The following is a 128,999-nucleotide window of genomic DNA, read 5'->3' as shown; positions in this document are numbered from 1 at the left end:
TCGTTGAAGTCACTACCTGATTGCCTAATCCCAAACCCCACCCCTAATCCTAACCCCTCCCCCACACCTACTCCTAAACCTACCAATACCAGGGGGTGCATAATCTGGCAGGGTGCAAATTTCGGCACTACACCGGGTTCGTGACATATTTCCTCACCTTCTGAGGGTAATATTTCTCCCTGCTGTTCCGTCTGTCCCTCATCAGACGAGCTAGTTATGGCTAAGCTGTCTGCCTTAGAGCTGTAATCGGGCCATAAAAGTTAGGCCCGGACAGGACCCGAGCCCGGCAGGTTTCGGCCCGAGCCCGACAAGTACATTTTGATTGACAGCTTTTTAAAAGCCCGAACCCGTTTACAGCCCGACATTATTCAAATGTGCGCACACACACACAGCTCTTTTTCCTTGTGTCAACAATGAATCATTTATACATGTTTTAACATAACTTATTCATAACTAACGTAGACTAGACCACTTGGAAGTTGGAATAAAAAAAATAAAATAAGTCCTCTGTAACATCGTAACATCTCAGCACTCTAAATAGGCATAGGCTCATTTAGCCTATAAATAGACCAACGCACCAATAAAAACGATTCTTTTTAACAAAATAAGTTAAGATAAAATTTTAAATTAAGATGGGTATTTGGCAATAACAAAGTTTAAGATAAAGATCCGACAGATTTGCTTCGCCAGCAGCTGACATTTAATAAAAGAATAATGCCAATATTAGCGTAAATACTCTGTCCACATTATGCATTTAAGACTCAATGAATAATTAGTTATCATTTGAAAAACCTTTACTCACAAAGATTAGGCTAAGCCTACATGTTTTTGTGGAGGAAAATTATTGAATCCACTGTAGAGGTCTTCAGCGCGTTCCTGCGCTCACTGATGGCGCGTCATTATTCATTCATTCTTCTCATTATAAACATGGTCAGAACTTTTCCACACCTCAGACTTTGCTTTAGTTGCTGGTGCAACCAAAACATAATCGCCAGAGGCAAGCTTCTGTTACACCTACTCAGCATCCATTTTCGCATCTTTTTCGCGCTAATCGAAACGCATCACATGCCCGCTCGTTTACCTTGCAAACCGGAGCGCAAGCCCGAGCCCAGCCCGAACCCGGCCCGAGCCCGCATAAGATTATATAAATTAAGCCCGAACCCGACCAAACCCGTCGGGTCCCGTCGGGTCCCGTCGGGTTCGGGCAAAGATCTTCAGCTCTAGTCTGCCTCCTCCAGGACATTACTACCAACGTCCACACCTTCGCTGTCATTAGCATGGTCGCTGCTGATTTTTACTATGCTGTCCTCTTGACTTCCAGAGGCGATGAATTTCAAAAAGGAGCCTCTTTGTTTCTCCAGTGCTTGCTCTTTTAAAATCCGTCGTCTTTTGTACTCATGACCAGATAATTTTATTCGTTTTGACATATTTGAATATACATTAACGTATTGCACGCAATATCGAAGCCGCTCTAAGTGGGGGTGGGGGCAGGGCGCAGCCGGGCGGGAATTTTTATTCTAAATTTAAAGTTAATTTAAATTTATACTAATGGAGTGGGAAAAAATGCTGTTGATATAAGTGCGATAATTGTAACCTAATGTAAAACAAACAAATAATAATAAAAAAAATTCGCTCTCTCTCTCGCTTTCGCTCTCTCGCCTTCTCTCTCTCTTGCCGCCCTGGCTGAGCTGCCGCCCTAGGCTGCCTAGTTCGCCTATAGGCACGCGCCGGCCCTGGTTGTTTATTGGCTAATGGGTGGCACCAACTTGTTTGGTCAACCCTACATTTACAGCATTCTTAAATTTTAGTAGGCGCCCCCTAGTGGCAACAATTTGCATTCTGGGAGTTTGTCTGCTTTGTTTACCACCTTTGGCCTTGTGCCTTCACTGGATCCATCAGCCTCTGTGTTTGAGACGAGCAGGAGGACAGCCATGATGGAGGACCAGCAGTCCAAATCACTCTCTCATGTTTGAAGCAGTTTCTGCTCTGTCTGAAGATTCTTCTGGTGCTAATAATATTTTCCAATCTCTTGCAAGGCTTAATCATAAATTCTTTGGACTTGACTCTCTTTGCTCCAAATGTTGTTGGTCTGAAATTCCCTAAAACAGTTTTCAGAAAAATCAACCCACACTGTGCAAAATATAAAAAGTAATAAATAAATAAATAAATAAATAGGCACACTCTCAGAATAAAAAAAAAAGAGGTACAAAAGCTGTCTCTGGGATGGTACCTTTTCAAAAGGTAAACTTTTGACCTTTTATGTACTTTCAAGGTACCACCGCAGTGACAGCTTACTGTTTTTTTCTGAAAGTTCAGCTGTTTTTTTTTCCTCAAAATTATAAAAAATAATATGGTAGCAACAACAACTTTACATACATTTATATTAAATGACAACAACATATTTCATGAACGGTTACAGTATTATATACAAACCTATTGACATACTAAAATCTGTTTTGTACTGTTATAATAAACTGACATTCTTCACAGCTTTTCTGCAGGCTGAGGTGAATACTAAGATAATAAAGATGGTGCTCACAGATATAAAACACACAACACTAAAATAATGCAATAAACATTAATTTGACAGCATAAGCTGTAACTTAAAACACTAATGTACATGTATGACAAGAAAAGAAAAAAAAAAAAAACAGTTAATTCAATAAATAACCACCACATGTGGTGTCACAAGTGTCACATGTGGAATTCTGGGAACGTCAGTTTACGTTATATATAACTGATTTAATAATATTTTACAATTACATCTATCTTAAACCGTCACTTTAGAATTTCAACTTTTTTATCATATAAAAGGGAATTTACCATTAACAAATTAACAGGATTTACAGTCTTTTACCGCTAAAATGACTTTTTCTTTCTTTCTCTCTTTCTTAGCAATGGTCACTGTATAAACTGGGACAGATGTATACTGTACACAATTTTTTCAGATGATGTGACCTAGTTTTTCATAATTGCAGCAACAATCTAATGTACCAACCTGGGATTGGTAGAGGGTATATCTGGAGATACCTTTCTCAGGCCCAGATCAGAAAAGATCTCTGTGATGAGACTGAAAAATATATGAAAGAAATGTATTATTCAAAGGTTTGATGATATGAAATTCAGGAGCACAAGCTAAAGTTAGGTTGATGTAATAAACATGTCAAGCACTAGAGGTCAGCGGTGTACTCTAAAATAAAATTTCTGATAAAAATATAATTCCACATATACTGTACACTCCTGCTTATATGTGAGATGACATCAAAATGCATTTAATGTCTGATATACAGGAGGACTCGAAATATGGGTCCACGTCGAAAATCTAGGATTAAAAATGAAATGAAAATGAAAAAAAAAATTTTCTTATTTGCCTGAAATTGTTTAGATTCTTTTTTCTTTTTTTAATAGAATTAGAAAATTTTTTAAATAAACTTTTTTTGCCGCTGTCTCTCTCTCTCTTTCTCTCTCTCTCTCTCTCTCTCTCTCTCTCTCTCTCTCTCTCTATATATATATATATATATTTATTTATTTATATTTAATTGGACTTAATAACCAGAATTGTTGTCAGAGACATGTTGTCATGAAGAAGTAATGTGCTATTCATAATCCAGCTCAGTTTTTTAAAATGATTTTTCATTTAATATTTTCATTTAATATTTTTCAGTTATTTAGCATTGTTTTGTATTTGTATTTTGCAAGAAAATGAACATATTTTACTATTATACTATTGAGTACATCAATAATAATAATAATAATAATAATAATAATAAAAAAAAAAATATAAATAATAATATCAATAATAATAATAATAATAATAATAATAATAATAATTAAACTAAATAGTTCTTAATAGTTTTAAATATAATGATTTTTTTCATGTCATGATTCTGGGCTGAAATGTGACACTCAGTTGTATTTAAGATTGTTAAGTTACTCAGTCTCTCAGTCCGAGCAGTTAAAGCAGCAGTGTTGGACTTTGGCCTGTGGTCGAGTGGGAGTGTGTCTGTGCTGTTTGCCCTTCAGTGCTGGTATAATAACACTCACGCTCGGTTGAGAGGGGTTGTGGCAGCGGCACACAACAGCCTTTAGCCTGAGTCACTTTAGTTGTTTTTGGTCTCTCATCTCTGCCATCATCATGACCCCTGCTGAATCAAAGCTTTCAATATCCGTCTGTGTGATTCAGAGCTGAGTCACTGAGATGCTAGTGTTTGTTATGTGTGTGTTTGTGTTTGCTTTTATGATTCATTCTAGCTCAAAATTTCTCAGATTTGTGCCTTTGGGTATTTTATAACTTCCTGGCCTCATATTAAAAAAATATTGAGCCATAATTTGAAGGAGTGTAGTTTTAATTTTTAATATCTACAAATGTGTGGGTGTGTGTGTGTGTTTATATTCCATAAAGGTTCATAGATTAATTGATTTCCCTTTGCACACAAAATAATTTGACAGGTTTGGTTCCCGATGTTTGTTTAGTCTCGGTTTCTCTTGGGTTCTGTAACAAAATGCTTGTCTTGACTTGTTATGTACAAATTCACACTCACTTCCCTTGCGTTTTGTATTGGAACACTGTATCCCACCAGATCTAAACAGATAGTTGATGACATTCTGGAACTTTCTCACGTGACATGTACTTTGGGAAGGAGCATGTTTATCAGTCTGGGTTTGTTTTCCAGTGTGGATCCTTTGAAGAGAGTCTTTTTAAAGAGCATTGATCTGATCTGTGGACACACACGACAAAGGTCTGTGTACATGTGAGTTTGTTTTTGAGAGGTTAACTCTTTAGGAAAGCGTCTAATACCGGTTCTGTTTGGTTCTACTTGGTGTACTATCTTGTTGTTGTACCTTTTTTTTTTTTTTTGGATTTCTTATAAATACGGTTTGGGTTTCTTAGAATCGTCACTGATGATGCGACAAGCCTTGATCTAATAGTTCATAAGCACTGTATGGATGCCCAGCTATACTATATACTACAGAGAGAGTCTCAAATTGAGCATTGCTCCAAATCAAAATCAAATCTGGATCTGATTAGACTTTTGTGAAGGCCTATTTATTAGGAAAATAACGATGAATTGAAGTGTTCTTTCTGTGTTCAGGTTTGTCGGTTTGATTTTTTTCAGAGGTGTATTTACTCAAACTTTCTGAACCGACCTAGAAATATTCCAGCTTTCCTAGAATCATATCGCTTAGTTTTCAAGTGGCTTCCTTTTGTTCCTATTGTATAGTGCATCGATTCGGAAAGTAGGCTATTCACAGCACATTTTTCAGCCTTATTTCAAAATGTATTAAATTAATTATTTTCCTCAAAATTCTAGAAGCAATACCCCATAATTACAAAATGAAAGAAGTTTGTTTGAAATCTTTGCAAATTTATTAAAGTGCCCCTATATGAATTTCATGCAGGGGGGACAGGGGCATCGGACTGGGGGTAAAACCAGTACTGATTACCAGGGCCCCAAAGGAAGAGAGGGCCCTTGAAAGATCTGGAATATATTTTATTTTACCTGGATATTTTCATGGGTGCCCATCAAGACCGCCTGTGCATAGGGCCCGGGATCTTGTGCAACGCCCCTGAGGTGGGAACACAGATCTAAGTGAATAAAAACATCCTGCAAAGTTTTAAATCTGAAAGTGCACCGTGTATAAAGTTATTATTGTCTTTCAAAAGAAAGAGTCAACTCTGAATCATTGAAACAAGTCACTTTTTAAAACGAATCCCAAGCCGTTTCATGTTGACGTCAACATGAAACATTAGCATATTGCCCACCAACTTGCTGGTCTTTTGGCGTTGGTCTGAATGAAAATGAAAAAAAAAGCAAATAAGGTAAAAATAAATGCATATTATAAGACAATGAAAGTGTTTTTTGACCTTGCATGAATGTCAACCTGTTGTTGGGGACCCCCAAAAGCAAAATATGAACCTGACATATGAATATATGGAAGGTGAACCTTCTGTCCAGTCTGAGGTTTTAAATACTCTGGACTGGGTTTTCATTAAGGTTATCTCAATATTTTGGTGCATTGAGCTTTTCTTCTACTCTGACCAGTCCCTCAGTCCCTGCTGCTGAAAAACAACCCCACAGCATGAGGCTGCTACCAGCAAACTTTACTTTTGGGATGCTACTCTGCAGGTGATGAGCAGAGCTGGTTTCCTTCAAACATGATGCTTAGAATTGAGGTTCATCAGACCAGATTATATTAATTCTCTCAGAGTGAGGTTTCTTTAGGTGCTTTTTTTGCAAATTCCAAGTGTGTTTTCATGTGTCTTCACTGAGAAGAGGACTGAGTTTGGCCACACTGCCATACAGCCCAGATCAGTGGAGTGTTGCAGTGATATTTGTCTTTCAATAGGTTTTTATCATCTGTATATATGATCATGGAGCTCAGCTAAAGAGGCCAGCTCTTGGTTGTTTCAAACTTCTTCCATTAAGGGTAACAGAGACTACATGCTCTGTGAACTTTCAATGCTGCAGATATTTTTCTGTACCCTTCCCAAGATCTGTGCCTCGATACAGTTCTGTCTCAGAGGTCTACAGACAATTCCTTAAACTTCATGGCTTGGTTTGTGCTCTGACATGCACTGTTAACAGTGGGATCTTGACAGATGTTTGCCTTTCCAAATTATGTCCAGTCAACTGAATTTACTGCAGGTGGACTCCAATCAAGTTGTAGCCATTGACTTCTATAGTACTTTTCCCACAATATCTAAGTCAATGGCTACCATCAGCTGCTTTTCTATATTTTAAGTCTTTTCATAGTTGAAGTTGCATTACAGTTTTATGAAAATATAATTTTTCATATAAGAACATACACAGATGACCAATTCAAATGACTTATTTTTTTTTTTCTGTTGTATTTTTAACAAATGTGGCATCACTGATGAGGAAAATTTAACTTCCAAATATTAATTCCAATAAAGGTTCTTTAGAATTTAGATTTTTAAAATACTATTTACACTACGAAAAACAGTGGTTCTTTTTAGAACTGCTAACAAGGTTCCCTAGGAAGCCAAAATGGTTCTATGGAATCCAACCCCCAGGAACCCTTTATTTTTAAGAGTTACGTGGATAATGATTAGTTCTGACAATTTAAAGGTAGCTGGTTCAAACCCCAGTAGGAGTGCTTCATTATCTGAAGACTTGCTGTGTTTTTCTTCTCCACTATCCACTTGAGCAAAACACTTCAGTTTCAGCTGCTCCAGGGAAACTGAACCTGCGCTTTGAGTATTGCATGTTTTCTGATTGGCTGTCTGGTGTTGCTTTGTGGTTGCTGTGATGTTCTGGTTTCTAGATATGGCTAGGATCCATCCTTCATTGTGTCTGTAGCACAAACTTTGGGATGTGAGATACATGCCAAAGTTGAATATTTAGGGTAAGTGGTTTTAAAAAAGCTTGCAGTAGTCCTGAAGTACTTCATGTTGGCTGCTGTTCAGCCCTCATTTGTAAACTCTTAGCCATACTGACTTCTGTCTGGACTCGGCGTTCCTTGGCATTCCCATGCATTCCCATCACTGTGTGAGAGCACGCCGCTGAAGTTCAGCACATTGCTGTTTAATGAAGCAGAAGATGACGAGGGATGCTGATTAACTAATCTAAGCTTGTTAGTCCTGAAACCTTGTTTTGCTTTTGGGTTTATAACTGTAGCTGCTGATTAGAGATGCCTGATTGTGTAAACACTCATTAATTACATGCCACACATATTATACCTTATTTAGCCTTCATCTGTCCCATGGGTCATTTTAACCCGAAAATGATTTTCAAAAAAACCCTAAAAATCGTGTGCTGATTGTACTGGTCCAAGATTTCTTTACTTTTTTCACACTTGCACCGGGAATACACACACACACACACACACAAAAGAGTGGATTCGAGGAGTTTAAATGGGTGCAGTAACAAAAGTGTCCCTCGTGGTCATTTTGACCCCCATAGGAATGAATGGAATTTACGAGAAAACAGTGTTTTTTATTACATTAGATTTTTTTTGATATACAAAATCTGAGACAATCCAGTAAAGATTTATACCCAAACGAAGGGCTGAGACTACATAATATCCCCAATGCAGAAAAAACTCACCTACATACACGCACACACATGGTACACACTCCCATAGAACACGTTATAATATGTTTCATGTTTCTGCTGGGATATGACTGTCATTTTTCTTTTTTTTTTCTTTTTTTTTTACTTAACACAGTTAAATTTGAGTGATGTGGTGGAGACCAATAAGTTTATATCATACTTATATTTTTAAAAACATTTATTTCATATTTATGAAACTGTATGAATATACATATATTTAGGTTATAAATCAGTTATAATGTATTTATTTATTTATTTATTTATTTTACAAAATATAGATTATATTTTAAAATAAAATATAAAATCATAAACAACCAAATTGAAGCCTCAATATTACCTAATTTCTCATGTTTCACTTGTTTTGCTCAGTTAAAAATCTCCATAGGGTTCTATAGGTCCCTCTAGTGGCTGTAACCATAAAATACAATTTATGTAATTTTTCCCCACTAGATGGCATCAAAGAAGCTCAGTGACTCAATTCCAAGGCCATCTGTTGGTTTTTGATGAAACAGGACTGAAATTGTCTTTATTTGTTTTGTTTTTTTTTGCCAAAAACTGCTTTCTTAAAAATATCCAGAATAAAGGGTTAATATAATAAAAATCACATAAAAATAATAGAAAAAGCTACATAAATATTTAGAAAATAAATTATAATAATGGATCAATATAAGATTTCTGGACCCCAGAAGGCCTTCGGGTCATTTTGACCCATGAGGGACACTTTTGTTATAGGTTCAGGAGGAACAGATGAGGGTTTTAAAGATTCACTTAATTATTATTCTAGCTCTAATTACACTTTAATTGATCCTGGTGAAGCAGCTGGAGTCTTTACAATACTGATGTCACATGATGTCATATTTATTTGCTTTATATATATATATATATATATATATATATATATATATATATATATATATATATATATATATATATGTGTGTGTGTGTGTGTGTGTGTGTGTGTGTGTGTGTATAGATAGATAGATATATAGATAGATAATATAATATAGCAGATAATAACCATCATGTGATCCTCTTGCATATGGAAACATTCAGCAACGTGTTGTTTTACATGCTGGAGACATTTATCAGTTTTGGGGATGTTTGGGGATGTTAATAGTTTGTTGTCCAGATTTGTACCAGATCACCCAGTCAGCAGTCCAATGTGAGCGAACGCCCACTGCGCTCTGCAAACAGTACATTACGGATAAAAGCTGTAACTCTAAGAAAAAAATAGACAGTTGCGAAAGTAGTTTCACAATCAAAAGAGAGGATGAGCTGTGTTAGTCAAAAGTCCTGCTGCAAACCTGACAAATCTGATAGATAGATAGATAGATAGATAGATAGATAGATAGATAGATAGATAGATAGATAGATAGATAGATAGATAGATAGATAGATAGATAGATAGATAGATAGATAGATAGATAGATAGATAGATAGATAGATAGATAGATAGATAGATAGATAGACAGACAGATAGACAGATAGACAGATAGATAGATATAACAAATGAACAAATGAACAAATGATAGATAGATAGATAGATAGATAGATAGATAGATAGATAGATAGATAGATAGATAGATAGATAGATAGATAGATAGATAGATATAATGAATGAATGAACGAATGAACAAATGATAGATAGATAGATAGATAGATAGATAGATAGATAGATAGATAGATAGATAGATAGATAGACAGACAGATAGACAGATAGAACGATATGAACAAATGAACAAATGATAGATAGATGATAGATAGATAGAAAGATTGACAGACAGATAGATAGATAGATAGATAGATAGATAGATAGATAGATAGATAGATAGATAGATAGATAAATAGATAGATAGATAGATAGATAGATATAATGAATGAACAAATGATAGATACATCAAAGAGCTGAAGGACTTCTCTGAGACTGTAATCTCTTGTGTTCAGAGAGCTGCAGTGAGTCTCAGGTGTGAGTCCTCAGATTACCTCAGATTATGAGCAAATGCTCCACAGAAACATTTCATTAAAGTAATTCGTCTGGTTGAGCAGAAGTGTACAGTGGTTTTGACAGTGCTGGCAGATGCTAATTTACCGCTTACTGGGACTCACACACATATGCAGAAGCAGTGTGTTGTTTTCTGCGATGGAAAGGCAGCTGCAGTCTTTCATTAGCAGAAAGAGTGAAGAAAACCAACGAGAATCTGATGACCTGGCATGGCAACTGTCTCATCAGAGGGACTGAACTTGATTGAGTGTTATTACTAATACAAGCATCATACTATTCAGGCTTCTCTCCCATATTATCATCTGTCCCACATTAAACTTCCACGTGAAAGATACTGTTTATTAATATTATATATGTTTAGGAATATTTGCTCTATTATTATATTTAATTTTATGTGATTTTATTATTTTGGTTCTTAAAAATAGTTTTCATTTGTTTTATTTCAGTTTTATTTCAATTGACAAAATCTTTAAATATTTTTAGATTTAGTTAACGATAACCACACTGTAAGATATTAATGGCACCAAAATGTGTGGCTTGTTATTCATATTTGAAGCTTTTATTTTTATACTTTCATTTAAGTTTAGGTTTTAGTAATTTTGTCACGTGCATTTGACATTTATTATAGCTTTATAGATTTTTTTCTTAATGTTTTTTTTTTATATGTTTTGTTTTATTTAAATTTAATTTCAAACTTGACATTTAAAAATATTTTGTTTAGTTTAAAATGTTTATTTAATATTTTTATTTCAATTCAGCTACATGTCAATTAACAACATTTAGTACTAGTTTAACAACAACACTGATGACAAGTTGTGCACAATTCAAAAAGTAACATGTTTATCACAGACAATAAATAATATTTACAGATGAATTAAGAGGTCAGTAACGTTGTTACTGTAAACGACCTGTGCATATGTGGATTCGGCAGACAGCCAATGGTTTATCTCCCGTGACATTTATGCTCTGCTAAATTCAGGCGGCAATTCATAGCACAAATAGCTGGAGTGCTGTGGTGAGCTTTATCCATGTAACCTCTGCTAACACCACACTCTCACATACACACACACACACACACACACACACACACACACACACACACACACACACACACACACACACACACACACACACTTCCACCACTATATTTAACCCTAATAGAGACAACGGCACACTAGACGTCTGTTGAACACCAGCAGCTCTTTCACTGCATTGTTAAATGGCTCATCCCTATCTAATGTGAAAATGGACACTTGTTCACAGACACACAGGCGAGGGACCAGGCTGTAGTTATCAGCTCTGAAGAGTCTAGGGTCCGGACTGAATGCCGTGTCCTGTTTAATAACTAAAAATGACAGGTTTAATAAAAACAGTTACTTGATTTTATTTAATTATTATTATTTTTTTTATTTTAATTATTTGAATTAAATGAATTGATTTAAAATGTATGCATTTTTGTTATTTTAGAAAAAAATATTTTAGAAATATATTTTATTTTGTTTTTTTTATGTTTATGTTTAAATGAACATCCTCTAAGAATCCAATAAAGCTAGAATAAGATCAACTGTAATATATTTGCTCTTTGACAGGTGGAGGAAACCTTTTAAAATAAATAAATAAACAAACATTGAAGAAATATTAAATGAAGGGATTAATTGTGCTTACCAGTATACAATATACTTATACAGTATAATTCTTGTATTTGAGTGGACACAGTTTTCGTTTATAATAGTTTTTTCCAACAGGTTGTAAATACATTCATGGAGGTCTTGGAAGAAGTAGGCGGGGCCACTGAAGGGTCTCGTCGGCTGCCATTGGACGAGACCCACAGAAGGCGTGACCTAAACAACCCCCACGACTCATCCATACAGCCCTTCACTAATTCACTTCATTTTTCAGAGCAGTGAGAGACGAGCTTTGTCTCTATTGTGATCAGACCACACGAGGAGAAGACCTACAGGAACATAAAGCAGCCGAAACACTGGAAACTTAAAGCAAGAACAGCGTTTCTCATTTTAGTCGTGAAGATCTGTGAACCCAGGAGCTCACTGACCGGTCAGTAACACAAGTTTATTGGCAAAGTGTGATCTGTTCGTCTTTTAAGTACTTTTAGGAGATGCATAATTAATAAGATCAGAAAACGCAAATGAGTGAAAGAAAATACTTGAGTTAAATTTAATTTATGGGGAAAATGGACTCGTTGTGAATATATCAGTTATTGTAGACGCAATACCCTTTCCTTTGTGATGGTCTTAGAGAGCTGGACCGTATTATATATATACGTTTATGTGTGTGTGTGTGTGTGTGTGTGTATATATATATACTCTGTATATATAAATATTATATATATGTATGTGTGTGTGTGTGTGTGTATGAAATATATCTATAGATTTTTTTTAATATGTATGTATGTGTGTGTGTGTGTGTGTATGAAATATATCTATAGATTTTTTTTATTTACATTGTATGTGAGTCAGTGACGACACGTGCATTTTTTTGACTAGATATGTTACTCTGAAATGTATAAAAAATGCAATTAATACATGCAATGACTTGAATACCCCTCTTCTGTGACGAACATGCTTTAAAGTTATATATATATTCATTAAATACTTATAGTTCAAAAAAAAATAAAAAAAAAAAAGTAAATTAAAAAATTAAAAAAGCTGAAATAAACAAAATAAATAAATAAATAAATGATAGTAGTTTGGCAAAAATATTCATGAATAATATTATAATAAATAATAAAAATATAAGCATATTATTAACTTTATTTATTAATTTATTTTAGTTTTTTTATGTAATTTGTTGTATTTCTGTCTTCATTATGGCACATTAATTTTAAGGTGCATGCTCTTGTCCTCAGGGGCAATGAAGTGGCTAAACAGATCATTAGAAGATTAATTATCTGTTTCAAGACTGACAGCAGTGCTAATAATTAAGGGCAGTTCTATTTATAAATGTTAAAATGAGATGCATAAATAGCCTGTATTTTCCAGCACTTGCATTTCATACTCCATATCAGCTGCATGTCCCTTCTTCTTATTTTAACAGGATGTCTTAGCAAGAGGTGTACCTTTCAGCTTCCTTTCCAAATGGGGTTTGTCTTCTAGCTGAGTTTAAGAGAGCACAAAATATTTTAATTAAACAAATATATATATATATCTTGCATATATCTGAATTCTTTATTCTTGTGTCAGTGTACTAAATATTGGCATGACAGATGGCCTGTAAGCATGTCAGATCTGAATCTCTGGGTTCTCTGGACCTTATGGTCAGCAGTCAGAGAACGAGGGGTCAGAGGTGACGGAGAAAGTGGGAAATCAACATAAGGTGCTCAGTAAAACTAGAAAAAAAGGAAGATTTGGATGTGTCCCAACAATAGTTTGCTGAGAAATTACACAAGCAGACTAAAACTCTGGCACAAAAGACAGATTTTGATTTCATGCCATATTGTAATGGATGGGGCAATACAGTATGTGAATGGACAGTAACGATCAATTGATTATTGTACATAGTGGCCAATATCTAAAGAGTTGTGACTGTGCAATGAGGCAAACATCTGTTTTTCAGTGAACTTCATTGGGAAACCTTTACAATCAGTGTTCGTGAGTAAACAAGTATATCCCAGAATTTTCTAGAGACAAATGTGTTACATCAGCTCAGTGTGTCTGACCAATCGAATCACTTCCTCAAACGTTGTTCTGAATGTAAACATTTGCATCCAGTGAGGTCAGAGCTCCTGGGCTGGTGCTGACAGAGAGGTCACTGACCTCACGTCCAAGGCCACATATGTGACCCTGGACCACTAATAAATTGAGGTTTATGCATAATCTAAAAATTGAGATTTATACATCATCACTTTCCATTGATGTATGGTTTGTTAGGATTTGAAAATCTGGAATCTGAGAGTGCAAAAAAATCTAAATATTGAGAAAATCGCCTTTAAAGTGGTCCAGATGAATTCTTAGCAATGCATATTACTAATCAAAAAGTTTTTATATATTTATGGTAGGAAATTTACAAAATATATTCATGAAACATGATCTTTACTTAATATCCTAATGATTTTTGGCATAAAAAAAAATTAATAATTTTGACCCATACAGTGTTTTTTTGGCTATTGCTAAAAATATACCCCAGCGACATAAGACTGGTTTTGTGCTCCAAATCACATATGAGCATATGATTTCGTAGGCTGGCAGTCATGTCTGATTTGAGAGAGGTCTTGGAGTTCATTTAGATTGCTATTATTCTCTCTGTAAACTTGAGCTTGACTTTGCCATGTGACATTTATATTTGAGCTTTTAAGTCACAAGACTGATCACGTGAAACCTTTTGGTGTTTATTTTCTTCATCATTCCATACTAGTGGTTCCCACCATATATCATAACTGTAGCCAGTTGCATTCGTAAGACATTTTACTTTAAAATAATGTGTTGTCTTCTCAAGTGAAACAACACACTCAAATCACACTCAGATCATACAAATCAGTGGCTAATTGATATAAAATCTTACAATCTTGTTTGTACATTTTTGTACGACCTGCACTGATGGTTACATTCAGGGGTGGACATTCATGCTTAACATTTTTTTCTTCTAAAATTGGTACTTTCCATATCATTCACATCGTACAAACTGAGAAGAAATCACCACCTTATAAAATAATCATGTGAGCTATTTAAGTTGCATGTACAAAAATACCATAGTTTTGCACAATCACAATGAAATATATAACAGTTAAATTTACAGAACTGAATAAACACATAAACACACATTCTTTATTTAGCATTTTGTAGATGTGGAGTTAAAAAATCTCTCTGAATTTTTTGTAGAAATGGTACATCTTGCTCCAACCAAAGTACTTCCCAGAAGGACAAACATAATACAGTCAGAACATCACTGATTTTTATCTGCAAAATAAACCTAAGCTGGCAGTTTGGTACATCATTGTACAGGGCAGGTCCTTCTGACCTCAAACAGGTCAAACATGGTACTAGAATGGTGTTCTGTGAATTATATAGGAGTAATTAATGTAGTATGTGCATATGGTATCATTTAGTATCAGTAAAACTACCCCAGTATTCTTTAGTAAGGGGTTCAGTGAAGTGCCTCGTATGGTGAACAGCAGGGCTAGCAGGACTTTGTTTGGTTTACCCTCAGCAGCTTCTGGGGCTTTAATGTAAAACGGTGGGCAGGTGGCCTTTTGACGCTCATAAAGAGAAGAATGAATGTTTGCTGTCTGCTATTGTAGGTGTGATGCACTGCAAAGCTGCCATTTGCTTTAGATTGCTTTTTTAAATGATGTTTTGAAAGCAAGAGCTGTGATTTGCAGTGACTTTAAAAGAGCATTATTGTGCCATCTTTGAATGTTGAGCTATTTTAGTTTAGGACCAATTTTAAGGTACAGACACCCTCTTTTATTAACTGGAAGCTGACGGAAGGAGGCATTTAGTCTCAGAGTGCCAATTATATGTGATTCACTGTTTGCCAAACAGTTCAACCTGCCTAATTAAAAGCTCCCTTGTGTAAGCATGAATTTAACTGACATTATCCACATGTCTTTCAGATGATTTACTATACTCATCACCATGGTCAAATCAAATTCAATCCCATGACGTCACTGTCTGCAGATGTTGACAACAGCTAATTAAGCACTTTAAATGGGTAAAAGCTGTTATCTTCGTCCTGCATGCACACACGCTTAACAATAATCTCAGATAACCAGTTGTAAGTCAAGGTTTTAGTCACGCTAAGCAAAGCAAAACACAAGACATTCAATAAATCCATACCAAAAAAAAAGAGAAACGCAGGAGATAAACACAAATCAACATCAATACTGGAACTAAGGACCCATAACATTAGCTTTGCTGCTGGTGTGGGAAAAAGCATTAGACTAGAGGAACAAATAACAATAATGCCAGTTTATATTAAATCCATCTCTCCTTGACTAGAGAACCCTCATAAAACTGATTCAGAGAGACTTTACAAAAGTCATAGACGACTGTGTACTCGTTAAAATTTGTCTATAAAGGCTGGAGCCCATCTGGTTCTGTTTCTTGACTCTAGTTTGAGGTGTTAGTCAGTGTGACGTCTGTATTATTGTGAATGTTGATAAGGCAGCAGCACATTGTTGAATGGTCATCAAGGACAGTGCATTGTGGGAAACAGCTGCGAGGGATGATAAAACCGATCGTGACAGGACTTCTGACAAAACTGAGCTTTACACCTGAGTTATCGTATTTCGTTCATCTCACAAGTAGTTAGTCATGGTAGATTAACCCTATGATTGCCTTCTGGTCACTTTGTTACTGCATGTTGCTAATTATTATTATAATGCACTCTTACATGCTGTTTTTCTGACCGTCTACTGAACTTCCTGTGTCTGCAGAAAGACTAGTTGACCTGTATTCCACCTCAAAGTGCCTCACTGAGTTGCTAAATTTATCAGCTTAAATAGACGTCTTTAATGACCTTGGCTGCAACTGGTTTTCTTTACGGGTCAACTCGACATTTAGCAGCATCAGTGCTGCCAGAAACGTGTATCGCAGGCAGCCCCGGGACTCCATGCCTCTCATACCCTCACATATCATCGTCATGTGAAATTCAAGCTCCTGCCAGAATTCAAACCACCTCTGGACCCCAAAGAGGAGCTGCTGTTTGTAGTGCCTGATCAAAAGCTTGTCACATTATCCTGTTGATGATGCTGATTATTGTAATATAGGCATAACTGAAGAATACCTCAGTGAGGATAAAATATACACTGAGCTGGTCATTATTGCACAGTGAACCCTGACAGGGTGATCGGGGGTGTATTTGGAAGGGTTTGTTTTGGGGGGCTTTGATTGAATGTAGTTTTTTTTTTTTTTGATTTAATGATCAAATAAGAAGAAACTTGTTAAAAAACTTAAACAAGAAATGTTGGTTTAGAGTTTTTAATAAAAAGTCTCTTCTGCTTACCAAGGCTGCATTTATTTGATTAAAAAAATACAGTAAAAACTGTAAAATTGTGAAATATTATTACAAGCAAAAATAGACATTTTTTTATTTGAATATATTTTAAAATGTAATTTATTCTGGTGATGCAAAGCTGAATTATCATCATCATTACTGCAGTTTTCAGTGTCACGTGATCCTTCAGAAATCATTCTAATATGCTGATTTTCTGCTCAAGAAACATCTGATAATATTATCGATGTTGAAAACAGTTGAGCTGCTTCATATTTATGTAAAACCATATTTTTTCAGGATTAGAAAGTTCAAAAGAACAGCATTTATTTGAAATCTTAACCAATATTAACAGTCACGAGGTTTAATGATCACATAAATCACCATTGTATGATTTCTAATCAGGCACAGAATATTTTTAAAAAGCTTCCTTGCTGCTTTGACTCATGATGTTGCTAGAATTATTACATTTTAATCTCAAGTCTGCATCAGTCTCATTTGGAAATGTACTGGACTCAAGACTTTCCTCAATTATCAGGCCGTAAACGAACACACTTGCACACTTCTTCACGAGAGCTTCTGGCTTCCCTCGCAGACGGTTGTTGTTGTGAACGGTCTGTGTTAAATATGTCATGACAGCTGGGCATCTCAATGGCCCTACTGTTTTACACATTCTCCTGCAGCTTCCAGAGTTCAGTGGACTAAAACCTCAATCATAAAATAAACAGTAATGCTGTTAATGTTATTGAGCCTCCATCTTTCCAGGGAACATGAAGAGACTCTTCGCTGAAGAGCGAGAACATCTGCTGGCCTAAAATTACACCCTGGTGGGCCGTGCCTCATTGTTTACATCATAAACCGACGGTTTAATAGCGTGCATAAATGGAAATTAAGACTCGGGGGAAACTGGCAAAAGACCAATCACTAAATCATTGAATAATCCTGGTGAATTTTTACTTGACATTTCTTTAGATGAGCGCAGTCCCTTAAATGTACTGCTTTATAAATGGGAATTTGAGCCTAATTGTAGTGATGTGACTGAATTGAGATGATTTCTCATGATGAATTTGTGCATTACTGACAGGTGGCGCACAATGTAGTGTTTTGAAGATGAATCAGAAATGAGAAGAAATAATATTTGCCCTATTTAATTAACATGGACAGCCTTAAGCATAGATTGTTATTGGACATGTAACATGACAATAGCATGATTTTTTTTTTACACCTATACCATGGTATTCTTTAAGAAGTATAAAGCTAATACCTAATCCTTCAGTATCATAGTATATGTAAAATAACTTTTTATTTTCTATTTATGTTATATTATTAATAATAAATTTTTTTAAAAATATATCTTTTTCAGTATTCATTTTAAGTTTATTTTAAATATTTAGGTTTAAATTCTTTTTATTTCAGTTTTAGTGATTTTGCTACTTAAACTTTTTTTTTCATTAAGTCTCCAAGGCAACATTTCTATGTTTCGCTTAAGTTTTTTAAAGTTTGTAATTACAAAAAAAGCTAGTTGTCAAAGCAACATTTCTGATTTTCATTTAGTTTAACTTGATGCAGAAAATAACTAAAACTAATATGAAAACTAATCAAATAAATGATAAAAACTATATGACATGTTAATAAAAATGACAAAAAAACAACAAAAATGATAAATCTTTAACTGAAATGAAAGTGAAAACAAAATATACAAATGAAAAATAATAAAAAATATGATATCTCAATGATATTAAAATAACACTGGCTTTAGTTTTTATTTAACAATAACAGCCCTGAACACAAATTATACGTGTTTACAATTAATGCATACAGATAATATTCATATAGTTTCAAATTTTGATATTTTTCAGCAATTTGGTATCTGACAACTCACGCGTGGGATATCGACTACTTCCACCATGGAACCTGTTAGATCAGAAATGAGTGTCCTTCCCAATGGGAAAGGTCATGACATATCAGAAAAAACTTCATAGACAATTAATAAAATAAAAGATAGAAGCATACATTAATAACCTTTAAATATTCTCACCTGCATGAAGAACCAGGCCACTTTATAAACAGTGGTCCTCATTCACTGTGTCCAGGCCACTCTGTGCTTCTGTCCTGAAGTCTTTTCCCTGCAAACTTTTAAACGAGCTAGACAGTATACTCCTGTGCTTACTCAAATCACTTATTTCCACAAAAAAAACCTCTTGCTTTTGATTTTTCAAATTTCAAATTTAAACTTTACACTCAATGATTTGTATCGTAAAAACACTATCTGCTCGATGATGGACCTTCTCACACTCTCTGTTTACCCTCTTTTTCCTGCTCGATGATGGACCTTCTCACACTCTCTATCAACCCTCAGAAACGGTTCCCATCACGGCAGGTACGTCAATAACAGGAAACCAATGACTACTAGATGAACTGATGCAGCTTGCAAGGTCATTGTCGATTAAATGTCGACTGTCATCCGTCCAGCAGGTTTGATGATCCTGGCAGCACACTTGCTGAGAACATTGAGTTCCTGCCCAACGGCGAGGGAAAGAAGCCACGTTTCACTGATGTAAGTATGTTCAGCATTTCAACCGAAAGCACAGATAGAAACTGAATGATATTTGACTGTGTTGATGTTCTCAGTCAGCTGTTGTAGCAGTGCTTTTGTCATGTTTTTCTGTTTTAGTTGCTCATCAGTTTCATTTCCTCTCTTAGTTTGAGGGGAAGACCTCTTTTGGCATGTCCGTCTTCAATTTGGGCAATGCCATTATGGGCAGTGGGATACTGGGATTGGCCTACGCTATGGCCAATACTGGCATACTGCTTTTCTTGTAAGTGAAACCCCTTCATTACTCTCTTAATGACAGATTGGCAGAAAAAAGTCATTGATTGTTGGATGTTTGTTCTGATGTGAAGCATCAGTGAATCCTCTCATAGTCATGCAAATGAACCTGCCACGTCCAGCCCTCAATGAATCTGAATGTCAAGCATTTGGCACACCACTGGCTGTCTAATTGCTATGGTAATTAAAGTATTGTTTTACATGTGTTATTTTTCCAGACATGCTCTTGAATAATTGAGTGTTCCCCTTTGGAGGCTGTTAATGTTGATCGTGTACCAGAAAGGGTTTTTGCCCCGTTATGTTATATTAAATGATACGTAAACCACCATTTGGCCTTTTTTTTTTAAATCAGCCCATGTTTCAGGGGTTTTAAAGTACTTCAAATGTATGTCAGTGAAATTATTTCATTGATTAAATTAAAGATATTATGTTTCATCAGTCTGCTTCTTAAAGTGGTTTAAAGAAAGGGATAATATGCAGTTAGCCCGGTCATTTATTATATTTATTTTGCAACAATAAATAATTATTTGTGTATTTAAGTTATATAAAACTAATATTTTTACTAATACTTTGTAAGACATTTTTTGTGCTTATCAAGGCTGTATTTATTTGATCAAAAATACAGTAATAATGTGAAATATTATAGCAATTTAAAATAATGGATTTCTATTTAATATACTTTAAAATATAACTTATCCCTGTGATGCAAAGCTGAACAAGATCCCTTAAAAATAAATTTAAGATGCTGATTTATTATAAATGTTGGAAACAGTTGCTTCTTTTTGGAACCTGTGATACTTTAGGATTTTTTGATGAATAAAAAGTTACAAAGAACAGCATATGTTTAAAAATAGAAATCTTTTGTATACATTTCCATTCAAAAGTTTGGGGACAGTAAATGTTATTCTTTCTTTTCTTGACAGAAATCAATACTTTTATTTAGCAAGGACGTGTTAAATTGATAAAGAGTCATAGCACTTATATTGTTAAAAAAAGATTTCTAATTTTATATGTAATACAAAATATATTAAGTGTCTAATAATAACATGCGTTTGAGTGATCTGCCATTTACTCTTTATTTCCCTCCTTCCTAAAATTTTCCACTGTTTAGCTCCACCCCTCTCATCTATCCACGGCCCCAAGAAGGCCATGACCTGGACTGACCACGCCTCCTCCCTTCTCCAAACACATCCTTCTTTTTAGAAACCCCCGCCCCCATCCAAATATAGTTGTCATATTTGGTTTCTCTCGCGGCCCGTCGTTGGCAGGGGGAGGAGAGCGGGAGACGTCTGAGGCGTCCGCAGCTCCAGTCAGGTTACAGGGAACTGAATACCACTGATCAAGTTACCCAACAGGCCAAGACTGCTTCTTCCTAACATATACATAACAACAAATTCATCAACCTAAATTCATCAAAAACATCACGCAACAAACTCCACACACACCTCTACAAAGTCAATTTTATCAAATCCACAATCTCCAAAAAATAAACACCACAAAAATAAAAAAACCTATTAATGAAAAAATGGGTTTTCTGGGATATTTGTAAGCAGCTGTCATCAGGAGATGACTTAAATTTTGATTTGAGTCTCATTAAGGAAGGCATGTTTGAAATTAACATTTTGTGAATGTTTGCTTTTCATATGAAGCATGCAGTCTAGAAAAATAGTATTTGCAAGTGATTATGTTCATGAGTGAATCAAACAAAACCAGACCTGGTCATATTCAGTAAAAAACGATGTCGATGTGCAAAGGATTTTTCTCTCCCTAAAAATCAGGGTTATTATAGTTACCTAAAACAAAAATTGAAGCCATAAAAAACCTGTTGGTTACATTAAATTAAACATTAACAGAAACAAAATAAAATATTTAAAGGTTTTTATTTCAGGTTGTTGCCAAGGCAACATTTCTCATTTTAATTTAGTTTAGATGTACTAAATAACTAAAACTAACATAAAAAAATAATAAATATTGTACAAAGGACCCAAAAACTAAAATTAAAAATGACAAAAACACAAAACAAAAGTACTAAAACGCAAATGGAAAATTTTAAAACAAAACAAAATGCAAAATCAGTATCGCAGTGATACTAAAATAACTTGAATCAACATTTTTCTTAGTGCTTATTCTTTTCAATTTTGCAGCACAACGTGACCAGGATTTGTGATTGTTTATCTGATGAACATTATTATCAGATGAGGGGGATATTTTAGAACTTTTTTAAATAGTGGAATTTCCTCTAAACTGAGCTGAAAATAGTCTGAAGGTCTTTTTGCATCAGCTTTTTTAAATAAAAGGACTAATGTTTATAATTCCACTTATAGTCAATATATAAAGAGCCATATAAATAAAATACATATAGCATGTGTGTATAAATAAAGACATATTTGTGTTTAAACGAAGATGTGTGGAGCACATTGAGGGGACTTCCTCTTGCATACTGAATTGGTAGGCAGCTGTCAATAGTCCATGAGAACATTTGAATAGAGTTGTTATGGAGCTCGTGCCCATTGTTAATTACTTGCCATTTATCAGGTACCTGTCTTCCAAATAGACTTGCAATACACTAACTTCAGGGACAGTTTGCCTCCTGGGGGGAAAGTACACTAATCGCTTTCCACCGTTGTGTAGATAAAGCTTTTATCAGAATTACCTTCCTCAAAGTTGGCAAACCCAGACTTTCCATTACACACGCTAAAAGAAAAGAACGCGATGAATTGGTTAAATTGGTTGGTGGTGTGTTTGATCACAGGGTTTCACAGAATAGTTTATCAGCAGATGTACTTTTTTGGTTCCAATACAAACACTGGCACTTTCCCAAGATTCATTCAGAAGTAAATCTTACTCAACAACAGCATTAATACATCTGAAAAAGGTATAAAGCATGCATGAAGTGCACTGGGAACTCCAGCTGTACGCTTTGTATTTGAGTGGTTCTAGTTTAGAATCTTAAATATCTAATACTGCTTTTATTTAAAATGTCTGCCAAAGTCATTTTGGTAAGTATAAAGTTGTACATTCATTTTCAAAAGAGGAACTTTGACGGTTCTTCTTGGAAGATTTCTATGGTTCTATTTCTAAAGACACTGTACATTAGGTTTAGTAGGTGTAGATGCTGTTGTACAGATGTGAGTGATTGTGATTGTGGTTGTATTTTGTCTTCAGGTTTCTCCTCACGGCTGTAGCTGGTCTCTCCTGCTATTCTATTCACCTCCTGCTGAAGTCCTCAGGTGTTGTGGGTAAGATGAGGCTTTTTCTCCATCAGTGTGTTGTATGGTTGTGTCCTCATCAGGTGGACAGATGTATTAAAGTTAACACACAGTTACTGAATTAACTGCGTTTTTATTGAAAATTGAAAATAAATTCCCTGAAATATGACGGTGGTTAAATATAGTGAAGATAAAACAGTAACACTGGACAAAGGATTTTAACAGACCAGTTAATCAATAAACTTGCCATTAATTTGAGGTTACCACTAATAGCTCATATTATAATTTATTCATCAACTGGCCAATTAAATAATTTAATAATATTTATAATTTAATTATAATTACATTTTATAACATATATATATATATATATATTCACCATTCTTTCTGTTAAACACGTAATTGTAATATGTGGCATCGCACTATGTATTATAAATAGTCATAATAAAAAGAGATTTCTTTTTCGATGATTACTTATGCTGTTTTAAAGCATTTTATGTGCAGTGGATGGCATTGTTTGTGTATTGTTGTGATGGCATTTCCTTTCTGAAAACACCATTTTAGGGCTTACTGAGTTTTCATGTTAAACTGCAGTGACCGCAGGCAACGATTATCATAACATGAGATACGGTGTTTTGTGGAAACTTGGCTCCGGTGGTGAGATTTGTCTCTTTCTTCATGTTTTACTGACATTTATTTCCAGGAATCAGATCTTATGAACAGCTGGGATTCAGGGCCTTCGGAATGACAGGGAAGATGGCAGCCGGAATCGCAATCACTCTTCAAAACATTGGAGGTACAGAAAATCTGACATTAAATTAGCCCAAACTGACGGTCTCCAGACAGTTTCTTTATTCATATTTTTTTTTATAGATGTGACAGATCTTGTTTATTCATCTTGATTCTGTCTTTTCTCTTCATTTCATTAATTTTTAGATTTTCCTCTCTGCTTTTGCCAGTTCATTTCCATACCTGTACTTTTATTCACACACTTTCTGAATTGGCAAAATTATGAAACTTGCTGATTGCTGATAATTAACACTATATATGTGTGTGTATATATATATATATATATATATATATATATATATTATATATATATATATATTATATATATATATATATTTGTGTGTGTGTGTGCATAAATACATTTATAAAATACAAAATAAATACATTTTTATATATTGCAAAGTTGTACATTTTCCAAAAGTTAAAAGCAATATATATTTAAAAAAGTATATTTATATTTAAAATATATATTTATAGTTTTTTTCTTAAGTTTTATAGATTTTTATAGTTTTATAGTTCCAGCAGAATACAGCAAGCAAAATGAGCATAAAAAATCAGCATAAACCCCTGACGGTTATATTCTTTTGAATGTGATTCTTGTAATTTACTCATTTTTGTCTTTCCTATAGCCATGTCCAGTTACTTATACATCATCAAGTCAGAGTTCCCGCTGGTCCTGCAGGCGTTTTTGAAAGCAGATACCAATTCAGGGTAAGGACTTTAGAGCGTCGCGGTAAAATGCTGAAATGAAATGAGAAGATCTTGACTTTTGCTCATCGTGCCATTTTGCCAGTTAAATGTGAATGAATTGACAAATCTCCTTTTACTCTGTAGTAGGGATATGCCAGTATCACATTTTCCTGTTGCGATTAATTGCTAATGCTTTTATCACGGTATACAGTATTGTCACGGTATTGAAATTTAGTTTTAAAAAAGTGGTCATAATACAGTATAACAGGTTAAATACATTTTTTCCTATAATAAAAATAACTGAACATTTAAATACAATAAAACAATACAGAAAAATATATAAAGTTAAAAGTTTTACAAAGATTAAAGTGCAAAAGAATTATAAAGACCTATAGGTATCACTTGACAATAGGACCTCATTAGTTAACCTTAGTTAATGCATTCACAACGAGCAATAGCTACATTTGCTACAGAAGTTATTAATCTTTGTTAAAAAATACAAGTCTTAGTTCATGTTAGCTCATTAAATAACACAGTTGCAACTTTCAACGTGTTATTAAATATTGGAATCCCTAAGATTAATTATAGTAATTAATTATAGTATCAGAAGATTTTTTCATTGGCAGTTTGTTAACTAATGTTAACTAATGAAGCCCTAATGTAAAGTGTGAATGAACAATAAAGAATCAAAACACTTTCAAACAATATCTAGGGCATGTTGTAGTCCAGATAAAAAAAAAAAATTGAAAATAAATAGCCTATTAAGTCTAAATATTTAAGTATTTGGCGCTGTGATGAACACCATATCGAATACACAAATCTGAATGGCTATTTAAAATTATTTAAATATGTTTTATAAAGTAGTGCAGCTGCTTCATTTATGGGGTTTCCAAGGAAAGGACTGCATTTTCTGCAGTTTAGCGCCATCTGCTGTCAGAGAGTGAATGTGCTTTCATTGTGTTCCCCATGTGCTTCTCATGCATGCTTGTTTACATCAGAGTGCACACTCTTTCAAGCAGCGTACAGCGGTGTTGTGCCTTTTGACCAGTTGATGGGAAAAGTATTCTTAAAATGCATTCAAAATTTTGAATAATTTGTAATATATAATTATTTACGGTATTTAGAAGTGCCCACGATAACAATATCGTGCATATTCATTACCACGATATATCGCATTACTGAATACCTGCACATGTCTACTCTGTAGCTGTAGGTGTAGACATGTACAGTCATTATGAGCTGACGATGTCACCGCTGAGGTCGAATACCTGTGGTCCACTGGGGGCAAACACTCAAAAATCTCAACCTGGCATCTAGGGGGAGGTGTTGTGGGCTAAACGTGGCCTCAAAACCTACCTTTTTCGCAAAGCCTTTGAATGATTCTTAATATTTTTTCTTGTTTTTAATTTGTAGCACTTTGGGATTCTGTGTGAATATAAAGCGAGTTATAAATACAATTCATAATATTAATATTATTTTATTATTAATATTCTAATAGTATTTTATTATTAATATTCTAATATTATTAATATTATTAATATTATTTATAATAATAATAATAATAATAATATTATTACCTAACATTTGATTGTACTATTTTTGCATTCAAATGCATATGTTTATATTAAATTCGACTAATATGAATTTTTTTATTCACAATCTCCTCATCACAGGCAGGCACAGCACTCAGTTCAGCATGTGTTCGTGTCTGCTTCACTCATAGCACATGCCTGTAGGTGTGTTCGACTTCATGCAGCACTGCGCAGATCGATCGCAATCTGACTTGAAGCAGTGCATGCCAGTTAGAAATTTTGTCTGACTTGAGACTGCGCCGATGCCACGTGACTGTCACGTGTGGCATCAAAGCACCACAAGAGCGCTCCGAGAGCAGCCGGCTGACTCAGCTGGAGCAGTTTCTCCAGAACAGCTGCAGGAGCTCTGATGACGACACAGCTGTTTCACGATTGAACAGATTCACCGCATGACAACAATCACGTGTGTTTTGGGTTTATTCTAACATCCTCAATAGCAATAATGCTCACAAATCTCTGTTTTTAGACCTCTGATTGGTCCTTGTATTCATAAACTCAACAGAATCGTATGTGATTGGTTAAAATGTGCAGTGCCTGTCTCTGGCTCTGTGCCAACCAGCGAACGCAGATTTGAATTTAGTAGCTGGTGATGTTTTTCTTTTTTTATATATATATATAGTTTACAGGACAAAGCATTTTACCCAAAATAGTTTGGTGTGATATGATTCCAAATTTAGGGGGAGGCCCAAGGGCCAGGCCATTCCGTAACTTCCCATCCGGACCTCACCGGACAATGTCAACTTTTTAGTTACACCCAGCGTCACTGTCCCCACCTTCCCTGTGAATTTCGATCCCTGGGACGCCCCCGTTGGCTAAAACAAAGCAATAGAGTAAAATCTTTCCCCTGCGCTGAGACGGCTCGCGGGAGAGCTCATGGGTGATTCCCGTTTATTATGCAGAAGTTCAAACTCCGGTCCGAACAACACTGGCCACGAACTTTGGGCTCCGCTCTCACGGAAAATATTTATTTATATAGCATATTTTATTTTAGATTAATTAGAAACAATTTTTACTTTATAAAGTTTTATTTTGAAATGTAAGTCAATAACAATTGGCCAAAGCCAGAGCCTTTGTGCAAAGAGACCCCGCCCCATTTTCGAGGTACTGGCCACTTTTGGAGTTCACACCGCATTTTGGAGATCTCCGGTCTGCAGTTATGTCCGTTTTCAACTCTGCCCTCTACTGCAAGCGGCTACTTCCGCCGATCAGTCTGTGCAGTGCTGCATGAAATCGAACACACCTTCTATCGTACGCTATATCAAACATTTAGTTCCCTTTTAGTGTCTGAATGCCGGGACAAGTGGGGAGTTTCTGAGAGTGTCTGAAAATAGAGGAGTCTCAAACAAGGCCTGGATCTACACACTGCACAACACCATGTGACTCTGTGTGTGTGTCCTCGTGTTCACAGTGTGGTGGTTACTTGAATCCAGGAGCGGAAACTGTGCCATGCTGCAGTCAGCTCTGGGCATGATATTATATGGTCTGTGTCGCTAGTGGCCACAGCAAATACAACATGCAGTCTCATAAATCACGAGAATCGCAGACTCAGACTGGAATCAGATGGAGTTAGACAGGTTGATTCTGGAATAGTGTAGATGTTTTTCACAGCCACACAAGTGAAGATGCTGTTAGTTTGTCACACAGGCAAAAAAACATAAAAACAGAAATCTAAATAAAAAAAATTTCTTTTTGCATTTGACATTTCTTGAATTGTCTGTTTCTGTAGTATTTTGTTGCCCTTTTTATTCATGCTCATTTACAGCTCTTACTATAAGTTTAGCAGATATGATAACCATATTTTGAAATTAGTGTACACTACTGTTGAAAAGTTTGAGGTTGGTAAGATTTTTTAAATATTTTTGAAAGACTCTTATGCTTATAGCTGCATTTATTTGATTAAAAATATGGTAAAACTGTAATATTGTGAAAAATTATTACAATTCTAAATAACTATTTTCTATTTGAATATGTATTAAAATGTAATTTATTCCTGTGACGCAAAGCTGAATATTCAGCATCATTACTCTCAGTCTTGTGTCACATGATCCTCCAGAAATCATAATATGATATGCTGATTTGCTGCTCAAAAAAAAATTTCTTATTTTCATTGATGCAATATCAATGATGCATGTTCAAAAGAACAGCATTCATTTAAAATATATATATATTTTTAACTTTTGTTACATTACAAATGGCTTTGTCACTTTTGATCAATTTAAAGCATCTTTGATGAATAAAAGTAATAATTAAAAAAATACTCTCACTGACCCCAAACTTTTAATTTTAATGAAAAACTTAATATACTTTTTTAGAACTTTTTAAAAAACGTTTTCACTTTTATATATTGAGCAAATAATTATCTATAAAATTATTATATTTTTTATATCTGTAATTTAAAATGGCCACATATAGTGGAAATGGCAAGTAATGATCAGACAAAGAGTAAGTTTATCTTTGATGTAACACTGAAACACATTTATACTGCTGGGAGAAAATTAAAAGTAAATAAGTTCATAGCCAAAGTGAACATTACTCACCATAATGGTGACAGTCATTTACAGAAACTGATGCCTCTGTTTGATGTTTTTCAGTAAATTGTTGTGTTAACTGTTTCAAATAATTGATCTAAACTGAAATCGCAGTAAAAAAAATTTCTTTTGCATTTGACATTTCTTGAATTGTCTGTTTCTGTAGGGAATGGTATCTCAATGGAAACTACTTGGTGGTGCTTGTGTCTCTCTCTGTCATCCTGCCTTTGGCTCTAATGAAACAGCTGGGTGAGTCGATCATTTCTCTCCCCACCTCATTAAAGTGGGTTTCCGTGTACGTTTGAACCAGTTGTATGGACCGTTCATATTACAGAGCATGAGTTCAAGCACTTTAAAAGCACGTTCTGTTCTCATGTGAAGTAGTAAGCTAAACCAGTACAGCATGTTAATCTGACAGCAACAGTCCGAATTAACCACACACAATTTTGTTTTTCTTGTTTATAGTAATTGAATCAAGTTGACCTTGTCAGTATTTGTGTCTGATCGGGTCTGCCAGCACATATTAGCTTCTGCGATGAGTGATAACTCTCTGCGCTTTTCTTAGCTCATGCATTTATAGTTGCAGGGATTCAGGCTTGGATGCATGTACACAGCATGTCGATTGACAGTAGCACCATGACGCCATATTGACTTTGCTATATTTACATTTTCAGGTTACCTTGGTTACGCCAGTGGTTTTTCGCTCAGCTGCATGGTCTTCTTCCTCAGTGCAGTAAGTATTTACCATCATCATCATTGTCATTAGTTCAGATATTACTAAAGTTAATATGAGAGCAAAATATTTTTAGTCTTATTAAGCATGATTGATAAGTGCATGCTATTCCAGAGAAACAATTTAAAGTTATCAAGACATTTATAAATCATTAATTTGGTACAAAAAATATACAGTTTATACCAAAAATCACCACCTTCCTGTCCCTGTATCTCATCCATAATTCAGAGTGTGTTGAATCACAGCTTCACATAACTGTTCGCCCTCACATTTTTCCCCAGAGGAAGCAATATACTGCGTACATATTATATCATATCTACACACAGCAATGCTGACTCATAAAACTCTCGTTAAGACTGACTTCAAAAGAAGATGACAGAGGCTTTTAATTGGTTTTAATTGGTTACACTCTCTCAGGATAAAATGATGATGCTCTAGAATGTTTCACAAGTGTAAGGTTTGTCATGAAGTATTCGGCCCATTGAAGAATAATAATGTTTTTTTTTTTTTTGCTATTTGACCTGCTGTTGTGGAATGGGGATAACTATTTTTATGTCTTTCCTTTAGCCACCAAGACATGTAGCCATTAGAGATGGGCTTAAATAAGAAATAAAAACACAATAACTGGATGCCTTTTTTCAAATTTGAAACACTGATCACAAGATTGAAATTCCATAACTATAAATAAATGTTGAAAAATGGCTAGTTATTTATTTATTTATTGTTTGTTTGTTTGTTTGTTTGCCATTTATTTATTTATTTCACCCCCAATCCACTTTAGGGGAATTAGGGGAATACACACATACAATAAATACATGGCTTTTTCACCTTTAAAACATAGATCGCAAGATCAAAATTAAATTACAGCTATATTCAAACATTTCAAAAATGGCCTTAGTTTTGATTGTTAATTATTCATTCATTGATTCATGTCATGTAATTTAGAGGAACACACACAGGAAGTACTGATGTTCTTGACTGAATTATATGTTGAGTACATACATTCACAAAATAGCCAAAATGACAACCCTAGTAGTCTTTTTGTTGTTGATATTCTGTATTTTACATTTGAACTGTGCCTTCTGTATCTTTAGGTCATCTATAAGAAGTTCCAGATCCTGTGCCCATTTGAGGAGTTTTCAGCCAATAGCACGCTGGCACACGCTCATTCAAACGTGACAGTGAACCACGCCCACGGCTACCATAACGGACATGTGATGGTGGACGACTCCCACTGCAGCCCGCAGATGTTTACCGTCAATACACATGTATTGCACATTTTCATTTCTGCTTTTACATTCACAGAAAAATGCATCAGAACACACTAAAACAGCACTCTCTGTCCCACAGACTGCATACACCATCCCCATTCTCGCCTTCGCTTTTGTCTGCCACCCCGAGGTCCTGCCCATCTACACTGAGCTGCGCAAGTAAGTCGACAGCATTAAAGCAGCACTGCGACCGTAATCTGTGTTTTATGCTAATTGAATTGGAATCTCATGGTTTTTTCCCTGCAGCCCAACTCAGAGGAAGATGCAGCACGTTTCCAACCTTTCCATTCTGATTATGTTCACTATGTACTTCCTTGCTGCTCTCTTTGGATACCTAACATTTTACAGTAAGTTTAACACGTTTATATTTGACCCTTCCTAGTACTAGCACACTGGATCTTGCATTTGGTCCAGTTTTATGTATGCATTATATTGCATGTGAAATTAAATACAGTCCTGCTTTGGTAAATTGTGCAACACATAGTTCATTTTTAAACATTTTTCTGTTAACGGCTGGAGAAAGAAATTAATATCAATATTAGTCATACTTTCATTATGCGTACTTTCTTTGTTTAATTTTTTTTCTCTTTTTTTTGTTTCTTTGTTTAATTTTTTTTCTCTTTTTTTTGTAAGCACTTTGAGAAGCTTACTTTTAAGGTGCTTTATAAAATAGTTGTTATTACTATTTCAGCGATTGAATATTCACATGAGATCATTTTGAAATATTCAAATCATAATGTACTGCTTAGCATGCTTTATTAAAGCTGGAAACTAAGTAGATGAATTCTTGAATATTTCCGCAGCTAATGTTGAGGCCGAGCTTCTGCACACATACAGCAGGATCGACCCCTACGACACTCTCATCCTCTGCGTGCGTTTGGCTGTGCTCACCGCCGTCACGCTGACTGTGCCCATCGTTCTCTTCCCAGTGAGTTTAACACGTTCATATGCTCATATCATAGAGATTGTGTTGTTTTGAACATTTTTATCACAGTATATCCACAGGATGATTTAAAATAAATCATACAGTAAAGAAAAAACTGCATTGCATTTGCGATTTGCTACTCATGCCTAAATAACCAGGAATAATATCAAATATAAAAGATAAACATCCTTTTGTTTGTGTATTATTTAATTCACTGGATTATTTAAATCAATACTACAATGTTATGTAATAGAGTGGTTTGCAACCCGGGGGCCGGGACCCACTAGGGGGCCTCAGCACACTTTGTTTAGTTGTAAAAATAATACATTAAAACAAATAAATAAACTATAATTAAAACCATATAGATATGTTAAAAATTATTAAACAGAACATAGAAAAATATTCTATATAAAATAAGTTATTCTAATTATGTCAAACTCAGGAAAACTGTTAACATTTTTTTTTCAAACTTCTGGAATTATGGTATTGAATTTTTTTTAGTTTTAAATATATACAATTGTTGTATTTAATTATTTAAATATAATGCCACTCCCAGTTTCTGTGCATAAAAAGTCTGAAAACAAGCTGTTTTGTCATTACAGATATATCTAGCCTTGATTTTTGTGTTGTAGAGTTAGTGGGACCTTGGAGTCAAAATGATTAAGATCCACTGATGTAATATATGAATCATCTGGGTTGAATAATACAGCAAAAATAACTAAAAGTTATTGTGATATAAAACGACTGATGCTGCCCATGATTTGGAGGACAGATTAAGCTTGCTGTAAGACCTCAAAGTGGCTCAAAAGTTGCTTAAATTCATAATATATAAACATATTCTCAAGATTCAATCTGCTACTTTTTCTCAAAGGTGCGAAGAGCCATTCAAGAGATGATGTTCCCTAATAAAACCTTCAACTGGATCCGACACATTGCCATCGCCGTTGTTCTCCTGACCTTCATCAATATGCTGGTCATCTTCGCTCCCAACATCCTGGGCATCTTTGGCATCATTGGTGAGTCCTTCAATCATCACCCAACAGCTCAAAATCCAGAGTGGTCAAATGTGCTTTCTGATGGAAACAATTCTGTTCATGTGTCAGAAATGCCAAAGCAGAGACTCACATTGGAGGCACTTGTTTGTCCTGCTTTCTCAGTGTGTGTAAGGGACACTGACACTGTCTCTGGCCTTGAGAACCGCTTCAAATGTCACCATTGCTTGTTTAAACAGATAATGTTGTGCTGTTAAATCAATATTTTTGTGTTTAGCTCATATTACTGGAAAGAAGGTGAGTGGCAGGGTTCCTTTTGACCATAATGAAGAGGAAAACAGAACAGATCAATGACATGAAACTTTTTTTGTCCAGGTTTCTAAACTAAAATTATTGTTATTTTTATTTTGTCGGATTTAAAGACTAAATCCTTTATTATGTGTAAAAAGGGCAGTGAACAGTTTTTAAAATTTGTGATATTTATTAAAAAATATTTTGACATTCTTTGTAAATTTTACTATATGAAAAGTTTAGAAAATTATATAATTAGCTTTATGTGTTCTCTTAAAAAAAAATATTTTTCAATTAATAAATCCTTTGACATTGACCCACTAGTCTCACTTTGATAACCATAAAATTGTTTCTGTTCACATTGGGTTCTCATTTAACTTTTCCATTCTCATTTTCATCTGCAAGGAGAACGTTGCTGGAATTTTAATTGTTGTCATGTTTAATTGTCATCAGTGTCAGATTTAATTGGATTTAGCTGATTAGCTAATCTGTATTTGTCCTGTTCTTCCTCCTCCAGGTGCAACATCCGCTCCGTGTCTTATCTTCATCTTCCCTGCTGTCTTCTACATCCGTATTGTTCCCAAGGATAAAGAGCCAACGCGCTCTACTCCTAAAATCTTTGTGAGTTATGTTTGTATAATTTATGACTACCCAGTTAGACAGGGAAGTACATTTTTTTAAACTTTTTAAAAAGCTTCACATTGATAAAGGGTTATTTTATATATTGTTCATATAGAACAATAAAACCACAATTTTCTTACTTGAAATAAAATAAACATTAACTAAAATAAGATTAAATACAAAAAAGTAATATTATCTAATTCATACTAAAATAACACTGACCATCAAGGCAACATTTGTGATTGTTGCTAAATGAATGATAAAAACTATATATATATATATATATATATATAAAGAAAGAAAGAAAACTAAGTAAATAAATATATATATAAATGTCAAAAAAATAAGAATTACTAAAACTTTAACTAAAATTAAATTGAAAACAGAATATATAAAACAAAATTTAATTCAAAATACTACCAAAAACTATGATAGTATATACTAATTTATATTGCACTGATCCAAGGTTTATGCTACTTTATTCCAGTTACCCTGATTCTGTTACGACCCATCTGAGTGCTTTTCTTCAGCTCTATATCATCACATCTAAGGATTTACTTGTTTATATCTCTTCTACTGGAAAAAAGACAGAGATGTATAGTAGAAATACATTGTTACTGTACATTTTTTGACATTTCTAAAACATTTAAATATCAGTTCAGAAATTAGTCTGAATCAAAACATCAGTTGTTCAGGCAACCCCTTAATTTGGGCAGAAAGTCATTTGATTTGTTTTGATTAATGACTGAAAATGTTTTTATCTTTTTTCAGGCTGCCTGTTTTGCTGGACTGGGCGTGTTGTTTATGATAATGAGCTTGGGCTTCATCATCATTGATTGGACGACAGGCAGCAGCAGTGCTCTGGGTGGCCACTAGGAGACAAACTCTGATGATGAATGTGTTTTTGTGTACATGCCTTTGTATGAGTGTGTGTGGCATACGTTAGGTTAGTGATGTAACATACTGGAAGGTGATCTCATGTATTTCTATCCATATTTTTCTACCCGTTATGACACAGAGGATGCCCTATCCCACTGTGGGAAGAAAAAAGGTGAGGGGGACCCAAATCAACATCCCATTTAACACAGATAGCCTGCCGTCAGATAATGGGGAAAATTGCATTACTCTTAAAAAAAAAAAACCTTTTGATAAATTCAGACTGATGTTTTATATTTTAAAATCTGTAAATGTGCTGATCTTGTCTATTTGGGCAGAGATTTTTTTATTTATTGAAGGGTTAGTGCATCCTCACTTAACCTGTAGAAATATGCCATTATGGGTTCAGTTTGCTTGTCGTTATTTTTATTAACTCTCACTCTTTTTTTTTATCAATCCAGAGCTCTTATTCTTGACACGACTGACTGCAAGTACTGTAGAAACACATAAGATTTCTTTTAAGTGACAGCAAATTCATTGTACAATAGCTATCTATATATCAGATTTTTAGATATTTAATTCTGCGTATTACTTTGGCCATTGAACAAGGATATTGTAGAGGTTTCGATTGCTCTCTGGGAGTTGAATGAAGCGGGTAGTTTGGTAATGATGGATCGGTAGATGGTTTACTCTCTTACCTGAAATAGGTGGTCACATTGCCACCTATTTCAGGTAACTTCTAGTGTTTTCGGTCAAGTGAGAGTGGAGTTTATCATATCGCACAATTTCACTGTGCCAAAGCGAAGGATTTCTATATTCAAACTATCATGAGGTAAATTTTCTGTTTTCCTAAAGTATGCACAGTAGTCATAGAATGCAAGGCGTGCCTTAATCACATGGAGATTTGAACAGTGAAAAATGTATTTATTTAATTGTATCGAAAATATTTAGCAGTTCACTGGATGAGTATTAGTGTAAAAGTATTAGTGTTATAGTATTAACGAGTACAATGACAGTGTCCTTTATCATTTTTGTTTGTGTTGTGTTGAAGATCATGATGCCTGCATACTCAAGGTCATTTACACAAACGCTAGATATGGACCTCATATACATGTACAAAACCATATTTTACTTGAAATAGACAGAATCTCCCCTGTATTACAATTCCAACAATCATATTAAAGGAATAGTTCACCTCAAAATTAAAATTAACTGAAAATATACTCACCCTCAGGTCATTGAAGATATAGATGAGTTTATTTGTTCATGGGAACAGATTTGGGGAAATGTAGCATTGCATCACTTGCTCACCAATGGATCCTCTACAGTGAATGGGTGCCGTCAGAATGAGAGTCCAAACAGCTGATAAAAACATCACAATAATCCACAAGTAATCCACACCACTCCAATCCATCAATTGCAGAGGATCCATAATTTGGCGAGCAAGTGATGTTATGGTAAATTTCTCCAAATCTTTTCTGATGAAGAAACAAACTCATCTATATCTTGGATCACCTGAGGGTGAGTACATTTTCAGCAAATTTGCATTTTCTGGGTGAACTCTTTCTAGAAGCTGCTCTCAATATCTCACATGAAAAAGTTGTAAATGTTTTCTTTCTTTCATTTTTCTTTTTTTTTTTTTTTTTTTACAAATGTGTTTAAACTTTCTTGTAATCTGAGTATTTGTGGACCTTGTTTTGGTATTAGCAGTAGTTAATGAACCAGCTGAAATGCATGAAAGGCACCAGTATTTTTTTAGTTTGAAGGAAACTTGTTGCTTATTTGGAGTTTGAAATATCTCGCTCTTACTCAGTGGTTCATGTGATGCTTTCAAAATTGAAATTAGTTGAGATTCTGCCAAAATATTATGCTGTGCAATCCTGTTGTACAATAAGTTGTGCAAATATTATGTGCCGACTGATGACTAGATGGGATGGTAGTGGCAGATATTGGTACACAATGAGAAAACTGCAACAGAAGTGAGCATGCAGTTAATTTCACCACATTAATGACAAAAAATTAGATAAGGAATGGACTTTTATTTGTGATGTATGAGACATCTTAGTTCTGTTTGCATTGTCAACCAAAAAACAAACTGAACTTTATGCTGGAGATTGAAGTACAATGCCAGTGGTCCCCAAGAGTCACTATTTAACATGGCAATGAATTTTTTTTTTTTTTTTTGCTTTATTTTCCTGAAACTGGTCATTTAATTCTAATGTGTACTTTTTGAAGTATTATATATCTAAATATACTGAAGAAAAGTGCCTGACTTTATAGCCAGCTACCTTAGATGCTTTTTGATACTACCTACTTTTTTATTTTTATTTTATTTTTTTATACAATGATCCCTTTAAGTGCTGGTTAAATATCCCTTGAACTTTAGCATTTTTATTGGTTACAATGCATAATAGTTTGTAATTTTAATATTCTAATAACATAATAATATTATTTTTTAAATATTATTTTAGTCAAGTTATAGCCTTGCTGGGGATATTTTTGCTTCAACCAAAGTAACATTGGATTGAACATAAAATCAAGGGCACGGAATACTGATTATTTTATAATGTGATTCATATGATATGTAATGCAAAAAAAATGTACAACTGAAATTCTGTTGCGGTTATTTGTCTCAATGCTGCCCAGTTTATATACCCTTTCTTCAAACAAGTTTTGCTAACATTTGTTATATTTTATCATACAGATCATCTGGATTTTTTCTTTTCAATAAGGAATACACAGACCAGTTTGTTTTTTTTCCAAGCATTATTTACACACATATCTAGGCCTATTTAATTGATACAGTTAGGTTCATATGATAGATTGTTTAGTGCATTCGTATATATTGTATATAAATGTGAACCACTTTTATTTGTGATGCCTATTTAGCTTGTATAGTGTAAATAGCAGAACCACTTTGACAATAAAAAGCTGTTTTTAAACCTGTATGTGAGTTTTTTTGCATTTACTGTCCTGCCTATCTTATGACTTACTTATGAGTCAGTAAATCTAAACTAGAACACTTTGACTAGTTAAGGCTTCTAAGATTGTAAAATACTGTGATTAGTATTTCTAACACTTGAGGGCGATGCTTGCAGATCCAAGTGGCAAATGTCAGATAGGATATCCTAAACTTGCATTTAAGGGCATTTTACATTTATTATTCTTATTATTTATCTGTATATGTGTGCTCAGTGCTGAATATTTGAATAGGTTTCTCCGGTTTCTTTAAAGCTTAAAGAAAACTTAAACTCCAAACGTGCTGTAGGCCTAAGTTTTGACGTTCAATTCGCGAAGGAGTGGTTCTTTTGAATCGGTTCCTATTGAATGTTTCATTCGAATTGATTCGCACAGCGAATGCTCATCACTCAAAGTAGGCTATCCATGTGAGTCACATCTTAAAGACATTTATTTAACACATTATATAACATGATTAGATTACATAGCGATACATAGTATTTTTTATCGATATGCCACTTCCTTTTCTTTCTTTCTTTCTTAAGAAACAAAGTGAAAATGAAAGATGAATTTAAGATAACAAATACTATATATTTACAATGTCGATGAAATAAAATTTTACATGTAGCACAATAGTGATAAACAAAGTTGCAAATTGAGAGCATGCTAAATATAGTATGCAGATAACTTTATACTTGTAATTACTTGTTCATGAAAAGTACATTTTTTAAATAACCTTTGAAGGAAAAAGTATTACATAGATAAGATTGTTTGATTGAATTTATGTTTCTGTAAACCAACAGAAACATTATTAAAACTGAATTTATGTATTAAAATTTTGTGCCTTTTGTGTGAATGTTTCTTATTATTATTTAAACTACACCACATGAATAACAATTATATTATTATATTAGATATCTATTAAACTTGAGTTACGCTTTTAAAGAACCAGTGAATCATTTTTAACTAGTTCATTGAGCCATCTGAGCAAACCGATTCGCTAAAATGAATCGAACATCCCGTACTTACTGTAGTTGTTCGGAAACAGCAGAAAACTACTGCATTTCCCACAATTCACTCGCAGTTGTTCATCAGTGGGTGGGTGCCGCTGCACGCTTTGGCTTTTTCACATTCTTACGCTCTGTTTATTCCTCTGAGAAGAAAGCAGCGAGAGCGGAGCCCCGCGCCGAACGCTGCAACGTTCTGATTTCGAATTGTAAAATATTCTGAATCGCCCTGCACCAGGATAGATATGCAGAACGTTGGAATTTGAAAATAAAATAGCAGAGAATTTCTCACCAGTTGGATACAATTTCGCGTGCAAAAACAGACTGATCTGATTGAGGGCAAGCAAATTATTCTGATTTCAGGAACTGTGAGCGGTAGATGAAAGCGCCGACGTCGCGGCTGCTCTTTGATCTGAAAGGAGGCGCAGAAGGAAGGAAAGAAGAAAGATTGATTGATTGATTGATTTGGTGGGAAATTAAGCAACTTTTTAATAGCGTCTACTATTCGAACCCTTCTGATTGATGGAGAATCACAGGCCGGGGATTTTCGGAATCAAAGCTTTCAAATTGTGACACTTTGCGCTTTTATAGCCCATCTGTCAATCCACGCGGCGCCTTTTTAGTTTACAGTTCTTGCGCGGAACGGACCTAGCCGATTTGACTTATTCTTTGAAGTTTGACGCGCGCACGGTTCGATCATGGGCTGCACGGTGAGCGCAGAAGACAAGGCGGCCGCCGAGAGATCAAAGATGATCGACAAAAACCTTCGGGAGGATGGAGAGAAGGCTGCGAGGGAGGTGAAACTGCTCCTGCTCGGTAAGTCACGGCACGTCATGTGTGTGTGATTTTCAGCAGGTCTGTGTGTTCAGAAGGCTCCCGCGAAACATTTCGTTTTGCAGTGCAATTTGTCACACGCTTCATAAAATCAACACGCCAGTACTTTGCTACTCGTTCGGAGGAGATACATGTATTTAGTATGATCTGATCTGATGTTCGATTATTATGGACAAACGGGATGGATGCAAACACAGCAGCATCCGTCTGATACGCGTTTGCCGTCTTTCATTTGAGATTTCAATCCACAATATTATTCACAAAGAATCAAACTGGTAGAAAATACCATGTTTTTGGAAATGTGACATGAAAATACCATAGTAAACGTTGAAGCAGTTTTGCATACTATATACATACTAAGGTATTACCGTGTTTTCTAGACAAGGAATCAAGAAAACAGAATGTTTTTATATGATCAGTGAGAAGGGATGTACATTCGAGTCCCATCCATGATACTCCCATGGTGTTCTGGACGTACACATGCATAAGTACCATGGTATAGTGATGATTTCAGACTGTATACTATGCTTTCATGATACTCCAAGCAAGGAAATTATGGTACTTTTATAAAAGTATCATATAAAAGTTACCATCTGATATGGTCATGTATGAGAAAAACAGCCCTTCAATACCTTAATGCTCTGTCAACACTGTTGAATGTGACATTAAATATAAGTAATAGTTTGCAGCTTGCATAAGTAATGGAGATGCTATATAGTGTGTAATCTAGTTAAATTATCACCAATAATGTTGTTTTTATACAGTTTTTTTTCAGTTAGTATTATTTAGCTTATTCAGGTCAATTTCAGATGTTCTCAAATGTAACCAACTGCAATAATACATTATGTAACTCTTCTGCTATACTTCCATTAGCCATCCTCACCTCTGTGTTGGGAAAAAACATACCAATGATTATTTATGTGGTTTCCATGGATACTGCATTGTCCCTTATGCTGATGTGTTTAGGTCTGGTCATAAATAATCTCTGCTCTCTCGTTCTATTGCGACCCATTTAACAGGGAATGTCTCAGAACTTTGTCAAGGTTATGAACAAACATTATTCCAGTAACATTAATAGAATGTTAATTTAAAGTTATCTGGTATTTAATAGCGTTCTTAAAACATTAGCACAAAAACATTATTAATACATTGTTTTGTTTGTCTAAGATGGTTTAGAGAACATTCAAATGTAACATTCGCATAATGTTTGCAAAATAATAAAATCAAACATTCCCCTTAATATTGTCTTTAACGTTCACATAACCAAGAAAAATTTTTTTAAGCATTTAAAAAACTTGACTTTTAAAGAACATTCAGAAATATTTTTTTTAGTACTTGAACCTTAGTGAAGCATTCTTAGAACATATTTTGTTAGTTGTTTTTTTTTTTTTTAGCAATAACTGAAAAGGCATTCAGGAAGGTGCATGCATTCTGTTTGATTTTTAGCAAGACAGCCAGGTTAGAAATAAACAGAAGTCTGCAGGAAGTGCTGTTCTGGAGTAACCCTGCTGTGAGAATCAGATGAGTACGGCACTAAACAAAAGACTTCACCATTCAATTATACTTCATATGCTGAGTGCCCCCGCTGTAACCAATCCATTTTTATTTTGTCAGGTCCATTGGTGGTAAATGAAAGCACGTGAAATGCTCAATTTGGAAAAATACTTCGGAGAAGGGGAGGAAACTGCACAGTTCCTGTAGTTACCATATGCATATACACACCTGTTTAATGGATCTTAAGTCAATAATTATTTTAATGCCCAAATCAGCAGTAGAGAAACAGACTTCACAAGCACAGGAGATATGCACAATATTTACTTTGGGTGAATACTGTGCAAAATAATGGACGTGTAAATAATTGATAATATATCTTATAACATAATTTACAGAAATTGTTTACTGTTTACTGACGAGGCTATTTGTTGAGTTTTTTTAGGAGACACCAAGGGTTGTCACAAGATTTCCAAATATTGTCAGATTTTTTAGCCTAGCAGATATATTAGTATGTCTGTAGTATTTTCAAACGTCAAAAATGTTGGGTCTGTTTTTGATGCAGTCTTTATGTAGCCTGGTTAACACTGTTATGCACAGCGTGCCTGTTGACTATATGATATAATGAAAGTAGTTGCCCTAGTAAACTGTGAGCATGTCAAAAACCGCAAAAGAGAGAGGATATGATGAGCTGCTTGGTTTTAACCTAGTGAACACAATTTGTCACCAATCAGGCATTTCGCTTGAGTTCGGTAGTATCAGACGTGGTCATAAAACAGATTATGAGACCGTCATTCTCTTAAAGTTAGTGTTGTTGCTTCAACTGTGGACTAATTCTGGATGGAGCCGCCTCACACTTCAGTGCAGCTTCGCACAGTCGTAAGCTAGAGCGGTTGTGTCCTCTATGTCATATCCTGTTAGTGGCACAGCATGTGTGCTCTGATGCTGACAGCATGGGGACAGGTGTGACAGCGGTGCTCTCCACAATACGCTTTACCCTATGGAGAGAGCAAACAGGAGTGAGAAAACAGGGAAAACGTGCCCTGGGAATAAGGGAGACAGGCTTCAGATGTAATCAAAAAATTGGATGAACCTAGCTTGACACTAATTCCCCCTAGGCACATATACCATGTTCAACTTTAAAAATATCTCCATGTAAATAAATAAAAGCAATCCAGAAAGCACATATACTACATTATTTACTTCACAGGCTTATAGTGTTAAATCAGAAATGAGACAAGCATCACCAAGCGCTCAAGTCCTGACTGGTTCGGTGTAAATATGGGATTCCAAACACCACAGTGTTTACAGAGCTCACACTAATGACTCTGAAAATGATAGATGACCACAGCAGTAATCTCATGCCGTGTAAACACTGTGCAATTACTCCATATTCTGCCTTGTTCAGCATTTTCACAATATTGCTAAATGTACATAAATGATGAGTTTGAAGTATCCTGATTGTGAAAGTAATGCTGGCTGGCTGCCTGGGTTACTTTCCATTGTTTACTGTTTCAAATCAAGCACCTGTTGGGGAGTTATTTTAAAATTCTCTTATTTATGCATACTACTGTAGATTGTCAATGGAATAGTTCACCCAAAAAGAAGATCTGCTGAAAAAATGCACCCTCAGGCCATCCGAGATGTAAATGAGTTTGTTTCTTTATCATAGGAAATTGAGAAATGTAGCATTCCATCACTTGCTCACCAATGGATCCTCTGCAGTGAATGGGTGCCGTCAGAATGAGTGTCCAAACAGCTGATAAAAACATCACAATAATCCACAAGTAATCCACTCCAGTCCATCAATTAACATCTTGTGAAGTGAAAAGCCGATGATCCATCAATAATACATCTTTAACGTCAAACCATTGCTTCTGGCTGATACATGAGCCCTCTATCTTTGATATTGTTTTCACAAGTAAAAAAGTTGTCTCATCTGAATCAGGAAATAAATATGCACAGATGAAGTGTTGTTATGGATTATGGACTCATATTTTGACTAGAAGTGATGGTTTTAAACATCTTCATGGTGGATTTATTTCTTAAAACACACAGCTTTTCACTTCACAAGATGTTAATTGATGGACTGGAGTGGTGTGGATTACTTGCTACGTTTCTCCAAATCAGTTCTGATGAAAAAAAAAAACGAATCTACATCTGTGATGGCCTGAGGGTGAGTACATCTTCAGCATGTTGTCTTTTTTGGTTGAACCATTCCTTTAAATTGTCACATTTCACATTAGCATCAATGCAACTTCAGCACTAGCAGTGTAAACATGGAGCAAAGCAATAGGCAATTTGTTGTCTACAAACTGAGACTGACACCTATGACGCCTACAAAATGTTGTCTAGGTAGAAATCTCACTGAGATTCGTGACAGAAACCTAGCATTAAGACGGTTTTAATGATATTTTTTTTATAATAGCCTCTTTCGCTCTGGAGTTCCTCAGTATGCGTCATGTTTGAAACTGCTCGCATGTTCGAAATTACTGGCCTTGCCACCTCCTCATGTCTCTGATGAGCAACTCACCAGTATGACACACGTCTGCTGGTCATGGATACTCCAGACTCTTATCAGTTGGGTTCAAGTTAAGAAGTTGGCAGGACGTTTGGGTGCCAAGAATATCCTTGAGTCAAGTTTTGTTTTTACTCTCAAGAATATACCCACAACATTGATGGCAAGTGTTGAATCCCCAAACAACTGAGGAGTCAAGGTCCTGTCACAGAGCTGGAAGTACTTAGTGGTCTTGTGTTTATGTTAAACCAAGCTTTCATTCTGGCTAAACACGACATCTTTTAGGTGTACTGGGTTGTCGAATCTCAAGGAAATTCCAGAAGACAAAAGCTTTGGGGACAAGAATGATGAGTGGTTCCTTTGAGCTCAGTTTTTAAAAAGGAGAATGGCCGGCGGTGGCAGTCACATCACATAACTAATGGAATTATGCCACAGAATGGGGGCAAGCGTCCTATCTGGAGGGTTTGTGCTGGAAGCTACAGTTATAGACACTCATTTTCAGAGGTTATTTTGGTCTCTTTTATCCGAGACCTTTTTTTTGAATCTGCATGTGCATATCCCTTGTAAATCCCTGAGGGAAAGATATTTGCAATGATTCAGCTGCACATCATTTAACAGCAGACTAGGGCTTGGCGATAGAACTAGAATTATATCTCAGTATTTTTCTCCAAATGATCTCTTAATGGCTGTTAGGTTGAAATAATGGCACCTCTCACTGGGGAAGTAATTAAAATTAAGAAATATATTTATTTATTTTTACACTACGCTTAAGGTTTTTTTTTTTTTTAATTAGTGCTTTTATTCAGCAAAGATGCATTAAATTGTTCAAAAGAGACATTTATAACCTTAAAAAGATTTCTATTTTAAATAAATGCTGTTCATTTGAACTCCTAGAAAAATGTGTATAGTTATAGTTTTCACAAAAATATGAAGCAGCACAACTGTTTTCAACCTTGATAATAATAAGAATGGTTTCTTGAGAAGCAAATCAGAATATTAGAATGATTTCTGAAGGATCATGTGACACTGAAGACTGGAGTAATGATGCTGAAAATTCAGCTTTGATCACAGAAATAAATTACATTTTAAAACTTATTACTGTTTTACATTATTTTTGATCAAATAAATGCAGCTTTGATGAGCATACAATTATTTCAAAACATTAAAAATTCAACCCAAAACCGTTGTCTTTGAGTCAAATTATTATATTTCTCAATTACAGTTTGTTATTGTTAAAGTCATTTATGTTTCAGTATGTGGGTTTTACTTTTTTTGATCCACAAACTATTAAAGTGCCCCTATTATAGGTAATATTTTGGGAATGGGAAAGGTTCATATTTTGGTTTTGGGAGTCCCCAACAACAGGTCGACATGCATGCAAGGTCAAAACACATTCATTGTCTTATAATATGCATTTATTTTTACCTTTTTTGCTCAACGACTCCCAAACGATTCGCTCAACGATTCATTTTTCCAAACCCCTCCTTTGCGTGATGCTAATCTGCAGTGATTGGTCTCAGTTTCATTTCATCATGTCTGTAATGCCTGATAAAGCAGCGTTTGTAAGCGCAGTGCTGCTTAGTGTGCAGGGTTGCCAGGGAAACCGCTATTTTTGCTGTTTCAAAAGTGGCACCTAGTGGCAAAGAATGAATTTGCACTTTCATTCAGACCAACTGAAAAGACCAGCAAGTGGCCGGGCAGTATGCTAATATGCTTGGGATTCATTTTAAAAAGTGACTTGTTTCAGTGATTCAGAGTCAACTCTTTCTTTTGCGAGAACAACTTTATTTATGGTGCACTTTCAGATTTAAAACTTTGCAGGATGTTTTTTATTCACTTAGAGCTGTGTTACACACTGCATGAAACGTAATTTTCAAACATCCATAATGGGGCACTTTAATATGGCCAAATAGCTATTGTTGTTGATTCAGTTCAAATGTAAAGTACAGAAATGTTGCTGTGGTTGGATATGTAGTTGTTTTATTGTACAGCTCTAGTAATTGCACACAAAAAGTTTAACAGCACACCGAGAGATGAGGATTTTGGGATAAAATCTGGTGTATCAGTTGTTAAAAACCTAGAAGGCATGTGACTTCCGTGATTTATCAGTTGCACTGTTTACATGTTGAGTCATTGTGTTGTGTCTGTGTAACTTTTGCTCATGGTGTGGAGAGAGCAGAGGTTAGAGCAGGATACTTCTTGTCAGGAGGAGCTGCAGTCGCAGACAGTGATAAAACACAGCACCTTCTCCTTTTACCTTCAGACAGAGCGCAAAAACAACTCGCCAAGGTGACACCTCTCGCAGAACAGGTGACAGCTTCCCGCACAGTCACTGTCACACACTTACATTTTCAAAAAACACACCCCCACATACACACACACACACACACACTTCAGAACCAGACTGTGTCCCCGATAACCTCCTCTGGCATCTAGGTTTCCTATTTCAGCTCGTCTCGAAGGTCTTACATCAACCTTGCCCAATTTGAAAGTGTCTTTCACCGAATGATGTCAGATCTTCAGGTCTCCGTGTGCAGTATGCCAAAAGTTGGTGTTCTTTTGAAGCTTGAAGAAACCTAGTGTTTTGTGGTTATGTGGTGCTGTTTATTTGCTTCATGCTTTATAAAAAAGTAGTTTCTACGTCTTGTGTGCTTGATTTTAAATCTTTGGGAAACATATGATAGCTCTGTGTGAGGAACAGATTTTATTCACTGCATATGTCGTGAGTGATCACAAGACCAACTAGAACCAGTTTCAATTGGCATGAATGACGTCAAACCCATTACATCAACAGAGACGAAAAAATTGAAGGAAAAACTGATGAATTGTGCAATATGGGTCGATTTTGTTTTCATGTTGTCTTTGAGGTCTGCTGAGATCCTCCACACTAGATGTTTTCACTGTTTAGTTGTTTACAGCTACAATAGCTGTTCCTGTATTGTCACGTGTATCATTTGGGATGTTGTGCATTTATTGATCTCAGCCTGTTGGGGCTAAAATGCTTGCAGCCATTTACCAGCGACCTACTGTGCTGTTTCTGTCATTATAGACTGTAATGCATCAGCCGGTCTGCTAGTTTCCCTCACACTCATTGTCAGCCCATTTTCATTCCTCCAAAGCTCAGAAAATACACAGAACCTCCTGCGGCCTGTTATAATCTGTGTGCCTTCAAAAGAAGGCAAAACAGAGAAAGCAACATTCATATATTGTAAATATACACTTCAATTTTAAATAATTATTTTCTATTCTAATATGTTAAAATGTCATTTATTCGTGTGATGCAAAGCTGAATTTTTAGCGTCATTAGTCCTTAGATGCTTGTATGGTTTTTCAGTGAATATTGTGTAAAGTATATGTTCATTTGATTTCAGCGAAGTCTACGTCTCATGCTGTGATTTAATTATATTTCTTACACACCTTCACCTTTAAATATATTAATTGACCACTGGAAAACAGTCATAAAACTTTCTGTCTGTAGCTTCGTTTTTTTTTTTATATATATACAAATTTATTCTCTGTTATGCAGTATATGTTTTTCTTGTCATATTTACTTCCAGATTGGTCTATGAAAGGTTTCATATGGTTATGATGGTGGTTTTCCAGTCACATGCTTGTGCTTCTAAAATCCCCACCACTACCTGGTCAGCCTTTCATTTAAATATTGTTCTTGGTTTTGTTTCATAGCTGTTGTTTTGACATTTGACAAATTTCACAGTGCTCATTTGTCCATTAGATCTAGACCGTGAATGGTTTACAGTTGGAGCTTGTCTCTGACTGGGTTTAGGGGTTCCATTTTTGTTTTCTTTTGTAAATACTGCAGTTGATAAATTTTCTGCATGAGCCAGAATGATTACATTCCTTAGAAAGCTGCACACGCTTTTGTTCTCGTGTACTTCCTGGGTCCAGTTTTGGGCGTTGGTGTATCTCAATTCGTTGAATTCTCGTCTTGCCAGATGGAATGTCGCGGGTCGCTTGGGAACGGCGAATCCCATTGGACACAATGGTGTTGGTCCTCCGGTGGAGGCTTTGAACGCAGCTCTGTAGGAGTGCTCTTTCCGAAGCTCTCCTCTTTTTGAAGCACTGCTCACAGATGTAAATTGGGCTCAGGCTCTGATTAGGCCACTTGACGGGTGGCAGTGTAGAGCCGCACTGGAGATCAAAGACATTGGCAACGACGACTCTTTAGGCACCAATGCTCTAAATTGGTATAATTTATCACGGTAGTGAATGCTGTCATTATGCTTCTCAGCATCTCGAGAGCATTCTTTGTGGAAGTGCAATAAGTATAATTGTTATGTGAATAACAGTGGATTAAATTTAAAACTAAAACTAATTTTAAAATTAAATTACTTGAGTATAATCTGGAGACACATTGTGCAAAGCAGTGTTAGTGTATGTGTATATATATATATATATATATATATATATATATATATATATATATATATATATATATATATATATATATATATATTATATTTATATTTAATGTAGTGCAACATTACAATATTTTAAAACACAATGTATTCCTGTGATGCAAACCTGATTTTTCAGCACATTACTCCAGTCTTTAGTGTCACATGATCCTTCAGTAATCATTCTCATAAGCTGATTTGTTTATTGTTAGTTATTGTTGGTGCTTAATTATTAAAGATGGTATTATGATCACTGTTGGAAACGGTATTTGCTGCTTAATGTTTTGTGAAAGTCATGATACTTTTTTCAAGATTCTTTGATCAGTAAAGTTCAAAATAACAGTATTAATTAGAAAAATACATATTTTGTAACAAATGTCTTTACTGTCATGTTTGATCAATTTAACATCTCTTGATCTTTTAAAAATTACATGTATAATGAATATAATTTTTAAACCCTTAAAACACAAGGATAAAAAAAGTGCTATTATGAAATGGATGCTTCAGGTTTCGATCCTTTTCCAGCCTAACATTTCTACCATCAAGAAATGTGTCAAAAGCACCAAAAGCGCTGGTTTCCAATGGTTTCTGGTTTCTTTTTGGACAGCGTACCTGCCATCTAATCCCATGTTTAATCAACACACACATTTATTGAACTTACCAGCAATATTACAGTTGCATGTATTCTGTAGTGTGTAAACAGATGTCTGTTCTAACTGCAATCTAAAACTCCTACTACATGGCTGCTGGTACGTGTTTATGATTTATGATAAGACTTTGATTGCATTGCACATTCTGAGTACATCTTGGTGCATCCCAGTCAATTTCCCCTGGACATTCTGTGCTGTACATTTCCCAGGCTCATCACGCAATTGGCCGTCTTTCGTTTCATGTCATGTTCTAGTTTCATTCTTTATCTCAAAACAAGCCTCCTGCCACTTACAATGACATCATGTGATGAGGAGAGAAAAAAGCTAATTATTAACAAGGAAGGAGGCAGGAGGGTCATAGAGGCTCATATTTGAAATGGTATTGATTTTTAGACCAGCATATCAAACTTTGAGTTTCTTTGACTTGGAACAGTAAGAAAAGCCATAATAACCAACTAGCAGTGATTTGCCAGTAGCAAACTAGCAAGTCAAAGAAAGGTTTTTACGTTGTTTTCCCCTTGGCGCGAGTGGAAAAGTTCACGCCAGAATGTGTGTGATTGTGCTGCTCCATTCAAGTGGCTGAGCATTGTGCTGGACTGATCCCATAGACGAAATTACTCTTTGCAAACAAGGCTTATCTGCAGCTCTTCTGGGTTGTCTAAAGAAGATTTAGTACTTCAATTAAACAGAGCTGTGTGCAACCATTTATACAAGTCTGAGATTTGGACTTCCTTCGATTTCCATCAGTTATCAGGGCAAATCTGCAAATCTGCTTGGATTCGTTTGCTCTAATCAGTCCTGGTTGACCCAATTGATCTGCAAATGGTGTCATTCGATTGGTTTCACTTCTCAAATCTTATTGCTTTGTATTTCACTAGTTGTAAATGGCTGATTTTAACTTTGAAAGCACTGTGTTCGGAAATATCAGATCAGATAAATGACTGTCGATAACCAAAGACTAGCCTTGTTTTAATAATAAAATGCATTGCCACAGACTAGCTTTTTACGAAATGACATGCAAAATAATATATTTTGAATGTAGCATGTAATTTGTACAATCGAAACCATTAAATATCAAATGCATGTTGTGCATCTGTTGGAGTTTTTTTTTTTTCACATTATACACTGTGAAAGTTTTTTTTGGAGGTTGTAAAGATTATGGGAGTGCATTTTGCAAGATAATACCATTACAGACTTTTCAAAATGTTCTAGAATTTTCTCAGTAAAAATATTTTACTTATTTTTATGTTTTACGCATTACTTTTATGCTCTCTTAATCCTCAGTAAATGTTGCATAAATTATGCACAAGCCTGCATGTCTGTGATTGGTCATATTGCTTAACCAATGCAGATAACATGCAAATAGAAAATCTGAACAGTAGTAGACCTAAATAGAACTGCAGTTGACATTTTTCACTGTTAGGTAATTGTGGCAGCTGTAAATGTCTTTTTAATTAATTATTTAGTTTGAAGTACTGCCTTTCGATTTTTCTCTCCTGAGATTTGTGATTTCATTACAAGAAGGCGGCCCACTAGGCTAGGATCTGATGCTGTTACTGTAAGAATATAATATAACTAGAATCATCTTTGGGGGATATTGGTCATGTTGTTGAGGAGACAATAGATTTGTAGTGATTTGGAGTGTGTGTGTGTGTGTGTGTGTGTGTTACATAACCATGTGGTGGTCGCCATGGAGTGTGTGTGTGTGTGTGTGTGTGTGTTACATAACCATGCAGTGGTTCCTCAAAACACAGGCTGTTAGCTTGTGTCCAAGTCGCCATGGAGACACGTTTCTGTCTGTAGGACAGAAGCCAGAAGAATTGTAGTGTTTTTTTCCTCAATATGAGTTCAGCCAAGGCCATACATCAGTGTACATCTTCAAATTCAGCCATGAACATTCAACACAATGTCACCACAGATTTCCTCATGTTCTGTCCTTGTGTTAAAATTGTATGGATGAGCATTGGTGTTTCCAAAGGGCTTGAGCGATAAGAGTGTTTTGTATGTTTGTAAAAATTTTTTAAAGGCAGATACTGATATTTAGATAATAGAATTTAAAATCAGGACTGTCATTTAAGTATTTGAATCTTATTAAATTATTTAAATTTTTTTTTTTTTTTTTTTAGGAAATTTCACATATGTTGTCATCAACATATTGTCATTCAAAAGTTTGGAGTAAGGTTTAAAAAAATAAAAAAGGAGAAATAGGCTACTTTTATTAAGCAAGGATACATGAAATTGATCAACAGTGACAGTTGTAATTTTTTGAAAATAATCTATTTCATATAAATTAAGCACCAAAAATAGTTTTAAACATGAATAGTAATAAGAAACGTTTCTTGAGCAGCAAATCAGCATATAAGAATGATTTCTCAAGGATCGTGTGACACTGAAGACTGGAGAAATGATTCTGATCTATCTATATATCTCATTCAGTTAAAGTATACTTGGTATGTTTGTGCCATATCATGTTTCTGTTCTCTTTCTAGAAATCTTGCTCTTTCATGTTATAGCATGTCTCTCTACAGGTATTCACACATTCTTCTCCCCAGCACACCGTTCTTTCACACCTTGAATTTTCACTTTTTTTTTTTTTTTTTTTTACAATACCACTGTGCTGTACTAAAATCCCCATAGCTGTGGACCTGCTGCTTTTTTTGCCAGAGGAGATGATGTAAGGTGGTTTAATGGAAGAATAAGCAAATGAAAAGCAGCTGAATCCGGTGTTTATGGGAGCAGCTGTTTAGCACATGTGGCCAGTAGCTACTTCATAAAGACCGAAACGCTCTTTAATCTGAGAGAGAGAGAGATGGGCAGACGACTGAGGGCGAGTGTCTACGGGTTCCCTGCCTAAGGGAAAATTCAGAACCATACTGTGTTTCCTCCTTCCACTTCCACCAACCCGTTCTGTTCTACGTGGCATTCCATGCTGCCGGACTAGAACTGCCTTCCCAATTTTCCACTAGGGGTGGGAATGGTAAGGAATGACTGTTTTCTTAAAGTTATAGTTCACCAAAAAATGACAATTCTGTCATTTACTCGCCATCATATAGTTCCAAACCTGTATGAGAATGTTGGTAACCAAACAATAGCCGCTGACTTCAATAGTAATTTTTTCCATACCTGGTGTCAAGTCAAGTCAAATCACCTTTATTTATATAGCACTTTTAACAATACAGATTGTGTCAAAGCAACTGTACAACATCTCCTATAGTAGAGAATGAGTGGAATTGTTCCTCGGGCGATCTATAGCACACTATTTCATGCAATACTGTAGCTGACGGCTGCATGGTTACAATGTTATCTCTAATAGTATCGATCTTTGAAGTAAAGTAGTTCATAAAGTAATTACTGCTGTGCTGTTGGGAAATGTTAACATCTGTTGATGCTTTATTTTTCGTTAATTTAGCCACTGTATTGAATAAATACCTGGGGTTATGTTTGTTTTCTTTTTCTAAAAGAGATGAAAATTAATCAGATCTAGCAGTTTTTAATGCTTTTTCGTAGGATAGGTTACTTTCCCTCCAAACAATATGAAATACCTCTTACCGAAATACCTCAGTTGTCAGCAACTGTTTGGTTCAAATTCTGAAGTAAATGATGTCAGAATTGAATGTTTTGGGTTAACTATCACTTTAAAGAGACCATTAATGATTATTTTGCACCGTATACAGTAGTCCCCCCCCCCCCCCCCCCAAAAAAAAATACATCTGTCATCATTTAGTCACCCAGCTGTCATTCTAAACCTGTATGACTTTTTTTCTTCTTCACATATTTTCAAATTTCACATATACTCTCACAATATTATGGTAGTGCTATATCTTTGCAAGGACAAAGCAAGAGAACGATTGTGAATTTTGTCTTTGCATAATTGTTTGTGGCATCTAGTCATTTGATCTCATCACATTCAATTCATACTACTGACATAATGTCTGTGCAGGAAACATTATTCTCAGTTCTCTGATGCCTCATTGTGAAATGGAATCAGGCTTTGTCTCGAGTTATGGCTCTAATGGGGTTGATGAGAACTTGAAAGGAGCATATTAGTTTCATGCTCTTATTTTTTGTTATATTTAGTCTTCCTGCCATCCTCTGTCAGTTTGCGCAAAGATTTAAAGACGCTCCTCCTTTCACCCTCAAGCTCTTGTGCATCTGTTTCGTGGTACCCCACGGACTCAGAACAGCCGGAAGCAGCGCTCTTTCGATACTGACATCCTCTTTGTGCACTGAGATTGTCCATCCGGCCCTTAATGAATGGGACTTGTCTTGATATGATTAAGGGAATAGCTGAATTTGTTTAGCCAGTGCTTGTTACAGTGATCTGTTTAGTTTAATTCAGTATGATGATCATGCTGAAATTGGAGGCATGATTGTTGATGATATATTGCTGAATGTCACATTTTTCATTGATCAGCAGCTAGTGTCATGTGTAGATGTATTGCCAGCATTCGATGTACATGCGAGTGCAACTCTGAGATGGAAACGCAACTTCTTTTTCTGCTCAACTGCAGAGCAACAACAAATGCTTGCGGTGGAAATATTTCATGTTGTGGTGAATTGAAAGAGAGAGAGAGAGAAGCAGACACAGAAGAAGGAAAAGGAGAATAGAAAGACACCAGCGCTAGTCTGCAGTGCAGTTCAGTATGAAATCATTTTTCTTAGTGCTGCAGTTTAAACTGCAATACCTTGGTATAAATTGATCATACTTCAGAAGTGTAGGCACTAGGCAGAGAGTCATTATTTGCATTCGCTGATTGAACAGGGAGTGATAGACTGTTCCGCTTTCATAATGAAATGTGTAGATCACACACACATGTGCTCTTACCTTGCAGAGGAACCTTTGCACCAGCTTCCTGTTGGCAAAAACAGGAAGATCAGTGTGGTTTTATGAAGAAGATGCAGATTATATTAGACCACGCTGTTTCCACTGTGGTCTATAACAGCATTGTAGCATGTTTGAGGTTTTAAATCCACTATAGAGCCGAACATGTTAACATGTGTTTCGCATTTCTAATGTTACTGACTGCTTTTTTACTTCTCTTTCAAGTCACTTTAGATCAGTGTTGCTCTGTTTGGTATCTGTAAACTTTGGATTCACAGTGTGCTATTCTTGTATGTGGTAAAACGGCCTACTTTCTGCTTTAATACTTGTATTCTCATTTGGCAAGTTTTTAGGAGTATCTTTTTATCTTTGTAATGTTTTTTTTTAAATCCTCTGTAGGGAAAGGGTGCCGTCAGAATGAGAGCCCAAACAGCTGCTAAAAACATTACAATAATCCACAGGACTACAGTTCATAAACATCTTATTAAGTGAAAAGGTGTGTGTTTGTATAGTAAACAAATCCATCTTTAAGGCATTTAAACTTTAAACCGCCGCTTCTGGCCAACACATGAGTCCATAATAACGCTTCCTCAGTTCTGACGGCACCCATTCACTGTAGAGGATCCATTGGTGAACAAAAAAAAAAGAGAACTCTTCAACATCTTGGATGGCTTAAAAAAAAAAAAGATTTTGTTTTAGTAAATCTGTTCTAAACGTGGAAATGCATTCACAGCTCATTTTTATCTGTAATGTGAAACAGGAAAAGCAGTAAAAAAGCGGTTGATTTATTTATTGGAAATTTGTTTGCTTATGTGATGTCAGCAGAAAAAAATTGTTTCAGAATTGAAGCAAGTTATCACATTTTGATAAAAGATGATATAGAAAAACATTTCATTTTGTGCACAATACGACCAGGCGTGTGCATTGAGAAAGTCACAATGAACAAGTGAACAGTAGGTCAATGTCATTCATGTTGACATTCAACATGACATTCAATGTTCATTCAAACACATTCACAATTCAGATTTAATGTAACATTGGCGTGTGACACAGATTTGATGGCTGGTGTGGATTTAGGGGGTAAGCCGAGCTCAGAGGAACATGCTAGATCAGAGATGCCGGGTTTTTAGCCTGATCCCCCCGGGGAGATGTGATAGTGTGCTGCTGTTTTTAGCCCTGTCTGCAGGAGCAGACAAGAAAAGGACATTTCAGAAACGCCACATCAATAGTCATTCCAAGCATAGTGTGCACATGCAGCCACATCTCACATAGATGCTTTCAAATGTTTGACCATATACAGAACTAAAACCTCAGTCTTTTGATTGAAATGATTTGTTGCTTGCTTTTGTTACTTTAGTCAATTGTTTGAAAAGATCATGTACCCAGTTATGCAAATAAAATAATTTAATTGTGTATGTAGCATGCTTTACAGGTTTTTAAATTAACACCAGAGGCTTGTGTTTTGCATTTTTAATGTTGCCATCTACTTAAGTCATTCTAGAAAAATGTAAATATATATCTAAATGTATGTTTATACCAGTAGAATACCACATAAACAGTAAATTTTGTCATACTTTTGATTTGACACATTATTTAACTATGCCTTAACATAGTTCTGAAGTAAGCTATTTGTAGTAGACTATTGTTAATAAAGTTGACCAGAAATGGCATTTGCATATTATTTTACATCACATTACAAATGTATTTTCGGTTCAGTGAAAATATGGCAAAATGTATTTGTATTGTAATGTTTCTTTTATCATTTACTCAGTTATGCAAAAATCTAATATTTAAGTGTGGAGGTTGACATGTTAGTGTTTTGCACTTCCAATGGTATTGTCTGCTCTTTATTATGTAAATATACATATTTATTTATGTCGATAAAAGACTACAGAAACAGATACTTGCCATACTTCTGATAAAAAGAAATTTCAAACAGGTAATATTTACTTTCCATATTACTTATGCTTTAACCTATCAATAGAAAACCAATAGTTATGTGTCCAACATTAAAGTCAACTGGAAATGGCATATGCATCTTATTTTATATTCAATATAGTCAAATGGGATGCAGAACAATCTCTGGGTGAATTAATTTGTTTTCCAGTTCATACAGTCAACCGAAAACAAAATGTGCATCACATTACGATTGTCAAAAAGCATGCAGATGCTGTTTCTGGTTGAATGAAAAGTATGGAAAAATGTACAGTTTTAAATGGTTTGTGATTGGCATAAATACCCATTTATACACAATTATGCAAAGCGAAGGTTTTAAACGTATATTTGTAACACACATAGCATGTTTTCTCGTTCTTAAAGTCAACCAGATATGACATGTACATCACATAACAAATGTAAAATAGGGTGCAAATACATTTTTACATTTATACTATTATATACTTAAGATTTTTTTTTTTTAAATGTCATAATTTGCTATTTTTTCCCATGTTATATTAACAATAACCAGCGTTAAATTGTTGATATTGTTAAGATTTCACAAATGATCTATAAAAGAAGTCTAAAGCAACGTTTATGCCGCTATTTGAAATGGCTAACATTAAACTGTAATTCGTTTGTTCTAGGCAATTGTTGGAAAGAAAAATAGTTCGTTAAAGAATTACAACCAACAATTTTTCTTCTTTGGAATATCGTGTGCTGATGATGAATTGTTCACAATACAGGCAGTAAATGAATGACTGTAATTGCAATGGTTCTGTTGAAGTTACAGTTCTCATTACATGTGATAGCTGATCCTTTGTGGACAAACATTTCCATTAGGATTAAGCTTTGCCCTTGGTTATCCTGTTTATTAACTCCAGTCCGTCTCTTGTTTAGCTGTATGATTACAATTTGAGTTTTTTTTTTGCAACAGGAGCAGTTTCTTTATCGGCTCAATCTGTTTGTCTTAACAAACACGGGCTTGAGCTATTGAGCCTGACAGCTGCATTAATGAAGGAAATCAAGTGTGATTTACACCGCACACCTTCAGATGCCCGTCTAAACGTGTCTCGGCATGATTCAAACTCGAACGTGGTCTAACGAGCCGTTTGGTTGGCAATCTGCATGGTTGCAGCCTGAACTGTGGAAGTGGGAGTTGCACCACTGCAGTGCAGCATGCAGAACTGCTGAGCCGCTCTGGCTTTCTGACCCACTTTTTCCCTGTCTTTCATTTGTTCCACTTCAGGATTAATTCCACATGCTGTACCCGGTGGCACAACTCGAGAGAGTGTTTGAATGACAAGAATATTCTGTCAGCCCCTTTACGCAGATAGAAAAGAGGATGTGTAGAAATGAGGGGTTTTGTGTTGGAAAATTGATGCTGGATGTAATCGCTGACGGTCAGGTTTCATCTGTGAGGCTTGAACATGGATGGGTTTAGCCACTGAGCAGAGCAGTAGCAGGAAGTATTACGAATTGACTTGAATATTTGATTAGGGCTGTCCTGAATCTGATTTGGTTGGGATTATTGCTTGAATGGGATGGGATTTTCAATGGCTGATGGTTTATATACTAGCAATATGAATAATGTAATTTAATGTAAAAAAAAATGTAAGCATTTATTCTTTCTTTTTTTTTCACGCATACTGTAAGCAGATAATATCAGGGCATGATTTGTCTAATTCAAACAGTTAACTTTTTCTTTACAAGGTTACAAAAGGCTTTAGTTAATAATTTTTACTGTATATCATTGGGTAAAGTTTAGGGCTAGTAAACCATGACCACAGAAAGTAGTTACTGTTGCTTTGGATTAGACACATTTTTTTGATTATTGAAATAAATCTGAAATAAAACAAAAATATATTAGATTGGAAAAAAATTAAAAAAAATTAAATATTGCATAACTGGAACAAGTTATATAAATAAGCAATAAAAAAGCAATAAATTAACCAGAAATATATAAATAAATAAAATAAAACTGAAGTAAATGAACAGCCTAGATGGTAATATTTACATAAATAAAAATAATGAAAACACAAATTACTTAAATCGAAATTGAAATTATAAAGCTAATTCATTTTTATAAAATTAATTAGCAAAATAACATAATAATACTAATAAATGTAAATAAATATAATACTGCTAAATGATTAACTTCAATAAAATTTTAGATTAAACAATAAATAAATAAAACAGTACAGTCAAAAATATGATAAATGATAAACCTATATAGTAATACAAAAAAAAAACTCAAAATGACAAAAAAAAACATAAAATGACTTAAATTAAGCTAAAAACTTTTTTTAATGATACAGTTTAAAGGATAATTCAAAAATATTATGTTTTTACAATAAAATAAAAAATAAAAACTATAATAGTTTATACTGCTCTGGATAAACGCTTCTGCTTAATGTCTAGTTTTAACTTTAAGTTTGTATAATTCTAGAGTGAACTGTATACATCTACAGTTGATCTGATCCAAGTTGTCTGGCCATGTTCAGGTTAGTGTTTTATTCATAACTTGGTGTTTAGGCTTGTAATGAACGTATAAAACTGATAAAAAGTGTCAGCGATTTCATACATTCAGCTGACAACCACACTGAGCATTTCTGATTGGCTCTAAAAGCGAGGCCCGATCCCCATGGCATGACTTTCATGTTTCAGTTTTTATATGTGACAGCACTGGTTGTGCTGGGTTGGGTCGGGGCGCAGGGTCTGGTTTCAGGCTGGATTTGAAATCCCGTGCAGACCTTTACTGCCAGCTCTGGTTTGCCATTTCCACTCACTTCCTCTACGGCAGTGACAGGAGCATGAGACAGTTGGGAGCTGTCTGTCTGAATCAGGCACACAAAGAGGAAGCTGCCATTGTGTTAGGATGAATAATAGAACTGGAGACGCAAAGCTTCTTAGTCATCAGCGTTCTAGAAGATCTATGTGATTTTATAATAGGAAACAGAAGTGGAGCTTCTGACCTTTATGTTGCTGGTGGTATTATAAATGCCTCACAGCGCTGGAGGAAACACACACATGCATCTGCTCAGAATAACGCAGGGAAACACTTGGCCTCTGTGGTGCTGAGAATCACTACGGTTTCTGGGTTTCTCTAAACAGCATTTTAATTGCTTAACTTGTATCGTAAGTTATGCATAAATGTTCTTCAGCGTTCTACTGGTGAAATGTTCTTTGTGCATTTCTGTGGTAAAATGCTTGTTGAGCAGGTTTGAAGGATGATCCTTGGTCTCTGAGCTGAGGTAATGTGCCATGGATGCCAAATGACTCGGACAGTTGGGATGAATCTTGAGAATACGTGTATTTTGTTGCAGTAATCGCTTTCACTCGGTGCAGAAACCTGATCTGCATTGCATGAGGGCAGAAAGCACATGAGTTGTGGCCACTCTGCAAACTGCCCTCGGGATCTTTTCTGTTCTGCAGAGCCTTTTGAACTTTTAAGACATGAATATGCTTATGAGTTTAAGGAAGTGTTTCTATAAAAAGGTGCACAAAGACTCTTGTGCTGACAAGGCTATATTTATTTCATAAAAATACAGTAAAAACAGTAATATTGTGAAATATTATTATTAATTTAAAATAACTTTTTTTTAATGTATTTTAATATGTAATTTATTCCTGTGATGCAATGCTGAATTTTACGTATCATAACTTCAGTCTTCAGTGTCACATGATCCTTCAGTAATCGTTCTATGATTTAATGATTTGCTGCTCAAGCATTTCTTCTTATTATTACTTATGTTGAAAACAGTTGTGCTGCTTCAGATTCTCTGATGAATAGAAAGTTCAAAGAACAGCATTTATTTAAAATAAATATTTCGTAACAGTTTTTACTGTCACTTTTCAGTAATTCAACACATCCTTGCTAAATTAAAGTATTAATTTTGTTAAGAAAATCTTACTGACAAACATTTGAACATTAATTTGAACTAATTTCAGTAAAAGACGCGACATTCGAGTGCAACGGCCCAATGTGGAAAATGGCGTTCTGTATGAATGGCCACTTACAGTAACAAACTAATACTATCCTATCTGTATGATTATTAAATATGATTTCAAATCTTTTAAATTGTTTTTTAGTATTTTATATGATTTTGCTTAGACATATCTGATTTGGGTGTTAAAATGTATTGCACAGCAGTAATGATGACCCTCCTGTGGTCAGTATAATCATTGAGTGCATGATTCAGCATTTAAATATGACTGAGCATTGATCATTGGATATATATGAAACTGTATTTAATTACTGAGGCATATTATTCACAGGCAAGGGAAGTGTCCTTTAGAGTGTTAATAGAATATAGCATTTTTCTTGAAGCAGCTATGTGTTTGTGTGTGTGTGTGTGTGCACTAGTTGGTTGCTGCATGCAAAAGCTATAATTTAATAATCAGGAAACAACAAATCTGCATTAGGAAGATGTAATGGGATGGTTCAGAAGATGAAGAGGGAGAGCGGAGCCTCAGGAGACAGGTGAAGTCGCTGGCTGACTTTTTGTTACAGTACAAAAAGTGATCAAAGGAGCGAAAAACAAGTGTGTGAAGAGAGCGCTGGGGCCCAGGAGAGCGAGACGAGGTGCTGAGAGCCCCGACAGGCTTAATGCTGGACTAACAGAATTAGGAGCGAAGGAAAAATAAAGTCTCGTTGAGGGTTCGAAAACAAGAGCAGCAGCTGTAATTAAGCTTTCTCTCAGGAGTGATTTAAGTTATCTGATTAGGATTCCCAGCTCTCCTCGAGCCCTGCAGACATCATTACTGTTCCGCTCCACAGGGACATCTGAACTTCCTCCATCAGAAACAACAGCCTCACCTACAAACAAGCCATTCTTCATATATGCATTTACATTAGTGTGCATTAAAAATCAGCTTTGTGTTCTGATGGATGATGCAGATTTTGTTTTTAGCCTGTTAGTGAAATGTAAATGAATATTGTGTAAAAATATATGTATACTGTATACCTCATTTACAATACAATAGCTTTACAATAATATTATGTACATACATGCATACATATATAATTCAATTATAATAATTTTAGCATTTATTAATCACATAAGTGATTATTTGGCATTAAATAAATCATTAAATAATAATAAAATAATAATAATCATATGAATACCATTGAAATGTTTCAGAATTTAATACTTGAATTCAATAAGGATGTATTAAATTGATCAGAAGTGGCTGTAAAGACATTTTTAATGCTACAGAATGCTTGTATATGAAAAAATGCTGTTCTTGAACTTTCTATTCATCAACGAATTCTGAAAATAAAAATGTATCACAGTTTCCACAAAGATATGAAGCAGCACAGCTGTTTTCAACACTGACAATAAGAAATGTTTTTTGAGCAGCAAATCCGCATATTACAATGATTTCTGATTATGTGACATTGAAGACTGGAGTAATGATACTGAAAATTCAGCTTTGATCACAGGAATAAATTACATTTAAACATAGATTCACATAGAAAACTGTTTTTTGAAATTGCATTAATACTGTACAGTTGTGGCCAAAAGTTTTGAGAATTGCATAAATATTAGTTTTCAAAAAGTTTGCTGCTAAACTGCTTTTAGATCTTTGTTTCAGTTCTTTCTGTGATGTACTGAAATATAATTACAAGCACTTCATACGTTTCAAAGGCTTTTATCGACAATTACATGACATTTATGCAAAGAGTCAGTATTTGCAGTGTTGGCCCTTCTTTATCAGGACCTCTGCAATTCGACTGGGCATGCTCTCAATCAACTTCTGGGCCAAATCCTGACTGATAGCAACCCATTCTTTCATAATAACTTCTTGGAGTTTGTCAGAATTAGTGGGTTTTTGTTTGTCCACCCACCTCTTGAGGATTGACCACAAGTTCTAAATGGGATTAAGATTTGGGGAGTTTCCAGGCCATGGACCCAAAAATTTCAACATTCTGGTCCCCGAGCCACTTAGTTTATCACTTTTGCCTTATGGCACGGTGCTCCATCGTGCTGGAAAATGCATTGTTCTTCACCAAACTGTTGTTGGGTTGTTGGAAGAAGTTACTTACTGTTGGAGGGTGTTTTTTGGTACCATTCTTTATTCATGGCTGTGTTTTTTGGGCAGAATTGTGAGTGAGCCCACTCCCTTGGATGAGAAGCAACCCCACACATGAATGGTGTCAGGATGCTTTACTGTTGGCATGACACAGGACTGATGGTAGCGCTCACCTTTTCTTCTCCGGACAAGCCTTTTTCCAGATGCCCCAAACAATCAGAAAAGGGGCTTCATCTGAGAATATGACTTTGCCCCAGTCCTCAGCAGTCCATTAACTATACTTTCTGCAGAAGATCAATCTGTCCCTGATGTTTTTTTGGAGAGAAGTGGCTTCTTTGCTGCCCTTCTTGACACCAGGCCATCTTCCAAAAGTCTTCGCCTCACTGTGCGTGCAGATGCGCTCACACCTGCCTGCTCTCATTCCTGAGCAAGCTCTGCACTGGTGGCACTCCGACCCCGCAGCTGAATCCTCTTTAGGAGACGATCCTGGCGCTTGCTGGACTTTCTTGGACGCCCTGAAGCCTTCTTTACAAGAATTGAACCTCTTTCCTTGAAGTTCTTGATGAACATATAAATTGTTGATTTAGGTGCAATCTTAGTAGCCACAATATCCTTGCCTGTGAAGCCATTTTTATGCAACGCAATGATGGCTGCACGCGTTTCTTTGCAGGTCACCATGGTTAACAATGGAAGAACAATGATTTCAAGCATCACCCTCCTTTTAACATATCAAGTCTGCCATTCTAACCCAATCAGCCTGACATAATGATCTCCAGCCTTGTGCTCGTCAACATTCTCACCTGAGTTAACAAGATGATTACTGAAATGATCTCAGCAGGTCCTTTAATGACAGCAATGAAATGCAGTGGAAAGGTTTTTTTTGGGATTAAGGTAATTTTCATGGCAAAGAAGGACTATGCAATTCATCTGATCACTCTTCATAACATTCTGGAGTATATGCAAATTTAAAACATAAAACAACACATATTAAATTCATTTATTAATCCAATAATTAAATAAAACTAAAAAATATATTACACAAAAAAATATAAAAATATTAAACTTTTTTCCTGTATTTGTAATCAAATAAATACAGGCTTAGTGAGCAGAAGAGGCTTCTCTCAGATTATCTGTAATAATAATAATAATAATGTTTGAAAAAAATAAGCAGTTCATCTAATTATTTAAAATGATTAGTTTTATCATTATTTATTATCAGCAGAATGTTTGTTTTTCATCTGCCTTTGAAGACCAGGTCTCTGTTGATGGATTTGCTCCAGTTCAGCTCAAGCAAAGTTCAAACCTGCGACCTAGTAAAGGGATTAATCTTGCAGAAATTACGTGGGCCAGCGGAGATCAAATGAGGCCATTTGTCCTGACCTGAGCTATAGCCGTTCCATAACTATTAAGTCTGCCTGAAAGCTGATGTTACTTATGAAGCCAACATGAAAGGCAATTACTCTCAGTGCATCCTATAGGAGTTAGTGTTTCCTCCGGAGCTGGAGAGAAAAGCCAGAGAGAGGTTAGTTTTTATGGATTGCACCATAAAAGATGACACATTTGCTCTTTATTTACTTTGAGAGGTGGAGTGAACAGAGACGTCCATGGTTGATTTTGTGTTGATGTTTGATTCATGCTTATCAAGCAAAAGAAAACAAAAGAGTTTAGATTGTTGTGCATCAGAATATATGATAATTATGATATCAGTTGTTTTGGATTATTATTATTATATTTTGTGCCCCATTATAGGTAATGAAAGGTTCATATTTTGGTTTTGGGAGTCCCCAACAACAGGTTGAATGCATGCAAGGTCAGAAACACTTTCATTGTCTTATAATATGCATTTATTTTTTACCTTACTTGCTCAACGACTCCCAAACAATTCGCTCAACAATTCATTTTTCCAAACCCCTACTATTTCTTTTAACAGACTATAACTTTATATACCGTGCACGGTTGTTTCATTTAATTTGGTCTGTAATGCCTGATAGAGCAGTGTTTGTGAGCTGCTTTGTTTGGTACGCAGCGTTACCGGGGAAACCGCTATTTTTACGCTCCAAAAGCGGGACCTAGTGGCAAAGAATGAATTTGCATTTTCATTCAGACCAACATGAAAAGACAACAAGTGTGGCGGCCAATATGCTAATGTTTCATGTTTGTGCACTTACAAATTTAAAACTTTGCAGGAACAAATCAAAATCTTCGCTTGAATGATTCAGAGATGACTATTTCTTTTAACAGACTATAACTTTATATACCGTGCACTTACAAATTTAAAACTTTGCAGGATGTTTTCATTCACTTAGAGCTGTGTTACACACTGCATGAAAGGTAATTTTCAAAAATCCATAATAAGGGCACTTGAAAACTTAGTATTTAGGGATAAAGGCCTTATTCAGATTGATTAATCTAAAAAAAAAACTAAACCTACTTTAAGTGCCTTTTTTAGAGCTTTCTCTTTTCTAATCCCGTAGACTTACATTAAATGGAATTGAATGTACTGCATATGTAATACAAGGTTCAAAAGCTGGCCAGAAGTTATTGCAAATATGTAGGTGTGGCAATAGTAAAGGAGGGTTTTTCCATTTTAATAAGATCAAGTGCTGCGGTATTTTATCTGGCTCTCTGCCGATCTTCAGTAAATAATCAAAGGTGTCTATATATAGTTCATTTAAAAGAAAAGTTTCCAGTTTTTCATCATGGGTGGATTGTGGAATATTCTACATTTTTTTTTTTTTCTTTGGTAATTATGGTGATCTGCTTCTACAGACTATAAGTCATGATAGTTCAAACTCTACCATTACTGCATTAATGATCTCAGTTAATTATAGAGTTCAAACGTTAGTCAGTAATGAATCTTCGTTTCGGTGCGTGGAAATGTCGCCACAATAACAGACCGGTGTGTAAAACTCTCAGACGTATTTTAAAGATTCTATGCTGCGAACTTTAAATATGAGAATTCGGTGTTTAGTTGATTCTGAGTACAGTTGTAAACACGAAGGCTTTCTTCTTTCGTGAGAGGGTTTGGAAATAACTCAAATACACTGGAGTAATCCTGAAAACGTGAACAAATCTAATAGTCTTCTGGAAATCCTGTATAAGTCAACCAATCTGATGACGACTTCGAATATATAAAAGCTCCCACCACTTTTTTCCACAATAATCATAAGACCTTCCACCAGCACTCCCTCCGCGTGAGACTGAGACTAGTAGTGAATTACAGTCAGCAGATCTTTCTCTGTAAAGCTCTGGCTGGAATTACCAGTTGTAATGTAGCTAAATTAGATAAACATGACACATTTGCCACATACTAGTGGAGTCATGTAGCTCATGTAGAAATTACTTTATTTGCATGTGCATTTTTTTTCTAAAGTTAGAAATCATATTTGCAAAGATTATTTTCAGTGGGTTTTGAAATATCAGTGTACTTCCAAATCTCAATAATATTTTATTTTCCCCCCACTCTGGATAAAGTTTTTAGCCCCATTTAATCAAACTGGGAATGGCGACTATTAATATATCCAAGACATTTTTCCACATCCAAAATGTCTTTTTAATATTGAATATTTAATATTCTGTTCATACCGAGATGTAATTATTCATGTCATTGAGTAAAATGTGCTCAAAGTCCTGTTTATTTCAGCACAGATACTATTGCAGCCACCATTTATATCAAACAATTCTGTGAACTTATTTATTTTAGTTTATAGTGTAGTTTAATATATGTTTATATATACATGTATTTATATAATCATATAAAAAAATAATTTATATTATTAATTTCTATTAAAATACATTGTTTACCATTTAATTTGGGTCACGTTCAGTTCTTTTTACTTTGTCCTGTGCATTCATGTTCCTCTTTATCTGCTGTCCTTTATTTCTTTCATACATCTTTCTCTGCCTCTTTAATTTCCTCAAGTCATTTTTCCATTACAGAATAAATCACTGGCACATCAGCGCTCACTTGACCTCTCTTTCATCGTCAGCATCATTCATCAAATCACACTATAATAAAAGTACAAAACAGTTCTAGCGTTGGACCACATACACTAAACCAAAACCAATAGTGTTGGACCACATATTTTATGTCAATGTCAATGAATAGATTGTTGTACCGAGTCTTTTTTATTTGCAGAATAGATAAATATGGTCAAATGCGGGTAAATGGACACGTAACTGAAACGAATAGCTGAAAGCATTATGAAATAAGACTAAGTGTCTAGTGAGCATGATGATTTTGTCGTATACTGTGCATGTTTTTTAAACAGACTCCTGTGAGTTTCGTTTCTCTCTGTGAACGAGGACGCCCTGTTCTCCTCTGCTTACTAATTGCCATGAGGCCAGTGAGGGTCTCATTCAGATGCACTGATGTTTGCCCAAATGATAGCAAACAGAGGCGGCCTTTCCTCTCTGCCAGCCGAACACACACAGAGGCTTTTGTTAGACGAGAGGGCCTTAGAATCACACATCTCTTTGCTTCTCTCACTTTATTTCTCTCATTCTTTCATTTTTATAAAGCATTATCATGTTTTTGGTTTAATATCATTAATGTTCCTGATGTATGGCGAGTTATCCATAATAATCCCTGAGCAAAATTAATACTGATGCTTGCAAACACTACTAATTATAAAGCAGCTGTTGTAAATGACCTGTTTATGATGTTTCTGCAGTATTTGTTTAATTAGATATTATTTTAAGTCGCCTCCTGATCTGACCCTCAACTTTATCTGCTTTGCATCTGTTAAATGAACAAGCTCCAAAAGTACTAGTTGCGTTTATGAGTCCGGTGTGTATTAAAACCCTCCCTTTGTCTCCAATTACTCTGTTTTACTCTCTGTGGTGTGCTGGGGTTTGTGAATAAACAGTTCAGCTGTTATTCTTCAAGTCTCATAAGGATCAATTATTGGTTCTTTTTCTCATTTCTCCATTAGTAAGTATTGTGGTTGTACGGTGGAGCTGGTGTAATGGTGTGTCCCTTGAGCTCTGGTGCTCAGGGGATGCTGTGTAAGTGTGTCTCTTGGAAGTCTCGTCCCTCGGGTCTCTGCAGTTTTTTTTCTTTGTACAAAGTACAATGGACAATAATGTAGTACAGTCATAATACTGTAGGAGGTCAAAGGTAACAATAAAAGTAAATTATTAATCCAGATAAGGACAGGAAGGCCAACCATTCATACAAGCTCACACTTATACTTTTTTTGTTTTGTGTTGTGTGTGTGTGTGTGTACATAATTTGGTGTGTGTGTGTGTTGTTTTGTGTGTGTGTTTGTGTGTGTAATGTGTGTGTGTGTTTCCTTTTTTAATTTTTTTTTTTAATATTGATTGTAATTAACAAATAATTATTTTTTTTTTAATATTGATTGTAATTAATCACTTCCTCAAGAATAATATGGTGTTTGATTTTATTTATTTTCAATAAAGTGGTATTTGGTTATCAATTTTATTTTATTTTATTTTATTTTATTTTATTTTATTTTATTTTATTTTATTCCAATAAAGTGGAATTTAGTAATCAGTTGGTAAATATTTTTTATTTTATTGTATTTAATTATTTTTTTTCCATTTATTTACAAAAAGTACATGCTTCTATTTAAGTGGTATTTGGTTATCACAGTTGTCTAATTTTTAATTTATTTTTTATTTTATTTTATCAATAAAATTATTATTTGGTTATCAGTTGTTAAATTTATTATTTTATTTTATTTTTATTTTAAAAATATTTACTTTTTAATTTTTTAAATATATTAACTTTCAAAAAATTTCAAACATTTAATTTTAAGCAAAAATATACAATTATTTTTTTGTAATTTTCTTTCACTTTTTTGTGGTTTGAATATTTAATTATTTATTTTAACTGTTGTTAAGGAAATTGCACACCTCCAATAAAGTTGCATTGGTGGTCAGTTTATTTTATATTTTATTAATATATATAATTTTTTTTTGTAATTTTCTTTCACTTTTTTGTGGTTTGAATATAAGCCAAATGTCTTCAGATGCTTTATAATTTTTTTTTGTAATTTTCTTTCACTTTTTTGTGGTTTGAATATAAGCCAAATGTCTTCAGATGCTTGTTAAAAAGATGAAAGTATGAGTTAGTAATTGGTTTGTGGTAGTGTGCAGTGAGTGCGTCTCGTGGCGAGGTAGCTGTTTTAATGATTCAGCAGATGGCCGCACATTTCACACGCTGCTGTAGGGGCTGCTGACGGCACTCCTGCGCAGATGCTGCGTTTCCATTTCCATCTCCTACTAAATTAAAACATGTTAAAAGAAAGTGAAATGGAGACGATTTTTTGCTTTCTGCCAAATCTGCACCCTGGTACAGGTATTAATACCATGGTATTTTGATATAAACCAAAGGCTGAAACATCATCTTGTAGCAATCATGAGTAGGTACAATTGTTCTGCAGCTGGTGTTTTTTTGAGACCTCGATCTGATGAAAAACGTCTCGTTCTCCTTTTCACTTTTGATATAGTTCTTCGTCTCCCTGAGCGTATCTCTGGATTCTGTCTGTCCACTCACAGTAATTGAATGACCTCTCCAGATCTTCCACTCAGAGCTGGACCGGAAGAGGTTTTTGTTCTCTCAGCACTTTCAGAGCTGTGCTTTTACCACTTTGACAGACAGAGCTCATTACATTTATACAGGAATAATCCGAACTGTTCCCAGACCCTTTCCGTATACATGGGTGAATTTGTGAGCCGCCCCTCAGAACATCAGGCTTCAGTGCAGCAGGAATAACAACAAGTAGAGAAGTATGTGGTGAATGTACTATGAGGTGTATAAGGGTTGATGAAAATGTCCAGTACTGAAGTGATAAGTACAAGTGGCTGAGAAGATGCTGTAACCTCTGATTAAAACAAAATAGGTTATAGGAGCTGCACAGTGGTATGGAATATTTCATAGACATTGATATTTTTACCATTCTTTTGTTTGTTAAATATATATAGATAAATCCAGTATTTTAATTCTATTTGGCTGTTTGCACTGTGTTTTTATTGACACTCCATTCTTCTCTTTTCAGGTGCGGGTGAATCAGGGAAGAGCACCATTGTGAAACAGATGAAGTAAGTAGAAAGAGGTTGATTTTTTTTTAATTTATTTATTTTTATTTATTTATTTTTTAGGGCTTTGTAAAATAAAAAAATTAAAAAAAAAAACCTAAAATAAAAAAAAAAAAAACATGTCCAATCATTTAAATTTAATTAAACTTTTACAATTTAGTAATTTGTTGTAATTGTATTTATTTATTTATAAAACGGTAGGGCCCTATGAAATTGTTTTTATGTAATCAAAGGGAAAAAAAATGCTTTTATTTTTATAAAATGATTACAAAATGATTTCTTTATTTATGTATACCTTGAGAAGTGCATTCTACTGTATAGTAGTAATATATTTCCTAAAGTTTTAACAAAAAATTTTTTTTAGTATTTTTCTTCCCCCAAATTCCATTTACATTTATTCTAGGTTCCATTTTAATGGTTTAACTAGATTTTACAAAATAAAAGCATGCCTAATCAGTTGAATTCATAGAACGTTTGCAATCAAATAATTGATTTAATACAAATACAGTTAAATATTTTTATTACAAATTTATTATAAAAATAGTGGTAATCAAACAATAACAATTAAAAAAAAAAAAATACAATAAAAAAAATAAAAATCCAATAACTATATTATTATTACCATTATGTCACTTTGTTAAACAAATTATTATTATTATTATTATTATTACTTTGAGAAGTACATTCTACTGTACAATAATGCTATATTTCTGTCACTAAGTTAAACCAGACTTCTGTTTTAGTGTGTTGTTTGTACGTGTCAAATGAAATCGTAAGATGAGAAACATCTCGAGTATTCACCACACACTGTTTAAGCATCATATTCATGCCTCCTTTTCTTTTTACATTCAAACAAGCCTGTGTTTTCAGGAAGACACATCCAGGCTCTGTACTCCTCTGAAACTGCTGCTTTAACTCTTTGAGAAATCACACACATAGACTGTAAATTAGCTTCTTGCAGCTGCCGAGGTACAAATGCGCACACACTGTTTAGATTCAGTAATAAAGCCATGCTTCATCTGTCACATATTTATTTGCAGCCACAGCTCTTTGTAAGAATGACATCATGTGTGAGATGCAGCACTAAAACAGGAGTTCACAGAGAGCAGCTCTAGCTGCTGTTATGAGTCTCATTTCCGCACGAGTGCACCTCCTTACAGACCCTGTGATGCAGAGCTGCTTCCTTTACTTCAGATACCCTCATCCTGTTCATGATTAATAGACACCTTCCATCTCCTCACGATATTAAAATATAGAACTTCTCTTTCTCTCTTTGTGCAGCTCTGCTCTGCTCTGCTCGCTCGTGTCTAGATGGTAACCCTCATTCTGCAAAACGTCTTACAAGATTAAGCATGTGTGGATGCACACTTCATAAATGCATCATTTTGCATACTTTAGCATATATTTCAGTCTATTTTCATTATTTAATAGAACTCTTTAATGCTATTTTCAGTATTTGGCATGCTTTCTTGATTTTATTTTGTTAAGGTTTAGTAAATGAGAGTATAGTATGAGGATGTAGCCCGCATGAAAAATCAGTCCTCACTGTCCATACAGTAACGACACCTTTTCATTAGTTTATTAAGGATGATAAAACTGCTAACAGTTTACCTGGTTTTGAAATGGTTAACTTATAATAGCTATTTTATGCTTTGTTCATATGCTACCATTCAAAAATTCATGGTTGGAAAGAGTATTTTTTTTCCCGGTGTTTTTAAAAAAAGTCTCATATGCTCACCAAGGCTGCATTTATTTGATGAAAAATACAGTAAAAACAGTAATATTGGGAAATATTATTGCACGTTAAAGTAACTATTTATAAATTGAATATATTTTAATACGTAATTTATTCCTGTGATCAAAGCTGAATTTTCAGCATCATTACTCCAGTCTTCAGTGTCACATGATCCTTCAGAAATCATTTTAACATGCTGATTGCTCAAGAAACATTTCTTATCATTGTTGAAAATGGTTAATATTTTTGTGAAAACAATTTCCATATTCATTGATTAATAAAAAGTTAAGAACAGCAAATCTTTTATAACATGAATTTCTTTATCACTTTTGATCAATTTAATTCATGCTGAATAAACGTGTTTTTTTTTTTATCTTACTGACCCAAACATTTAAATGTTTTCCTTTGCAAAACTCAAGTTTGAATGTTTCTTTTGTAATTAATTTACTATGTAAAAGGAGAAAAATAATAAAAAGGCTATATATAAAATGGTGTGCATAATATGCAGAGCAATCAGGTCACTGTTTTGTGAGAGAAATGAAAGTTGTTTGATGAAATGTTTGCGCATTTATTCTTGGCTAGAAACGTTTTTATTGTTCTATATATATCTTTCAGTGTAGGTAGAAGTCAGATGCACAAAGAGAGATGGCGAAAGCCTTGAATAGTTTTATCATTTCCAGTTGACTGGAGGCGCTGGGATCTCAATCCATTTTTCATGAGGACAGCCCAGTTTCACGCTCAGGTCATTAATGCAGGTTTAAGCAGAAACAGTGTTACAATGACAAAGAGTGTTAGCACCTGTAAAACAGTCCTGATGTGAGCAGGTGACCCATACTCAGAATTCATGCTCTGCATTTAACCCATCCAAAGTGCACACACACAGCAGTGAACACACACACACCGTGAACACACACCCGGAGCAGTGGGCAGCATTTTATAGTGCGGTGCCCGGGGAGCAGGTGGGGTTTTCGGTGCCTAGTGGTATTCAAACTCAAGACTCAACCCATTAGGGTTAGGAGCCATGACTCTCACCATTTACCAATCATGTATCACACTTCTTCAGTTCACCATTTACCAATGCTGTAAATGCTGTACGAAGATTCAGCTTTATTTGATCAAACCTTTTAAGATCCATTAGCCTGAGCTTCCGAAAAACATTTTTTAAAAATGGATATTTCTAATGTTTTCCTGTGTTTTTTTTTTTTTAAGTCCGTTACATTTAATTGTTTTGATAAAGATGTAATCTAAAATATGTCAATAAGGCCCAACTAACACGTTTAAATCTGCTGACGTTAGTGAAAATAAAATAAGACAAACATAACTGCTCACCACAGTAAACATCCAATGTGTCAAACATTACTGCTCAGCACTGGAAACAGCCAGTTGTGAAACTGTACATTTTAAATCGGAGAGGCACAAATCTACATTTTTGGCTGATAATTAGTTTTATGGCTGATATAGTTGATATGATGGCCAATATCAGTTTTCAAAATAAATATATAGGCTACAGTTTTAGTTGTAGCAACAACTGTATAGCCTATTATGGTTTAATATTTTTTGCTTCCAATATTTGCCTTATAAAACTCATGTAATCAGACAAATTAAAATAAATGATTACAGAGTTTTTTAAAACAGATCTTTTGATGCAAATTATTTAATGCAGATTTAATTAGATTTTTTTTCTTTAGCATTCCCAGATTAATTTTATTTTATTTTATTTTATTTAAAAAAAAATTAAATGTTTAGATGTTTTAATTACCATTCCCAGATATTATAATAAAATTGTTTACATTTTTTATTTTATTTTGTTTTATTTTATTTTGTTATTTTGTTTTTATTTTGTTTTTTGTTTTCAGATAGTGTACCATTCTCTGCTGATCTTTCAGCTCAATATAATTTATTTATTCCATTTCACCCTCTGTTCAGAATCATCCATGAAGACGGCTACTCAGAAGACGAGTGTAAGCAGTACAGAGCCGTGGTCTACAGCAACACCATCCAGTCAATAATGGCCATCATTAAAGCCATGAGCAACCTCAAGATCGACTACGGAGAGACCGCCCGAGTGGTAAGACCTCCTGTAATGTCTGGGATGAGTATGTAGGTCATGCTGCGTTTCTGTAAATAATTCAGAGAGTCCCACACTCTTGCAACTTCACTTTTCTGATTTATTCCTCACTCAGAACATCTTGTGTGTGTGTGTCTGCATGTGTGCAGGACGATGCACGGCAGCTGTTTGCTCTGTCTGCAGCAGCAGAGGAGCAGGGCATCTTAACTGATGATCTGGCCAATGTGATCCGCAGACTGTGGGCCGACAGCGGGGTTCAGGGATGTTTCACCCGATCCAGAGAATATCAGCTCAACGACTCTGCTGCCTAGTGAGTGTCTACACACACACACGCACACACACACACACACACACACACACACACAATACTGCTCCTGCTGCACATCTTAGTGTACATTTACACACTCAAATATAAGCTCCATTTGGAATTAAGTCAGATATAGCAAATACATTACTAGTTATTCTCATCACTGCAGTATTTTATTGGCAGGTATTTCACTGGCATGTATATGGTGTAACGCTGTGCAAGCCCTGATTCTAAAATGCATATAGCTCCGCCCCTAAAATCTCATCGAATGAGTCATGTTCACTGTCTGACTGAATTGAATTCCTTATAAATGCATAAATTGCTGCACTGATAGGCATGACAATGGTTTAAAATTAGATTAATTGATTTTTATGTTAATTATTTTTATGGTTATATTTCTTAATTTAATTTTTTAGGAAACAGTGCGTGCATTTCACAGCTCATAAATACCCTGGCAATCTGGCAAAGTAAGAAAACCATGTTTATGTGAGATATATTCTCACAGCAGAGATAGACTTGCGTATAGACGTGCACAGAACAGCGATCTTCTCTCCTTCACCTCTGCCGGATCACTGCAGCTCACGCCTCACACGGCCTGCTGATTTCATCTGTGTACTTCAGAGCTGCATAAACACAAACACTTGAGGAGCACAATCGTGCGAGGAGTGGCAGCACAGAACTAAATTACAAATCTCTCCCTAGACAGGATGTGACTTTAACGGTGTTTTAGCACCAGCGCATAAACAGTGAGGCATGATGGGAGGGAGGTCTAAGCAGGGAACTCAATGCCAAGTCCATCTGTTGTTGCTATCAGAGATGTCTTCTGTCTTTAATGAGGTCACGATCTGAACACACTCTGACCTTAACACACACACACACACACACACACACACTGTGACGTCATTAAATTGAAAGTTTGGACACATTTGACTGAAGTTGCATCATCAGTCGTAACCTTTCGATCTGAAAGTGATTGCTTCGATGCATGTAGTTTTGTAGACAAGTACAAGTTGTGATTAAATGTAAATGTTTTATAAACACAAAAACGTTCTACCTGAAAAATATTAAAAGACATTCTGGTATTGATATTATTAATAAAATATAAATAAATATGTTGTTTATATGTAAAGTAGATAAAATGTGTAAAATTATTGTGTAAAAAAAATCCTTATTTAAATTCCAGGTCAAGATAAATATTTATATAAACATAAGTATTTATTTATAATTTATTATAAAGTTTATAAATTAAATGTATATGTATGTATTTTTTACTTTGGAATAAATTTGTGTGTGTATATTATATTATATTATATTATATTATATTATATTATATTTTTTTCTGTTCTGTTGTGCCATTTCAGGTCAAATGTAGTTTCATGTGTTTTCATGTGTTGTGATTTTTTTTTTTTTTTTTTTTTTTTTTGTGGTATAGATAAAAAAACATGTATGGTTGAATTTATAATCGTGGTTATCAGTTATACACAAAATCTCACATTTGAGGTCTGGGCCTAAAAACTTTAAGAGCAGTTGGATAGTTAATGATAACTACTTCATACATAAGTTAGTCCTTAACCAAGATCAAAAGTAGCATTAAGCTCGGTATATTTGTTGAAAGTAGATGAAGTCCTCACATTCCCACGACTCATCCTGCAGTAGATGGGGTCTGTCACCATCCTCAGGCCATGCAGCTGAAAGCCCTGCTTCTCTCTGCCCATCACATGATCTTCATCCCGAAACTGGCGCTGGCGGGAAGACTAGCGTTCTAGGAAATAAACACTCAAAGCACGAAATGTGAATTAACAGTCAAACTAAAGGAAGACAGTGGGTCATTTCAGTTCATCTCACAATAGAGGAGCTCTGTTTTTCATTTATGTTTGTAATTCTAAATGACTCTGAGATAAACAGTTTTATTCAGAGTAATGTGATTGTTGAGTATTTGCTCATTGTGTGATCAGAAAAGCATGATGTTTTAATAAGCATTTAATGGTGAATGCATAACCTCAGGAAATAATCATTGTATTCGTGTTTAATTTAATAGAATTATTGTTCTTGTTTATGTCGTCACTGTTTATGTTGTAAATCAGTTTGATCTGAAGAGCTTGCAATGTATTAAAAAAAAATAAAAAATAGACACACACACACACACGCGCACACAGACAGACAGACAGACAGACAGACAGTGTATATGACACAGGGAACAGAGGTGAAGATTAGAGCTGATTGGCTGTGAACACGGGCACATCTCTTCATGTCCTTTCTCACGCTTTACACACTGTTGCCAAAAACAACACACTCATATGAAAATATATAAAATATAAAAAAAACATATCTTTCATATCATATCTTGGCAAATGACCTTGTATAGATAAAATAGAAAGAAAAATAATATAATATAAAAATAATAAATAATTTTTTGTAGAATTTGCTTATACTTTGAAAGAATATTTTGCAGTTGAATTTTTTATCCTTTTTTTAAACAGCAATGACAATTATTTACATTTTTATATAATTCTTTATATTTTGTTCTAGGTGTAAGATATTATATAATATAATGTGTATATATAATATATAATTTGTGTGTGTGAAATATGGCCTAGAAAGGTTCTTGGCAGGCTTTGTAATATTCACCCATGAAGGAGAAAAGGGTTGCATTTTAACTGTTTGAATGATCAGAAAACCCTTAATTTTCACATTTATAGGTGAAATTATTAGGACTTTTATGAAACTGAAATTGTATCTTCTGTCAATCACATGTTGTGCAAGTATGACCTAATTCTTCAGCCTGATTCATGATGTATGAAAGGTCAGTGTCAGTCAGGGTTGCCATAGTAATGCGCTCAGCGCTCGGGCCTGTAGCTTGTCTAATATGACTGTTTATGGCTTCCAGTCAAAGCCTAATTCACACACGAGCAGCTGTTGTGTTGCTGAAACACTGAAGATCGGACTCAACTCAAACTTCACTCTGATCACTGTACTGTACACAGCAGGCAGACTTACTGTGTGCATGAAATATGCAAATGACCAGCTACATTAGCTGTAGTGTGCATTATGCAAGCAGAGTACACTGTATTCCAAACCCACCCACCCACACACACACACACACAGACATATATATATATATATATTTATGTATTTATATATAAAATATGCATTGTGGGGATACAATGTGCTCTGGTTGCAGTACATAACTGAAATGTAATGACATTGATTAAATAAGTCTCAAGTAAATAATCTCAATTCTAGAGGGGTTTGCTGACTAATAAGTTGTGAACTAGTAAGCAATACTGTACAATAATATTCAGTTGCAAGCAGTCCATTGTAAACGCAGCTTATCAGGCACTAAAGCAGGTGTCGGATCTCAAACGTGAATACAAACACCATTCCTCTGCCCACGTACTCTATGACTGTGACACAGAAATGAAGGCAGATTTAATGCTTAAGACTCACTGCCTCACTGCGTATATTAATGATTCATTCACATGAAACTTCTTCATTTGAGCTGTGATGGGACCTAATTGCATATATATATATATGTGTGTGTGTTTGTGTGTAGTTATCTGAATGATCTGGACAGGATAGCACGGGCAGACTACATCCCCACCCAGCAGGACGTCTTGAGGACCCGAGTGAAGACCACTGGAATCGTGGAGACACATTTCACTTTTAAAGATCTGCACTTCAAGTGAGAAACATTTCACGCTGTGTGTCTAGAAGCAACAAACAGTTTCCTAAAAATGTGTCATTACACTGCTTTCAGGACATGCAGGCTACATGCAAGTAAAAATATATATATATATTCAAATATTAAGTTAAATTAAATATTTGTTTATATTTTACAAATATTTAATTATAAAAATAGGCAATTATAAATAATTATAAAACATAATTATTTAACCATTTTAATGTTTTTTTTTTAGTTTTTTATAAAGTTGCAAACATGCAAGCTACATGAAAGTAAAAAAAAAAAAATTCTCCTATTTATATGGTTTGCATGTTTGCAGATTTATGATCAAATAATAATAAAAAACTATTAAAATAATGTAATTTATCCGTTTTTATAATACAAGCAAAATCCTTTAGATTAAATGTATTCAGTGTCTTTTCATGCTGTTCCACCAGTTTAATATTTCTTGGAATTCTGAACATTTGCAATGCCCCGAGATCTGCTTTCATTATGCTACTGTATGGAGCATTATTAATATTACATAGCAAAAAAAAAAATCTGTTACAAAATTAGAGTTCTGGATGTGTTAGAAGCTAGTGAAGCTATATGGATACAGGTAGAAAGTGCATTCTCATTATCTTCAGTTGGTCTTTGTTCTTCTGAGACCCTGATGAAATGTTAATGGGCATGTTCACCTTCTCCTGCTGCATTTCAATACCTTCAACCTTATTCCCTCCTCTCTTCAGGATGTTTGATGTGGGAGGTCAGAGGTCAGAGAGGAAGAAATGGATCCATTGCTTTGAGGGAGTAACAGCCATCATCTTCTGTGTGGCTCTGAGCGCTTACGACCTGGTGCTGGCAGAAGATGAGGAGATGGTGAGTTTCAGATACAGTCATATAGTTCATATATTTCATTGTTGTAAGGGTGAGAAACACATTTAAACAAAATAAAATGAAATTGTATAAAATTATAATAAGATTGTGGAAATATTTTATTATTTTAAGTTTGATCAATACGTTAAAACAAATTAAAATGATGTAATATAAAATTAAAAATTTATGGAAGTATTTTATTATTTTGAGGTTGAGCAATACATTGAAATTAATTCAAATTATATAAAATGATACGAGTGGGAAAATATTTCATTGTTTTAAGGTTGAACAATACATTAAAAAAAATGTTATATAATATTATACGATTGGGAAAAATGTCTTTATTTTAATGTTGAACAATACATTCAAATATATAATATAACAGTATAAGATCGGAGAAATATTTAATTATTTTCAGGGTTGAGCAGTAAGCTCAAACAAATTAAAATTATATAATATAATAATATAAGATTTTGGAAGTATTTCATTATTTTGAGGTTGAGCAATACATTTAAAAAATTAAGAAATGTTATACAATTATATGATTGCGAAAATATTTCTTTATTTTAATGTTAAGCAATACATTAAAAGATATAAAATAACATGAGTAATTTTTGTTTTATTATTTTAAGGTTGAGCAGTAAGCTTAAACAGATTAAAATTATATAATATTATAAGATTTTGGAAGCATTTCATTATTTTTATGTTTAGCGATACATTTAAATAATTTAAATTGATATTAAATTATCATAAAATTGAGGATGTGATTCATTATTTTAAGGTTGAGCAGTACATTTAAACAAATTATTAATTGTTGACAGCTACACCTGTTTAGGAAAACAAAGTGTTGTTTCAAAATTCTCTTTATATTAATTTTGCATTTTTATGCGATCGATACTGTCATTGATATAGTGATAGTATCGACTGAATTAGCATTGAATAGTACTGAAATAAGTACCAATTTAAGTAAGTGTTGTTTTCTTAAAACAAGTAAATAGCTACTTGAGTATGTGGATATTTAAAAATATAATACTGTGTTCTTTATGAAAGAGTGCTCAGGTTTATTTAGACTGGCGTCACACACTGACTAATGCATCACTAATACCTGTGAAGATCAGATCCTTGTGTACGCTAGACTGCAGCCCAACGCAAGCTGACAGCGCCCTCTGCTGTTGAGTTACTGAGCCTTCACTTTCTCAATCATCACACTCCTGTTTTTCAGAACCGCATGCATGAAAGCATGAAGCTGTTCGACTCCATCTGTAACAACAAGTGGTTCACCGAGACCTCCATCATCCTCTTCCTCAACAAGAAGGATCTGTTTGAGGAGAAGATCACACGCAGCCCTCTCACCATCTGTTTCCCGGAGTACTCAGGTCTCTGTCTTCACTGCTTAGTCAAAATCATTTTCTGTGAAGATCAGTATTATCCCACAAATGCGGCGATGAGGCTTCAGTTGAAGCCAGAACAATCATTCGAGTTCTTTTGTCATGTGTAGTGCAGCAAAACCAGAATTATAATAACTATAAGGTTATTATAAGCAACTAAAACTGCATGTTCAAATCTGCTGACAATATCTCCTGTGTGGTTTTTATACAGGAGCCAATAAATACGATGAGGCTGCCAGTTACATCCAGACCAAGTTTGAGGACCTCAACAAGAAAAAAGACACAAAGGAAATTTACACCCACTTTACCTGTGCGACTGACACTAAGAACGTGCAGTTTGTGTTCGACGCCGTCACTGACGTCATCATCAAAAACAACCTGAAGGACTGCGGCCTCTTTTAATGAAGGTGGCCAAGAGAAAGATGAGGTTAAGAAACACACATTAAACACACCTGTGTTCATATGCTCAAAAATAGTAGTTTTAACATTTGAGGAACACGTGCACTAAGTTGGGGGTTGCTGAGATTTTCCAAGGCTGCATTAATTTGAAACAACAGAAATACTGTACAATTCTATTACAATTTATATGAACTGGTTTTGATTGTAATATATAGTCAAATGCAATTTATTCCTGTGATGTGCAGCTGAATTTTCAGCATCATTACTCCATTCTTCAGTGTCACATGATCCTTCAGAAATCATTCTAATATACTGATTTGTTGCTCAGAAAACATTTTTATTATTATTAATGTTGAAAACAGTTTTTCATGTATTTGTGGAAACTAATACATTTAGTTTTTCAGGATTCTTTGTTGACAAGAAAAGCAGTTAATTTATATACAATCACTTAAATATCTTTTTTGTTCATCCATGCTTAATCAGTGCTAAAACCGAACCTTTTTAACCTGATAAGTAGATGTTTAATTGCTTACTTTATTTTAAAGGTGACACAAGCATATTTCACAAACTAATCATTTAACACACAGCAAGTTTGTTTGGTTTGAAATGATATAACATGACAAACTGTTAATAACTTCTTCATTTGTTGTGATTGTTCCTCAGGAAGGTGTAAACTGTTCGATGGAGCTGGTTCTACACGACATGCTAGACTGCCTCCAACTACCTACAAGAATCGTAACGGTTTTTAAGTGACAACCTGAAAAAGACTCGTGAATTCCAGCACACCATCCTTCTTTCCTGAACCTGATTTTAAATCTGTTCTCAATGTGTAAATATTTGATTTTGCAGTTCTTTTCTGCCAGAAAACAGGTGGAGAGTCAGGTTTATATTCTGATATTTGTTTGGTTTCTGACAGGTTAGTGTGTGAGGACTTGAAACTCAATAGCAAAAAGCTTCTTTTGTAAAGTTAAAGTGAGCACAGAAAGAAAACGAGACATCTCTTCTGTAACACCACTCTGCATCCCAGGCTCCAGCTGTATATTGTTGCATGACGGATCTCATGAAATTGCTCGCTTGCTCCAAACCATTCCCTCACGTGTCTCACTCTCTCTACTAGCTTGACTTCGACAGCGTCCAGAATCGACTAACGTGTAAAATATTTATATCGGCCCTCGCATCTCTCCTTCCTGTTGCTGTACCATCCCTTCTTTTGCGCGATGTCTGTGCCTTGTTTTCTCTGTCTGTAGATCATAGGGCTGTTTTTATTCATGCTATTAAATGAGAAGTGAAAAGTGTTGAGCACATTTTAAGAGCTAAATAAAACTTAGACCACAGTCTTTGGGTTAATATCTAAATACCATAAAAGATTTTGTTGGAAATAAAAGTTGATATGTAAGATAGACTTGTGCTCCTTGTGTCTTTTATTTATTTTATTTCGTGATCTTGATGCAGCAGATTTGTTTTTGCTGATGCTGGTAACCCTGTTTATGGTTGGAATTTGTCTTTTTTATGCTATTTTAATTAATTATTATTAGTGCAGATTCAGAAGTGTATATCATTTCACGGCCACATGATGCCGCTGAAGAAACATTTTGTGTAAATAATGAAGTCCCGCTGACAAAACTATTTCCCAAGATTCTTACATTAAATACAAAACGATAAAATAAAGCATTAAAAAATACAAACCTGAGTTACAATTTAAATTTGAGAAAAAAAGTTGTCTTGTTTTAAACCGAAACGTTTCTCGTGTAAACCAATATGTTGTAAATATTATCAAAATAAATGAATAAAATAGGCTACAATTACATTGCCAATATTTCTTATTTCAACTCGTTTTAATTTATATTTTTTATAAACAAATATTATTATCAAATCAATACGCTGAATCAATCAGTTCTCTTCAGGTGTGAAGCGTTCACGTTTCACTTCTCGCTTTTTGATTGGCTGGCAGGCTGAAGCGTGTCGCTGATTGGCTGAGATCGTCCTGACAGGAATCTGACGGCGCAGTCAAAAGCGCTCAGCGCTCAATCCAAACGCGCATTGACTGAAACACGAGCGGCAGGAGGTTGTGTATTGTTCTGGACAGCTTTATAACTCTTGGATATTTTTTTGTGTACAGTTGGTAAGTGCTTCAAAGTGTCTCAGGTTGCATAAACGCACAAATGTGCATTATTTAAATACAATATTTATGCAACATTTGTTTTGTTTTTTTTTTACAGGGGAAACGGGAAACCGTTTCAAGGTGGACTAACTCCGCAAACGAAAAATAAACATGGTAAGTGTTTTTACTTTGCTTGCTTATTCATCTGGAGACGATATTATTGTCTAAAAAGATAATATGTCTAACAAGGGTTGTGTCTTTAGACTAATTCGTGCAATTTAACAACGAACATAGTCATATTGAACTAACAGTAGTGTATACGGAATATGAAATCATTACTAACTGTTCATTATTCGAGGTTTTTATTTTATTAACTGTATACTTGAGCTAGCAAAAATTCATCAGCATGTTGTTTTGAGAAGTCCGTTCACTTCTGTCTCTGAGAGGACAGTTTGCAGCAACCTTTGCAAAACATTAACATAGTGTGGGTTTGGGACCCGAACTGTAAGATGCTGTTCTTTGTGCACTTCCACTTAAATGTCAGTTTAGAGACTGAAAAGCTGCATGTGGAATCTTGAAGTAATTTGTTCATATGCTGCATTAATATTCCTATAGTTTTAACTCCAATATTAATGCAATATATGCACAATAAATGCACTGATGCCTTTTGTGCTTCCCTCAGGCTTTATAAACTCTCTTGGACTGTAATTGTTAAATGAAATGTAGGATTTCTGTAGTGATGGAGGTTAACCACCACCCAGCTCTATGCATTTTTCATGGCCTCTGGCAACCGCTGGCTTTTCAAACACACACACACACACACACACACACACACACACACACACACACACACACTTGCAGCTTAGAATCAAATGGCTAAGTTCTCACAGCTGTGATAACATCATGTTATTATACCTATAGCTCTGCACACATTCAGGGTTTTTTTTTTTTTTTTTTTTTTTTTTTCACAAAGCATTCCCAAAAAGTCCAAATGCTTAACGGCTACAGCAGTGCTGGATGTGAAAGTAAAGTAAATCACCTGAGAGTAAGAGGGATGTTATTGCTGGAAAACAGGGACTTTCTGGTTCAGAGGTGTGGACCTTAGAAAGATTGAATCTACTTTCATTATACTTCTGAAAATATCTATATCTTTCGATATTGCCAAGCCTGATCAAGAGGAATTTTGTTGTTTTTGTTAGAATTAAGGAAGGTGCAAGACATTCTGGAGAGTTGTTGTTGTTGTTGTTATAATAAAATATAAATAAATAAATAAAAATAATAATAATAAAAAAACCCCACTGGAAATAAGATTTTATTTGAAATATAAGTGTTCTTCTCATTTTCATTTAGTTTAACTTGATTTGCTAAAACAACTAAAGCAAAAACTGAAGTGCAAATCAATACAAAATTAATAGACATTTAATAAAAAGAGAAAAAAACCCACCAAATTTTATTAACGTTATTAAAATGAAAACGGAAAATACAAAAATATGAAACCACTACAAATATATAATAGCATCTCAATGATATTAAAATAGAATTTATTTTATTTAACTTTTTCATCACTTTATATAATTTGTATACAACTTCTATATTTTAATGTATCAGGGGTTTTTTATTTTTTTATTTTATTTCTTTTCTTTTTTAATTATAGGAATGACACTACTGTTCTGTTAAATATCTATTTATTGGGAATTACATCAGCAATGCATAAGTGCATTACTGTAAAGGTTTTTTTTTTTTTTTTTTTTTTTCTTGTATTTAACCCTCCCAAATAGACTAATGTACACAATTAGTCTGATCCCCGTTTCAACCAAAACAGTGCAGCATTGTCCCAAAAAATGACATCATATCCTTTTTGACCACAACAATCCGTGCATTTAATCATGAACTGGAAGAAAGGCTGCACTTCTCCCACCTCAAGAAGCGGTGCAGGAAGGGACTCCTCTTTTTTCCCGTTCCCACAGCCGGTGCGGATGTATCTGCATGCATCATGCCCTGACTCTTCTCCCCTGAGACTCTGCCAAATGGATTGTGTGTTTGTTTCTCTCCCACTCATGATGTTGATTAATGCTGCTGGATTAAACTGTGGAAAACCCTGGACTGCTTTCATCTGAGGGGAAAATCAGTCAACTTTATGGCCTGTTTGATTGGCCTGGTCCATGGATTGTTTTCCAAGGCTATTATAGTTCCTGGACACCTCAGTCTAGCAATGGATTCACAGTTTTTAATTAGAACATTTTTGAGGGACAAGCTCATATTGTCCTTATGAAAAGGTACCGCAGTGCAGATTTTTATATATATAGATATATATATATATATATATATATATATATATATATATTATATATATTATATATATAAAAATTCTCATTGTTTTAAAAAAAATTACTAAACCGTAAACTTAATCACATTTAAAATATTGACAAAAACATTAAAATTTAATTGAAAACAAAAAATCTAATTGTAAATACTGAAACACAAAATAACAAACTTTAACAAATAAATAGTAAAAAATGTAATTAAAAATATTGACTAAACAACAAAACTAATAAAACTTTCAAATTAAAAAACTAATTCAAAATATTGAAAAAACTCAATGGAATAACAAACTTAACAAAAAAAAAAAATCTAACTCAAAATATTGACAAAACGCAACAGTTACTAAAACTTAAACAAAAATATAACTGAAAATATTGTCAAAACACAAGAAGAAAATACCAAAACATTAACTAAATTTAATTTAAACATTAACAAACAGAGCCCTTATGGATGACGTAGCCTGATGATCGTGTAGTCAATACACTAACCTCTTTTTTTTTTTTTTTTTTTTTTTTTTTTCTTCTCCAGCTGTGCGTTCGCAGTTCAGGTGACTGTTTCCGGGACCAGATGCGCTACATGATGAGGTCTCTGCAGGATCTGAAGCAGATACGAGAACCCGTCGACCAATCAAAATGCTCGTACGCGACTAGAGCCGGTCAAAAAAGGGTGCAACAGCGGGAGCAGCTCAGTCGCCTGCGGATCTCTGATGTCAGCGACGCCAGCACCTACGATTCGGCCTGCTGCCTGGCCAGTCCGCTGGAGGAAGAGGAGGATGAGGAAGCTGGTGATGGCCGTCTACCTCAAGGCTCCCCGAGCAGCGTGAAAAGCCTGGACTTTGATTCGGGATACTCTGAAGCATCATGGCAGGACGAGGGTGTGGTGTTGAGGCGTACGAGGAACGTGCGTGTTTCATCGTCAGCGTGCGTCCGCACCAACCGAATCCGACCCAAATCCACATCAGACGCATGCCTGGAGCGCTGGACGTCATTTGAGGCAAGTGACCCAACGGACTGGACCACGTCTTTGTTAACTAGAGGCCGTAACAGGCAACCGTTGGTTCTCGGGGACAACAGCTTTGCAGATCTTATTAAGAACTGGATGGATCTTCCAGAGTGCCCAGATTCTGCAGAACTCAAGCCGAACGCCAGCCGCAAAATAGCCAAAGACTTTCTGGTCAACATGCGGCGGAAATTAGCGGGCATGTCAAAGGGAGTTGAGGAGAGAAAGGCTTGCACTAAACGCATGTCTTGTCCCGTGGGATTTCAAGCCCCCAAACCGTTCTTTCACCAGTCCCACACAAGTTTGCACCAATTGGGACCAGACTTTTATCAGTTCAGCGCTGTCATGAAGACGGGGAGTCGACAGCCTATCATATGCAATGACATTATTGGATACATCTGATGTGTTTATGAAAATGGACTGGAGTTTACTTTTGAGAATGTCTAATATTGTTCTATCTATTAATAAATATTGTAATAAATGCTTTTTATATAAAATCTCTTGACTGAGGATTTCATGTGAAAATGGCATTAAAAAGCAGAGTTGCGCCTTTAAAATATATAGTTTAAACCAAAAATCACAAGGCTGGTTGCTTTTATAAATCAGCTGCAATTGAAATAAGAAAAAAAAAAATCACATTTTCAATACACTTATTAAACAAGTCTTACAGTTCATAATTGCCCATATATATATATATTTTTTTTTTATTCTAACCAATGTTCAATTTGTTTGGCTCGCCTAAGTTTGACCAACTCCATTCAACTGCAATCAAATTACTTGAACATTTCTATTTTATGTGTATAACTAGAAGTATCTTAGAGTTGTGCAATCGCTCCTAGTTGCAACACACCACCAAACAGCTCATATACTGTGCAAATATTATACTTAATTTCTAAAAGTCAGTAATGAAGTGACTCAAATATGGAATGCACCCTTCAAAGACTTCACTACAGAATGATATGAGATTTTGAGTCAGTACTTTTTTTTTTTTTAATATTAAGAATTTTACTTTAGAGTTTGAAAGCTTGTAACCAAATACAATAGAAAGAAAAAGACCCAGCTGTCAAGTCTTTTTGTGAATGAGATCCACTGCTGTAATGTGATTAGGACTGAACGCACACAAATGTGTCTAAAGGTGATTAAATTAATTAACTGAAGCAGATGCAGCTCATTTGGGTCTCTGGCTCTGCTCTGGAAGTGTCTTCATTCATGTTAATCGTGAGGTGAGGGGTGGGTGGTCAGGACTGCATACAGTGCTTAACAAAGGGATGAGGGTGGGAATGAACAAACCACAGGGGTCATATTGATACAGGACACATCACCATGTTTAAAAGAATTAACAAAGATACTTCACTTACAGACAGTAAAATAATGAGATCCTTCACAAAAATCTTTACAGTTCAAGTTTTACACTGCAAAATATTCTGATCTTAATCAGTACTTGTCTTGTTTTCTAGTTGGCAAGATACGTTTACTTGAGACTTTTTTTTAGTGTACACTACACCAATAAATAATCATTCATTAACAAAAATTACTTAACAAAAACTAACTAAATAAATTAAAAATACTTCTATAGCATTTATTAATTTCAATATTTACTAATCCAGATTTAAAATCAAAAGTTGTGTGTTAACATTAAAGCATTATACACTGAACTGCAGCTTTATTTTGATTAACTAGAAAGACCAATAAATGTAACAGTTCCCCCTTTTTTTTTTAAAATAAAGATTTTTAATAATTTTAGTTTTAAATAAAACCAAGATTATTGGAGTGTCTTACAAGAAAATACAATTTCAGTTTTTAATGTTTAATTCACAATTACTTGCTGTTTCTTTGGAATTATGTGAAATTTGCTAAACATTTCTTACTGATTCTTTTTCTTTCCTTTTTTTTACCAGTGTAATTAATACGTGAATGTTAAAAGAGACCTTTTTGTAACGTCTTACCAGAATGTATTTAAGATCGTTTATTTTGTTTTGTAGGCAATGTTTTTTATTTGTTTTAAGAATCAACTTAAATCTACAGTTCCATGTTTATTATTTTTTGCAGTGTTCAAATTCACATGATTTTATGACTGTTCTGCATATAAGTCTAGAATCAATGACATCTTATTAAGGTGATAATTCGTTCGTAAACGTAAGGCTCTGGTCTCCAGCATCACATGAGCAGGTATCTGATGGGCGGGACGGTCTGGCAGTCCTCATCCTCTTCAAATGAGGGAATGATCTCCAACATCTGCTGGTGATCTGGAATCTCACGCTTAGTTGCAGTGCGCACCAAATCAGTTATGCTGCATAAACAAGAAGTTCATCACTGAGTAAAAATACCACTTCTCTTTTTAGACTAAATCCATTAAGAACCAAAGCTTTATAACCAGCATTATCTTCAGTGTACTTTTTTACATAAGATACTGTTACATAAGAAAAGTTGCTGTGAATTAATGTAGAGAGTGTTTATTTATGTAAGGGTGTGGTATGGACTCGCTCACAATTATAGAAGAACAGGAAGGTCACTGTTATGCCTAAGTAAGTAACATCAGCTATGTTGAGATTGAAGTACTTGCTTACAGCACAGTAACTATAGTGCATACTATTTAGAAAAAAAAATTACATGAAATACAAACTACAAAAAAAAATGAATTAAAAAAACATACAAAAAAATATTTTCATTTGTGTGTGAAAATATCTATTAGCAATCAAAAAATAAAAAAAAAAGCATTTTAAAATAAAATTTTAGTAATATCCTTCACAAATCAAAAAATGATCAAACAGTAAACAACACATTCTACCAAATGTAGTACAGTATATGAATAATATTCCTCTGGCTGTATACTGCACATTCTATCAAATGTAGTACAGTATATGATGTATATTTAGTGCAGAATATTTGTATACTGTGCAAAATATACACTACGGGTCAAAAGATGGCTGCATTTATTTGATCAAAATACAATAAAATATTAAAATATTACTACAAGTATAACTTTTATGTTGTACCAAACTTTGGAGCATTTTTACATGCTTCTGCATCATGTCAAATGTTTTTTTAGAAATGTATATGAAGAAATGGCAGGAAGGAGCGGCACTTGACACGGGGTAATACATAAATTTTTTTCTCTCTGTTAATTTGTCCTCTGAGACTAATTTTAGTTCCAACAGGAAGAACCCGTGAATAACCTTGAGATCTCTCAGCAGACTGATGTTAGATGCACACATGCATGCAGAGGGCAGTAAGGGGTTAATGAAGGCATGTGGCTTCAAATGACTGTTATGCTGGAAAGCCTTTATCCCAAAGCTTTTTAAAGCCATTATCCCAAAATAAACACTAGGGGACAAATGTCTCGAAATCTTTCAGTCTAGACAGATCTAAGGACATATTGCTCTTGAATTCAGGTTAATATTATGCAGGTAAACATTCAATATAACATACACACAATGCAGTGTGGAATATTTCCCAGAAAAACAGCTGTATGTCGGCATACACACCTTAGCTTCAGGCGATCAGTATGATCCGAGAGATCACTGTACAGTACAGCAGTACCATAATACAAGCCAGTGATGCTCAACTTATGGTTTTCCTGAAATGAGAAAGAATTATTAATTCAACTAATTCAACAGACATTCTGTGTGCCCGCAAACATGTCACTCATTGTGTGTTTTCATCTAGACTGTCTGATTTTTAGTTAACCAATTTCCTACATGCACTGCTCTTCAAAAGTTCGGGATTGGTCAGATTTTTTTATTTTATTTAAGAAATCAATACTTTTATTCAGCAAGGATGCATTAAATTTGGCCAAGAAAACAATCTTAAAAAAAGAACGTATCATGGTTTCCACAAAAGTACTTAATTTTTTATTTCTTGAGCAGCAAATCAGCATATCAGAATGATTTCTGAAAGATCATGTGACACTGAAGACTGGAGTAATGATGCTGAAAATTCAGCTTTGATCATAGGAATAAATTACATTTTAAAATATATTCAAATAGAAAACATCTATTTTAAATGGTAATAATATTTATTAAAATAAATGCAGCCTTGTTGAGCATAAAAGACTTCTTTCAAAAACATTAAAAAATCTTACCGACCCCAAACTTTTAAATGCTGGAGCATGTATTTATGTGGCACAAAATCAGTTCCAAAGAAAAGACAAAGAAGATTTCAAAAACTGGTGTGAGACTGAGTGTGAATGGTGTCTGATGTCTTTTAAGTGTCTGATGTTGACAGCGTGTGTGCTTTAACCTTAATGTGTTTCAGCAGTTCCTCCAAGGTCATTTCCTTTTGACCCTCACGCCGGCCCTGCACCAGGAAGTCGTCCCAGAGAGAGTACCGCTGCCCTGCGACCTGCCGACAGACACGACACACCGGCTCTAAAACACATGCTTAACAAACATTAACACTCATCTGCACTCTCAGTTAAGAGTATACGCTAGTTCTCCCATGCATACTACCTCTAGTTCACTCAGCTGACCGAGTCTGCATGAACTACATGGATGTGGCGTTAACGGCTGATATAGATCTTGTTAACCCTGCTGACACATTTGCAGCTCATGTCTTGGACGTCAAATACAGATCAGGTCAGAGGTCATATAACACCATAGACAGGATAAACAAAAAGCAATGAACGTAAAAAAAAATATATATATATTTTGTCCGATTTCATTATAAATATGAGATTACAATGTAAGGTTTGCAAGCAGGTTTGGTCTTTCCTCACTGAAGGATCTTGACAAAAAAATGTTGCATCTCACATGAACTGACTTGCATAAAAAGACTACTAATACTATTCCTGAGGCACCTACATTACAGTAAATTTCATGTCCATTTGCACAAGTTTTAATTATTCTAAGCATCAAAAAATTGGTGTAGACACAATTTGAATATAGAAATTGCTAGTAAATTTCACAAATAATTACAAAGAAAGAGCAAGTCACAGATTGAATTGAACATGACACTTTGAAGAAACACTGAACTAGTATTTGTTAGTACAACATACTCCAATAACCTTTTTATTTATTACTTAAAAAAACATTTTGGCAAAAGTTCAAAAAGTTTGCCTGAGGTGCAATGCATGAAAATGTAAAAAGATTTTATGACGGCTATGGAAAGACGAAGTTCAGTCCTGCCCAATAAAACAGATCCATGTCTTGACTTGATCTTGCTGACAACATTTCAAACATACTGCATGTAGAAGTATGCATAAACCTTCAGCTAAAAATAGACTGCTTTCATGTGATCAAGTGCAGCACTAAATACAGATCCCAAACCCAGGTCACACATTCCTCCAGGAGCAAAGGATCTTTGATAACTTTTGTGACTCTGTACTTTTACTGTATGAGCAAGTGACTCATCTGAATTTAATTTAATTTTGTCCTAAAATGAAAAATTATTTAGAATTGATTACATCTCCAGAGCTACCAATGAGCAATAAAATTGTCCTCTGGGTTAGTTCGTTTTACCACCAACCTAATACACAACACCTGTCTGCTGTAGACATGCAAATCAGTTATTTCAGCTGGACTTCGTACCTGTGTGTGAAATACATGGATTTCATTTGTTTAAGGAAGCTGTTCTTCGTGGGCTCATCATAATAAGCTAATCATTTATTTAATTTTATTTAATATATATTTTTAAAATAAATGTCTTATGCTCACCAATGCTGCATTTGATCAGAAATACAGTACAACAGTAATATTGTGAAATATTTTTACAAGTAAAAATAACTGTTTTTTAATTCAAGTAAGTTCAAAAGAACAGAATGTATTTGAAATAGTAGTATTCCAAATCTACTGTAACATTAACAAACATTGTAAATTACTGTCACTTTTAATCAATTTAATGCATTTTTTGCTGAATTTCAAGTTATTTCTTAAAAAAAAAATAACATTACTGACCTCAAACTTTTGAATGGTAGTGTAATACAAAGTTATCTAACCCAGTATTATCAAAAATATTTGCAGTATTTGATATAATGGAATAATTCTAGTCTTCAGAAATGTTGCCAGGGCAGATATCACTGTCCAAAGTGGTGCAGGGGTCAAGTTCCCTACTCAGTCCTGTTAATAGCACGGCTAGCAAATGTTTTCAGCCACAGTAATTTGAAAACCAATCAATTTGTCATGCTGTGCCGACACCGACCACATTGCAGTGCATTCACCAGATATATGTACTCCACCCAATCTGCGGCCATAACTTCACTTTTAGAAGTTAGACTTTCCCTCACACTGTTCGTGTGCTGATATCTGTGATATTCCTGCATGGCATCTGTCATCTTTGACAACTTCTATGGTTAATATCAAGGTTGAAATGAATAAAGACACCATATACAATACAATGCATGTTAAGGATTCTTAACTAAGAAAGTAGGGGTCAATCTAACCACAAATGAAAGGGTATATTGACAGGGTTAGCCTCTCAGTGGGAGGGTTAAAAATAAGCATAGTAATGTGGAAACCCGTTAGTCTTTGGGAAAGATGCAAATCCTATTTGAAGACGTCTAAGCCAGTAGAAAGCCTCCTCAGATACAAGTGTTTCTGCCATAAACCTTCATAATCCCATAACTTGATTGTATCTGTGTTGCGGTGTCACACGTCTTAATGCTTGACTCATCTCCACTACCATACAAAAGTCTGAAGTCAAAACACCACTGATCAACACATTATGGGCACAAGAGATTGGGACTTGGCTGGGATCTTTTTATTTTATTATAATATTAAGTTAATGTTGGAAAAAATATGACGCATAGACTATGGTGTAAACGCTTTTGTCTGCAAAATGCTCTATCCATTTGCATTAACGATCAGTAGAAAAATGTAATTAAATTATGAAATTAAAAAAATCCAATTTATACTTTTATTCAGCAGTGACACATTGATAGTGATAGTAAAGACGTTAATAAAGTTAATTTCTATTTCAAATAAATGCTTTTTTTTAGCTTACTGTTTATCAAAGTATTCTTAAAAAAATGTGATGGTTTCCACAAAAATATAAAGCAGCACAACTATTTTCAGCATTGATTATAATCGGAAATGTTTCTTGAGCAGCAAATCAGATTTGTGAAGGATCATGTGACTCTGAAGACTAGAGTAATGATGCTGAAAACTCTTTGCATCACATGGATAAATTAAATTTTTAACATATTCAAATTTAAATAATATTTCACAACATTACTTTTTGTACTGAATTTTTGATCGAATAAATGCAGCCTTTGTGAGCAGAATAGACTTCTTAAAAAATCTTACTGACCTCAAAAATAGTGTACAGTATGTGATCTAAACAGACTTTAACATACTTTAAACATATAACAAAGTTTTAACATATACTGTACAACACTGTACAATCTCTTGTGTTCAAACAAGGGGCATTATTTGAATGTCTCAGTCACTTGTTTAAAATACAATGAAACAGAATGAAGGCTCCAAAATGTCAAGCTCTAAAATCACAAATAATGTTTTAAATGGAGAGACAAACAAAATATAAAACAGAAGAGAATTGTTGAATCTTGGTTCTTCATACCATCACCACTTGTTTGCTTACTTGGGGTTTTAAGGCGTTGCTCTGTGTAAAATGGCTTTAAAACAATATCATTAATACATTCCAACGGTTCCTGTTAGTTTTTATTTTTGAAATGCAGTAGATCTTTCACAGAGTGCTGTTCTGTTGCTAAAGTCCATGGAGGATGAAACTATGAAATTCTGGGCCAAACGTGAGGTCATCACTCTCAGAATGGAGCTCTGCCAACATTCTCATCTGTTCTTCATAAACTCTATCACAGGCTGCATTGTAAACTGGGCTTTTTCCCCACTCAACATGTGTCTCTGTAGTGCTCATGCCATAGAGAAAAATTTGAAGGAACACACAACTGTTCAACAACATGTTTTGAGGATTGCATTATGAATGCATTTACCAACTAGAAAATATGAGTGACTCCAGCACGTGCGAAATGTTAAAGGGAGTACTTACAAAAGAGCTTATATCTAGCGGTGGACAAATGACTAAGAAATGAGTAGAGGCTTGCTAGCAATTGTTGAGTGACTGCTTGATGTGGCCTGCAACACAATGGTTGATTCTCAGAGACAGGAAACTTGACGCAAAGGGTGCAGCATGATAAGTCACCCCTTCCTGCATGTGGAATAAAAATGGAATGGCTCACGTCCTCTAAGGTTCAGGGTAGAAAGAATCATCGCCAATAATGGACTCATTCTCATAACCTATACAGCTGAAATTGTTTTTAGTCCTTTTCAACCCCTAGACACTCAAGGTGTTCAGTGCCGAAAGAAGAGTATAGAATAGCCTTTTGAATCAGTTATTATTGTGGTATCAAATATTTCAGATAAACCTGCCTTTAAAGCACTTTAAAACATGCCGTAAAAATTAACTGACTGGCCACCTTTCAAGTCAGTCAGACAGGTCCTTACTTTCTAAGTGGACAGTTCTTGGCCAGAATAAGATGAAAAATTAAACTTCATCATGGTAGTCTGGCGGTGCAAACCTTGCATCTGTTCATTTTTGAGTAGATAAGCATACAATCATCTTTCCAAGTGTACTAATGGTGATCTGTGGGATGTTATGGAAATTACAATTTGTCTTATGATGATCTTTGAAAGTCCAAACTTCAGTGTGTTGAATCACCCACAAAAGTCCAGTGTGTAAGCTGAAAGGCATAACCGAGGAAACACATGGCCTCGAACAAACAGAAGAACATGAACAATCCATTTCCTCTGGAGCTGTTTAACTCTGTTGCTGCAGTATAAAAATGATCAGCTGATTCGTCCATGGCACTTCTTTAACGTCATGCAAAAGGGGATTCTAGCCATGAAATGAGTCCTTTGACGTAACTGGTGTCTCCAAAAGTCAATATGTAGCCTGAAGGGCAAAATATGGCAGCCAGCTGATACACAATGCTCAGCCAAAACACAGCTGAAAAACACATTATGGGCAGAGATTGAGAACTGGCTGGAATCTTTTCATTGTTTTTGTTTTCGAAGTTAAAGGTGAAAAAATATTTTGCATGGTCTATGCTGTATACATGCTTTTGTCTGCTAATAGCTACACTGACTTGCATGCAAATGTGTATATGCAAAATTGCAGGGGCATTTATATATATATGTATATCACATCACTACTGTTCAGATGTTGAAAGAAATTAAAACTTTTATTTAGGAAGACATTCATATAGTGTTGCAAATGATGCCTATTTCAAATAAACGCTGTTCTTTTATATTTCTATTCATCAAAGAATCCTAAAAATGTATCACAATTTCCTCAAAAATATTAAGCAGCAAGCCTGTAAAAAGCCTCAGAATGATTTCTGAAGGATCATGTGACACTGAAGACTGGAGTAATGATGCTGAAAATTCAGCTTCACCATCACAGAAAAAAATAAAAAAAAAATAGAAAACTGTTATTTTAAAATGTAATAATGTATCACAATATTACTGATTTTGGTGCATATATAGTGCATTTTAATCAAATAAATGAAGGCTTGGTGAACATAACAGACAAAAAAAAAAAAAAAAAAAAAAAAAACTGATCCCAAACTTTTGAACGTTATTGCATGCTGTGATGCATTCACATTTATACTAAACATCAATGCAGAAAAGTGTGTAAAATTCTACAGTAAATCAATGCTTTTTGTTTAAACATTAAGTTAGTTACCATTTGCTCAATTGTTTTTGGTTAGTTCAATTCGCTTTCATCAACAAAAACAAGACTGATCGCTTTCCTGAAGGAGTTTCAGAAAAAGTGAGACAGCTGAAAGTGTGTCTGTCGTTAGGAAATGATTATTGATCTGTCTTACAGAAGTCCCCTGGGGAGAAAAACTGAGGGACAGATGGCCATCACCAAAACTCTTCTGAAGGACCTTTCTTGATGTTTGACCACAAGAAGAAACAAGATGTCAGAGTGATGCATTTTAACACAAACAATGGCCTCAAAAAGTACTTGGCCACTTAAGTCACACTTACAGATGTATGAACATCATTGCACTGGATCACAAAATATCAAAGCAACTGCATTTATGTTAAAGGTTGTAGGTGCCATAAGCTCAGTTTTCAAACAAAATATTTTATAAAACCTTCATACATCCAATATAAGTCACCAAAATACTAATTGATTGAAAGACATTGAGCAAAAATAATGAAGAAAAGCAAAGTTAGTTAGAAAAAGCTAGAACGTCATTTAGTACAATGACATTTAGACCATTTTAAATACTTTGTGGGCCACTGTATACAGCAAAATCAGATACCACAGCCTTCCAGGCTGAATATCTCCCTTTAATCTCCTTAAACTCATGCATATCCCCTTCTGGAACAGAGCGGGGTAACAAAGGATGGAGAGGGGTGACAGCATGGCAGGCAGTCTCCAGAGGGTTTGACACTTACACTCCAACTATAGCCCTTCCTACAAAAGGCCCATTGACGTGTTAAAGAGTAAACAGAAGTCTGGCTCATTGTCCTGCCAATGAGGCGCTCCCCACCTGACTGACGGCTCGTGCCAGAAGGAGTCAGTCAATAGAGTTTGTTTCTTACAAATGGTGCATTTTGTTTGAGTGTCCCTTTGACTGACACACGCACACACACACACACACACACACACACACACACACACACACACACACACACATCACAGCAGCGGTAAATAAAGCCTATGTAGGCCTGTGCTGAAAGGGTATAATTGTCCTTGGTGTAATCACTGGTCCCATAAATTCAGAAGGCTAATCACTATTGTCACATAAGTACAAGACAACACGCTTTCAGTTCAGTGTGTTTTTACAGTTTTTCCTTGTTCGACTCGCCAGTGCAATAAATACATCTGAATAGCCTGCTGATTGTGATCAATAATTGTTTCTCTGTACATCAATATCATTGATTGGCTTCTATTAGCCAGTTCAGGGGTCAGCGGTGTCATTGTGTTATGAAATGTAATAGGATTGTACTAGACTGGTCACACATGGGCACAACAAGGGCATCTGGAATCACAGATGCGTGAATAAATAGTGTTTCCTTTTGAAAAACAAAACAAAAAACAAAACAAAAACCATGGTACAGTGTTGGTAATATCAGTATATTTTTATATTTCACAAAAAGCAGCAAAAAGTATTGCTGGTATTCTTGGAAGTACCATGGAATGCATTTAAAAATATACATTTTTTGAAATTATAAATAAAACATTTTGAAGTAGAAAATTAATTAGTTTTTAATTCAGTGTGTTGCTGTTTCTTTGTAATTGTTTGTGAAATTTACTAGGACTTTCTGAGTGGAAATTGTTTTTGGATATATTTGGATAATAATTTTTCAAAGGTTATTGGAGTGTTTTACAAGAAAATACTATTTACAGCCTTTCTACTTTAAAATTTAACATTTAATTCAACATTTAATTCTTTGTAACTGTTTGTGAAATTAACTGGTAATTTCTGAATGAAAGTTATTTTCAGTGTACTATTTAAATTACCATGGTACATTTTACTATAATCACCTTGTTTTATAAAAATCATATAAAAACAAACAATACTTGATTCTAATTGGTCAGTTGCGGAATTCTGAGCTCAAATATTTTTGTATAACAACCGCTAAACAGTACAACCATACTAGTTCTAACATATAAAGTCTAAAACTGTGACAAAAGTGCAGATGAAAAATGTAAGAGCATTACTGGAACAGAAGGGAAAAACTCATGATGCATACCTACGTAATTGGTTTAAATGGCACAGAGGCCATAATTATACAAAATGGCGCTAATGTTTGCCCTCAACTGATATGGCTGAGTGAAAGCAGAGGATGGTGAGGAGAGTAGGCAAACAGACAGGAAATATCTGGTGAGGCCTGGAGGTGTCTGGACTCATGCGGACAACACAAGGGTCAGCCGTGATGTTTTCATGCCTAAGGCTAATAGAATGACGTTTGTATATCAAGATTAGACAATAAAAATCCAGCTGCCATGCATTTTTGTTTTGGGGAGACTTCTGCAATTTTTGCAGAGCAGATGCTAACATTAACAAAAAGTATCATGGTATTACCATGACTTGAATAGAAAGGTCAATGAAATTCAACCTTGATCGAAACATTTGCTTGTTTACATGGATTCCTGACCTATCTATCAGTGTAACTGACACACATATTTTGAGATAAACTATAAGTAGGAACTTCAGGAACAGCACACTTGAGTTATGCTTCCCTCTTTCACAAGTTACAGTTCTGCTTTCCATGCTGTTGATGTTTCGTTTATGAAGAGACTCTGTTTAAATGCGTACATAGACTGTAAATGACACTTCCCATGTTCCGAAATTAAAATGATGTGATCTTTCCAGCTGTATATGCATGGGTAGAGAACTAGGGCTGAATAACAGACGAAGCAACACATGGTTTATTCCATCTGTGAGAGAGAGCAGCTGCCATGAATACATATCTATGCAAGTTAGCAGTCAGTTTGAGTGCCATTAAAACACATGCAGCTCTCAACAACATGTGAAACATGCTTTCTGGAAAGATGATTTTGAAGGAAAAAAGATTAAGTAATAAATAATTAAATCTAATATTCAGAGTCTGTTATGACTGAACAGACTGTGTACTTTCCCCTTATAAGACATTACAACCACATTATACTGACAACATGATTATTCATCAGTGCATATGCAGAAAAAGTATTTGACTTCAAGTCAATAAAGTGCACCATATATTTCTTGGGATCTCCAAAGCATATCATTTGGACAAGGTTTATGCGTCAGATTCATGATCAATAAAAATGTATCGTCCAGAGCATTCCAAAGAATTCCAGTTATCAGACAGAATTAGTGTTTTTGCACGGCAAGGAAACACTCTCCATTTCCTCATCTGATTACTCTGTAAGATAATGTCTTTTCATTTATGGCCAGAGCATTCATCTAGATGTGACTGTGCAAAAAATTTGTTTCAAGACACCACTACCAGTGCTTACGGGACGTTTATATGCATTAATATGTTTCAAATGCATTTCCAGTGATCACTAATGGTAAATTTTTATGCATAACATGAGTAGGCAGTCATTCTCTTTAGTGGAAAAAAGTCGCTTTGGACAAAAAAAGTCACAAAAAATCACAAACTGAGTACTAAGGCTCTGATAAGGTCAGATTTACCCTCTTGGGTACCCTCTTTTGCATGCTGTGCAGGCGTGCTGCAGCAACAGAGCACTCAGTAGCTTGAGATATTTGCCCTGTAGGAATGAAAGTAAAATCCTGAGTGCTACAGAATCCTTCATTATAAAGCATGCCAAACCAATCAAAGATGGTTTGTAATTTGCACAAAGTCTTCAAAGAAAAAAGCCAACCAAACCAGCTGCTCACAGTCTTTTAATCATTATGCAAGTATAGGCAGATTCACATTTCATATAGCGAGCAGCACTTTTGAAACACCATATATTCCATTGCTGAGCACATCACATGTTAAAGAGACTTTATCTAGTGAGAAGTGTGATATTGAACTCAGTTCTGGTGTTTTTACAGACCAGCCTTGCCAATTAAGCATACTGTGGCTTTTACGGTCTAGCTTGGATTTTTGGGGGACATGTTTGCATGGAAAGCATCTTAATTGAATAAGTGTTTTCATGTGTCTGTTTTATGGCCAAATTCCTCTATGTTTAGCACATGGCATTGCATTGCTGCGTTGATGAGCATCATAGACACAAACAAACGCCAGCAGACTAAACAGCTTGTTTATGTTCTTCTCATAAGGCATTATCACCAAATTCCACTGATAAAACAACAACCATGCCGCCCTGCAACAAAACAGTCTGGATTTTGAAACTCTGATTAAAACTGTTGATTTTACAGACAAATAAAGACATAATTTGGGGATGTTGTGTACACATTCCCTATTTACTTTCTTAACACACATTCATGGCCTTATTGTGCATTATTTTATCAATGTATTCAATTCAATTCAAGTTTATTTGTATAGCGCTTTTTATGATAAAAATCATTACAAAGCAACTTTACAGAAAATGAAGTTTCTACAATATTTAGTAGTAGCTTATCAGTGGTGACTGTCAGTTTATATGCATACAGCAGAAATGTTCGGAAAAATCAATAAAAGACTTAAACAGAATAAAAACAATAAACAGCAAAAATACACACAAAAACATTATAGCAAAATGTGGTAGTTCTGTATGTCTTTCTAAAGACATATTTCTCTTGAAGTCAACAAAGTGTACCGTATATTGCTTGGAATCTGTAAAACATGCAACTGGACAAGGATTATGCATCAATTTCATGATTAATCTATTTCTCTAGTATTCTCTCAGCGTTTTCCATCAGGTACACACATGGTTTCTTAGTCTAAGATTAGCTAATCCAAACCAGAACTTTCCCATCTAATTTAAAGACCGATTTCAGAGGCACTGCTGCACATGGAGGGAGAATTATGGGAAAGCTCGTCTTTCCTGCACTCAACACTGTGGGTAATGAAAATAACGTGGCCTGTGGTCTGATTGATCCCAACTACCAACGCAAAATCATTGCTGGGAGAAAAAGTTCAGAGTCAAGACTATTGGGATCACTGGTGATGGGCATATTTCGACAAAGTCTGGTGCACTTTGCAGCTTAATCTTGTCAAGAACTGTTCACTTAGACAAAAGGACACCATCTTCAAGACATTTGACTGCCTGACCAAAGTGAAATAGCTGATACCACAACAATAGCCTAAAATAATAACTGCTATGCATCTATCCAACTATCTTTCCATTTCTAGGCAGTAGGAATCCTTCATAGGATTTAAGCCTCTTGGTGTGGTCTTGTGATGGCAAGCCATGACACAATGCATGACTCTACTATATGTGCCGCATGAAGTACGGCTTAATGATTCCACCATGCAGACATATGGAAAGTATGACATAATCTGTTACTTTCAAGGCAATTACTTTAAACGGCCACACACAATTTTTGGCAAATATTCTGGTGCATGTCTATGAAAAATTACCATTTTGTTTGAATGAAAACCAGAGGGATTTCTGTGTTCACTCAACCATAAGATTGTAATAAAAAAGTTTTGAAGATCAGAGAAGAAGAAAGACTCAAGGGTAAAGCAGTTAAAGAATAAAGCTAGAAAACTGATGGCGATACTTTTAACAACTTTAATATATTCTTTTTAAGTAGGAGAGTGCTAGAGGTGTAAATTTAACAATTCATCAACAGATGAACTGTTGAACAACAGCACTTCCAAAATGCAGCATTGAGACGTTCACAGAGTTACTGTAATTAAACCTCATTTGCTCACAAGGCTGCCTTTATTTATCAAAAATACTGAAAATCATTAAAATTGTAAAATATTATTCTGAGTTAAAATAACTGTTTTCTATTTTAATATACTTTAAAATGTAATTTATTCATGTGATGCAAAGCTGAATTTCAGCATAATTACTCCAGTCTTCAGTGTCACATGATCCTTCAGAAATCATTCTAATATGCTGATTTGCTGCTCAAGAAACATTTCTTACTATCAATGTTGAAAACAGTTGTGCTCTTTCATATTTTGATGACATTTTCGATGAATAAGAAGTTTAAAAGAACAGCTTTTATTTGAAACAGACAAATGAAAAGTCTAAAATTTATTCAATATCACTCCAAAAGAACTGCAGTATACATTATGGGAAGCATTAACAAGTCTATTTCATGCTCAGTTCTTATCTTTAAATTGTGTATGACCTCAAATTTAACAATACATTAAACATGTGCATCATCCTCCTTAACACTTCATCAAGATGTCATCATGTAAAGTGGTTAGGATGTTGTGTTTGTGCATCGTTAACAAGGCGAAGCTTTAACTAAGACCAAATGCTCACTGATGAAAGTATACACAGCTCAACTCTATTGTCAGTGCAGATTATGCAAGTGAGTGCACTCTACAGTAAACACAGAAGGAAAAAAGAGTGAATGAATAAACATGTAAAGACTCAATGTTTTGAAACTCCATCATAAAGAGAATGCTTGAGAACAAAGAAGTGAGAAGAAGCTTTGGGATTGAGCAGATGGGGTTTGAAACCTCTATTTCTCCCCCACAGCCTCCTTCTTTCTAACTTGGTCTCTCTCTAAGAAGCTGTGAATGATTAAAGGAATAAAAAGGCAGCCGCAATGGAGCTCAAGAAAATCTGGTTCTAATAGAGGAGTTTCCTGCGATGGCAGGAAATAGCTGTCATTTCTGCAGGGTTCACTTTCTGCCTCTTCACTCTTCTCCTCTGTAGTTCTCTCTCTTTGCAACCAGTCGTAATTCAGAAATGGACGAATAAGGTGGCACACATGTCATATCCAAATAAATGCTCTCACCTCATAGCTTATGGTATGATATCAAGTCCATTTGGTCTTCAAGACCAGCAGACACAACTAATCCATTATGTAAGTTCAATAGAAAAATATTAAGCAGGACAACTGTTTTTAACATTAATAATAATAATATAAAATATTTATTGAGCAGCAAATCAGCACATTAGAATGATTTCTGATGTGACAATGAAGACTGGAGTACTGATGCTGGAAATTCAGCTTTGCATCACAGGAATACTTTCAATTTTAAAATACACTCAAATATAAATTATTTATTTAAATTGTAATTTCTTAAACTGTTTGTTTCTTCTTCTTCTTTTAAAAACATTAAAAAATCTTTTGATTTGTAGTGATATGGTACTGAATCCCTATAAGCCATGAACATCATAAGATGACTTAACCGGACAAAAATGTATTAACTGTGGCTATAAAGAGAGAGAAAGGCTTGAATTATAATTATCGAAAGCGTTACAAGCACTGCCAGATGTTTGCCTCACCGCTGAGGACCCTGACATTAACACCTACAGGTGAAAACTCAAGCTGCCAGAAATGGTTTTATTATCAGAAGCATGTTCAAACATGAAGGTCCATTTTCTTTAAATTATAAGTACCGATTAACCCTATAAAGACTGACAACTTTTCAAACCTTCAGTCCCTGTTTAACCATGTGATCAAACCAACTTTTGAGGTAGTCATTTATATTGTAAACAGTCGTGCATATGCATGCATCCAGGACAACATCAAAGGATGGTACAAAACATCATGTTTAAACAGATCTGAAGTGACATCCATACAAAACCTACAAAAATCTGAGCCTTGAAGTTCCAGTAAGCAAGCAAAAAGTGACCGTGACACGGACAAAAAGTGCTCAGGTAGTGGAGGGAAAGACCTTCAGAGGAACCAGACTCACACAAGTGATTGATGGAGACTCAAGCACACCAGCATCCCATGATGATGACCAGCATCTAAAAGAAAACACATGCTGGTCTTTTCTGCAGGGTTACGACCGACAGACTCTCATAAAAGGCCTTGCGAGGCTGCTAATAAGGACCTGAAGCTGCCACAGCAATAACCCCAGCAGGCAGAGCACTAGGGTCTCACTTCAGATAAAGGCACATTTTCCCATTGTAACACTGGGCATATAGTAGAATGCTGCATGCTGGGAAACAAAAACACCATGGTAAAATACTGATGCATCATAGTCAGTGCACTAAAGTGCAGTAAATGGATGGTTATCCACAATAAATGTGGGCTTCTTTATGTTATTAGATAGAAACTACAGTTGAAATGTAAAGAAAGATAAATAACTCCCACTGTGACTATCAGTTTTATAAAAGACATGTTTATATAATCCCAAAACAAGGTCTGTAACACTAAACCAGGTCATTCTCATGACACAAGGATTGATAAACAAGTTCTCTGAAACTCGTCTTAAGAGTGTAAAAATAGTGGAGGCTTTTAAAAAGGATGTCCTTGGTAGAAAACAGGAAGCTACAAGCATATCTGTCTTTCCTCAGACTAGATTTCTTTTGACAGTTTCACAAGTGTATCTTTTTTATATATAGAAGAAACCTCTTAGTCTGTGACCTGTCAAATTTCCATAATTCTGCTTTTTTTCCTTCTTGCGACCATGTGACTTAAAAGTTAATTTTAGCAAGCAAATGACTGTTATGCATTACCAAGCAGTCAAATCTGTCTCTCTTTTTATGTGTTTCTTTTCTCTAAATCCATGAAATGTTCCAATTGGATGCTGCGTGGCTGGAAAGGAGACTAATAGATATTTCCACAGCTCAATTTAATACACAGCAGACAAAGCTCTGTATGGTGACTACCGTTTCACCACCACAGTCTAAACAAAGGTTTTAAAAAAATTGAATATTAACCCTCATGTACTCTTCAAAAACAGGTGACTTCCTGTATCGTCCGGGTCAAATTGACCCATATTGGATTCAATGTTATTCCACAAAAATTATATGAAAAAAAAAAACATACAATCAAGTACAATCAATTAACTTTTAATATAAATACTTTTCACACATTACAAAGAATGAATATCTGAATTTATGAGTTATAAAAATGTTTTTAACAACTATTTTTGACTGCCCCTCCCCTGCATCTGTGGGATGTTTGCTATTACACATAGTTTAACAATATCTTGGTCTAAACATAAAGTAATCTTGACAAACTATATATCAATGGAAAGGGTTCAGACTCTAGTTTTCATATTTGGTCACTGTTTTTCAAAGAAGTGACAGAGCAATAGATAAATAGCGATAGATTCTCTATTTGTGATATGGTGCCAAACACAGCTCTCATTCCATATTTTTATGTATTTTAGAGATTGAATTCAAATAAAATATTAAATTTGCTGCCCAAACTATTTCTGAATAGGATGTCTACTACATAAATATTTTGAAGATTATGGAAATATATGGTTCAGAACATTTAAACAATAAATGGAAATCAAAAGTCCCTGTATATCATCTAGTGGAAAAGTTGTGCATCCACAAAATCTTACTTAAAACTTAATTTCTTGAGATATCAACCTAAAAATTGGCACAAAACTTGTGCAGATGATCGGCTTTGATATTCTTGAAGATTTGGAAGTAAACATGTAAAAATAAATTATACATGTTTATGTAAAATATATATATTATACATATATATATATATATATATATATATATATATATATATATATATATTACATTTTCATAAATTTAAACTTCTATAACTTTTTACAAATTTACTTTTATAACTGTTTTTTCTTCAAACAAAAACTTCTACAATAATCTGTGATTTTTCACCTTTAAAAAGATACCAAACTTTAGTCTGTGCTCCAAAGTATTGAAGATTTATAACAATTTTAGCTGGAAAAGTCCTTTTTATGTCTACACTCAAAAAGTGGGACTTACAGTTAAAAGGCTAAACAGTTTTATTTTGACAAACTTTAATGGAATTTGAAATTAAAAAGTTGTTAAACTCATCAAGATGCTGGCACTAGGAGGCACTTCAGGAGTAGAGTTAAGGAGCTCTGATATAAAAAAGAATTTGTTGTTATTTTGGGTCTGTACAGTTGCTTTTGAATGGCTGCCTATCCGGGTCAAATTGACCCGTGAACATCGCAAATTTATAAAAATTTCATAGCAGCGTATTGAAACTGTGTATGCATGTTCATTACCCTAAATGAGTAAAAATCACAAAATTTCAACAAAAACAACATGGGTTAAATAGCATTTCAGATAGACTGAAATAACAAAAGATATCTAATTTTTAGCATTTGTAGCTGACAAAATATTTTTCTGCATTGAAATAAGTGGGGAAAGCATCTTTTTAGCTTCATAGGATAGTAAAAAAATCGAACCAATAAATGTTATTATTTTGGTTCTGTAGAGTTGGCTTAGCTTAGCTAAAATAGGCGAGACAAATTGAACCCGGGAACAGCACGAACGTAACAAATTTTTTTTTTATTCATGTCAAAACACATCAGCGTGTTGAAACTCTGCATGTATGTTCATGACCCTAAATGAGAAAAAGTCACAAAACGTCAAAAAAAAAAAAAAAAAAAAAAAAAAAAAAAACATAAATTGACTGATATTACTGACACCTCAAAAATCAAATCGGGTCAAACTGACCAGGAACAGTACATAAGGGTTAACTAATTGACTCGATTTGTTTTCCGCCATGTGACTGCATTCAAACAGTATCACAAAATAAAGCATGTTCAAGCTCAACCTTAACTAGTCCCATGTGTGGAAACTTTTCCGCACATCCTGTACTTGGAAAAGACTAGTGAACACTGTGCCAGTCATATAAAAAAGGTATGCAAACAAAACAAAAGGGATGGGAAAAGTGAAAGGAGAGATAAAGGGGGAAAAAAGCTGGAAGTTTAAGCTTCTAGACACAAAACCTTTCTACACAGTAATCCTGAAATGTTTTAAAACATTTAAACAACAGGAAAGACAGCACATGCACAACTGTTTTCGACACTGATAAAGAAATGTTTGTCTTATTGTCAAATAGACAACAGTTATTTAAAATACAAAAATATTATTCCTGTGCTTTTATTACAATAAATGCATCCTTGGTGAGTCTAGGAGACTTCTTTCAAAAACTTGTTTGAACAGTAGTGCATCACATGAAGATGTTTGATAGAATTTCAATGATAAATCAATTGATATACTATTCAAAATGCATACAAAAATATTGTGACACTTCGTTGAAGTTAGTGGAACATGTTGACAGTTTATGTGATGAACCACACCTGAGGTCCCTCTGCAAGGACACCTGTCTGAATTTGAGGAGAACGGACTACACACATCCACTAAAAATCAGCAAAATGATCAAAAGTCATTGAGAAGACATAATGATGTTTGCAAAAAACTTGTCCAATTATTTAATTCTAAGATATTCTTACATTTGTGTGGCTTTCATGTCTAAATATTTCTTAGGGCCAATGAATGTTCTTGTAACCAAAACAGTGTGTGTGTGTGTGTGTGTGTGTGTGTGTGTGTGTGTGTGTGTGTGTGTGTGTGTGTGTGTGTGTGTGTGTGTTGAGCATTTTGAGAAAGGAGCAGTGTGGACACTCCAGAAAATGGTCACATCACACAAGTAACATGAGCTTGTGTGTTTCAAAGCCCAGCTCAACGCCTGTCCCCTTGGGTGAGAATTACCCTCAACTCTGACCCTGCACATGTTGGTAGAAACAACACTCCCCCATGTGTGGACGGCCATGTCTGGGGTTTGCATTACGTCATCTGTTAAGTCTATCTGCACAAATCTTGGACCATTCAGTTGTTTTTAGTTTCTAGCGGTTGCTATAAACCCAAAGCACACCAGCTTAAATTTAAACTCCAGATTTTGCATGCACTTATTTTGAGGGTTTACTGCTTTATACACACACACACACACACACACACACACACACACACACACACACACACACACACACACACACACACACACACACAGATGTATAAATCTGAACATGTTCCCTTTGAAAGTGGAAGTCCCCTAAACTGAGCAAATGCACCAGGTTGGCAGGTGAGGGTCTGCGGGGGTGAGTGTACAGTTACTAAGTGGTTTAAGCCCCTGAGGTTGAACATTATTTCACCAAATCCGGTAGTGATCCAGACCCAGACAGAAGACTGATGCTGTAGCCTTTCACCCCAGCCATCACTCCCTACTCATCACCCTCAGCCCTCAACCACAGTAAAAATCACCTTTACTTCACTGCACAAGAGATGATTTTACTCTAACAAACAACATATTAGTCTTCCATAAGTGTATAAAACAATTTTTTTGAATAAATACCATAAGCATTGTTAATTTTTATGAAGTTGTAAATAAAACGAAGATTACTTGAGAACATTTCACAAGAATGTCTTTCTACTTAAAAATTTTGTTTAATTCAATGCAAATTCTTTGTATTAATTGGGAAATAAAAAAAAAATTCTGAAAGAACTGTTTTTACATTGCATTTTAACACCGATTTTTCAGAATACATGTGAAAAGATGTTATAATAAAACAGATAAATCTGATAATTAATATGAACAAATTTATTGAGATCTTAATATAAAATACTTTTTTTTAGTAGTTTTTATATTATAATTAAAGAAATATTAACACTTTATTTTCATTTTTAATATTTTATTAACTATATAACTATTATTATCCTTACTATTGTTGTTGTTGCTAAAATAAATAGATGTAGCCAATATAATAATAAAATAATAATAATATAAATAAATAAACATAATTACGCTGTTTTATAAATGCAATTAAGCTACTTGAAAGCATGCATTACTGTGATTTTACTATAGTTATATTTTGGCCAATCCACATAGACTAACAACCCCTCTTAATCATTGTAAAATTACTGTATTGGAGTCACAGATTAGTGCTTTAATACATTATGTTAGAAAAAAGGACACTGCAGACCTACAGTCAATAAATACATACAACCATTATGATATGCTGTATTCAACAGCTAAGAGCTCCTTATACTAAATGCACATAGAACAAAATCTAATGAATATAGGTAGAAAAAGGCCAACACACTCATTCAGGCAACAGCATATTAGATGGTGATAAGTGAGTAGCTTCATCACTTACTGTGTATGTCGGGGCCACACAAGGCTGTGAGAGGACAAAGTATTGGGTGGCCAGGTTTATATATGCGTTGCGGTAGGATGTGATTTTCTGGTGACCCTGGACAAGTTTATAGAGCTCCAAACACATCAGACCGGCGATCGCAGCTGTTGTTGTGGCGATTGCTGGAATGATACGGCCAGCAATTAACTTGCTCTGCAGATGAGAAAAGGGATATTATTTACATAAATATGCACATCAGTACACACTGTACACTGTTTGTGAATTTCAAAAGCATCCGCTTGGAAGCAAACTAGTCATGCAAACAATTAATGGAAAGTAGTACAAGCAAAAAAATAGCATATGGAATGGAACTCTATGGTGTAGTACTGTATAATCAAAATGTCTTTCCTCAGGGTGTACTGTATATGTATAGGAACTGAGGACACAAACCCCCGGTGGGGAATGTTGATCATTTCAGAGCTTGTCTCACAAACAAAAGCACAGCAGAGTTGTTTGAAAAAGACAATAGTCATTCACTTTGTGGCGGTCGGCTGTTGGTATATTGTAGTTCTCTGCCCTCAGGTTGGATGTTGCGACTATGTAGTCCATGTGGAAATTACTGTCATCATCCTGGAACACAAGAATAAAAAAAAGCATTTGGTAAAAACAACTGCATTATTACAAAAATTGACACACAAGGAGGGGTTTGCACAGAATATTTTTCCATTCATTCCTGGTTGGCTATAAAAACATGCATCAGACTAACATTATTGGCCACTGTACTTTTTATTATGCATTTTTTTTAATGCAACTTATAATTCTGTGATATTTATGCTTAAAACATGAAGAAAACATTTGTCTTAATTTTGTCTTAAAAAGTCTTAATATCATCTGCCATTTTGCTTCATGTAAATTGTAACTACTTAATATTTACTATACATTAATTTAATATTAAATAGTATTTTAGGATGTTTAGATGTTTAGTGGAAAACGAGACAAAAACACAGCTTTAAAATATATTTTTGTGCATTAATAGAACAGTCTGAAACAAGCTGCATCATTTAATGTTGTCCTTTACTTCTTTTGAACTATGGAAAACACCTTTTGATTTGCCCATCAGCAGATCTTTACCTAACAACAATCTGTTCGTTCATTACCACAGGGCAAATACAACGGAAAAAAAAGACCTGTTGTGTCTGAGGTATTGCTATATTTAGTCTTGTATAAAAAACAAGAAGAATTTAAAAACAGGAACAAAATGTAGCCACAGATATGTTTGCGCATTTTGGAACAACAGGTACTAGACAAAGATGTCATACCGCATCATATTTAAACTTTGATAGCTTCCTATTTTATTTGAATGTAATGTTTCAGTGATACTGCACAAGATGTCACACAAGACCGCAACTGCTCCAGATTCAACTAGTTTGCAAATCATATCATTATAAACTTAGTGATCTTTTCAAAGATATTACAATTAAATATCAAACAGGCCATTAAGCATAATCGCAACTCAAGAAGTTTGGTGTGATATTAGATCTTGTAGGAATGCTAGGATACCCTGGTTTTGAGGTTTTGGCACTCTTCTTATGCCCCAGGCACAGCAGCACTACAAAGACTGTCAAGTACTGGGTGTGTTGGGGGCAACTGCGGGGGTGTTTGAGCGTAGTATATAATTTGGCAACCTGATGCCACCAGAATCCCCCAAACGCACATTCCACTGGAAAAACAAAACATCTGATCTGGCAAAAAATGCGTCATTGCTTAAAGTGCACACACACACTTGCACATGCATACGGACATATGATACAAACAGTGGGGCCCGAAAGTCTCAGACCACTACAGAAATATACATTTTTTTATTTTAATAGAATTCTTGCATTAAAAATTATATTATCAGCCTAAAAAAAGCATCTTGTGCCAGGGTTATTATTGTTAACTAAAACTAAAACCATAAAAAAAAAAAAAATTTGTTATTTACATTTACATTTAATCATTTAGCAGACGCTTTTATCCAAAGCGACTTACAAATGAGAACAATAGAAGCAATCAGATCAACAAGAGAACAACAACGGTATACAAGTGCCATGACAAGTCTCAGTTAGTCTAGTACAGAACACGTAGCCAGGGTTTTTTTTTATTTTATTTTTTTTTTTTTATGAATATGATAGACAAGAAAAAGAAAAGGTAAGTACTAGTATTAGTTTGTTAAGTGCAGGCGAAAAAGATGAGTCTTTAGATGTTTTTTGAAAATGAGTAAAGACAAGCTGTTCGAATTGAGATCGGGAGGTCACTGAATCTTGAATCTTGTTCATATAGACAAACGCTTTTTATATGAAAAAGCTTGTTTCCAAGCCAATTTCAGTTAGTTTAACTAAAGTACTAATCTAAAACTAAGTGCTACACTAAAAATAAAAAAATAAAATTGATGAAAACTATATAGACATATTTAAACTATAACAACAAATAGCTAATAAAAATAAAACAAAATTACCAAAACTAACTCAAATTAATGGAAACAACTAATTCAAAAACTAAAATATTAAAATTCAAATATTAATTACTTTAATAGGAAATTAATGATACTAAAATAACACTGTTTTGAGCTTCAATGTAATATTTATTCTTCATCATAACTAATCATTGTTTTAAAATGGTCAAAATCTTAACTCTTCGTTTATTTTCAGGTTTAAATAAAAGAAAATCCCAGATTTTTCATGCGGTTCGAGACTTGTGGACCCTGCAGTATATTTATAAACAGAAACCTTTGTCTAACTGTTGCCATATGAACATTCCCAGAAAGATACCAGAATGCTTTCATCTTCAGGGAAAACAAGACTAAAGACAGAAGCAACCAGAGAAAGAGAAACAGAGAAATAATAGTCCAGGTCAGACTTAAAGACTGAAGAGACTGTGAAAATCAAAGACATCTATGAAGAGAAACACACAGACTGAGACTAATCCTCTTCTCAACAGAAAACACAACTGAGATGTTGTTCAGAGACTGCTGCCCATTCAGTCTCCATGTATGTGTGTGGAAGCACATGTGTCATGCAGTCACGACAAACGACAAAGCAATCACTGACTAAACCAGCGTGCATCCAAAGTTTTTTCATAAGACCTGTCTGTGCATTGGACGCTCTCTTTCTGAGAAGCATGTCACAGCGGTGAGGTTCTGTGAAGAAGATCTGCCTCAACAGAAAGGATGACTGTTTTCTCTGGTCTGTAATGGATGGAGCTGGTTAAGGGTCGATGAAAACTCCAGTCGGGGTTGGCTGTTTTAGGGCCAATTTTGTGGTTGAATGAGACCTCCTACCTGAGAGTGGACGCCAACATGTCTGACAGGCTCACTGCACATACCAAATGTGTGTATTTACTGGGGATGCCAAAGTTAACACTAACTTTTCAGACCAATTTTATGTTTACAGCTGCTAAAGGAATGATTGACACAAAAATGAAAATCATACCCATTTCATCCTCAAGTCCTTCCAAACCTATATTCTTTTCTTTAGTAAGTGTAAAGTCAAAAATGTTTTACAGAATGTCTAGGCTGCTTTTTTTTCTATAAAATGCAATTTAATGTTTGGCAAAATAACAAAAACACAATTTATTTTCCTCTGCAGTGAATGAATGCTGTCAGAATGAGATAAAACATCACAAGTAATCATAACACACTCCAATCCATCAATTAACATCTCGTGAAGCAAAGACAAATGCAGCAAGATGTTTCCAACCTCTATTCATAATATTACTTCCTCCAGTAAAAAAGTTGTCGCATTTGTATCAGGAGAGAAATATGCACAAATCAATCAAGTCCAAAAGAGTTTTCACGCAAAAACAATCCAAATCAGTTCTAAACAACTGCTACAGTTATTTGGTGGATTTTGATGTAAGAGGACAACAGGGGATGGACTTTTTCACTGGAGGAATTGTTATTATGGATTATGGAAGGTTTTTTACTTCACAAGATGTTAATTGATGGACTGGAGTTGTGTGGATTACCTGTGGAGTATTGTGATGCGTTTATCAGTTGTTTGGACTGACGGCACCCATTCACTGCAGAGGATCCATTGGTAAGCAAGTGATAAAATGCTACAAATCTGCTCTGATAAAGAAACAAACTCATCTATACTGTATCTTGGATGGCCTGAGGGTGAGTACACTTTGGGTCATTCTTGCATCAACTATTTCTTTAATACAAATGATACAAAGAATTAAAGTTTCATCAAGGCATCACAAAACAATATGCATTGCGAAAATGCTATACAAATAAAACTTGACTTGACAAAAACATGGTACCTTCTCAAACTCCTGTGGATGCATCCGGAAGCTTTGGTCCTTCAGCTGGAGTTTGGACAGCTTCTCCTTTAACATCTCCAGCTTGACTTTGTCTAAGAGATGCAGTGAAGGATATTAGCAGAGATATTTGATGTTTAACATTCTTTACACACTTAATTTTATTGCGTTTATTTATATTAAGCATAAATTTTCACCTTCTTCTTTTCTCTCCTCGTTTTCCTCTTTCAGCTCCTGGTCGGTCACTGCTATCTTTACACTAGATTTAGGTGTGAACTCGGGCACTTTTACTCCCTGCAGAATGCTCTGAATATCGGCGCGATTTCTTGAGCCTGTGATCCCATAGATCTGCCCGTATAAATTGGCCGCTGCCACAATGAAGTCCATATGGGTGGTCTATAAAACAAAAGCAAACAGTAATAATTTCAAACCAAAATACTTCTATTGTAGCTGGCAGAACAAAGGCAAAACTGTGAGTTTGTGTTTGATTTTGAGCTGAAGTGTGGAAAAACTTGCCATGGATCACAAACACACATTCAGAGAAACAGAACTCCAGTGGTTAACAGGAAATGATGAAAGGAAAGTGTGTAAAAAAAAACAGCACTTCCCAAAATGGGCAACCTTTGAAACCACAGAATTCAAACAGACTCTTATGAGTTAAAAGGAATTCCTATAGGGGAACACAAATCTTACCAAATGCTGATAACATGTGTAGAGAATCAAGATAATGGAAACAATGGGCCATAAAACAGAATAATGGTTATAGAATGGAATCATTTGCATATCAAGAGACGTCTAATTAAAATATTTAAGTGTTTTTCTTGATTTTTTTTCCTGTTTATACATGTGTCTGAAAGGGTTTCTTTGAAAAGCATGACTTGTTTGCTAATGTGGCACTGTGTGTTTACCAGTGTGAGTGTGTCTGTGAGAGAAGTCGGGGGTTTAAGATGTTTTCACCTTGCTTTGTTAATCACAGGTGATCACTGATATCAGATACTATCTTACTCACAACAGGAGAGAAACTGTGAGTCATCTAAACGTAGACAATGCTGTCTGCAGGGGATGACTGGAGATCCCAAGGGCTGTGTGTGGGTATTTACTGAGTAAAACTTACATTGTTGGTGTCAAAGGTCAAAGGATCTGGACATCTCTTTGCGCCCATCCAGAACGGAAGTCCAGAGCTTGTTACCTAGTGAGGACCAGAGTGAAAAGGAGATGAGAAAAAATGGGTTAAAAATAAAATTTTCTTTTAATGTTTGTAATATAATATTTATTTTACTGTTTATTTTATATGTAAAATGTACATATTATATGTGTATGTTAAATCAATTACATCAATATAATTTTTTTTCTTCGATTTTACTTATTAGATGTTTGTCCTTTTTAAAATGTTTTAATAAATACTGTTTTAATATACAAATTAATTGTTGAAGATGCTTTATAGTTTTGCTCTTATATTTATTGCATGTGTACATAAGTCTCAATTACATTTTAAATATATATACTTTTTATATTATTGTTTTATTAATATTTTTTATACATTTTTTATTTAATAAATGTATTATTTTCTTTTCTTTTGTATTATTATTATAATTATAGGCTTGTCTATGTTTAAAATTGAAAATATTATTGTTATAATCGTTGTTTATTTTAAAATATAAAAATATTGTTAAAGATGCTATATAGTTGGCTCCAGTAAGCAAGAATGAAAGACGTCTACATGTGTTGTGGGCCAAATGGAAGCCCTGCAGACACTCGTCACATGCTGCTGTGAAGTGGACGTGATTGGTCACCATAAAGCCCGTGTCTCCAAGCCTTTTGCTCAGACAGACAGAATAATGAGTTTAAAGTGTGTGTGTGTGTGTGTGTGTGTGTGTGTGTGTTCAATATAATTAGTCTTTTAACAAAAAACAGAAGGTGCTGTTCAAAAGAGCAAAGACAGACCAAAAGATCAGTAACAAAGCGTATTCCACTGGTTTAACAGAAAGAATTGTGTGTGTGTTCATCTTTACAGCCGTCTTTCTGCACTCAAGGAAAGGCGTCCAAGTGAGAATGAGAAACTGTTATGTCAAGCTCAACCAAACCTCAGGGGAACTGCATGATTTATTATTTTTTAGTACATTCATGCAAAATGGATCATGCATAAACCCTCAAACTGAACTGTGGTCTACATTCCCATTTCAAATCTGCAACTTCTGGTTTTGCAATGGTTATATCTGGACATGCAAGATAAAGGACATCAGAGTTTCAAAACTCTGTCTTCTTGTCTGTATCACCCTTCCTCTGGACGCATGTTTATCTCAGTGTGCAGGCACTGATGCTATGGATTAGACATCTCTCCACATTCGTACTTTGCATAATCATAGACGCACAGACTCCCAGTAAAAAAAAGATCAATTGAACTTTTACTCCGTCAATAAGACTAAATTAGAATCTCATATTTAGAAAAAAATATTGCAACATGCTGCCATTCTCATGATAAAGACTTTTGTTAATTTATATAATTTAATTAAAACTTTATCATGCCATTTAAACCTTTACTGACCTCTCACTGTGGTTCAGGGCCCACTGTTGTTATAGACAACAGTGCCACCTGCTGGTGCAAAGTGAAACTAACTCAATCAACCCAAAAACAATGTCTTATTTGACAAATTATTAAAAGACTAGTAGGCCTTTAAGTAATCTTTTAGCAGGTCATTTTATTATCCAAATCATTTTACTGTACAGTTTTTGGGTGAATCTCATGAAAGCTGTCAAAACATATATGGGACGAATTTCAAACTCTAAAATAAAAAAATAAAATAAAAATTTGCTTGAAGACCATTAGGAATGACAGGAATGTTTCACACCTTTTTTGTAATAAAAATCTATAATTAAAAAAAAAAAATCTAATCTATATATATATATATATTTTCTTAAGGCTGTCTGGTAATGATAATTTTAGAGAATAAAATAACTCTGTTATAATAAAAATTATGTCACAATGGAAAAATCACAATGGTTCTTCAAATAGGTTTTATAAAAAATTTGATTTTGGGAGAGGATATGAAATTTACGCTATTACAGTGACAATTCCCTCTAGGTTGCATACTGTAACTGGTGTGTACACTGGTCTCTGTGTTACCTGGTCACGAGGAAAGCAGTGTAGCAGTTGTTTAATCTGATTGTTGTAGAGCGTTTCCCACTGTCTGCGGGCCCAGCTGACACAGTCAGCCCAGTTCTGAGGCCATTCCTCACCCAGAATCCTATAGACACCCTCCAGTATTTCCACAGCCTCCACATCCCCACGCGCGACTGTGCGATCAACAAATGTTGGGTCACTGCAGAGATGGAGAAAACAGGTAGAGCAGTATATCAGTTATAGGAGTAGTTTTCGTTATTTTATTTTTTTTAACATCAGTTGTTTAGGCTAAATTTGATATGGCACCAAAATGATCATTAACCAAAACTTAAACCATTAAAACACTTCCAGTTTTTAACCAACGAAAGCTGTTGAGTTGGGTAGATTCCATCCTTGCCTTCATTCACAGGCTGCAATTTGCCGACAGCCAAGAGGAAGTAGTTAAAATTAAGGCAGTCATGCTGCTGCCTTCCCTTTGCGGTATCTGCCTACAGCACACAGCACCTCAACTTCCTGCGCACTCGCCTCTCTATAAACATCCTTAATTTCAGATGGAAAAGTGATCTGACAACAGCTGAACTTGCGGCAGGAAGACCAGGAGGAAACCTGGGGTTGAACTAATAATGAATAGCTGAGCCTGTATACTTGAAGGAGCATAACATTGAAACAGAATCTCGATATCTGCATCTGCTGATAACAGCAGAGCCCCTTCACCCTATATTTCCTCCACACAGTTTCTCTTATAGACTATTAGTTAGTTAAATTGTATTCATCTATACCTGAGAAAGTTGTTCACATTCTCTGCCGTTTGTTTGAAAAGTCCCTCAAACTGGTCTCTGGCCCACTGAAAATGACAAACAACTGATTTGTGAATCACATACAGTACAGTCATAGCTCCATGTATGGTAGAAAAGCAATTTCTGCATTAAAATTGTCACTGTGTTGTCACTGTCTTTTATGTTTGTCGCTTATGGTTGTCACTGTCTCTAATATATAATGCTGTTTATTTATTTACTATAATTTAAAGTCAGAGATGACAATACAGCAGTACACATTTAAAATAAACAGGATTGGATTGTCTTTTGGTGTGGACGCAAATACACAGTAGCTACTGTTCCAGTTATCTCTATAGTTATCATTATTGGTGTAATTACGCCTTCAATCGACATTTGAAATAACACAGGTTTATTTTCATCAAAATAGAGGTGTTTCATATCACAAAATGAGAGAAACTGAAATGGCTTCTTAAACGGCTACTAAATTGAAAAAATGATACATTTACAATCAAGTAATCTTTCTACGTTTACAAATTGCTTCTGACCTGTAGCGTGTGCTCTATACGGTGAGGGAAGTTCTTGAGTGTGCAGATAGGAATGGCTTTCTGTCCTCCAGATGTGGAGGGTCCGTATGATTCAGTCAGATGTGGTACCACCACCAAAGTGTGGCCTTTACTACCCAGGGTTCCTCCCTCCAGCATAGGCTTTTTGTTTCGCACACAGCATTGATCGAGATAGACTCCTAATGCATAGGGGGAAAAAATGTTAGACACATATTTACAAGTCTGCATTGTCTTTTTAGGTGAGATGACAAACTTGGATGGCAAACACTGTTGGTGCATCATAAAACCATGCAAAGTTTAAACTCACGTGCATCCACATTATCCAGCGCGGCTGCCACACCATCAAGGTTGCTGTAAAATGAATGTGTGTAGACCTCCTCTGTCTCAGGACACACACGATTCTGGTGAGCGGTGATGTTCATGTAAGGGTTCATTTCTTTAACAGACTCTGCCGCCACCTCAGACTTCAGTCTCTGAGAAACACAGAAAGAAATATAGCTGCAAGCAGCGATGGCGGGCCCGAGCTGTCAGCGCAAACGCCACCCCGGTGGCATCAGTCAAAGTGTGCCCAGCGAGCACATACACAGTAACCGTCTAGCACAGGGGTGTCCAACCCTGTTAATGGCAATCGACTTTGCTGCAAAGTTTAGCTCCAACCCTAATCAAATACACCTAAAGCAACTAATTAAGGTCTTCAGGATTGCTTGAAAATTAAAGGTAGGTGTGACTGATTAGAGATGGAGCTGAATTTTGCAGGACAGTCGATCACCAGGAACAGGACTGGGCACACTTACTTTAGCAGTTTGGATTTAAGGGATACAGCAATGAAAGGGTTAACCCGAACCATCAAGAGACACACACACAACACAACATATAAAACGTGAGTAACACTTTCAATAAGGTTTCAGTTATATAATTAATTTAAATAAACAATAATTGTCTAGGGGTGGGCAATATGACCAAAATCTTATATCACAATATGATAAGTGAATTAGTCTTCACTGTCTACGTTATGTACATCTATCTATCTATCTATCTATATCTATATCTATATCTATATATATATATATATATATATATACACACACATACATATATATAGATAGATAGATAGATAGATAGATAGATGTACATAACCGTAGACAGTGAAGACTAATTCATTTATCAGTCAAATAGCAAATTAGCATTATTTGTTTATTTATTTTCTTCTTATTCTAGTTACAAAAGTGATTTAGTCAAGAGCAGTGAGAGATTTTCATGAATGGCAGACAGGACGAATATTGGACAGCTTCCCCTTTAAGACCGAAGTCCGGATCCAATATACTGTTACATATGCGCTTTCTCTCGCAACTGTTTACAATAATTTAAAAACCTAAATGACTGTGTTTATGAGGATACTTGCATATGGACGCATATAAGTGTTTATGCAATCGTTCAAAGCCAATAAAGCGACAAAAATGCTCACGAGCTCTATTAGCAGCTGATGCGCAGCTCACGCACTCCTCTCACACAGAAACAGAGACAGCGCGCGCAATAGCTCTGTTTTTGTGTTTCAACGGCCTAAAATCAGTAGTTGATACATTTAAAAAAAAAAATAATAATATTTTTGTTTTTATGTTTGAGCTTATATATCTTTATTATCATAACTGAGTAATTCTAAGTAATTCTGATTCTTGAACAGTAAACTTTGAAGTGTCAGCTTTGTGAACATATGTTGATTATGTATCTAGTCAGAAAGACTCATGAGCAGAAACCTTTTTATTTTGGGTATGTCATTTCTGTCTCTATGCCAAAAATGGGGGTATACTGTTAAGGGGTCAAACTGCACTGCTTAAAAACCATGACCACGCGCACAGCAACGTGACGTGAGCGCGCGCATGCTGTTATTCACGCGTCTGTCTGCATACACGTGTAATGCATGTGACTGCCGTCATTCAAATAATGAAAACGCATTGCCGTAAACAATGTATTTTGCGGCACCACAAAATAAACGATAGAGCACAACATGAATCGATAGACTTTTAATTTCGTCCATCCGATTTAAATCGTCATATCGCCCAGCCCTAGCATTTAATAATGTGAGTCTCTCTCTCTCTCTAACACACACACACACACACACAAAGAATATACATAAAATTCTTGTAAAACTTTTCATGATCTATAACCATTTAAAAAAATACTTTTAATGATCTATAAACATTTGTGAAATGATTATATAAAACTATATTACCAGTAAAATTCATTAACTTTTTAAAATACATATTATTATTCTTTGAAAGTTTTGTATAAATTATTTAAATGCTCTATACGCGTTTCTACCATAATTATTTAAAAGTAATCCTATAGCTCCATCTGGTGGCCATCACTGGTAGTAAAAATGCATGCTAGATCCAGAAGTTATGATAGTTTTAAAATTTTATGCTGGCTCCTGAACATGATAAATTTATGAAAATTACTGTGTTTTTCTAAGAATGACTTCTACTACATGTGTAAAAAATTATGAAGGGTTAGAATAAAGAATTCAAAAGATATAGGAAAATAACTGTTGCATTTTTTAATGTTACTTTAATAAAATCGCTATGGCCACACCGTTCAAGGTATCCTAAAACCGTTCGCAATTTAACATCTTCAGTATATTGGCATCATGTAGACAAAGTTTGGTGTGTATAGTGTAATTCTCCTCTGCGGAGTATGCATTAATTCACAACCTGTCCGTCTTGATAAGAACAAACATTTAAACCAAAATAGCCGACTTCCTGTAGGTCGCAGCTGATGACTGTAAATTAGAAAGTTGTCCGTCTTGATAAGAACAATATATGTACCAAGTTTGGTGTTTATATAGCTAAAACTAACCCCCGCACTTTTGACAAAAGGTGGCGCTATAGAGTGCCTCCTCCACGCCCTTTCATGTGCTTTTGCCAATGTCTAGCTATCATTAATACTGATATGTGTTTGGAGTTTTGTGTAATTCTGAGCATATTATCTGCCTCAAAATCACCATAACAGAATATTCAAGATTGACACGTTGCCACGGCAACACTATATTAGATATCAATATCCCCACAACAGATTTACATCGGCCATGTTTTTGTCATTATTCTGATGAAGTTTGAAGCAAATCGAGTGAAAATAAGATGCTGAATTCAAAGAATTTTGAAAATGACACACTTCCTGCTGCCAGTTGGTGGCGCTATACCTTTGACTCCTAATAGTCACATCTATGCGATCGGCATCATACATCAAACAATCCGATGAAGTTTGATAAAACTCAGGTAGTGTATGTGGATGTTATTAGACATTTCCTGTTTCTCATTTTTTGCCCTAATTTCAACGCCTCACCACGGACAAACCGTTCGAGATATCAAAAATCCCCTGGCAATTTTTCATCCCCAATGTCTTGAGATCATGTTCACCGAGTTTCGTAGAGAACGGGTGGAAAACCTCAGAGGAGTATTTCAAATTCCAGAGCATGCTTTTTTTAAACAGCCCTGAATAGCTGACTTCCTGTTGGGCGGAGCCTATGATATAGAGCGCAAAAGTTGTTCGGCTCAGTGAGATCTATAAGTGTACAGAGTTTCATATAAATACATGCAAGTATGTGTGAGCTATGGTTCAAGATTTCTGACTGTGTTCCAGGGGGCGCCGTAGAGCCCCTGTGCCACGCCCGGGTCCCAGCCTCTGCGGCGTCCTGATGGCCGCAGGTTCCAATGTGTGTGCCAATTTTCAAGAGTTTTTGAGTATGGCTAAGGCCTCCAAAAAACCCCGGAAAAAAAAAAAAAAAAAAAATAATAATAATAATAATAATAAGAATAATCCTTAGAAAAACAATAGGGCCCTGCGCCCATTGGCTCGGGCCCTAATAAATGTAAATGCAGTACATTTTCCCGCAGTTGAGAGGTAAATTAGGCACAACATGAAGTGGATGTGGCTCATTCAGTCAGATTTCAGGTTCTGTTCTAGACTACAGTCACTGATATCTTAGTGTAACCATTTCATTTTGTGAAGAGTAAGTCAGTTTTGTAGCTCTTCAGTGCTGTTGTTTTGTGCCAACTCATCTTACCCCAATGTCCTTAGAGTGGAAAAGAAACTGTCGATTCAGATTTGATCGCTCAATAGAGTCCATGTCAGTCACCGTGATGTTCCCGCCCTCTCCCGCACCCAGACCAATCAGAGCAAAGTTCTTCAGCAGCTCACAACCAATTGCTCCAGCTCCAACCTGATCGTAGACAAAGACATTTTGATGAGAATTTAATAAATATTCAATTATTAATCTCCGAGACTGAGAGATGGCGCAGGGTTTGGAATATTTTTTTTTATTTTTTAAATATTTTTAAAAGAAGTCTCACCAAGGTTGCAATTATTTGATGAAAAATATTATTATAATTTAAAATAACTGTTTTCTATTGTAATACATTTTAAAATGAAATTTAGTAAGCTGAATTTTCAGCAACATTACTCCAGTCTTCAGTGTCACATGATCCTTCAGAAATCATTCTAATTTGCTGATTTGCTGCTCAAGAAACATTTCTTATCATTATAAATTTTGTAAACAGTTGCGCCGCTTTATATTTTTGGTAAACAGTGCTACGTTTCGCAGGATTCTTTGACGAATGGAAAGTGCAAAAGGACAGCATTTGTTTCATATAAAAATTGTTTGTAACATTATAAATGTTTATACTTATATGTGTCATATATGTATTAGTTTATATATATATATATATATATATATATATAATACACACACACACACACACTTTAATGTATCCTTGATAAATAAATACAAATATTTTGTTAAAACAAATTTAAGACCCCAAACATTTTAACAGTGTATGCTCAAAATTAAGTCTTCTTTATTAGAATAAAACTTACATGAGCAAACTGTTTTAAAATTAAGAAATACAAAATTTAGCAACATTAAGTAGCACACCACAAAGTCCTCCCTCCCTCCCAAAAATCTGAAATATTTGGTTGATTCACATGAGAAACTCTGACTGACATGTCCTTAGTGCTCAACATTGGTGCATTAAATATTTCCTGTGCATTCGACACCATTGACTCACTGGTCTGCTCACTGCTCGCCATAACAGATCAAAAGATCCAGCAGAGATTACTGAAACACAAATCAGGGTAATGTCCTCACCCACCTGCTAAACAAAAAAAATAAACACACCAAAAAAAAAATATTTCTCTTCATTCAGTCTTTAAAAAAAAATCAAAACAAAAAAAACAAACCATCACATCATATCGGCTGTCTCTCTACAGCACAGAAGATGAAGATCACTTCATGTAGAGTACGTAAAGTGCTCAGTTGATTATGTTCATTAGAAACAAGACTTTCATATTTTCTAAATACTAAGAATGAACCGGCTTGTAGCTCACAGGAGCACAGGCGTCTTCAGAAAGGACTCCGTCGTTCTCCTGAGGTAGGCATTCCAGGGCATCAAAGTACAGCCACTGTCTGAGAGGAGTGAATTTACCACTGCACGCCTGAAAGATTTCATACAAATGTAGTCATTAAAAAAATTGCTTATATATAAACCATGGTCTCAAACTCAACTGGTGCTGCCAGAATAAAATGTTAAATGATTAAGCTCACCTTCACCACCTCCTGAGCAGCCAGACCACCAATGAAGGCACTGACAGGGGCCAGGTCACCGCTGGCAACCAGAGATAACTGCCTTACCGCGTCTTCATCAAGCTCATCAAACTTTGCATCTTTGCAAAGCTCTTTTGTGATAGCAACCAGCTCTTCAGCACCAGCCTATAGAGGGCAGCAAAAACACAGAGATGAACTACTGAACTACTACACATGGGTGTAAAACGAGCTGAAGAATCTGACAATGAAAATTCAATGCACTTATTAAGGTGCAATAAATTCTAATTCTACTGTTATGATGTAGTATTAAGTGTTCCTTTCTCATTCAAAATACAGTAGTTTTCAGTAGTTAAAATACATTTATGTCTGTTTTTGTTTGACACAATGCTTTAAACTGTTTTCCAGTTTTTCTGGTTTTGAATATATTTATAGACGTACTTTAAAAACCTTATTTAGCATAAAAGTTTTGTTGGACTGACCTGAGATCTAGGATGGGGTGCCCGGCTGTATTTCTGAGTGAATCTATGCAGGGCCTGGAAGGCCAGATGCAGAGACAGGTGTCTTTGTGTCTTGCCATAGTCTGTCATCTCCACAAGCCCAGGATCTCTGATCGCTTCATCCAGAGCCACATTCAGAGGTTTCTGCCAGAATTAAAAAATCAACTCAATTGCGTGCCTTGCTCAAATACCGTACGTCGACACACTTCCAGATTCCAAAAACATACTAGCATCTTAAAATAATTATTTATTCCATACTATGCAGTCAAGTATCCTCACTATGGAATAAATTAATCATGGGTGATACTTACAAAGCTGAGGATTTCAGACTGTTTCACTTCAGTTACCACTCCACCCTTCACATACTCCGAAAAGTTTGAAGTGTCACAAATACTGAAGGAGTAGCTGTCTAAAAACATTCAAATATATTGTTATTGACTGATTTGCATTGCTATTGACATTTTCTAGACCTTCTCTATCAATGATCAGCTCTAAATGTTTTCCATATATCTGATCATATGACACCTACCTCTCACTTTGATCTCAATGGGGCCATAACTATTGAGTTCAGTCATGCCTTGAATCTCAGAGAAATTCACAAACATGCCATCGGTGAACTCGTGGCTTTCCTCATCTGTGCATGTCACTATGCCTGGATTGTCCTATGATGTAAAATAACACATTTTCAGCTCAAATTCATTTTAGGATAATAAGAATTGTATTAGAAATTAAGAAATGCTGATTCATAAGGGATGGTAGCAAGGTTGAAACAATCATTGTTTGTTTGCAATTCCATTTGGCAACTCTAGAAAATTACACATAGGAGCTAAAAATAACAAATTATGTCATGTTACAAATCCATACGACTCTGTTCATGTTAGATGAAGTTCACAGATAAAGATATTTTTAAGGAAATCTGAAAGATTTCTTTCCCTCCATTGAATGTCCATTCACTTTGATGCTTCATGAAGTTCATTAAGAAATAATAAACATAATATACATCAATCTGTTTAATTCAAGTCTCCTGTAAAGGCACAATCCCTTTATGATCAACAGACTTAATTTAGGTTTTTATTCACATTTAAATTTAAAATATGGTAAATGGAAGCTCAAAAATGCTTGCCAGATTCCTATTTTTTTTTCTGGATTCTTATGGATTAGTTTAGCTGGAATGGATATTCAATGGAGGAACAGAAATCTCTCAGATTTCTTTTTTTTTTTTTCAAAATGTTAAAAAAAAGTTACTTAAAGGTCTTATAGATTTGAAACCACATGAGGGTGGGTATCCCTTTAAGAAAACCAAACTGAAAGTGGAAATGTGATTTTTGTCCTGTGTCACCTTGCTGATATGAGCGATCATGGCTGATACTGGAGTTTCTCCATTTGTGTCTCTGACCTCAAATGATTCGCCAAAATCACAAAACAGCTGCCTGTGAACCAAACACACAAATCAGAATCTGATCCAGTACTATTCTAACCAGCTTCACATATTTTGCTGATTCATGTGATGCAGCCTACCCACAAAGCCCTCTGGTGTCAGCCACAATAAACTTTATATTGTTCGAATGACAAAACGCTCCCACATGTAGCTGCTCTTCTAAAGGTGAATTTGTGAGCACCACCACCTATTGTGATAAACACGTTAAATATGACTAAGCAAGAAAAGGGGTTAAAACTAAACTCTAACTAAAACTTATTGCACATATATATGAGTCCAGCTTTATAACTCACTTGGAACTTACTGAGGAAGTCCTCATCGAGTTTGTTAGTCCAGGCAGACACTCGAACGTAGACATTCAGACTAGAGAGCTGCTTCTCAGAGCACAAAGCCCTGTTCTGACCCAGATCAGCTTCCTTGAGGTAAAACTACAGAGAGAATTTCAAGTAAATTTTCACATAAATGACTATTATTTGTAAAAGCACCATCAAAACATCTGAATAAATCATTTATATTTCTGCAGATTTCACCGTTCAAAAGAGCAGCTCGGACCATCTTCACAACATCATCATTTGTGGTTGATAAATGATAACAGAATATTCATTTAGGTGAAGTATTGTTTTAATTGCATTAATAGGACCGATTACCTGAGAGGACAGATCTCTCCACTGCACCACACCCTCATCCTGAATGGTGACAGATCGAACTCCTGCCAGGATCACATTCTTGGCAATCTCCACACCAAGACCTCGCATTCCAGCAATGAGGACATCAGCCTTTCCCATGCGACGCATTGCATCATGGTCAATCACGTACCTGTTGTGAGATGAAAAATTGCACCATGCATAAAGTCAATGCATTTCCATACTTGCTGATTTCATATTTGAAACATTTGAACTGTGAATGCTGCCATTTTCAGTTGATATATTTTGTGTCACAGAATAAATAGAACATTTGATCTAAATTAAAACAAGCATACATGAATATTACAAATATGCTCTCAATGCTACCACGATGTATTCTTTGCACTTTGCATATTTAAATAACATATGGAATATTTTCATATAAATGCAAAATAGCATGCAAATTATTTCAGCTATGCAAAAAAACAAAAAAACAACCCCAGTTACTTTTGCTTTGGTTTTTCTGTGAAAAATACAAGGAAGTCAAGGTGGGGCGTAACTATTCATACAGAATTGCTGACTTGGAACATACAGGAAATACATAACTGGAATTCCTTAAACTAAGTAACCCGACCTGAAAAATATAATTTTACATTAAAGTTATAGCTGAAACAATAAACAATTTTTAATTGTATTAATTTTTTTTATTTACAAAGGAAAAAAGAAAAACTGTGAAATATATACTTTTAATATCTAAATGAAAGTGTAATAAATGCAACACAGATTTTTCTCCACTGGAAATGTAATGCAAGTGATTGCATTCGGTTTGAACAGCAGGTAATTAAAGTAAATGAAGTAAAAATGATCACGAGAAGTGAAAGTATTAATACTCATATGCTTTACACACTACTGGCAATGACATTTCCAAGAAATAGAAAGCACAAATAGGTAGACGTTTAAGAGGAAACCAAGATGCAGATAAATAAAGCAGATAAGAATATTTGACAGTACACTTACAGCTGTCGAGAATATAATCCCTCGTCAATATCAGCCTGAGCCATTTTCTGTAAGAATGACAAATCATTGTCAGTGCTGTCCTTTACAATGAAGTACAGCAATAGTATCAGATGCTAATAGCAAGGTAATTCCTGATTCCCATATTCATGTATGGAAGGCTATTTACATGTTACATTTAATCATTTAATACCGTACTATTAATATGGTGCATGTTAACATGGTACTTTTTTGCAGTGGTGGGTCTTTTAAATATAACCGGTTCAACACCTAAGTATAAATAATGAAAGTCATTGACAGTTTTCAAGGATATTGTACATTAGCGAACAACAAGCGACGAATTTATAAATATGGCAACTGTATAATTAGCTATTATTGACAAAAATGGTCAAAGAGCACGCAATATTTTCAGTGACATTTACCTTTCAGTGGAGTTTGGCGTTTGGTTCCTCTGTCAGAACAGAAAGTGATCTGATTCAGAGGAAAGGGTTTCACTTTCGTTTCTGTTATTGTGTAACTTTCGGGCCTCTCTCTCACACTCGGCCATATCGAGTGATTGAAAAGCCAGTTATTTATTTTTTGCTGTATCTTCGACAACTTCTGTCACCGGACGCTGAGATTCCTGGGGTGAAGTCAACACACTGTAGGTTAAGTTGTGCACGAGCAAATCACCACAGAAAACAAAACCAGACAAAACGCACGATGGCGCTGCAAATCCACGCCGGAAATAACCGAATACGCGTCAGTGACTGATCACCAAACAACCCGGAATTTGTCTCAAATTGGTCAGATAAGATCACTCAATCTTTCAACCGGAATGTTGTTAAAGTTCCACTCTGTCGTTTATCAGGTCTAAAAAATTGTAGAATCGTTGATAATGAATATGGTCTAATAATTTTCCGTCATGTGACACCTGTTAATTTTTTCAGCGCTTACCTGGAGTAACCATTTACAATCGTTTATGATTTCAATATATATATATATATATATATATATATATATATATATATATATATATATATATATATTATCCTAATAGTATGCAAAAGAGTAATGCATGTTTATTTATTTAAATCATTTAAACAATTAAACGTTTTACTCACCATAGAAGTCTCACCGGAGTCTCAGTCACTTAAACTTGCTCAAGTAATAAAGTAACATTGTTGTATATTTTACTGATCTAAAATATATATAATAAAAAATATTTTCTAAAATTCTCAAGTTACATAATAATAAAAAATAAACATAAACATAAATGAATGAACTGATTAAGTGACAAAATAATGCAAGTAGCCTAAACCTTAGCATTAAAAATAACTGTAAGCTAAACCACAAAGAATAAGAATTTACAGTGTGATTTATTTATTTATTAAAAATAATAATCACAATACAGTACACTCTAAAAAGTGCTGGGTTATTTCTGTAGACACATTTTTGGGTTAATTGTGCTGGCTCAAATGGACTGCAAGGGTTATTTCTCCACTTAACATTTTTTCAATTAAATGTCTGCGACGTGCCGAATCCGACCATAGATCCATCTCTTTGTATGCTGAGCATTTTCGTTTCGTTTCATTTTTCAAAGTTAGACTTTACATACTGTTAGGTCCTTCTTCCTCTATTTTAATGAACCAATATAAAAATTAAATGGGAATGGCCTCATTTTATATTTTTTAACAGTGTTGATTCTGCCTTCCAGATTGGAGACTTGATTGACATAAACTCAGTTGTGAGATGGCTAGCTAGGGTTGCCTATGCCAACCGTTCTGTATAATATGGAATTGTGTCATAATTAAGACATCAAAGTGCTGGTAATGTTACATTTTAAAATCATAGCATGCAAGAACACCCAGTTTGACAAACATTTTCTTAATCTGAAATTTCATTCTAGGTATAAGATTGTTGCTGGTGCAGATGGACAATGATTGGCAGCTTAACACCCTGGCTGACACTTTTAAAGGCTATAGCTAAAATAAGACTCTCTTGTTTTCTCACAGGTGTGGCATATCAAGATGCTGATTAGACAGCATGATTATTGCACAGGTGTGCCTTAGGCTGGCCACAATAAAAGGCCACTATAAAATGTGCAGTTTTACTGTATTGAGGTTCCGGGGGGTCTGAAAACCAGTCAGTATCTGGTGTGACCACCATTTGCCTCACGCAGTGCAACACATCTCCTTTGCATAAAGTTGATCAGGTTGTTGATTGTGGCCTGTGGAATGTTGGTCCACTCCTCTTCAATGGCTTTGCGAAGTTGCTGGATATTGGCAGGAACTGGAACACCCTGTCGTATACGCCGATCTAGAGCATCCCAAACATGCTCAGTGGGTGACATGTCTGGTGAGAATGCTGGCCATACAAGAACTGGGATGTATTCAGCTTCCAGGAATTGTGTACAGACCCTTGCAACATGGGGCCGTGCATTATCATGCTGCAACATGAGGTGAAGGTTGTGGATGAATGGACAACAATGGGCCTCAGGATCTCTTCACGGTATCTCTGTGCATTCAAAAGGCCATCAATAAAATGCATCTGTATTCATTATCCATAACATACACCTGCCCATACCATAACCCCATGGGCCACTCAAATCCACAACGCTGACATCAGCAAATTGCTCACCCACACAATGCCATACACACTGTCTACCATCTGCCCTGTACAGTGAAAATCGGGATTCATCCGTGAAGAGAACACCTCTCCAGAGTGCCAGATGCCATCGAATGTGAGCATTTGCCCACTCAAGTCGGTTACGACGACAAACTGCAGTCAGGTCGAGACCCCGATGAGGATGACAAGCATGCAGATGAGCTTCCCTGAGACAATTTCTGACAGTTTGTGCAGAAATTCTTTGGTTATGCAAACCGATTGTTGCAGCAGCTGTCTGGGTGGTTGGTCTCAAACGATCTTGGAGGTGAAGATGCTGGATGTGGAAGTTCTGGGCTGGTGTGGTTACATGCGGTCTGCGGTTGTGAGGCCATTTTGATTTACTGCCAAATTCTCTGAAACGCCTTTGGAGACGGCTTATGGTAGAGAAATAAACATTCAATTCACAGGCAACAGCTCTGGTGGACATTCCTGCAGTCAGCATGCCAATTGCACGCTCCCTCAAAACTTGCGACATCTGAGGCATTGTGCTGTGTGATAAAACTGCACATTTTAGAGTGGCCTTTTATTGTGGCCAGCCTAAGGCACACCTGTGCAATAATCATGCTGTCTAATCAGCATCTTGATATGCCACACCTGTGAGGTGGATGGATTATCTCGGCAAAGGAGAAGTAGTCACTAACACATATTTAGACAGATTTGTGAACAATATTTGAGAGAAATAGGCCTTTTGTGTACATAGAAAAAGTCTTAGACCTTTGAGTTCAGCTCATGAAAAATGGGGGCAAAAACAAAAGTGTTGCGTTTATAATTTTGTTCAGTGTAGATAGATAGATAGTGGAGGTCAAGTGTTTACATCCCCCTTTCATAATCTGCAAAATGTTCATTTTTTTTGCCTAAATATAAAAGATCATACAAAATGCGTGTTATTTTTTATTTAGAACTGACCTGAATAAGATATTTCATATAAAAGATGTTTACATATAGTCCACAATAGAAAATAATGGTTGAATTTATAAAATTGATTGGTAATATTGATAAATATAAAGGTGGAAAGGCAATAAGACAACAAATAACCCAATGTTTAACCCAGCAACACAGTTAACCTGACCCACGGGTTGGGTCAAATAAACATCCCAGGATTCTGGGTTTAAATGGTTAAACCCAGCACTTGGGTCAAAACAACCCAGTGCATGTTCTGTCCAATAGTGACCCAGCGGCTGGGTTAAGGTTGAGTTGTTTTTTAACCCAGCACCTTGAGTGTATTATCACCAACAGTTTTCCCAAATATTTCATTTTAAAACTGTAGTTTGGCTATGAAGGCATTTAAATGTATAAATCAACAGATATTGTTCAAAATAAAGATTGTGGTTTCTTCCCATAGTTAATGTGATCAACAATCAACAACCTTTGAATGTGAGCTTGAAGTGAACTGATTTCATACATCCACTAAACATCACAAAAAACATCAGCTGATTAAAAGAAACTGAGCAAAAAAGACCCAGAAAAGTAAAGTTAGTCCTGAGTATAAAGTTCATTCATAATTTGTTTGTATTTGCCACATGGTTTGATATTTTCTTATCTAACACACACAGAGTTTCTGCTCTTATTGAGGTTCTCAGATCGCAACATGAAACAAGTGTCATAAATAAACAAACGCAACAAATCAAAACAAATTATTTCTAAATAAATTGTAGCCAAAAATAATTCATTATTATGATTGCACTATCTTTACAATAATAATGTTACAAGTAAAGTGTTCCTTCATTTGTTTTCATTTTTTCATTTCTTCATTTTTTGGCCTTATTTGCTGAACCTTTTGAAATGGCCTTTCTGGCAGTGAACAGGACTCTGCAGTAAGTACAGATGAGAATTATCCACATCAATGACATACTGATGACTTGTGAATCAGTGGTGTTGTCTTGTTGGACTTTGGAAGGGAACACATAATTTGGGTAGCAAGATATAAACAATCTGAAGAAAGATATGGCTTGGGTTAAAAGTGAAATAATGATATCTGCTATAGAACCCATAGCTTCCATAACCCATAGCAAGTTCTTTGTGGTGTGCAAATCTGAGCGTGATGCAGTGGTTAACAGATAGCAATGAAACGCTCTATTGCCATACCAGCCAGAT

General features: G+C 35.1%; 4 protein-coding genes across 5 annotated transcripts; 3 read left to right on the top strand and 1 right to left on the bottom strand.

Moving 5' to 3' along the window:
- The first annotated feature begins 19,324 nt into the window (after positions 1 to 19,324).
- On the top strand, positions 19,325 to 34,649 carry LOC109092535 (sodium-coupled neutral amino acid transporter 3-like). Of its 2 annotated transcripts, none has more exons than XM_042726568.1 (15): positions 19,325 to 19,405; positions 19,501 to 19,582; positions 19,729 to 19,844; positions 23,021 to 23,094; positions 23,768 to 23,860; positions 24,483 to 24,564; positions 28,830 to 28,912; positions 29,338 to 29,396; positions 30,491 to 30,664; positions 30,747 to 30,826; positions 30,914 to 31,014; positions 31,471 to 31,595; positions 32,464 to 32,608; positions 33,393 to 33,496; positions 34,268 to 34,649. In XM_042726568.1, the coding sequence occupies exons 3-15, from the start codon at positions 19,753 to 19,755 to the stop codon at positions 34,370 to 34,372; spliced, it is 1,317 nt and encodes a 438-aa protein (XP_042582502.1). In that variant the 5' UTR covers positions 19,325 to 19,405; positions 19,501 to 19,582; positions 19,729 to 19,752; the 3' UTR covers positions 34,373 to 34,649. The 2 variants fall into 2 exon arrangements, with proteins under 2 accessions (XP_042582502.1, XP_042582501.1); XM_042726567.1 differs by having other exon boundaries at positions 19,328 to 19,405; positions 19,498 to 19,582.
- A 3,781-nt stretch (positions 34,650 to 38,430) lies between these two features.
- Positions 38,431 to 79,936, top strand: LOC109052265 (guanine nucleotide-binding protein G(i) subunit alpha-2). Its single transcript, XM_042726566.1, has 9 exons — positions 38,431 to 39,153; positions 68,061 to 68,103; positions 71,762 to 71,903; positions 72,053 to 72,213; positions 75,764 to 75,892; positions 76,621 to 76,750; positions 77,970 to 78,123; positions 78,347 to 78,562; positions 79,198 to 79,936. Exons 1-8 carry the CDS (start codon positions 39,036 to 39,038, stop codon positions 78,535 to 78,537), a joined length of 1,068 nt encoding a protein of 355 aa, XP_042582500.1. The 5' UTR covers positions 38,431 to 39,035; the 3' UTR covers positions 78,538 to 78,562; positions 79,198 to 79,936.
- Positions 79,937 to 80,515: 579 nt separating this feature from the next.
- LOC109052246 (PAK4-inhibitor inka2) lies at positions 80,516 to 84,453 on the top strand. The gene is made up of 3 exons (XM_019069707.2): positions 80,516 to 80,656; positions 80,754 to 80,809; positions 83,486 to 84,453. The coding sequence occupies exons 2-3, from the start codon at positions 80,807 to 80,809 to the stop codon at positions 84,356 to 84,358; spliced, it is 876 nt and encodes a 291-aa protein (XP_018925252.1). The 5' UTR covers positions 80,516 to 80,656; positions 80,754 to 80,806; the 3' UTR covers positions 84,359 to 84,453.
- Positions 84,454 to 85,731: 1,278 nt separating this feature from the next.
- LOC109052264 (ubiquitin-like modifier-activating enzyme 1) lies at positions 85,732 to 124,973 on the bottom strand. The gene is made up of 25 exons (XM_042726565.1): positions 124,682 to 124,973; positions 124,263 to 124,309; positions 123,270 to 123,438; positions 122,916 to 123,050; positions 122,703 to 122,809; positions 122,524 to 122,614; positions 121,714 to 121,846; positions 121,496 to 121,593; positions 121,167 to 121,328; positions 120,688 to 120,852; positions 120,456 to 120,578; positions 120,330 to 120,347; positions 119,152 to 119,370; positions 115,399 to 115,564; positions 115,074 to 115,270; positions 114,532 to 114,596; positions 113,756 to 113,951; positions 111,746 to 111,820; positions 110,829 to 111,027; positions 110,635 to 110,726; positions 106,873 to 106,965; positions 106,357 to 106,548; positions 88,196 to 88,297; positions 87,442 to 87,533; positions 85,732 to 86,246 (listed from the first exon to the last, which is right to left on the bottom strand). The coding sequence occupies exons 2-25, from the start codon at positions 124,304 to 124,306 to the stop codon at positions 86,114 to 86,116; spliced, it is 3,066 nt and encodes a 1,021-aa protein (XP_042582499.1). The 5' UTR covers positions 124,307 to 124,309; positions 124,682 to 124,973; the 3' UTR covers positions 85,732 to 86,113.
- Positions 124,974 to 128,999: the final 4,026 nt, after the last annotated feature.

The sequence above is a fragment of the Cyprinus carpio genome, chromosome B6 (assembly GCF_018340385.1).
Source record: "Cyprinus carpio isolate SPL01 chromosome B6, ASM1834038v1, whole genome shotgun sequence".
NCBI classification, from domain to species: domain Eukaryota; kingdom Metazoa; phylum Chordata; class Actinopteri; order Cypriniformes; family Cyprinidae; genus Cyprinus; species Cyprinus carpio.
The sequence above is the reverse complement of the archived record's forward strand: the minus strand, read 5'-3'. Positions and strand labels throughout refer to the sequence as shown.

Bases quoted from the DNA above. Each gene is read 5' to 3' on its own strand.
- LOC109092535 (XM_042726568.1), top strand. From the start codon at position 19,753: ATGTCCGTCTTCAATTTGGGCAATGCCATTATGGGCAGTGGGATACTG. The intron at 31,015-31,470 runs GTAAGTTTAACA...ATATTTCCGCAG, and splicing joins TGGATACCTAACATTTTACA to CTAATGTTGAGGCCGAGCTT. The intron at 33,497-34,267 runs GTGAGTTATGTT...ATCTTTTTTCAG, and splicing joins GCTCTACTCCTAAAATCTTT to GCTGCCTGTTTTGCTGGACT.
- LOC109052265 (XM_042726566.1), top strand. From the start codon at position 39,036: ATGGGCTGCACGGTGAGCGCAGAAGACAAGGCGGCCGCCGAGAGATCA. The intron at 72,214-75,763 runs GTGAGTGTCTAC...GTTTGTGTGTAG, and splicing joins CTCAACGACTCTGCTGCCTA to TTATCTGAATGATCTGGACA. The intron at 75,893-76,620 runs GTGAGAAACATT...TCCTCTCTTCAG, and splicing joins TTTAAAGATCTGCACTTCAA to GATGTTTGATGTGGGAGGTC.
- LOC109052264 (XM_042726565.1), bottom strand. From the start codon at position 124,306: ATGGCTCAGGCTGATATTGACGAGGGATTATATTCTCGACAGCT. The intron at 115,271-115,398 runs GTGAGTTTAAAC...CCTATGCATTAG, and splicing joins GCTGGATAATGTGGATGCAC to GAGTCTATCTCGATCAATGC. The intron at 86,247-87,441 runs GTGTGTATGCCG...TTGTTTATGCAG, and splicing joins ACTGATCGCCTGAAGCTAAG to CATAACTGATTTGGTGCGCA.